A 136,138-nucleotide genomic window follows, 5' to 3' on the forward strand; every position below is an offset into this window, starting at 1 on the left:
ATAGAAAACTTCTGCACTGCACAACCACCACAGCCACACGTTCCTGCTTATCCACTCTTACTGAATTCTAGGCCCTCCTCAAAGAAGGAAATAGAAAGACTTCAATTAAAAGGAGAGTTTTTAGCCTGAAATGGTCTGAAATTCCCTGTTGAACTGGAAGGAGATGAGAGGTGAGGAACTTCCTTACCTACTGTTGCTACCACTCTGCTTTAAGGCTCCCTGTGCATGGGCAGTAACAAGACAGAGTCAGTCTTTAAACCAAGCAGAAATTCCAGAGATGCTTGAGGTCATGTGAAAACACTACTGGCAGCACTGTTAAATATCATAACCTCAGATTATTTTTGGTCAGTTTTTACTCCATCTTTACTGTCACCGTATGATCCTGCCTGTGTGATAATTACATGTCATCCTATAGGAGAATGACATTTTATTAAGTCATCCCCCTCAGTAACTAGTGGCAACATTGAAACGGTTCTTCATTTAGCATTAATGATGAATGAATCAACACAGGTGGGAGCAAAAGATAGCAGAGCAGCTTCTTCATATTCAATATTGTCCACAACGATGCCTCAAGGGAGCTTCTCAGCAAACACTGTCCGTGATGCAAAGGGTTAATCATCTCTCGTAAGTCGCTAAGCAACAGGATTCTGCTTTTATAGCATGTTTTGTCAGCAAGAGCTGTGGCAGTGATACAACCTTCCTGCATCTTCCCCAGAGTTTTATAAACTTGTCTGCAGCAACACCCCACCCCTACCCCAACCCACCCCAGGCTGCTCACCACCTTAGAAAAGCTTCTAATTTTCCAATTGCTCTGATAGACTTCGCTTTCTCTTCCAAAATAAACCTTGATTCATTGCATTGTAATCTGATTCAAATGATTAAAAAGGGGGGACTAATTAAAGCGTAGCTCAAAAAAAGAATGAAAGCCCAGCATTCAGCAGCATTCAATATCCTACTAGGAATTTACTTCAATAACGTGTCCTAAATACAACCAATAAAAGCAAATTTAAGAGTGTGGAAATTCAGAAGCCACTTTCAGGTTTCAGGGCTGGTCCCTACGGAGGTACAGACAGCTGCAAGCAGCTGCATGGGAAAGACAAGCCAAACTACACTTAGAGTGCATCAGTCACCATGGGTTTCCCTGAGGGCTGGTAACACATCAGTTCTCTCCAATCATCTGACCATACGTTCTTTATGAGCATCCAGACTGGGGATGAAGGATCCACCCTATAATGAGCTAATCCCCAAAAAACCCACTCCTGAGTTCCTTGGGAAGTGAAGTTTCAGGGACCTGCAAAGACACTGAAACTCACACAGGAAAAAAATCAAGACTGTTTCAGACAGAGCACATGGAAATTAGACACACACATCAGTCCCTGCTCAGCTTCAGTCATTTAGTGGCAGATAATCTCTGTGAATCAAAATAAATAAATAAAAGACTACTAATCAGATTTTCTGGAGCCAGGTTTTGCTTTGTTTTCCCCTAATTTCTTAGCTGTCTCACATAACAACCTTACTTAGGGTATTAAATATTCGGGTCTGTGTGTTTCATACAGGGGAGGATGTATGAACTGACTGAGCTCCTGGCTGCAGCGACAGCCACAGCTGTGCAGGAGCACAAGCACAGGCACCAGAAGCACAGGACCATGCAGCCACCAGCTCTGTTCCAGATCCTTCTCCCTGCTAAGGCATCCGGAACAGGGCAAGAGAGTCCAGCTGCTTTCTGCCATTGCACTAAGCACTGCCATGCAAGACTAGACCATAAGTAGCCCAAGATTCAGCCCAGGAATGGTGGGTCACTGCTGACTACGCTGGGAGCACTGGCTGAATCTCCAAATCCACTAGAAAAAGGATGACAATATACAATATTTTGAGGTTGGCTATCCTAAAGTTATAGAAAAATAAATGATGCATTTAGGTTCACTTTACTCTTGTCATACCTTATGTTGGTACTTCTTCCCTGGGATTTACGAATGGCTTTAAATGAAGGAGCCATTTTGATCAGAATACAGGGGCTTACCAAGTCCAATTTTCATCTCAAAACAAAAACCTCTATTTCATAAAATGAGATGACTTTAATACTGATAAAGGTTAAAAGAGCCTTCTTTTTTTTAAGCTGTGGCCTGCAGGCCAAAGAAAACCTGCACACTGTTAATCTAGCTGCTACATCTCTACCTACTTCAACATAGCTACGACTATGGAGGAGGCAACATCCCCCCCGTGTCTTTAAGTGCCTCCTTCTGTATCTGAAGCTCAATAGAACATGAGCTACCCAGGAATCCATTCAGAAGTTTTCACATAGTTCCTAGCAATAAATGCGGACCGTGACTCAGTGACTGGCTGCAGGAAATGAGTCACAAAGCAGCATCTCTCCTTACTGAGCTGGAGTGTCCTACCCTGCGCCAGTTCCTCCAAACGCCAATGTGATTGGATTATGCTCCTGCTGTATTCTCTGAAAGGAGTTAATGAAATAAAGCTGGAGGGAAGGGCTCTGGACTCCAGCCCTGCAGAGACAGGGCTTCCCACAGCGTACCAGGGGTACTGTTCCTCTCCATTACACAGAAAGGCAAGTACCTGCCATCAATCACAGTCCCAGCTGATGCAACCCACTTTCTTACAGAAAATAGAACAGGAATGGGCCTCTGAAGGTCAAACGGTCTTCCTCCCTCCTGCATAAGATTATTGGAAATAACTGATTAATACAATCTGAATTATTTCTATGGGATGCGGAAAAGCATGAAAATATCCTGACAAACAAAGCAAATCTGAAACAACACTCTCCTGTGTAAGGCATGTAGGTCACTCCCCACTTCTCCACGATCCTGTTGTAATACAGAGAGACATGAATTTGGGGCGCTATCATTTCCTATTACAGCCACTAAACACAGTATAAGCCAAGGCCATAAATTCTTTAAAAAATATCAAGCAAAACTGACAGCAGCATGCGGTTACTCAGGAACAGCAAATTAATCTTTGAGTCCAATTAATCCACCTGCATTCTTTCTAGTCTCATTACCCATGCACCACAGCCATCCTCTTCTCATAGTATACAGATTAGATCTGTTTGAGCTCACATTGCCTCAAAAACCTGTCTCCACTGGGGGACACGGCTCAGAATATATCAAGCTCTTCTCATGCAGTTGCTTCCAGCCATCTTCCACTGAAATCCTCTCCCAGGAGAGACTGGGATAACCTGTCACCCCCTAGGTTAGCTTAGTTTAAAGATGCCTATTGGAGACAAAGAAAAGTAGCTATTTAAAGTGCTGACTGAAAATATACATATGGTCATGTTTTTCAGCAGCTCTGAATTCTCCCAACCTTGTAATTTTCTAGTATTCTCATAAATCTACATATAGCTGCATTTGATATTTATGTATAGTCAGACTGCACTTAGCCAGGGAAATGCCACTACATGGAAGGTAGCCATCTGTTCTAAAAAACAATCAGGTTGACCTTGTTTTCCAGGAGGCTTGGAGCTAAAAGACAGACACGTCCTTGCCTCTCTTCGGAGACACAGCATTGCTCTCAAAATGCAGAACAGCTTCATGGGAACAAGCAGAGCTCCTGTAATAAAGCATAGAGAAGCAGTGCTTGCGGCATGCAAGGATCAGGATGACAAAGCAGGGGGTGCTCAGAAAAGCTAATTTTAGTCTTGTTAAATGGTCAAGGCATGCTCCACAGTGACTATAGACTGCTGGCACAGGGCTGGGAGCAGGATCACAGCCACACTGTCACTGCCAGCCAAGAGCCCCTACTGCCCTGGCCAGCATCAGCCCTACCCTACTGTGCACATCAGCCCATGCTCAGCCCATGCAACAGGGAGACCCACCTTCATGGGCACAGAGCCATGGCTGAGTCTGGGGATGTCTCTGACCTGCTTTTGGGAAACAAAGATTAGGCACATTGGAGTCATCTGATGTCTTAGTTGACGCATGACATATAGCTCTTTGTAAATCATGTGGGTTGGTGCCACACTGAGGATGGATGCTGGATAAGAAACTCAGTCCTGGCCTCAGAAGAAATCCTAAAGCACTGGAGAAGCATCTCTTCAAAGTTTTTGACTTCTTTAACTTATGAAACTGTTCTTACGGAAGAAATAAAGAATAGCAATGTCACAACGCAACCTGTGAGTAATCCGTCAATTGTTAATGACAAATATATCACAATAAACTATGGTGCTACAAGAACCCCTGGAGGTTTGCTGTGTGAGTAAAGCATTGACTGCAGCCTTGGAGAGGCAGGAGGTTTGAGGAGTCAGGACAAGCTCTCCTAAGCAAAAAGTGGCCACAAGTGAGTTGGCCATGAGCTGACCAACAGGCATTGTGTTTTTTCCTGCAGCACCAACTCTGACACATTTTTCCTCTCCTAAAGTTTTCAAGCTCATTTGTAAACCTGCCTGCCCTTTGCACAGAGAATGCCTCCAGCCTAGAAATGCCAGAGCAAAGCCTTCATCCACACAGAGAGGCCTCCGAGGAGCTCAGCATCACACAGACTCAGGCTTCAGCATCTCAGAAGATTTCTTGTTGCTAACTGCTGCTCGGTTTTGTAATATATCTCACACGGGCAATTTCTCCAGGAGGCTTTTAATAACCTCTTCAGGCTTTATTGCTTTCTTGCCTCTACATTTTACAGAGATACTTTTATTTTTTAATATGATATTTAACTACACAGTGCATCTGATTTCTCAGGGAACAACGACTCTTCAGTTGGTCCCTTTAATAAGCAAACCAAAAAAGCATCCTTTGTAGAGTCAACTACCACCCCACGTTTGACACAAGGCCTCAGAAGCCGCGTTCTCTTTAGATTTTAACTGATTCTCTCCTTTTGATTCTATTCCCATGCTTCAAAAGTTCCTGTTTGATTTCTTATATTTTCAGTGTTCCTCAGCATTTCAATACCAACTTTGCTCTGAAAGATGACTTTCATTATTACGGTATGCTATACACAAGCAAGATTCGATTTGCTGATACATTTTCCCCTGCTAGCATAAATAACCACCTTAAGCTGTGATATTCAAGCGAGGCTCTGTCCCACGTCCCAGACTCACTGGCTTGTGGTGCTTTGAATCTTATAACATCTCTGGTTATTCATAAAGCTACATATAACATCATTAATCTACTAGAAATACAGCCTTCAGTATTTAAATTTTTCCAGAGCTTAAAATGAATAGGAGCTTGAAAATAGCTTCTGCCTGCACATCAGTGGGATATCATCAATCCATGAAAACAATGCCCAAAGGCAGAAAGGTTTCTAAGAAACATAGTTTCATAGTATACTTTTTTTCCTCCATTCTTCCAATGTCAGCCAGAATAGTAACTTTCTACTCACATCCTTGTAGGTGATTGAAGTAAATATCCACAAGCAACCTCACTGCCCAAACTGCCCCAGCAGTCCCACTGTGTAGGTGAAGTTAATCTAATGTTCTGTGTCCCTGGTTTTACCGTGCACTTTGGTAATAGGATTACTATGGGAGTAAAAGTGCTCATCTAACTCTGTCCCTGGGTAAAAGACAACAACTATTGCCTAGGGCACCTGAACAATAGAGATGAGCTTTACCATCAATAATTTACCACGCAGGAATATATCCAGTCTGGACCCTAGTGGAGATAAGCCCTACTCTTCTGAAGCTGAACCTGATAAACTCTCTGATCATGGTGTGTCAGCAACTGAAGTTTAAGCTCACCATAGCAATGACGAGTACAACACATCTTTCCAAGATACTGAATCAGCATTAACTTGACATGATGGACCACCGTCTCCCAAGCAACCCCCTGAACAAAGACACTGATGAGCAGAAGCACTGGTGAACAAACCTGGGCAGCTCTGCTTGCTTTAAGAATGCATATGGTGGATAGCATCAGGGTATGAGATATGGCAGGTCTTCAGTCTTCCAGCAAAATACACACCTTGCCCTATCAAAGGTACTTGCTTCCTCTAGAACACACAGGTATGGTGAAACAGGTTGCAGGTAGAGATAGATACGGAGTAGCTGGTGATGAGAGCTGAATTACATGAGCTTTGCATGAAATGGTTAAATCATAGACATGCCCAACTGGCACTGAGGACTCCAAAAACCATCTACAAGGATATCAACACATCAGTGAGATCACTGTCCTCCCCACTTGCTCCCCAGTACCTGGATTCTAACAGATCCAGGTAAATCAACTGAGCCTCCATAATGAAAACAGAAATTTAATTATTCACAAGCATTCCCCTTGAGCTTTCTCTGAGCTTTTTGTGAATGATTAACAGAGCAGCTGCTCCAGACAGCTCCCTCAGTCCCTGCTTGCTGGCCTGTTAAAAGCAGTGACTCATCAGCACATGACGTCAAACCCTCCACTCCTCTGAAATGGCAGGAAGGAGGTTTCATTAAAAAGATAAAAAAAGGTATCAACATAACAGCCTGAGCTTCCTCCCAAGCACACGCTGTTTGGCCAGGGGTCATTCTCTGCTGCTTTGCTTTGTCTGAAGCACAGTGCTCACAGGCTGCTCCCTCTGATGGTCAACTTTTGCTTTTGGTTCAACACAGCCTTCTCATCAGACATAGCTCCTTGCGCAAGCTGGTGCGTTTGACCCTGACTCAAAACAAAACCAACAGCATTTGGCCTTCTGCTAGAACCTGACAGTGCTTCCAGGCACATAACCCAGCAGGGCTGGGCATGGCCCCAGCTGCTCAAAGGACACCCAGATGAGCAGCTCTTGAAGCTGCGCAGGTAGTGCTCTCCACTGCCACCCAATAAGGGCACTGTGTTAGCTCTGTGCTCTCTGCTCTCACCAAGTCCCTTCCCCACAGGTACTCACTCTTGTTAGGGCTCTGACACACACAGCCCCAGCCCTGCTCCCACATGCACTTTTCCCTGCTTGCTGGCTCAGGCCCCAGTGCTAGCCATGAAAGCCCGAGGATGAACACAGCAACTCACCAGGCACACACAGAGCAAATAGGCTGAACGATCAGGGAGCACAGAAGAGGGATGGAACACCTCCCCTCTAAGAATAGGCTGAGAGCTGGGGCTGTGCAGCCTGGAGAATAGAAAGCTCGGGGAAGACCTGAGAGTGGCCTGTCAGTGCCTAAAGAGGGGCCATAAGAAGGATGGGGACATACTCTATAGTGGGGGTCTGTTGTGATAGTACAAGTGGGAACAAGGAGATTTAGATTGCATATACAGAAGAAGTTTGGTTTATCACTGACAATACACACCAGGAAAAAAATCCCCTTCCACCCCGAATACAGCTGCCACCTTGCAAACCCATCTTTGTTGCATTTTGCAGAACATTCCTTTCTTGCCACTTTGTCAGCTTGTTCTTTCAGTACAGTTCCCCAGCTCACCCCAAACACATCCCAAGTCCACCAAGAAATAAAGAACATATTATTTCACCTGAAACTTCTTTGAAGATGTTCCCCTCTGATGTGCCATTATCGGCTCTGCTCGGCTAAGGCTGCTTTCTCACCATCAGCTTCCAGAGCACCCTGAAGCACGATCTCCGCAAGGCAGTGGGGCTGACACAGCTGCTGGCAATTTATTCATGCAACATTCTGGTCCAGAGAGCAGCTGAGAACCATGGCAAGCTGTAACAGATTTGTCACTGTGTGCCTAGGGACTCCAAACCTTGCATTGTTCTGCACAATTAGGTCTCATAATCAGACACACAAAATTCACCTTTGCAGGAGGAATAACGTCAGCACTTGGAAGACTTTTGTATTTCTGCTCTCTGTAACAGAATCTGCTGCGTAATGATACACACTGGTTTTGGAGCAAGGAGCTCTGGAAGAGAATTCTCAGCAGAACTCGAAAAGGAGGTGACAGAAAGGTAAACTTAAAGGTACCCCTCTAGCTTTTTCCATAGGAATACGTACACAGAATGCGTACCCTCGCTCACATACCTGAGCTATTCTTTACAATGAATGAATACAACCAAAGCCAAACTCCCTCAGCTCGTCTAAACTGCTGGCTGGGAATGCACGGCATGTTGCAGCATCCTGCATCTGCATCCACAGAACTTGGACAAATACTGTAGCACGCTAGGAAAGAAGTATGTAAATAAGTAGGTAGTTATTTCTAGAAGGTCTAGAGATGAGCTTTGAACTGTCTTATAGCATTATTTTTATTAAAACTCCCGGTTACTAGAGCCACTAAGTAAATAAAAGGACAAGGTTAAATGAATCAGCCAGCAGAAGCTGAAATAACTGTAAGTCTTGGTAATCTATAACGCTGGTCTTCATGAGGGTTTGCTGAAGAGTAATTTCAAGAATAGCTTCTTCCTTTCCCTTAACCTGGGTCTCATTAGTCATGTTCCAAGGCAACAGGTTTCCATGACAGCAAACATTAAGTCTCCTGCAGCACAGCCCTTTGTTCCTCCTCTAAACTCCAAGCTTTCGCTGCTACACCTCAACCTAGACCCGCTAACTTCATGAAAAAGCATCCTGAATAATCCTACTAGACATCTGAGTCAATGGCTGTATTTCATTTCCACCACGACCTTGCAAAGGAACATGCCCTTTATTGAATTCCGTAGCAATGGCGTCACATTCTCCAGAAGGATGCTCTCACCTGCTCTGAGCTCACCAGTTCTTGGCAGCTATTTAAGACAAAAAAATATCGTTATGTAAAATAATGATGCAGAGTCCACGCTTATAACATGAATGAAAATCCCACCAGTGACAGTCTGCACGATTGAGACCTCTGCTTACAGACATTTTACGCATTGTGAAAGCAACATTTCCCTCTCACACAGAAGATGTGCTAACAAAAGCGTATCAAACGCATTGTTAGTGGAGTAGAACAACATTAACAAGCGCAGGTAGGAGTTTTCTCTCTTCAGGATATGCATCAAGTCCTGTTATTTCGATGGGACTGTTGATTTAATGTCTCTAGGTATCTTTGAAAGCCTCACTCACACTGTTAAACTCCTCTAATCTTTCCTTATAAACCAATCCCTCCTGACCCCTAAAGTACCATTACTGCATGCCCTATTACTTCAGTGAAGCACAGTGCTAAGCAGAGGATAAAAACAGCAAAGACTCGTGTAATCTATTGGATGGAATGTAAACAAAAAGGGCTCCTTTCACAAATAGAGCATTATTCCGCCAACATAAATATAGACACAGAATCGTATCTAAACTTCAAAATAAGTTTCCCACAGGTTTCTGGAAACAAAGTTTTTCTTTTAGTAGGAGGAGGAAAAGAAAAGGTTTTGAAGATTCAATGGCTTTTTGTTAAACAAAGGCTGATAAGAGGTTACCAAAATGCCAGTTGCCCTTGAGTTATTTTTGAGAGCTGACGCCTTTCAATAAGCCACAGCAATTAGGAATGCACAATGAAAAAAGTAAGAGAAATGCTCAGAACTCATGAATCCTGTGAGATCCTGACTCCTGCTCCTATCTCACCATGATTTGTCATACTTTGTAATATTCCTTCTGCCATTATTGCATTTATTTTTATCTCAGTCTAACGCGCGTCTCTCTCTTCAATTGTCAGGATATGTTCAAAGATGTCACAACTCACAAGTTGCAATTAGTTGTGTGACAGAGAACTGATCCTGTCACAATTGGTAAGTAAGAATCCTCCAGGCAGAAATTTAACATGAAAATGAAGAAGCTATTTGTGAAATGCAGCAGGCAAAAGCAAGGACGGGAATCTAGGCTAACATGACCATGATTAAAGGTTATTTTAGTAAATGCTGTTTTGCCAAGTAGGACATGCTTGAAGCTTGTCAGCAACTGCAAAAGATGTTAGTGACACTGGGAAAACTGTTAAGGAATCTATTTTCTACACACACATATATAAATATATTAAATAATAATTTCACTAATAAGCTCAGAAAGCTATTGAGCATGTCCCAGGACAGTCAGACAGATTGAAAAGGGAAACAATAGGAGCAAACAGATGAAATGGGTGGCAACACTTCAAAGAGATTTGTGAACATAAAGAATGGCCTGCTTTAAGAAACATCAAACCACTCAGATATCAGGTTCTGGTGAACTGCACTCCAGAGTGCAATAGTCATTGCACAGTCCTGTTGATGGCAATTAACTTCCATGAGGACAGAGGCACAGATGTATTGACACAGTCATGGACAGGCAATCTGACATTAACTGAGTTTCATCTGGGCCTTTTCTCCCTGAAGAAGCAATATACTAAGTGAGAGTTGGGTCGATCTGAATGCCGTTATAACACTGCTTAGGTGAGCGACTCCCTTTCTCACTCGAGGCTGTAAGAAACATGATAATAAGCTTTGTGTTCATGTATTTCTTTCTCATAAAGTATGTGAATTAAAAGAGAAAAATTCTACTGCTCTTATTAAAATGACTGAACAGACACATTTAAGATATTCTTATAAATCTTACTGGATCTTCTATTTTGATATACTTGACAACTCAATAAATTTAACAGTTATGAGTAAGAATCACAGCATGGCCCAAAAAAGAGTAAAGGGAAATGAAACTACCAGCGATTGAACAGAAAACATTTATAAAAGTAAAGAGCTAGACTTGGAAAGAGCACATTCTGGAGTGGTTTCTTAATCAATTAAACACTCTAAACTTCAGTTCAAATCAGAAGAAAATAACACACAACTCCTCCACAATTTCACTAATTTACTATTAAAAAATATACATCTTCAGAGCTATTAAAAGCCCTTCAGCAATTTCACTACTATTTCAAAGCTGGAAGCGTGTCTTTGACATCAACACAGAGCAAACAGATGGATAAAGTAATTATAAAAAGCGCAGCATGATGCTATGAACCAACTTATCACAGTTTTACTAAGACACAGGAAGAAAAGTGAGCTGACAACTTGCAGAGCTACTGTGTTGTGTCAGAGTGCTCCCACCCACCCATAAAAGAGGAAAAAAATCTCCAAAATGGGACAAAAGGTGCAATGAAAAACACTGAATAACCATGCAGAACATTTAAAGATTAGAAAAATCCCTGAAGGAAAATACTGGCTTTACATTCTGGACACCGAAGAAAATAAATGTTGAGGAGTAATGCAAATCAATGCTTGGATCATTCAGGTGTATTTGTCTGATAACTTACCTGAGTTTTTGTAAGGCAATCTCACGACTTGACAGAAATAAAACGTCCAACTACAAGTAATGGGATAAGATAAAAAGAATTCCTCTCAGTTTTGAAGTCTGTTAAAGACAAAATAAATCTCTACAAGCATGCCAGGACAAACGGCTTATAGAGTTCAAACTGCACTGACAGCAAGATAGGAAAGTTTACCCACCTGGTTCCCCGCATACACATTTACAACATTTTATAACTCCAATGTGTTGTAACACATAATAGAGCATACAGTCCAACCAATTCTTCTCTATTTTACTCATTTTCCATTTGTGGAGCTTGTGAAGTTATAAGAGGTAAATTAAATTGTTCAGCCTTCAGAAGAAAAGCTCACGTTCAACTACTAGAAAGCCAGTTCATCCTCTCAGGTGAGGTGTAGGAGTTGGGGAATGGAAAACTCTCTGGACAATGATGGTCACTGGTGGAAACCTAATCAAAAGATACATGAGATCCTTGACCCCCAGATCCCCAAAACTACTTTTCTCCTCTCCAGGAAATCTCCTGCTGTCAAAGCTGTATGTTTCCAATGGCTGTAGCCTTTCTCCAAGTCCAAGGGATCCAGGAAAACAGAAACAGGCCACCTATCTGCAGTGGTAAAAGGGATTTGAGAAACCTGGAAATAGTCTGTCTCCAGTTGTAACAGTCTTCTGGACCAAACAGCAGTGCAGACTGTGCTCTAACAGCAGCTGGAGAACTGCCACTGGCAGAGTGGAGCAGAAGACAGAAGGAAGATAGCACAACTAGAAGAAGGTGGGTGGACCAAAGAGAAATAATCTTTCCAAAACAAACTTACTAAATCAGAGCCCACAACAATATGTCTTTTAGAAAAAAAAACCTTATTATTACAGCAGAATAATCATTATATTCAAAATAATTGACATTTGTACAAAAGTAGAGTCATACAGTCAGCAGTGGACCAAAACTAGTTGAAATACCTCTTCCATGTACTGGTAGATTAACATTTCATGATGACAAAACCCGTAGCTAAAAGATGTGATACAAAACAAGTGTTCAGTCCAGCAAGGAAAAGAGAAACTAGAGCAAGGGTAAAAACAGTTCTGAGAAACTTGCACACAGAGTAATGCAAATACAGAATTGTTAAACCCTGTGCTACATTAGCTGACCTTCATCTTGACAATTATACAAACAAACCCTTTTAGTTATTGGTTTGGGTTTTTCTCTGGCACATTGGGAAGCAATTTCAGCAAATGCATTTTGCAGGTGTGTACAGCAGTTCTTTTTCCAGGTAGTTTTCACATTAAAAAGCAGGTTTGTTCATGTACTCTTCCACTGTCTGGAGAAAAAAGGAAGAAACAATCAACACATTATAGAGCAGCAGAGTAATATAAAATCATTGAACCAAGCCCTCTTCTTACTTGAGGACAGTTGTAATTAGACCACTTTAATGTAGATATCATGCTACTTTTAAAACATTAACAGCCTTTTAGAATCTGATGTCCAAACAATGACATACCACAGCTGTGGCTAAACTCATCATGTCTAGCTGGTTACTGTTTCTAGCTTGTCTGGTTTTGTATGCTAGTGCCAGCCCAATTAAAAAAAGCTGGGAAACTCCCCAGCTAGATCTACCAGTGTGCTGTTCCCTTCGGTACACAGAAAAATGAAGCCAACACATCATATCCAATTGCTCCTGCAATTGCTAACTCAACAGTACATGTTACAGAAGAAAATTGCAGCAGGGTTTTGAATGAATGTTACTTTTCTATGCCTCGTAAAAAAGCCATGCAGGTGTTTAAGAATAAAAATGGAGTTTTCCAGCATATACTCTTTCCAATTTTAAACACTGATTGTAGGCTATTTGTTTCCAATGCATTAGTGAAACAGAACAGATTTTTCTGTACTTATGTATACATACCCAGGCATGAAATATAATCTTAGGTGACTTACATAGATGATGGTGTGCCTAAGTTATTTAATCATATATTTCCACAAAATGACAGCATTTAAATTGCAAGAATCCTGAAAAGCTTAAAGCTTACTGAACTGCTGCATTACTTGCACTGTTACACTATTAAAATTGAACTTCAGACCTATTGGGCCAGTTATGCACCAGTAGTACTTAGCTGTATTTTAAACTCCTGTCCAACAAAGACGGTACAGGAAGACAAAGAGTTTGCCTTTAATCTCCTTCAGCCTTACCTCCTGCAACATGTCAGAGTCTTCTATGGCTTTCACCGCAGACCTCTTTGAAGTGTCTTGTACTTCTCCACCAATTATAAACTCATCAAGAATAAAATAAGCTTTTTCAAAATTAAAGATAATATCCAGCTCACACACCTGCCAGAAGAAAAAAATATTCCACATCTGAATTATTTTAACAGCATCCTAAGCATCATTGGACCAAACATTTTTGAAATGGCCAAAAGTATTCAGCATATGAACTCTTGTAGCAGGCAGCGAGGTGAAGGGTACTGCATTTCATTGCAGCTTCTGCATATAGCAAGGACATTCTACTTACTGTGTTTTATATAATGCACCACCTGCACGCTGTGTTTCAGAGAACAAAGCTGATGTCCCAGCCCATGAGCCTTACAAAAGGCCTTTTACAGAACATGTAATATGGGTTACATACGCTCACACACATTCAGAGGAAGACAAACCCCCTGCCCCAGTGACCTTACAGTCACCAACTGGTGTTTTTCATTGTTTTGACACAGTTTGAATGTGAGTCACGGCACAGTGATTTAGATAAGAGACAAATTAAGGTAGTAGGGACAATTTCAAAAACATTCACTGCTTTTATAACTGAAGACATGAGGAAGGAGAATTAAAATCCCATCACCAGTTTTGTTATTTCTTAAAGACGCTATTCCTCAAGCTTTCCCATTAAATTCTATTCCCAAAAAAGAATATAAGGTATCAATATTAGTTTTGTTTTGGGAGAAAGGATGTCAAATTGATTCTGTGTTATTTGCAGCACTATTTTATGAAATACTTGAATTATTAATTTCCCCCTGGACTGGTGGAGAGTATGGGGTAATCAGTGTAGGCTGAGACACAAAACAACGCAGTTATTGATGTCTGTTTACATGTCAGACAGAAATGCAATTCATGCTGCAGAGTGAAACTTACATTTCCAAAGTATCTGTCCAGAAGTTCGACATATCGATGAACGACCTCTAGTGTCAGGAGCTCGTTATCCTGGTCTTCTATTGCACAACAGAAATACAAACTAGCATATCTGGGAAAGCAAAGGCAAAAACATGAGAGTGAGCAGCTACACGCTCAATGCTCTGCTCTTAGAAGTTACACAAGTGATAGTTAATGACTGCCTTGCTGCTAAAATAATCATTCTCTTTCATTCTCACAGTGTCCTGGAGAGCCTTGAAGAAGATTTGACAATTTAAACAAATCATTAATTTAGCTAGAAAAGCAAATTCCAACTCTTGTCAAAGCAGAATACCTACAACACTGGTCTGAAAATGAACAGCAAGTCACTAGTACTTTAGAGGTCTCCCTCACCTGCTGCAATAGCACTACAGTAAGAGGGGTTCATTAAGCTATAGAATGAGTTGCTGCTGTTTATTAACAACATAAAAATGCGTGAAAAAATGAAGATGGAAGGTATTACATCTCCCTAAGCCTGCTGGATATCAAAGGACAGACTGTGTTTCATTTGGAGCCAGAAAACAAGAAACGAGTTAGCATAATCGATCTTGTTAGTTGCACCAAAACTTTCTATTTAAATCAACCTGAGATGAGATTAACAATCTACTTCAACTCTCCGGTGCTGTGGCTGGAGCAGCTCTGATCAGACGTCTGCATTCAACTCTTCAGTGCAAGAAAAGCCATCTTTGCTTAATGGGAGACGTCACTTAGTACAGTGTGCTGCATCTTAAAACTACTTCTGTTTACTACTTACCTCTTTGCAACAACTAAAAGTCATTATTGCTTAGCTCTGTGTAAGTGGGAGCCAATGATTTGTTTGGAAAAGGAAATGACAACTAACACTTCCCATAAATATTTCAAAGATAACATTAGACAAAGCGCTGAAAGTGCCTCAGAACTCTGCTTGCACCCCTTGTACCCCTCCTCAGAGTCTGATGAAGCCTAACAAACACAAGTCAGCAGACCACCCCAAAAAATGCCAAGGGGGAGCGAAGTCAAAAGCCTCCTCATAGAACTGCAAACACTAATAATCATTACATTAGTCCATTTGTCTTATTTGACAAATAGTGCAAATATTTTTTTTCCCCCCCACAATTTACCCTACTTATTTAACCAAGGCCACTGTGCCGTTAGACTCACAATGGCAGGTTCCCAACATCTTACTCTTTAAAACAAAAACCAACAAGCCCCAGGTGCTAAAACGAGCCTTTGTTTTCCCACTTGTAGCACATTATTTATACGAATAGTAATTACATGTTCCCGTAAAATTACTCACACCTTTTGTAAACAAGCTTGAGGTCTTTCCAGTCAACAAAACTACTGGTTTTTTGATTGCGAGACAAAACAATCTGAACAATTTCTCGAACGATCTTTTTCTTCTCTTTCTCAGGTAGTGTCGTATACCATTTCTGAAGCCTTAATTTCCCCTGTCGACTGAACAGCAGTATAAAGTGTATCTAGAGCAAACAAAGCGACATGGTTAACGCTGGGGCATGGCCTCAGCCCCAGGCAGTGCAGGAGGCATCTCTGTGCCTGCCAGGACCCCGCAGGCTCAGCACAGGTCTCTGACTGTCCTCTGATGGGGAGGACTGAGGGAAGCTGAGCATGGAAGCTGGGCCCCTGCCCCTCTGTCTCCTGTGCCATCCCTGGCAAATCTCCCCTCCATGCACAACCTCTCCCACCGCGCTTCTTTACCATGTATGACTGGTCACTTAGCTTTATATTTTGCTACATCACCACTTTGTGATAGTGAGAAGGTCCCAGCTCTTCCTCCAGCAAGATTACACATTAGCAAAGGGGATGAAGATGAACAATACAGCAGGACTAGGGAGACCACTGATACAGAGTGTGGCATGAGAGGGGAACATATTGCCTGGCAGTGATAGCCAACAACAGGTTCTGGTAGTGCGCTAAGTGCACTTACTGATCACCGCATTCCTACAAGGGGCTACTAGGAGCAGAAGAAGGTATTCAGCTACTTTGGGAATAGAGTTCAACTTCGTCTTACCAAAGAAATCCCTGGATTCTGAAGCACGGCTGAGCCTGATGACACAAGACAGACCTCAGCAACCTACAGCATTACACTACAAAAAGCACTGCATGCATAGTTCTGAAATTTCAGATTTCAAAGCCAGTCGGTATTTTACACGACTTGATCCATGATTTTGGCACACTCTGCATCAGCAGCGTTACTGAGATACACAAGTGCTAGATTTTAAATGCTGGAAAGCCTTCTGGGAGAAACATATCAATCCAATTAAATCCAAATACTTCTATAAGCTGATTAAAGAACTGACCACGATAGGTCTTTTAAGCAGCACAGCAAGTCATTTACCCACATCACAGAAATGGCTTGAAGAGCACAGGAAATCCATCTTAGGATGACATTCCTCTCAACAGGATGTCCCCTGATAAACAACAGAACCCAGCGGGGCACGAGATGGTAGAAAGAAGAACATGAACTGCTCTGCCTGCGCCAGCCATAGGCACAACTCCTCTCCATTGCACTGCAGCCAGGCCAGTTGGAAAGCTCGCCCAGCTGCAGCCAGACCTGCATGGCTGGCACTGGGAGGAGGAAGAAGCACAGGAGCATCCTCTTCCTTACCCGAAATGCTTCTAAACTCCCAGCAGAAGGGAGCCTGGGGCTGGCATGGATTCTGCCCATGGCAGGATCTCCTATTGGAAATACGGCTCTTATTATCATTAGACTAATGTGCTTGATAGAATTACATGGATTTTCTAGCTGCCTCGTGTTGAACACTGCGATAATTTCCAGATGTGTTTGCTACATAAAACAATTAGGCTACTGGCAATACACATGGCTTGATGACAGTGAAGATCAAAGCACCATGCTCTTCCTTTTCTCCAATCGTATTGCCAGCTGCTTTTTGACATGGTAATATTCCAGCTATCAGGGTTACCCCTTTTGCAGCAGATGAAGGGACAGTACTTATTGTCTATACGCTTTGCCTAGAGACAAGCTGAATGAATGAAAGACTCTTTTGCTTGCTGCACAGCACATTCACTCCAGAGCCTTTGTAAAGGGGAGTGCATTTTGAAAAGCAAAATATAGGTTTTGAAGATAAGAGCAGCAAATCCGCAGGTGTCCATTTAAAAGCAATCAGGCACAGGTAGCAGCTATTTGATAAACAAATCTCAAAATATGTTGAAACAGATGGGGGAGGGTGATCATATTTGACTGAAAAGGCAAGGCTTCAGACAATGAACTTCTAGAAAAAGCTGACAGCGTGTTCAGCATAACAAGGTCATGCTGTTTCAGACAAGTTTCGAACACCCTCAGGAAGAAATACCTACTTAGAGTGCTTTAAAAGGGGAAGATAATTAAAGGGTATTCAGGTTTAGTTTCAACTGCCGGACTTAATGGGCCTTACATCAGAGATTCTGTAATTAATGAACATGTCTTTCCAGAGAGCAGCCCTATGCCTTTAAAAGGGTAACTATCAATAGGCCATGGAATTCAGTATTATTGCCATTTTCTCCTGACTAACATACTTCAGTATGTTGTGCTTTACCCACAGAAAAGTGAGCTGCTCTACATTTCAAATTACTTTGAAAACTGCACTGTTTCAGATGCAGCTGATGTTTCACCAACTCTTTCATGAGTAAAGTTAGGGCTACTGTTCTTTGCAAAGCAGAAATATCTACGGACTCTCACCAATGCATCAAGATTCATAAACAAGCTTCGAAACTCTCATGTCTTGGGTCTTCCATACCATGTCCTATTTCATATGCAAAATGTAATTGCGAACCCTGAAGACCAATTTTACTCTTATGGAAGTATTTACAGCTGGAAAACAGCTAATAGCCTCTGTTGTACTCTATCTCTAGTTTCACAGCCTGCAGAAAGATAGCACACCCAAACTGCAGATACTTAGAAGGAAAAATAGTCTTCCCATCCCCCCCCCATACCCCCCCAAGCCTCTTTTCACTCCTCTGCCTTTTACTAACTTCTAAACTCTATTCAATCTGGAGAACTCTCAAGGTAAGCAATCTTACATTCTCAAGAGGTTGAATGGCTTAATTCCTCTAAGTGTAAACATCGAATTGCCCAGCCACACTGACATGATACAACACATTTTTCAATCTCACAGCCCTGCTGATTACAGCTCACTGGAAAGATTCTGATGCATCAGTACACCTGGAAATGGTAAAGTACTGTGTAAACACTAATCTAACAGCTCATCTGTTTCTTGCTCTTTGACTGTGAAAACATGCCTCCTTTTCCACTGTGCCACTAACAAGATGGATGTTGATTAAGGAGCTTTGGGTTGGTTTTCAGCAGCCAAGTTAGTAACAGAGGTGGATTATCCTGCAACATTTTAGTTCTAGATCTGGAGGATAGCAAAGACAAAAGACCTGTTTCAAACCAAGTACCCCCAAAGCAGAGTGCTTAGTTTCCTTTTGGACAATACCATACTGGCTATGACCAACAACCACCAGACCCACAGGCAGTGCCAGAGAGCATTTTGAGGTCCATTCTGGAGTGGGTCAGGATGACATGTGCAGTTCCTCCCAGAGCAACAGCTGTCTTCAGATGCAGAGTCCAGATGAGACAGACGTCAGTCTGGGAGTTGAATGTAATTTCATTAGCTTGTTTTACCAAATCAGACCCAACCACTTACTGCATGGTGCCAAATGAGCTCCCTAAATGTCTGTAAGTAGCCAAAAGGATGCAAGCTGTATTTGCAGACCATTGTTTTCTGACCGGAGAAAACAGACACTTCTTTTTTATAACTGAGGATTCGAACCAGATTTCTAAACCTGAACTGTTCCCTTCCCTGAGCCAGCTGTAGCCATGTTATACAACAGGTCAAAAAGTTACAGGCCTTCTGTTTTATTTTCATCTACAAGACTAGTCAGGATAACACACAACACTTAGTTCCGAGGCTACTGAAAAAAATCAGCAAAGTGAGCTCAAGGGGTCTGTGCTGCAGGGATCTCACTCAACCAGCTGCAAGAAGAACCCATGCTAACAGTGCTCTCCTCCTCCCATGAGGCAGCTTACAGACAGCATTTGCCAGCTGGTTTAAAACCTGTCCTGTTGCACCTGACTGCTCCAGGTCCCATGGTGGGAGGACCACAAGTAGCCAGGGAGGGAAGGCAGGAGCTGGAAGGCTGCAAAGCAAGGCAGGCCCATCTCTGCTGGGTGTTTGGCTTTGGCAAGGAGTTGCTCCGTGAGGCAGCTCCACTACTCAAACAGCACAGCATTTAGATCCTGCTTCAGCTGTCACCTTTCCACATTCAGCTAAGAGCTCTCCCTAATCAAAGTCACCTTTATCAAACAGAAAAGCTCCTGAACAAGCAACTAGTAATGGTGAATTAGGAATTACCATCCTAAAACAGATGGCTTGGCAGAACTCAAACTCTTCAGTTCCATTTAAAACCTGTACATTTAAGGCTGCTGTTGCCAGGGGAGGCGATATATGACACTAATGAAGAGAAGCTCACAGACCACACAAAAAGAAAGGGTAATGGAATGAAAAAAAGCCACACCTTTGGCTGCTGATATGACAACCACCACTAACGGCAGCCTGGGGAAAGCCAGACTGACCGGCTGTACCTGGTTGAAAGAAAGCAACTTTCTGTCATAAAGCTCCCTTTTAACTTCTTCCCTTGAAGTCTGCTTTATCTTCTTTGTTCCTCTTTATTGCTTTTGTCTAGATGGGTTCATACTCTGCACATCTTTTATGATCTTTCATTCCTACCTCTGATATGAAAATTTCCTTCTCAACACAGATAGGCGTCCCGGACTTTTACTTATTAGTGCAGGTTTTTTACAAAGCACCTTGAAATTCAAAAACAAAGCTATCATTATAATGTCTATTTTAATAAAGGATGAATGTCCATGAAAAACGTATAGCTACTGTGAGCACACAACAATGCAACACAACCCTAACCCTAAGGCCAAAGCCATGTAGTGGAATGCAAGGAAAGGATGTAATCCTTGTTACTGTTACTACAGCTTATATTCACAGTATCACAGAAGCCAACACTTGCACATTAAATACTGCACAATCTTAGCTTTAACATTTAAAACACAAAGTCTCTCTGATGTAAGCAAGTAGGAAAAGGAAAACAAGTAAGAAAGCAGCGATGTAAGAATACCCAAGCAGTGCATTGTTGCCCTGCAGGAACAGAACTCCTTCCAGCTTAATCTTCATTAGGAGTATTTCTGCACAATTTCCTCTAAACAATACATCCAAAGTCCGTGCAATAAAACCTGTGCCGGATCATTACAGGCACACGTGACCATATTTACACACTGATTTTATTCTTCTCAAGATGTAGTCAACACTATTTTATTACTGAAGAGTTTCAACCAACCAGCATGCCAGCACCAAGAGGATAGGCACTCCATGTAGTACTGATCCAGCCAACTGAGCCCTCATCCCAGTTAAATAAACCTAGAACTGAAACAGAGTAGCTGAACTCAAGCTCTGAGCCAAAACCACTCCTGACCCAAACCAAGGATGGGAAAACAGTGTTCAAAGCAGTATCTCACCCCAAAGCATTGGAGTGCTTGCGCTTGCCCTGAAAGCAACAGAACCTGCTAACCCTGAAGGGGTGATGGTGATTAGAGCAGTTATAAACTGCAGTCACATTGCTGGTCAAGAAAGCCTGGGTGAGGGTGAGATGCTCTGAGCAGATGGGGCAGGAGGCCTCACCTGCTGCTGGGAGCACTGCCCCAGTGACCCGACTCAGCAGAAAGCAGGGCAGTGCCAAGGCTGTGGTTTGCGGGGGTGATCAAATTCCTTTCATTGCAAGATGATTCATCTCAGCCCCTATGTGTTTTACAGGCACAGAAAATAAAAAAATAAATAATCCCAGTCTGGTTCTCAAACACCTGGTAAAGAAACACAGCTAAAATCTAACCCACTGGACTCTGGCAAAAGGTGCGGCCTCTGTTACTCCCATTTCCACTCCGTCTTATCAGTTATTTGCAGAGCTCTGCTGTGCACACCATAGTGCTCTTCCCTTACCTCTGACCTCTCAGGAGCAAAGGAGGAAGGCTGTGTCCTGGAGCAGGGCACACAACAGGTAGAGGCATTTTCAGTAGAGACATGCTCCATCTTCTACTTTAGTCTTCCACAGAGACTTCCAGCTTCTCAGCCTGGGAGCCCTCAGGTCTGAGCATTTCATTGTAGGTCATGCAGCCACTCCCATGGCATTTCTAAAGCTCTGAGCAGACAACCCAGACACTCTCTTTTCCATTACCTATTTCCTTGTGCCTCATGTCTATTGCGTGCCTCAGGGGACCAAGCAGAAGGTGATGACCATGCAGGAATCCCTGCACTGGCGGACAGAAACCACAGGCCTCTGAGCAAATCTATCTGCAAGCAGCAAGGCAACCACATTTACTGGATGCTGCAGAAGGCTTTTAATGACCTCTCTCTTCTCCTTAGGCCTGGATAGAAAATAGCACAGACACCTTTCACAAACCCAGTAAGCCAGGGAAGAAAAAAGACTGCTGCACAGAGCACCCTCTGTTACATCTGTCACATTGAGAAGCATAAATCCAGGACACATTAGACCAGAAATACATGTCCGGCCAGAAAGACTCATCATTCTTGCCTTCAAACACACCGATGTAAATTTTAGTTCCCAGTTGTAGCCCACTGACTCCACATACTATATTCCTACTTGCAAATGAAACACCATTTGTGCACGACTGGATCATACGCTGCTTTAAACTGCAATGTCTGCAAATATAAAAAGAACCAAGGCTGGCCGCTCAAGAGAGCTCCACACAAAGCAAAGGCAGATGACAGCCTGCTGGAATAGGACAGCAGGGAAACAAATGGGAAGGAAGCTTAATTAGTAGATGTGCATGGGTGATATAGAAAGAATTATTTTTACAGCAGCAGTATCATTTTAATTTAGGCATCGCTGCAAAGAATACAACTGGCTTGCATAAATGCCTGATGTACGTGCCAAATGCTGAAGCATAAATCCTCCAAGCACTGCAACAAGAGCTGCTCTATCTGCCCTCCTCAGCCCATTGGTTTCCTCTGTACCTCCATCATTCTGCACTTTTGCATAAATCTGACGCCTTCAGCACATCCACAGCATGGTTTGTAAAGCACAACATTCTTGAGTGATTAGAGGAAAGATACAGAAAAGCTGCAAAGGCTCAAACATTTTCACATGGTCCATTTGCTAAGCATACTACCCAGAGACTCTAGAGAGTGAATCACGATTACTGCAAAGACAGTGAGTCCAGAAAAGTGATACTCTGTAATGAGTGAGTATATGAGAGAGAAGATCCAAAACTAAAGAGGATCACAGCAACAGCCAGCGACAACCTGCATGAAACAAATACTCCCTTTTCTTTACATTTAATATCTAGAAACCTCACAAATTGTATCCTTACTTGTCTGTTAGGAGGCATTCCTTACAGCATTCATTATTTCATACATTTCTGTCCTTTCTCCTACAGAATCAACTTCCAAGTCTCCATCCATTAGGATCTTCTCCAGTGAAAGCTACTCCATTACCATTGCCCATTCCCATACGTATTGTTCACTGCATGACAAACAAACATCACACTTTACCCCCCACACACACTACGTGTAACACTGCCTCCAACAACCAGATTTGTTTATTTGTGGTTTTCTCTTCTTCTCCCATCTATTTTTATCTGCTGCCCTTCACATCCTTCCAAGTTAAACTCCTAGAGGTGAGGTTCATTGCCTCTGCTAGGTGATACACAGTTGTGTCACTGAGGGGGGGTGGAACAGGCAAGTTTTAGAGCACGTTCTTCTTCAAATCACTGACAGTAAGTTCTGCACAACACTAAAAATATCTTTTACAGACCTGTGTTTATTTTAGCAGTCAAGGGCACTGAGACTATTGGGAAAGTCAATATTCGGAAAAGACGAGAGTTCATTGACAAACACCAGGCAGGTGTCAGCACCTGCACTCACCTCAACCAACACTTCCAGCCAGGTTTCTAGATCTGTGACGAGTATCATATGCCTTGCTACATGGAAACACCACCTGCCAACTCCTTCCCAAGCACGCCAAGTATGTCTTTAGGGCCTCCTGTTTGCCAGGAGCTTCTATTGATCTTTCTCCAGGGCTTCAGGTCATGCCAACAGGTACTGACGCTTTGCACTGTACTGATGAGCAGAAGAAGCAGGAGGGAAGCAGAACCTTTTACTCTGCAGGCACCAGTTCTGCACTCAGAGCTGTGCAAACAGAGAACTTGATAATACTGATAATGGTGAGGTGGCTGTGGGATGGTGGTATTGCAACACTTACGGGCATGAAAGATTGCAGCAACACGTGTCCCTGGGGAAAGAAATCATTTTCTCTGTCCAATCCCGGCTTTCACTTTCTGATCTGTTGAGACAGCAACCCTTCCGGCCAAGTTTCACTGCTGCACCCATATGTCAGAGAGCAGAAAGCAGTCTGTATTCTAAAAATCCTTTGTTCTGCACGTCACAAGGCAGCAGCTGGGCAGTAATGCAGCCATTCTCAGCAGGACACAACGCTTGTCTGATGAGCTCCCCTGAAACCAGCCTGGAAATCTGCAGCACAGCAAACAACGGCAACAACCCCCCCTGCTGAGACACAGTACCATTTGCAGGAGTACCTTCCATTCCAGTCTCCAAGCATTTAACACTGGCGGCAAGCACAACCCCCTCACGCTAAACAGGAAAAACTGAGCTAAGGAGAGCTTTTATCTAAAAGTTCTTCAGTTGTGAGCCTGAATAAGGTTTATTCTTAGTCTGTAACTCAATAATCCTTAATTCCTGATGAGCAACTCAACACAACAACCCTTCCTGGAGGACAGGCAGAGGAATTTTAAGCACGAGTACCCTGACAAAAGCGCCCTTTCATCGGCACCGGGTCTACAACAGGAGGGCAGGGTAAGGCTGACAGCACTGCCTGCTGTAACCATGCCAGCAAGCGTTCGGGCTGCGAGCTCAGCAAAGGAATAAGAATACACACTCACTTTACGAAATTACAGTCATCAAACAGCAGACAGACCTGCTAATAAGTAGCACCATTGTGAGCACCACTCCCTCGGGACTATGGTGAGTGCTTTGAGAACTGGCGTTTGTTTAGTGCATGCACCAGGGAGAAGAGGCCTGAGATCAGCTTCCCCGAAATCACCTCCCATATTTACTGACCTTAAAGGGCACAGTATGAACTCCGGTTATTTACATAAGCGTTACACCAGGGAAATGGATACAGAGAGCTGTGTCGAGAGGTAACCAGAAAGGTAGCATATATGTGTGTGTATATATTGGGATGTGCGGTATGGAGATTGCACTGCCATCTGTAAACTCATTACTGCACTGATTTTACATGCAGATTTGAACGGCAGGCACATCCTTCCCAACACACAAAATTAGACTAACACACGAGGAGGTGTATTCTGACTAAACCACTGCAAAGAAAACAACACAGCTGCGTTTGTGAGGATAGAGACACACGTCAAAATTCAGCCTGCGATGAAAGCACTGTGACTCGGTGCAGGTGCACTGCCGTCATTGAGAGCACAGATGTGCACAGCAGGCAAACTGTGCACTGCAGGAGCTCCGGGCATCTCACAGAACCTGCCCCAGGCCTGATCATCACTGCGAGATGGTTTCTCAATTACGGGGCATCGCTGACTAGCTCCAAAGCCCACAGTCTTCCTTGGGTTGTCCAGCCATTATTCTAGGGACACTGGCCATCGTGTTTAACAAAAGATAATAACCACACAACCTCTCCTGACCCCAACAAACAACCACCAGACCCTCTGCCAACAGCATGAACCACCCAACAGGCTGCACTATCAGGATGCCCATAACCCAAAGGCTGCCCACCCCGAGCAGAGACCAACACCTCACCCCCAGCTGCACATCCGTACTACATACATAGCAGCCAGATCCACATGTTCCCTGTTAAACAGACATGTTTTGCTGTGAATTACCCCCTACCTGAGTGGCTGTAGCTCAGCTCAGAGCCCACCAAACCAGGGGTCATCGAACTGCACACACGCTGGCACCGTGATTACTTCTGAGCCTGACCAAACAACTCCAGCCCCGCCTGGCAGCGCCACGGCTCAGCGAGCTCCTATAGGGGATGCAGCCGAGCGGCCCGCAGCACAGTCCGGGCTGCAGGGAAGAAGCCCGTCCCCACGTGCCGCCCCGGGAAGCTGCTGCTCGGGCTCCAGCAGAACCCACGTGAAACCAAACCCGACGCACCGAGCTGCCTCGATCCTCGGCTCCTCGGGTTACAGGAAGACTGAACCAAGTCCCTGCGGAGCAGCCCTATTTTCCTGCTCGGCTACGAAAGGCCCGTCAGCGTGACCCAGGCTGAAGGGAGGAAATAAAAGGAGAAACACAACGTTGTCTCCCAGGACAGGTGCAGCCCTTGCTCAGGCTCTCCTGGAAGCTGCATAGAAGAGCTGGGACAACCCTCCACCGACCTGTTCACAAACGCACGTTACCTCCGCTTCAAAGCACCTCGGGCCATTCATTCCTGCACGGATACTCGCAACTCCAACTTTCTTTGCTCCACTCCAGTACCGAGCCGTACGCGGCTCTCCGCTCCCTGCCCGCTGCCCTGCACGGCACAGCCGGACACACAGCCGACCTCCCCGTGCGTCCCCAGCCGCCGTGCACTTACCATGGTGCCGCGGCTGCGGGCTGGAGCCGGCCCGGCCCGGCTGAATGCCGGCTGCCTTCAGCCCTGCCTGCCCGCCCCGCAGCCAGGTGAGGCCCCGGCCGCATCGTGCCTTCCCACAATGCCCCGAAAGGAAACTCCCCGGCGCCTCCTCCCGCACCTGCCGCCGCCCCGGGCGCTACACCCGGCGGGGAGCCCCGGGATGGGACGGTTCCGCCCGGCCGGGTCGGGACCGACCTTCAGCGCTCCAGCGTTCCCAGCTCCTGTTTAAATACCTTACACGGCTGGGCTTTGCGAACTTGAGCTCTCTCTCCTGAGAGAGCAGGACGCGAACAGCTCTACCAGCCGAGCAGCAAATCCCTGTAACCTCTGGCAGGAATTTGCTGATAAGTAGCAGGTGCCAAAAGGATACGCAACTTCCACAGGCTCAGCGTTTCAGTCAGAAGCTCTAAATCCGGGCCTGAGGCTGCTGAAGCTCTTACTCAGAGACTGATCCATGGGCAAGATACCACAAAAACGTAACATGGGAAGAGTGTTGAACTCCCACGTTTGTAGTCAGGAGAGAAGGTTTCCCCATGCACAGTGTGTATCTAGCCACACACACAGCTCTGGATTCAGGATCCAGTTCGCAGTGCTACAGGCAGAGCCCTGCTCTCTCCTGCACACAGTGCTGGACTTGTCGAGTCATCAGCAAAATAGGGAAATCTGAAGGATTCCTACAGCTGACACCGGGGAATCCCTTTCAGAGCCTCTGGCTTCAGCAAAGGGGGAACATCCCTTGGACAAAAGCAATTGCATCTGCACAGTGGAAACGGCAATGGGGTGAAGATCATTCATGGTTAGAAATACTTGTTTGCAAGAGCAGTGGGAGAACAGAGGCTGTCCTACGAGTCAGAAACATTCCCAGTTTTCTCCATACAAAAACTGCCATGCTGACAGGCAGCCATACAGCCTTCCCCAGGAGGTCAGTGTTTAGTTTCCCCACAACCACAGAATCGTGCTTCTATCCCATTGAGCCACCAGCCCTCCCTGCTTTGGCCTGTGCAGAACAACAGAGAGCTCTGCAGTCAGAAGCCAGATGTTCTTCACTGCTGCTGATCCAGAATGTCTATAGGCACCACTGCGGAACTCCAAGATCTCCAAAAAACCAGCTGCTATGGCAGGTACATTCGCTTGCAGCTGGCTTTACCTAACATGCAAGAACGCAGACACCACAGTGCAGCTGTACCGGGGCCGCAAGTATCAACACTTTCATCTCCAAAATGAATTAGAAATCAAGGGCTGAACATTTCTTCCCTGCTCATTTCCCACCCCCCAAACCCCAAAAGTTTAAACAACTAACTCTCTTAGCAGCCCATCTCTCACCTAGTTATGTTGTTTACTCCAGTGACGGACAGTAATTCTTTTTTCGCTTAGTCTTTTGCCAATAATCTTACTTTCCTATGCAAAGACCTATCCTAAAATGGCCTATGAACTCAAGACAACTTAATGACTAATTGGAAGAGAGTTGGGATTCTTCCCCTCCCTCTTGCCTCCCCACCAGCGTGCTCGTGTAATGTTTTGCTAAGAAAGATACCTCAAACTTCCAAAGTAGCGACTACTGACATTATCAGCGCTGCACAGCAGCGGGAGCAGGGGAACCAGCCGAGGCACAGGGCTGGAATGGCCACAGGCCAGAAAAATGCCACACCGCAGACTCCTCGGGGTTCTTCCTTTGGGCCCGGTTAATTCATTTGAACACAAAAGCGTGCAAAGAAATGCAAATGTATTCCACTAACTCAAATAGGCAGCAAAAGACTCTGAGGCTTTTCTCTTTCAGCTCCCGTCTCTGCCTGGAGAAAAATGCCCATATTCCTTTCTTAAGGCCCTTTGACGAGGCTTTTAAGGATGGCAAACAGTGCTGGTATTTGATTGCCGCTGGGTGCTGCATTCTCCCAGCCCGCATTCCACTCTTCCAGCAGCCCATCACGTTCACAAACAGAAACTCTTCCGATCAGGTTACAGTGGCTTCAGAGAGTCCCGTGCACGCAGAGAACTGCTGATGAAGCATTTTGTACCTCCTAGATGTAAGTTTTGGTGAGTTTCAATGTTATTTGTTTGAAAATAGGTAACTGCTAAAAAAGTCGGATGCTCTGAACTGATGAACTCCCAGACCTGCTGCACGCTTTGTATTACTTAGGGAACGAAATGCAGCATTCTACTTTCCTTCTAAAATCCCGCAGAAGCCCTGAAACAAAACACTCTTTTATGGCAGGGAGAAGCCTCTTTGCTGACATAGGGCGCTACAACCAGTGAATCACGACACAACCCATTTACATGGATTCCAGCACCGCGCTCCACTGCCCCATTTCTTCAGCACCTAAACTGAGCTCCTGGCAGGCAAACAGAGCCACAAAGTATTTGAGGTAAAGCAGCACTTTGGGAACCAAGAGGTTGGGGCTGATGAACACTCCTTGGTGACTTTCCAGGAGTCCCGCTGTGAAGGTTTTTTTCCACTTGCTACTAGATCCATAGAGGAAAGAAACAATTTAAAAGCCCAATCTAAATTCAGCGGCAGGAGGCAGCTTTTAATTGCACTTTGGATCAATAAAGAAGCAATTTAACACTTCCTTGTGTTTCTAAGTAGGAGTTTGTACTTTTCCAGAAAATTCTCCCCTGCTTTTCATATGTGCCCTTTTCCTCACTTGCATTTCCCACAACTTGATGGCAGAAAAAGCATTAATATCCTTAAGAACATATACAGTTGTTTATCCGTGCCATAGATTGTGGCACTTTACTAGTAGAAATAACGTGTTCAGTATGTAGTTCCACCATTTAAGTAGTTTAAGGTAATAGGAAAAGTGTTAAAAATAGCAGTCTCAACTTGTTACAGCCTGCAGTGAAGTGACAGGGGTACACAAGAACTTAAGGAGCACCAAGTAGTATTTTAGCCTATTTCCCAAGTGTATAGAACTGAGAACAGGCCGTACACAGGCATTAATAAAGCTCTACCCAGAATTCTACTGCTGTAAAGAAAAAGTGTTACTATAGCCCTCTTGCATTCAGTTGAGTTATCAGCTATTGGATACAGTTCCCTTCCTTACATTCCCTTAACTGAAAGGCTAGAGCGCCTTAGCTTGCTCTAACCATGCTGCCATTTGATTTTTTACCCTTTCCAACTCCCTCCAGTTTCTTTCATGTTTTTCCTCTTTCCACTCCAATTGTAAAATGTGGGTACAGCCATGCCATGCTCTGCATCAGCAGCGCTCAGCTGATATGTTCACACAGCAAAACAAGAGAACCACTGTTCTGGAGCAGCAGTGGGATTAAAACATCACTCACTGCCTATAAGCATAGTTATATCCCCAGCATTTCTTCTCCACAAAAGGGCCACAATGAACACAGTTTAACAGCCACGTTTCCTTATTTTACATTAGGCCTGAGAGATCAAGTTTTAAACTGAGCATCCCACAAACACCCATCAGATGTGCAGTATTTCTTCCACCCTTACAGAAAACACCCCAACATTCATTTCTCTACCCTTGCTGAAAACATCCTGACATTCTCCAAACCCATTAAGTTCTATGGGTCATCCTATGGATCTCAGTTCTTCTCTACTGATCACCAACACTGAAAAGCACAGTGTTGGGACAGACACCACACTGTCGGACGTATGAGAGGTAATGTTTTTTATGATACTTTTTCCAACCTGCAAGGGCTGTGGCAAACAGAAGAGCAATGATGAATGGCTGCATTGCTGTGAGTGCTGAATAAGATGGAACCTTACAACTGAGGATGAGGTAACAGGTCAATTCCTAAAGATACTCACCTTCCACATCTGCTGCCTTAATTCAACCACTGAAAGACCAGCTCATTCTTATACATCAGAAAGCTCAGGCAAGCAGCTTGGTCATGCTTCAAGAGCTCACGTCACTCATCTCAAGGAGCCAAAATCCAACAGAGACGTGCTGCTGCAGAAGAAACCTGGAGAAGGAGCCACAAACTAAGAGAGAAAGAAGGAGAAACGTAATGAGAACAGAGAAAAGACAAAAGACAGTGACTAGAATAGAAAAATAGGTATAGGGTAGCAGCAACTATGTCAAGGAACCTTGGCAAACAGTGCCCACTCCTGATCAGAAGATGCACTTCAGTTCATGAATATTTTCAAGCCCTTTGACAGATAGATACACATAGATCTTAAGACTAGACAAAAGCATAAGGAAAACAGGCTTCAGAAAGGAAAGGTCAGTATAGATGTGTGAGGATCATGGAGCCATTTTAACTTGAAAAGCAGCCATGAGAGCAAAGTTAAGAGGAGTTTTAACCCTATTCTTTATCTTTCCTCGTGAACAGGCAAAAGGAAAGAGTACACCTCCATAACGTTTGCCTTAAAGCATTTCAGAGTAAGAAGGGAAAGGCAGCATTAAAAACACAGACAAAGCATTCTAGAATTAACCTGTATTTCTAAATAAATTCAACTGGTTTTGGACTGGGTAAGTGCTGAGAGATCCTAAGCCTCTGGAGGTCTTACACAAAATATGATTCTTAGCATACCAGGACCTCTAAACAAAATTAACAAGACTAAGTAAGTCAGTTATTTGAGTAGATAAAAGGTAACCCATAGTATTTGTGTGACACATTGCTACAATCATACAAGGAGCAAGTTAAGCCTCAAAAAGCAAGAATCAACCCACTAAAAGAAGTTTAGTTGATGATCAATAATAGTATCTAAATAAACTGAGCTGGCAGAAGTTCATCATTTTTATACGAGTTTGACGGTGGGATTTCACTGTTAGCCAAGCCATTCAGAACTTGGGACTTAAGTCTATCCAAACAAAAAAGCCTTATAGAGGTTTCATTCTAGCACACAAACGTAAAACTGGTCGATGTTAAAAGAAAAAAAAAATCAGTGTTTCCCAAACCCAGCTTATTATGCAATCTGCCCATTGTGTAAAGTCAACACCACACCAAAAAATCATTGCTAGGTTTGCCACGCAGCATATCCAAAGCTTATATTGTTGCAAATCACATAAAGACTATGGAAAGTATTTAGCCACGCATTCCCACTTACAAAACCAATACATGTATTTTGTAATTTTCACTACAAAGACCTCATTTGCAGTTCTCAAATATTTTATACTTGACCAATCCAGAGTTCAGATGTATTATTCATAACCTATTATGCAATGGTCCACAGAGATCTACAAACAAGCTTTCCTGACTAGAGATCAGTAACGGATTGCTTGTTTCTGGTGTTTTTGTTGCAGCTAGAGAACAGGGTAAGCAGTAAGGTGACCAAAATAAGACATCTTGTTTAAAAGAAAATTACAGTATTATTCTGCATAAGCTGTTCAACTACTTTTCAGAGGTGGAAAGAGCTTGTCAAACGCTTTCAGATTCCTTCATGGTGAACCATTCCTCACTGGTTCACCATGGGCCTAGTATTGTGGCTCATTCAGGTCCAGTGCAGCCCATCTGATAAGCCATCCCTCCAACCTTGAATTTGAATGTGGGCTGTCTGAAGGAGACTGTAGAATAGGTGTTGTCCGTTCATACAATGTAAGAAAAGATGGATCATCCAAATAGACTAAGTGAATATCAAGAAATATTTTATTGTACACGTAATCAAAGTTTTAAAAAACAGACAAGAAGGAGCAAGGGACAGATTTATGTAGCATTGCTTAACTATGCAGAGTACAGAAATACAACTAGTAAAGACTGAGCACATACTAATATCCTTTGCTCTCCTTCCCTGCTCCCAGTGAAAGAGGTTATACAAGCAATATTAGTAAAGCTTCAAATCAAGCTTTCTCAGTAACTGTGCACTTGAGCTGACATAGTTGGAAGTATGTTCAGTTTCATGAGAGTATGTGTACTCAAAAGAGTTGTTTATAAACCACAACACCATCTCTTTAGTGGTTTGTAAGCATTACTTGTTTAACACCAAGAATATATTTAAATGACTAATGACTTAGCAGCCATGACTGTCTTGCTATATCTGAACACTATATATTTAAGTATATCAATTATAGAAAATAGATTCCTTAGGTTTAAGAATATGTAGTAGAGAATATATTATTTACTGTCAAAACCTTAATGTAAGATAAGTGGTTGTCAAGAAGTGGAAGTATTCTCAAAAAAGGGGAAGGAGCTGCATGCTGATCTGGGACATGTTGACTAATCAGAACTAAAAAAGCTGAAGCTCAGGAGTACTGTCTGCAAAGGAGTTATTACGCTTCAGTGTAATTGGTGTAGGAGTTTCAGAATGCTTGGTTTAAAAAGAAAACAAAAAACCCAATTCATCCCACATCTACACTAAGCTTCCAGCTTAACACACAATCCTTGCTCCTCCTTACCACAGCACGGTAGTATCTTAAACAGCTCTATCCATGTAAGCAGTGTCCTGCCTTACACCCCGCAAGAAAGAAGTCTCCCATTCTCTTCCAAAATCGAATAGGAAGAAGTCTGAAAGTGAATGCAGAGCATTATCAGGGCTTACTTACTCCCTTCAAACACTCAGCTTTCTTCCTGGTTTACAAGGGTGAAGGCCTTCACAGCAGAAAGCTGTAACGTTTTCTAGTACAAGCTGATTTGCTCTCAGTAAGAAGAAATAAACCTTTACCAACAAATGTAAGCTGTACAGCATGTATCAAGGGATGAATCAGATCAGTTTGAAGGGTGCTAAATCCTAAACTGAAAGCAAGACAATTTTTGGGGTTGACACAAAAGATAGATGTGTTCATTTTTCACTGGCTTAACACACTTGGCAAATTAAATGACTCCTAGCAAAACTTCTGGAGAAGGGCCAGGGAAAGGTAGACAAAGCCAGATCCAAGATAACAGTAACAACCATATTCTGGATTTTAATGTCCTTTTGAAGACTATCAGCTTTTTGGCTTAAAACAGAAGAGAATCATGGTTTAGTACTTATACCATGATCTCCACATACTTTAGCCTATAGCATGGTCCGATGCAGATTATCAGCATCAAGTTAGACAACCAGGGCTTGAATTCACTAACACTCATAGCACCACTTGATCTTTGCTGCACTAAAGTCAGTCTAACCCTCTAGTCCTCTGCCAGAAAATGCCTGCTACCTTTGACAGTTGTACAGTACTACCTACTCTGGGCCAGCTGACCTACCCACATTTTGTCTTCACAAATATGCATCTCTTTTCAGAGAAATCTAAATAGCTCTAAGCTTAGAACTCTGACATGTGACCCGAGCTTTTGTAGTTCTCTTTTCAGTACTCACAAGTAGGAAATTCATACAACTGATAGACCAATTTATTGCTCTTCTCAGTTATTTCCTGTATATGCCAAATACCGTTTTTAAAGCCTCCCAGTTCCTCTTCATACTTCTCAGCTTTAAAACAGGGAAGGACTGGTACAGATCTTACAATTAACAGACTTGGGTGCAGGGCAAAAAACAGCAGCTGTTCTGTATCTCAGTAACTACTGCTTTGGGAAGGCTTGGTATTTATCAGTTTTAGGCAACACCAAGGCAGTATTTAAATGTATGCTGTGTTTTAGCAGAGACAGGCTACCTACTATTAAAGAAACATCAGCCTTTCCACAGGAAAAAGTCTCTAAGGCTTAGCTGGCCAATTTCTCTTAGCCATAACATTTAACAAGGCAGATTTACTTAGCTTCCCATTCTAACAGCATTACAGAATTGTCAAAGCATACAGCTCATACCAATGGCCTGTCTTTAAAACAGAGTAGCTGGGCTGCACATTTTAGGAGGACCTACAGAAGTTTGTTAGCTATGCTAAAACTCCATTTAAGAACCTAGAAGTGTCTGAAGAATTACCAACTACTTAAACAGCTGTCCCACAGAAGCGATTTCACTGGTGACTGAATTTGAAGACAAACACTACAGGAAAGTCAATAAAGGAAATCTTGTATGCTCAAAGGTTCTCTTACTATCTCACCTGAAAGAAGCTACCTGCCACTTTGAAGTATTTCCTCCTTCCATAGGAATAACCAACATACCTTTTGGAGGCAGTATAAACAGAGACTGCTCAAAAGTATTTATACAGAATTGCTTTTTGGAAGAGAGAATAAGTTACTTTACTACTTGAACAAATTGAATGTACTATACTCATTTTACTCTGATAAGTTTAAGCTACAAAGTATCTGTACAAGATATATCAGCAGAGATAGCACATTGTTAACACTACATATAAATCAAGTAACAACAGGTCCTTTCATCAAGGTGTCATATTGCAGGTAAGCCATTTTACAGTAGTCCAAGAGGTTGTGAAACTGCACTTCCGCACCAAGGAGATTCCTGGTGAGCCCAACAGAAAAGCTGTGCTCTATAGAGGTGACTGTCCATCCTGGAACAGCAGCAGGAGAAGAATCAAGCAACCAGTGTTTGCGGTAATATTCTTAAGAAGGATTCCACTCATTGGGTGCATATTGCTGTACATAAGGTGCATAAACCACCTGTCAGGTATTAGATCAACGTGAAGAGAAGCCAGTTGCAAGGCTGCAACCAACTACTGGCGTCATGTCCCAGATCTAGAAGAAAACAATGTGGAGAATTATATAGCAACAAAAAGACCTAAGAGATATTTCTCTAACAGGCACAGAAGCAGACAAAGACTTCTCTGGACATGAGGTAGTAAATCCTGTTTAAACTAGATTTGAGGAGGACAAGGAGGTATACCAGCCTTACAAAGCAACTGCCAAACTTCAGGCTCAGAAAAATCTACCTTCTAGCAGTTCTCTGGAGGTCTGGTCTAAAAAAATCTGTGCTATGCAGTTTGATACAAACATACTTATAAAACAACAGAGACAGCCTGGAATTCGGTTCAGGCTAGCATGGAAGATGCATAACTTAAATGTAACAAGATTCTACATCAGTCTGATTCCCAAGTCACTGTTTCATAAAAAGGACTTTTAGTGGCAATGCTCCAAGAGGTAAGGAAGCTCAGAGCCTGCACTTTTTATCATGTCTACATCTTTAAGATCACTGGCAGATTCTGCTATTGCTGATACCTGCTTTGTTTGTCCAGAAGACACCAACAGTAATCATTTCTGACAGCTAGACTCTATGCAGTAGGCTTGCAAGTAATTTCCTTATTCAGTTGCATAAAGGACAGTCTGCAACAGATCTGATTCTTGCTACACAGAACAGTTGTTGGAAAGAAAAATGTAAATACAAACATCAGTTTTCTACTAAATTTCTCTAGTGAATGGAGGGAAGAGGGAATCGAATACCTTCACAATCCGATCACTCCCACAAGTGACCATTAGTCCTCTGGAGATGTCCATGGACATGTGTGAAATGTTGTGCTTTCCTTCATGAAAGGTTGCCAGGGAAGTACGGCTGCAACAGAACAGTTCAAACAAAACTCAGCCATGAGATGAAGTCTAATGACACCATTACAGCAGTGGAAAATGAACTTCCAAGAAAAATCTTTAAGTCCGGAGAACTGCAGTGCCATCACCAAAGAGGAAAGAATTAAATCAGTGAGTCGTGTTAAAGCACTGCATGTATAGTTATACAGGTGTGACAATTCCTGACCTTCCCTGCCTGACTGTTAAAAATGCTAGAGCAGAAGTGGGAAATAAGCTAAGTAATCGGTACGCTTCCTCACTGCATTTTTACCTGCTGACTACTGTGAGTAAGGTAGGGCACAGCAGCTCCTTTCCAAAAATCTTTTTGGTATCAAGATAAAAAGAGTGCTCCTTCATAACTCTGCCTAATGAGACAGTAAATGATGTCTAACCCAATTTGCTAGCACAGGAAAATTACATTGGGCTGTGAAAAATACTGTTGAAGAAACAATTTTAAGTATACATAAACCGATGCATACACAGTCTGGCACCTGTGATGCATTATCAACCACCATTCAGCAATTTTATGTGCAATCAGTAGCCCTCATCTACAAAGAAATAGAGATGAATTTGTTTCAACCCTAGATCTGAGATCACGAAAAAGAATAAACTGGATATGAGAGCTTTAATATCACATCTGGTCTAAATCCACTTGCAAAGATAGTTGAGGAATCTGCCATTTTACTGCTTTGAGTGCCCAAAGCAAAGGCAGACTATTAGCAGAGAGTCAGCTTAGAATATCTGCATTACACTACATGAAGAGGGATAGCAAACCAAAGAGTTTCAGCACTTCGGCAGCATCACTTAAAGTATTACTCCTTAATACTCACTCTTCATCCTTGATTGACTCAAAACAGGAATCACAGACACGGACCTGGAACTCAAATCCCATGATCGGGTAACTTGACCGTTTGGTACTGCACTTGCCACATACTGCTTGTCCACATTTTCTGCAGTGATGCTTCACGGAAGAAAATAAGAGACAAACCAAAAAATCATTGCATTGGACCACTTGATCATTTTATCAAATGTTTGTTGATTAACAACATGCAAGGGAATTATGGGGAATTGTGTGCTACTTTACACAACACTTAATATTTGTCCATAGCTCCAGTGCATTGAAGAATTCAGAAAAATCCAACTGAGGACTCCCAGCACAGCCTTCTTTGCCCAGTGCTGTAAGTTTGATGCAATACTTCTCATAGAATTAGAAAGTTTCTTAGCATTATCCAGAAGCTGTGATTTCTCAATAAACACTCACTTCAAAGCAGCAGAAATACCAGCAGTACAGAAGATCTAATTGTGTTAGTGATTTTCTGTTTGCATTTTGCTTAAGTGTTGAAGTACAGCTAAACACTCAAATGAGTGATCTCACCTGTCTCAACCCTAATGTCTTTGTGTCCCACATTTGCTTTATATTCCAGAAGAAAGGCTGTTCACATTTCTGACAGGAATCACTTTCTAGCCACTGAGGAGCCTACAAAACAAAAGACATGAAAGCAATTAGAATTCTCTCAGCCAAGGAAGTTTATTTTAAGAACGCACAGTGAAGTTTTACTTGGAAAAGTGCCATCTCATCTCTGGATATTAACACAGTAGATTACCTAGGGTACAGTACACAGGAAGCTAGTACAAAATACAAACAGAATCTCAAGTCCTACAGTTTATTACCAAGAGCTACACACCTCCTACACTTTTTAAGCCTGAAGCTGTATGTGATAAAAAAATAAATTGAAAGATTCCAAGACTGCAGCTTTGGCTGCCTCGATGATTTCCAGTGCCTTGTATCATCTAAGCTGTAACAGCTACAAGGCAGTCACACTCCTCTCTCTACAGGGAATTCCAGAAGTAAATTCTCAAAGCAATGATCTTTTTTGCTTCCTCAGGATCACAGTTTAAAATAATTAAGAAATCATATGCATTTTCCATCCTGTCCACATTTTCATGAAGCATTTCTCCTATCAGCACATAATTTTCTTGACATAAATGATCTATGCCAAATGAAAATAGGGCTTTCTACACATTCCAGCACACTCGGATACTTTAAGGGATAGAATGAGAGACAAGAATTTTTCTAGCACATAGACTTGAACTGGAGCATGTATACCACATACAACTTTCAGCAGCTAATAGGAAACTCTCCCTGAAACCTGACAGCAGGAAAGCTGGAACAACCATGTAGATCTATCCTTAGTTCACTTACATTCATTATTGATAATAATAAAAACAATAACATTGACAGTTACACCATCTCACCATAAACATTTATTAATACCAAATGTCCAGTTTGTAGACCTTCAACCTTGATTATATCCCCATTCTTTCACCATACTAGGGGAAAATATTGTAAAGGGTGGAAAGAGGGTACAAGGAAAACAGACTGGGTAACAGATTAAGAAAAGCCATGTCAGCCTCCAAAGAGGAAAAACTAAAGTATATCTTTTACCAAGAGCATGATCTTACCTCTTCTCGGCTGATATCCATGTTCCAAACCGCAATTCCTCCATCAGCTGAGCAAGACACCAGCTGCCGTGTCAGTTGAATGTAACAGATAGCCTGCACCTTGTCACTGCAAACAGAGCACACGTTATTTATCAACAGGCATTTAAATCAAGCTTAGTTTCCAAGAAAAGCCTGATTTATCACTGTAAACTCACCTAGAAAGACAAAGTTGATTTCCATACACTTTTTGCTAAGCCTACATAGAGCTATAATGAGTGAATTGATGCTACCATGTAAGCACTACTCTACCATCAGGATGTTCACTAGAACAGTGTTCCTGTAGGCTTGACCAGAATACCAGTTACAGCTCCATATTAACATTTGCTGGCAGAAAGCACTGACAGTGAGCAGAGTGCAGTTTGCCTTAGAGCGCAGGTGCAAACTGTGTTAGCAAGGAGAACCACTTACCAAAACAGAGACAACTGGAAAAATCAAGAGAAATGATTGTTTCAGGATAAAGTTAGAAAGCAGATGGAGCTTCTACTTTTGCTAATAAACCACTCTAAGTCTGTAGTTGCAAAGAAAAGCATGCAGTCACCAGTAAGACAGACAGCTGAATCCTGAACGGTGTAATGGCAAAGTGAAAGTCAATCCAAATAAACTAAACAAGTATCTCAAGAAGTATTAAAATATTTTGCAATTTTAAAAAAGAAAAGCCATTCTGCTTTTCAGAACTTACTTTCCCATTCAATATGAAGTGTGATGCTAAGTGAGATGTTAGATGAGAAATTAATAGTGTTATTAGTCTTCACCAGGATACATGATGCATTAGTCAGACCTCCAGTCACTGATGCTAGTTACACTTTTGTAACCAGTAGTCTATTATTAGTTCCTTAGTCATAGAACTAAATCCTCAAGATTTAACAACAGTTCTAGGACTAAGGCCTAGAGTCTTGATCAAAGGTGGATGGAGGCATCTACAAATTACTCAAGAGGAGAATATGCACCAAACAAATTCATCTTTAAACATAAAGAAGGTCCCTATAACCACTGCGTTTCTAAGTAGAACGTATTTTCAGTGGTGAACTGCCAGTCAGATTGAATTAAGGCCCTAGATTTAAGAGAAGCAACTAGTGTTGTCTCTCTAAAAATACTGATTAAACACAGACAACTACATAATCCACAGAACAGTGGAGATGTAACATGCTTTTATGAAATCTAGAAACCCACTCCAATAATTTAGTTTATCACCTCACAGATCCTCACAAGTAATTCAGTTAAGGAATTACAGTACAGAAGCATGCAACTTTTATGTAAAGTTCAAGCAATGTGAGTGAAGACTACTTTTATGTCATGTTCTCATTATTCATGGTTTAGAAACACCAAGCATGACCAAAAAATGTTATTAGTAAGCACTTTCCTAGTACTAATTATCCTCCTTTCCTTCAGATGTCATCAGTTATGGAAAAAGTTCTCTTTGCTATTCACAAAGACTTAAACATTTTGCCATGCTATTTAGTCTTCCTAGGACTCTGTTTGTTACAGAACATTCAGAAAAGACAAGACACCATTACATACTGATGGCCCTGGAGCAGCAATGTTCTCCCTTTCCTTCCACCAATATCCCACATGATAATGCTGTGATCAGAGGCACCCGAGAAGAGCAGTCGTTGAACAGGATCCCACCACAGGGAAGTAATACTCCCTATGAAAGAACATTCTGAAGTTAAGTCTAAGGGAATAAGTGCTGTTAAAATGAAACCTGACATATTCCCCTACTACAACAGCAAATACTAAAAGCCATAAGGCAAAGGACAGCATGCAACTACAAGAAGTAATCTTGCTAGAGAGGCAAAGACTGGTGACAGAACAAAACCATTCTGAAGGAGAACGTTAAAAGCAAAGCATATTTCAGAAAGTTTGAAAGTTACCAGTTTTCTGCCATGTACAGTGTGTCTGCACAGTTTTAAGAGCTGGCAGGTTGTTATGTGATCTCTGAAAGGTGAAAAGTGTTAAAGCTTTCCAAGCAGAAACTAGTATCCAGAATACAGTAAGATGTTCAGTCAGCGGTTACAGACTCAGTGCACAGTATTCACAGGCAAACCAAGCCCATCACATAACTATTTTTAGACATCCTTCCCTTTAACTAAAGCACCCTTCCATTGCTCAGTTGTTATCAAGTTTTGTTAGTCTGAAAGCAAGATGAAAAGTAATTACAGCCCAAAACATTTCCTTTCAGCTCACTGTAGCAAGAGATCTGTCTTGTTTCTCTTAGGACTATTATCGTTTTCAGACTGACCCATTTGGGAGTAGTTATCTCAGAGAACAGCAACCACCTGTTCTGTACAAGGCAATTTAAATGTTATTTTCAGCATTACACAGTGTGGCCTACTAAGTTCAGAGAATTCTGGAAGTTGACTTTTGAAGGATAAGCTCTAAAGCCATTTAAACTGCAAAGTAAACAGTGCTTGCTTACAAAGTCACAGTTAAAGCTAGCACTGGAAAGGAAACAAGTCAAAGTAAGATCTCTGAAGTCTCACATGCGCAGATTATTCAGAGAACTAGCTGCCATTCAGGTGTAGAGTTACCAGGACTAGGGGATATTACAGAGACACCCAGGAAATAGGCTACACAACCTGTTTTGCTTTAAGAAGGGGAAAAAAAATGGAAGAGTTCAAATTACACCAACGTAAGAAAAACCTGTTTCTGTCTCTCTAGTTTAACCAGCTTTTATACTAGATCAGTTCTTAGTTTTCAGGACCACAGTACTCTTAAGTAATTTATGTATAAGCCAAAGTTGTCTGCCATGCAGTCATGCAGACAGGCTTGGAAGCTCAATGCAACTCAACAGATAGAATATGCATTACAACATCCAGACATGCTGCTTCCAGACTAACAATCCCATCTATCAAGGAGATGCATTTGAATACAGACTGCTGTAAAACATACAGAGGAGGTAAAGCAGAGCCAGGAGGATTATCTTGCACTTAACTGAAGCAATCTGAAACTGCTTGAAAGCAGAAGATGCATTTATCATTTGAAAAATTCCAATTTGCCTTTCCTACTCAAAACCAACTTTGTCATTTCACAGTCACCTGCAAAGCAGGAGTCTACCCAGCTTTAGCAAAGTCTACTCTATACTTAAAGCTATTAGAAAAGAGTCTTTTCCAATGGGCCAGATACTCACGACAATGTAAATTCACCCCTTTTCAAATGCAAATCAGTCAGCCGATACTGAAAGTTGTCAGTATCACAGTAGTTACTGTGTCATTTCCCTCAGCACATCAGTAAATTATATGTTCCTTCCATAAGCCTGCGCTCTTGCCTTAATCATTACTGCAGATGATGGCTTCATATCATGTTACAGACCACTTGGTTCTTCATGCTCTTCATCTGATAAAGGCTACAGGAGACATTTCTCTTTGATTTTAGAAGGCTCTCAAGATCTTTAGCATAGTTTCTGCTGAACATAGGAAATCACAAACTAAAATCTCTTAACTGAATGACCAGAACAGGAGGGACCTCACTGGAAAGAATTAAACAGCTTTTTAGTATCTAAAGATTTGGGCTTGCTCGAGCTACTTTTAAGTATTTTATTAACAATAGAACTGCAGGGGGAAAAAAAAGAAAGAAAAAAAAAGAAAAAGCAACACATTCTAGTTCTTTCTCTGCAGCGTTAAGGAGACTAAAGTTTTTAAAGGTGGCCATCTAGTGGATAAGTTGCACTTAACTGAATGCATGTTTATTTTCTCATCTACAATGAAAGAACTTCTAAGTGCACACAGGATTAAGATTTCATCCTACAGCAAGGATGCATCTGTTCTTTAAGAAGTAGTTAACTTATGCAGCTTTGAAAATGTTCTGATTGCTATGCTGTACTATTTGTTTATGAAATATGTATCTTTAAGAGCTGCACATCCAACCAAATGTCTCATCCTGGTTTACAATAAAGCATTATAACCTGGGTCAACTGGTATCAAGAGAAAAGAGTTACTTTACCTTCATGCCCTTTGAGTGTTGTGATAATTGAGCATGTGTTCTGCTCAAGCTTCAGGAGAGTGATCTGTCCAGAATAATCGCCAACAAACGCGTATCGAGTTTCATGATCATATCTGAACACCAATCAAGGAGAAACTTCGTTTGTTCTTAGAAGTATTTTAAGAGATTGAAACACAGCTTACATATCAGCTACAAAGTCAAAACAAACTGGAAAAGAACGTCTTAGTATGCCAGATAAACATTTATATAACTACTTCTAGGAGGGCTGGAAGCTGTATTAGCTTAATACTTTCCATTTCTCTCTTCTCACCCTTCCATACATAAGCAAGTAAGACAGTATGGAAAACAACAGATACAAGCCATTGGAGAAGCCATTAGGTAACCCATCCCATCATTTAAACCATTTCTAGCACATATTTACAAAACATACTTGTGATCTTCCACAAGAGATGCCTTAGACTACTTGTTGTATTATTACAGAGCTCCCAGCAGAACTACTCAATTGGTCACTGGGTGCTACTCAGATTTAGATCTACTAATTGCCCCTATAAATTCTCACACCCCCAGAACAGAAAAACTAAATTCAAGGATGTTGACCAACCACTGCTAGTTTACCTTACACGTAGAAGCATATTCCCATTGTTCTAACTAATTAGAACAAGAGATCATCAAATTTACGTTCTCTGCTCTCCACTTTCAAGCTTCCTGATGCAGGTCCTTGAACACACAACTGAAGACTGAATAGTATTTCAGAAGGGGTTCTGCCATGAAATGCTGTCACAAAAGCCACAATACGTCCTAATAGAATCTATTAACAACGTCATACATTTTGCACCACAACAATTTTCAGGTATTCCATTCTTCTTACTACGCAACTAATGTCTCCTAAAACTGAAGGAGAGGGGAAGCTGGATGGAAACAGACCATTTTCCACGTCTAGAAGATGTGTGCTATTCAGGAAATAAGAACTAAGAAAAATCCCACACATCTGACACCACAAAACCCAAGAGTGGTATATTAACTCACGTGTCCTTTTGGAGCCACACACACAAAAAAGCCCCACAAGCGGCTGCTAGCAATGTAGCCTATTCTCCACAACAGAAAATACTAATTTTAAGAAGTCAGAGTGCCAAGAAGTCCACCACAAGCAAAATAGCAGAGATTTTGCAGCCTAATAGCACTCTGAAATCTCTTAAGCCTGCAGAAATCTTGAGACAAACAAGTCACTTTCAACAAATCCATTAAGTTCCCAAATGTGTGATCCTTTCCTCGTCTAGGAATTTCATGCTAGCACAATCCCTGCTAATCCGGTAAAGAAGAGGCACTCTGCTGTGTTCTTCAGAAGCTTACATATAGGATCATTAATAAATGAATACCAAGGATTCTCCTGATAGAGAAATCAAGCAACTAGCACACACATCAGAAAGCCAGTTCTTCCAAACTGAAGTCAAATGCCTGATCAATTTGAATGTGTTTTCAAATGCCACAGTCTTCAGTGAAAATTTACTTTGATCTTGATAGAAAAGGACATATGCTTTTCTCTCCATAATAAACTGTTCCAGTATTTACAGTAGTGTTAACCGGAAAACCCATGGCATTCAGTGAAGCTCTGAAGCATCAGACTGTTATGTGAGCTAGCTAGGAACAAACTGAGCTAAACAGAATACTTTTTCAGTTTCTGGGCACCAATCGTTTACAAAGGATACTGTAGACATGAAGCCCATGAGGTGAAGTAATGTCTCCCCAGCATGCTCCCACTCCTGGTACACATCCAGCTGACGCACTTGTCATGACCAGTGCTAATAACCCACTCTGATGTCAGGCAGAAGGTAATAGCAGACACTCGATTCTGATGAGCTGTGGGAAGAAAAAGATTCTGATTAGTTTTTCCTAGAAATTGACATGTTCTTTGCAGACAGACAGAGGTCAAAGATGATATCTCAGCAATCTTATACCACCACATAATAATTGCCTATAGGCTAATTCATAAGGCTAGAATTGTCCTGTTCGGTATATGCCTTATATATAGCTTAAGCGAGTCAAACATGCCAGTCAGCTAACTTAAGCCTTTCTCCTACAGAGGGAAGAGTTGAGTTCAGCCCAGATACCTGAGATGCTCTGATTAAGTAGCAGGTAAACCCGCAGCTCTAATTAGGAAGCAAGGACTCATAGGGAATAATGTAGTACATCTAAAAAGCTTAAAAGTTTTAAGTGCCTCTTAACTTATCCCAGGGGATCTATACTCAGACTCATTATTTTAAGCACCTGAAAGTCTAATCCATAGCATTCAAACTGGTACCGATGACAACAATCGAATCCCACTAGTTTTGCTTAGAATGCTACCACTAAGCAAGAAGTTGCATGAGCTTTAGAAAGAACTCTCTCTTGACCTCTAAGATGTAACTATTCTATTACATGAATTGACAAGTCATCTACTTCAGGATAAAGGCAGTCTTGTTGCTTTAAGAACAAGGCCTTGTTCTTGTAAGCAAGAACATTGCTTCTATTGGTGTCAGGGAGTCATAAGACATGCTGTACTTTGTTCCACTACATCAGCTGTAGCTCTTAAAGAGTTTCCATCAGGCCTTCTACATTATTGTTCCAATTTTAACCAGCAATCATGTTTTAGATTTCTTTCTATAATCTTCATAAACCCTAAAATAATCCCTATTTCCCACATGCCAGAAAAGGTCTTTTTCACCCCTACTGCTCTCCCAAAAGGCAGAGACTCTCACCTTTATCTAGAAATAATCTAGCCCAGAAAATACAGAATAGAACTTGTAAATATCAATGCACACCTTTAAAAAGCTCTTACCCTACACATTGATGCAGTACAGCTACTACACTTCAAGAGTAACATCTGAACTTGTTAGATCCAGTTCATTACATGTGCAAGCTAATGATGCATTGAGCTCTGGTAATGACTGCAATTCAGACTCAGCTGACTGAAGATTACTCAATAACCGTGTTTATCTTATGGTAATTACTCCCAACTAAGTGACAACTGGAAGAGTATTTGAACTTTATAAATCTCTGACGCTGCCCAGTTTCTCAAGCATTTTAGAAGCTCCTCCTTCATACATACATGAGTGTAGACACCGGTTAATAGTTTACCTGGATAGGTCTTCACAAAGTTCATCTTGTTGAAGTCCTCTGAAATATGAAACTCCTAAAATCAAAGAGGAACTGTTAGCAAAGATGTTGCAGTGACACTGGAATGAGCAGTACGCAAAAAAAGAGCAATAACCTCACAGAACAGAATTTGCATAGCAGCAGTTTCCTCAGGCTGAAGCACAGCACACTGATACGCCAGCTGCAAATTACAGCTAGTATAATAACATGCATTTTTACCATGGCATATTTTCTGAGGAAATACTACAGGAGGAGATGAGATCTCATTAACCCCCAGCAGGAACAAACAGAACTCCACCTTGCTGTATTTTTGATTTAAAGATCTGAGACTTCATAATGAAGAGAAATTTAAATGAGAGTATCTTCTATTTGATCCATTGGAATACACAGAATGTTTAGTTTTAGCTTAGTGATAGTTAACTATTTGTATTTCTGACATTCATTTAATACTCCATCTCCTTATAGAACGCTTCTTATTTTGACCTTATCTTCAAAGAGAAACCACTGAAACATCTGAAAGTCATGGGACTTCCCCTCCTTTGCCAAGAAAGATGAGAAGAATAAAATCTTGCTTTCTATTCTGCTGTATGTACCCACTCTCCAGGAGCAGAAGTGAAATTACAGCTGGCATACAGCAAAACAGAAAGACTACTTCTCTAGATGAAGAGAAAGACGGACATTTCTCTATGCATGCAAGAGATAATGCACTGAACCTAACCCTGCCTCTCAGACTTCCAGGACTAACATTGAAATTTCAACATCATGAAAAGGCCTGCATCAAGCCAATTCAGAGAGACACATACAACTAGACACTGGGAGATCAATACTTCTGAACAGATGCAAGCTAGCTGCAACACAGTCCCTGTTAGTGTACAACAACGGCGCTTCAACCAACTTAATACATTCCTTGAAATAATTCCCTACAAAGCATAATAATCCAGTCTCATTGCTACACTAATGCCTCAGTGATTTCTTGATGCTAGCTAGCTCACATCTAGACAGGAAAATCCTTCTTTGCTGTCCTCCAATATGATACTCAGGTAAACTGTCAAGGAGTTCAGACATTTAGTAATAACTGCATTGCAAAAAGAAGGGAAAGAAAACAAATTATCAGCTGCCAGCAACACTTGATGTTCCCAGACAATCTAAGCAATTCTTACCCACATAGCCAAAAAAGTCAAGCAACTTACCATGATGGCTCCATTATCCTGGCCTACAAATATTCGCCTGCTGTCATGATGATAAGCCATGGCCGAACACGGAGCTGTCAAAAAAAGAGCAAGCCCACTGAAGTTGCTTAACTTGAAAATTACAAGAAGAATACAGTGTTCTAAACCAATACCATCTCCTCTAACATCCTCAGAAAACACTGCCTGAAGTGTATTTAGAGTTTTAAAGCTACAGGACAGGCTGGAACACTGCACTGATCAGGGACAAATCAATTACTACAGACATGGTTTATTCTGTAAAAACCTCTTTAGAGCTCAATTTGAACAGTCTATTTTGAGAACTGACAAATGGAACAACTGCTGTAGTTCAGACCAACTATCAGGACAACAAGATTACAGCTGGCATTTAGAATCCAGATCCTAGGCTACTCAGTCTACAGCTGAAAAGACAAGGAACATCAGGGAGACCAACTCTTTGGTTTTCACTTAACATCTGAATACAAATTACTTCAGAAATTATCATTCCAAATACTAATCTTTGATTTTACTGATGATTTACTTCATCGTTGCATTCTTTTTATACGTATGACAGGTAACTAGGCAGGAATTCTACATTAAAGAGCCTATAGTGAAACGTTCATGCTAGGTGATGCCTCGTACTGACACTCCAGATCTGAAGCAGCTACTCGATATTACTTTCTTAATTATCTAGATGTTTAAAAGTGATAAGAAATACATACCTTGGGGAGCAGAGAACATTCTTTCAGTTAACAGTCTGAAAAGTTTACCTATTCAGCTGATGAGCTATTTACCAGCATTTGAGACATCTTCAGCAGCAGACCCACACAGCAGTTTACCTGGTGAAGGATCTGGTTCATAACAGAACACAGCTAGTCTCAAATTAAAGCCTGAGGGAGAGTTGTTGCAAAGTTCCCAAACTGAAGCTCACCAAGTGAATCCAGTGCATGAAGAAAGAAGTATGCTACACTCGGCCATCACTTACCATCTGCAACATTTTACTTACATGACATGGTGTGATAGATGCTGGGCCAGTATTGTCCACTGTCTCTCTTCAGCCATACTCGTATTGTTCTGTGTTGCGGGAAGGACAAAAAGAAGACGGTTGTAAATGCATCACCAGTTTATTACTTAAATATCAGATACAAGAGAATCAGCCATGAAGTAGAAAGTTATCATCAATTAAACACAGCGCTACAGTAGACACAACTGAAGGGAACTTGCATCAAGAAATGAAGAGTGCACATGTAGATAGTGTTAAAAGTTATTATAGGTCTACTTGAGACTTCCTCTCCAAACTGCTGTGGGTCTTCTTTGTTACTATTTAAATTCAACTTCCTCATTCCTAAATGGAAGACTAAGTGATCTGTAAACACAGGCACCTGGAAACCATCTCAAGAGACTTCAAATCAGGGGTAGATTTACTAAACCACACTGGATCATTAGTAAGAGTTTAGCAACAAGAGTGTAGAAGACAACAAGTATCTTGCATCAGGACTAGAACTTTTCTGAACAGGTTGAATATGCAAAGGTAGCACTCTAATTTTGTAATTCCAATAAGAGCTTTCCTTTAAAAAACTACTCATAAAATAAAGCAGACAATACCTACATTCTTAATGTACAGGTACCCCCCTCTTCTAAAAAATGAAACCTTTGCAGCTGAGCACACACTGCCTCAGAACAATTAAGATTTTTAGCTTTTGAAAATACACTTTACCACCAGCTTCAGTGGCAAATGCGTATTACTCCAGTTCATTTAACACTCTGCATTAAGATTGTCTCTCAAAAACCATCACTTCCTCCTTACTCTAATTCATACTCTCATGGTATGGATTTACCTCCTGGTCAACAAGCTAACAATTCAGCCACCACTTCCCAGCAACATGCACCCACATCATCCTTACGATGCCAATGCCAACTGCAGCAGAGGCTTTCTCAAGCAGTTGAACAGCTCTACCATATTCAAACTAAACTGCTTGAAACATCTCAGACGGTAGCTTACACCCAAACTAATTCAACCCTACCACTTCTAGCCAAAACCAAGTAATTATTTTTGCTGTAAACAGACTAAGAGTTACTATAGCAATTGACACAACACGCTGTTGTTTTTTCCACAGTAAGCTTTGTTTCCTCCCAGTATTGTGATCAGCGGCACTGGACTGGGAATTAACACGAAGGAAGCAAGGATATGCTTTTTCTAAACAAATTTCTGAGAAGCATAATTTCCACAGTCATCATTAACAATACAGATGCTTCCTAAAGTTGACAGTCTAAGCAAACATTTGCCAAAGCCAGCAAAATTAACTTCTGAAAGCTTCTTACTTCAGTTCAAGTAAGATTTTAGACTCCACTAAATTCATGCATGCCAAGATAAGCAGTTAGACAGCTTGCTATCTAATTACATAAAGCTCTCAGCAAAATCTGAAGAGATTGCCTCACAGCAGCTCACTAACAGCACTCAGGATTCGACTTCTCAGTTCTCTCTCCTGCAGCCCCATAGCTGGGGCCGGTCTCCTTTTCCTGGAGAGAATTTGTTTGTGAAATACTAGTTCTAGCTCAAAGAATTAAGCAAGTTCTCCAATACTTCCACAGCCTCCTTCTACCACGAAACTGTTTTAACATGAGAACCACGGTGCTTCATAGTAATGCAAAACACAAAACCATCTTGAAGCAACACCGAATGTGAACAAGTAAGCACCAGATAGTGATGGAGAAAAAGTCTGAGGGTTGGACAGGGAGAAGAAAATCCTTCAGCATTCCTACAGCATTTGCGGCTCATGCAACGTGTGCAGCCCTCTAAAGCCAAGTGCACGTGTCAGGGAAAAAGAAGTGATGAAAGATCAGCAGGCAAATCCCAACTTGTTCAAGTACAAACAGCTCTAGAGGTTTCCATGCCACTACATCAGTCCCATCTTTCAAACACCTTCACACCTCTAACAACTGCCTTCCTACCTGAGATCAATCACTAACAGTTGGTTTTCTGGCAGAAACAGAAGAACTGCATTTTTCTGGCAATCAAAATAAAGTAAAGGTAGGTAGACTGCTATTGGCTGTTCCCAAAACAGCACAAGAAATTTGGTAGAACCACAGTGCAATGCCAGTTCAAGGACACACCAGGCAGCTGATGCTTTCTGTCGATTTCTGCTCATTAAAGCATTAGTTTTGACAAACATTCAAATCCCACAACTAGAAAAACTAACACTGCAATTTAAGCAGCAAATCCAATCCAACGGCAGCTGCTGACTGTCACAGAGCACTCAGGGATGCTAGAATTTCTACAGAGCCTGCTGGATTGCTATCAATACAGAACCTTCGCCTTGCCGCAGTGAGAGGCCCCTACCCTACCTTATTGTCCCTCAGCATCCCCTGCTACAGCTGGGAAACATGTATCCTGCCATTTGATTGCTGAGAACAAGGACACGCACGAAGGTCAAACGCAGAGATCTGACCATCACAGGGACATGCAGCCCACGCTCCTTCTCAAACCTGAGAAGCTACAACCAAACCAGCTGTGAGCAGCAACCTCAGCTACAGCAGGCTGAGCAATGTGCTGCAAGCAGCTCCAGATGTAGCCTGGGAGCTGGGGGCAGGCAAGATGCCTTCAGCATTGAGGTCATCATCCTTACCAGGACCCTTCTGAGAAAGCTTCACAGATGGTGAGTCCCCCAGCTGAAAATGCAGATAATCCTGCAGGTATTTCTGCCTCTTTTTGGGCTTCAGAGCTCACTAGATTTTTATTGGTATTCACGGACCTGCTGCGGTATTTTTGTATCCTCGAATAAAAATAGAACCATTATTTCTTAACATAGAAAATATCACTTGAAATAGAAAGAACTCCCACATTTCTATTGATGATAATCCACAACGTCCACAAAGGGTGTTTTCCTCACTAGCTAACTTGTAAACACATTCCTGCGACTGGTTATTCTGAAATGCTTGCCAGCTTTAGCCTATTAAGGTTTAATCGAAAGTACTTGGGCCCTACTGTTTTGGTATACAGCTCAATGGGGGTTGTATGTTCCAACTCTTTGCTTCCTGAACTCTGTATTGGCTCTCTGCTAGAAGCAGCCTCTGTTCTGCAGCATTAACACCTACACCCCGTTTTTATGGAACAAACGGGAGAGTAAAAAGTTGGATAACATGTTAAACTGTAGGTGGAAGATAGGTGAGTGAGTAGGCTTTGATGTACTGTGGGAGGTACCTCTGATTAAGGCAATAAAGAGCAGCAGCGTCTGAAAGCTTAAAGATCCCAGTGAGCTCCCTCAGCAAGGCAGGCTACAAGAACGTAACTTCCAAAGTGCAAAGCTTCTCTCAGCAATTAACACACACCAAAGGCAGACAGCAGCCTCTCTTCACCCAGCTCTGTAACCAGTATCAAAACATGCCCAGATAAAGATGCAGCTGCATTCTCAGCCCTTACAGTGTAATCTAAGCATGAAGGCTGCTAACCTTCAGCATTATACTTCGAAGGTTAAGCAGCAGCACTGTATGCTATGGGCCTCTGCCAGCCTGTACCACACAATTGCTTTTCAGGGTTAATGCTCCTCGTGGAGCCCATCAAAGCAAACTGAATGAAAGCATGTTAAGACTCAACCCATACTGCCCCTCAAAAGCCAATTACACCATGCACATACAGGTTGAATAAAGAAGAAATTGCTCGGTCTCATCCCAAACCTACTGTCTAAGACAGATTACAGTCAGTTTGGGGTTGTTTTTTCCTGTGGGAAGGACAGTGACCAAACCCAGAACCACTCAATGCATGCAAACATCTCTGCTTGCTGTGAATGAGGTGCAATGACTGCCTCTTGTTGAGCCACAGCAATGTGTACTGTTGCTTCAGAGGGTCAGAATTTAAACCCTGATGAATTTACATAGAGATTACTGACTGCAGAAAGCTGTTTACCTCTTTACGCAGCTGAAAATTGCATTTGGAGCCCTATGAAGCCCTGCTAAGTTGCAGAATCAATCTCCGAGAAGGCAGTTAGAGAAGCACTTATGCCTTTAATCCTCAGATCCTGCTAATGCTGTGCCGAGTGCTTCCAGCACCCATGAAGCTTGGGAAAGAAGACCAAGAAAACAGTGGTATAACCCTAACACTGGTATTCCCTCAGGACCAGGAGTTACCACTGCAGAGCACATCTTTGAAGGCCTATCACAACACTCACCCAACGTGAGAAATAATATTTTTTGGGAATATGACTCCAAATCCATCAGAAAACTACTCTCAAATCGCCTTTAGATGATGGAAGGACACCTTTGGCTTGGGTCATCCCAAACTTACGGGCTTTGAGCATGCAGCCACGAGCTCTTACTCCACTCCCAATGATTGACAGCTCATTTAAGAATGAAATGCGCTAATCATCATGGGGTAAATTAGAATACAAAGGCAGCGGGGAAGAAATCCAATTATCCCTTAAAGATCTGTTTTGTTTTTATTTTCCAACACATGATAAATAGAAATCAAAAGCAGAAGCTACTTGTTATGTCTGTCTTTTGCCAAATCAAACTACTTCTAAGTGCCTGCTTTCCACAAACCTCAGCTGGCACCTGTGAGCAAGTAATCCCAAGCATGCCAACTGCACAATACGATCTAATGACCTATTCGGAGATAGACCAGCACTCAGATTCCTCAGAAACGCAGATAACCAGTTTCAATAAGCACTAGGGCTGCCGAAGGAGCAGCCCCGGCCTCCCGCTGCCCCGTGCCGCTCCCTACCTGTCCTCACTGGCCGTAATAACACCGTCCTCCTTAGGGATGAGGAGCGCGGCGCTCACCACATCCTGGTGCCCCTCCACCTTACTGAGCAGCACGGGCCGGCTGCTCTGAGGCCGCGAGTGGATCTCGGCCGCCATGTTGGCTCGGCGCCCCTCAGCTGACGGCGCTCGGGCCGCCCCGCCCGGCCGAGCTGTGCCGTGTAGCGGCGCACACCGCCATGACGTCGTGTCCGGTGCGAGGCGGCCGTACAACATCGAGTAGAGGAGCCTCACCCGCCTCGTTTACTGTTAGTGCTACAGCGTGGCTGACAGAGGGCGCTGACACAACGCTCGGCAGCGAGAGCCAGGCCTCTGCTTCAATATCCGCTTCCATGTCAGACGTGGTTTTGTCAGGCTGCCCCTCTGCTGCCATCATCTCTCACATGGCAACAAAACGCAATGGAAGGTTCAACCTCTGCTGCCACACCACCAACATCCGCCTCTGACGTAATAAAATAGGAGGCATTACTTTCGGAGCAACCCTCGTACATGCACATTACATGCACCCCCAGGCAAGGTCTTAGAATGGCAATTATCCCTAACATGGCCTTAAAAGTGAAAATAGCGTTCATGGAGCTTCAGTACAATCTGAAGACAAAACCCAAAGGACAGCGCAGCACTAAGATTGTTAAAGGACAGCGCAGCACTAAGATTGTTAAAGGACAGCGCAGCACTAAGATTGTTAGCTCACAATAGCATGGCTGCATCCACTCAATGGGCATGTAAAAAAAAGCATCATCGGTCAAGAGCCCACAAAAAAACCTGTTGTCTATTAAGCGACAGGTGCCCACCTGTGTCAAGCAGTAGGCCCAGCAGACAGCATGGAAATCCACATTCTGTCACATAATCACAGAATGACTCGGGTTGGAAGGGTCCTCAAGGATCATGTAGTTCCAACCCCCCTGCCTGGCAGGGCCACCAAACATACGCCTTTACTAGATCAGGTTGCCCAGGGCCCCGTCCAACCTGGTCTTGAACACCTCCAAGGACGGGGCATCCACAACCTCCCTGGGCAGCCTGTTCCAGGGCCTAACCACTCTCCTAGTAAAGAACTTCCCCCTAACATCCAACATAAATCTTCCCTCTTTCAACTTAAAACCATTTCCCCTAGAATTTCTGTTATCATCATCATCTTTAGTAGCAGCCTCCCAGAGATGTGGGAAGACAGAATCACCCTTACTGCTTTTAGTAGGGCTTGTCTCCTCCTGAGTGTCACATCCCATACCAGAGACTATCACCCAGCACCACTAAATTACCATTGCCAGACAGGTTTTAACTAGTATGGGTTGGACTTCTTGGTAGCATTATTAATAAATAATATAGTTTGGAGTGATGGAGCTCAAATCAAAGCCAAAGGGTTTCCTTTTCCTTGAAGCACAAGGGTGAGTATTTGGAACATCGCTTACAAAGAGGCATTTGAATTTCTTTTCTTTTTCATCTTTATTAACCTGCTGTGCTGCTGGGAGGCAAGGCAGCCGTGTCAGAAGAAGGCTTCCAGCAGGGTGTTCATTGTGATGCCAGAGGAGGAACAGCAGTAATCCTTTCATACTACCCCTTCTCCACTCTGTTCAGGACACAAAATGTAAATGAAAAGGGGAAGCTGCAAAAGAAAAGCAGCCTTTTTAGAGCTCTGTGAAGTAATGAACGCAAAACTGAAATGGTTTAGCAGATTCCTAGCCAACTATTTTTTTTTCCTTCCTAATTACTTTATAAATAACCACTTTCTTCATGACAGATCTGGCTTAGGAAACACATGTTGGGCTTTCTATCTCAGTGGAGTTTACAACAGATGAATTATCTCCACTTTTAATGGCAGTGAAGTGGAGGCATATCTAGGGAAGGTAGCCAGATACTGCAAGCCAGCAGCAGATTCAGAATGGGACTGTAAAGCTCTTTGCATGAAGTTATTCCTTTCATACTACATTTGTTCCTGAATTACCTGCACAGCGTTAAGTTACGAGCTTTATACATTCAGTCTCTCACCATTTCTGTTCCTCCTTGACTACTCTTCTTGCCTAAAGTCCAGCACGGAGTCAGAGTCAATGCTAAGAACATCCCTCTGCCTGTGCTTCGTGGATGGCTCCTGTTCTCAGGCAGCGTGCAGGGCCGCTGGGGCTCAGGGACGCACATGACCAGGCTTTCAGGAAGATAAAGTTCAGCTGTGAAGCAGTTGGGAATAACACAGGAAGAGACAGAAGTAGGCAGAAGCAGCACGAGCATTCATATTAGGTTCTACATTCCTGGAGGCATAGAAACAAAAATTAGATGCTAATGTCTGAAGGCAGATTCCCAAAAACCTTTCAGAAACAGATAACTGTTACAGCAAGAGTTAACAAAACTACATCCAGCACACATGCACAACACTAAAGTAGTTCCAGCAGGGCTGGAAATTTGATATGAAACAACTCAAGGAACTGGAAAGCTTGGATAGTGTTTTTGTAGCATTAAAAAGAAGTAAGCTTTTAGGGGCTAACCTAACACCTTCCTTCCCAGCCTTTTCTTCCAGTTCCCCTCAACCTGACCTCCTCCATCCAGACTGTAGGCAAAGATCAGAGCATTAGTTCACATTTGCTTGTTAAACTTTCCCAGCACTTAAAAAAATAATAATAATACTTGAGTGTCAGTAACAGCAGAGCTAAAAAGCCTTTTTCTGAGCTGTGAAACATTTCACCCACACATTGCAGAGCATTAAAGCTCCCAAGTAACTGGTGCATGGGACATTCCCCACCTGTTTGTTCAGGCAGTCCAGGCCCCATCAAGCTGAGTAAGCCCACTCACTCATAGATATGTCCTTCAGCAACCAGTTTTGGCCTGATTAGGAGAAAATCAAAAATACCCAGTTACTCTTTGTTCAGTGTTGTAAGCAATCATCTCATTTCACAAGCTATTTCTGGACTAACAGAAGGGGACCTGAAGTTCTTTACAGAGAACCTGTGTTGAGGCAGTTCATTGCATTTTTCTAGTCTATTTTCCAAGCCTGTTTGCTGCACAGAACACACATGGCCTCTGTGTGCAAGCACTGTGGGAGTTCAGTTTGAGTGCTAACCTCTTAATATTTGAATTCTTACCAGAAGTATCAAATAGAAGCAACTGGAAAATTAATTCTCTCAGTTTCCAAAACAACAGCGGTGCTATCCTGAAATACAATCCTACTCTGCTAGAAAAGTGATGCTTCTCACTCAGGGAAGACATACATCAAGCTTTGTGAACCTCAGTTCCTAGCAGTATAGTTTGAGACATCATCTGTCAATTTCTGCAAGAGAAATCACATCTTTGTCTAGCTCAAACCGGTGTGGAGTTACACTCCTTATGCAGCATACAAGTCTTTTGTTATTATTCTTGTTCATCAGCTCGATAGGACGTAAAGAATTGAAAGCAAGCACAGTTAAGCTGAGAGCTTTCCTAACTCAGCACTAGAATTTGCAATTAGATCAGTCACACGTCTAGAGCCTTCTCTTGCTGCCCACATTGCTTGCTTTCTCTTAAGACAGGAAGAGAACTAGATCCTGTAAGATTCTCCATTTGCCTTTTTTGAGGGGAATGCAGGAGACAGTTTTGTGCAGGCATTGCCATGCTAAAAGGGCATGGAAGCAGCATTTAACTCTTGGCTTATGGGAACTCGCTGAGTCAGCCAATACGTCCCATAAAACAAACAAACAAAAAAAAAAAACCAAAAAAAACCACAAAAAAACCACACAAGTCAGAACTATTTAGGTGATTATTGCAAACAGGAAAAAAAAAAAGAACAAAACCAAAGAAAATGCCAGCTGTTAGAGCCAGACATTCTCCTTCCAGAGCTTTTTCCTCTCTCCCTTGCTCTTAAGTTGGTACCTGTGTTCCACGTGCAGCAGTACATGATGAAATCTCATCCTGGTTTTCATGTTCGGTTATCACTGCTGACCCATAACACAGCTGAGTACGTTCTGGTAAAAATTTCTTCACCTGACCTTGTATTCTCACCCGTCAAGTAGGGATCAACTCTTTCATCCTCCAGTCTGTGCAGATGTACATCAACTTAAACCAGCACTGAGCTGGTGAAACACAATAGGAATTTCTCCCTCAAGAGCACTGTAAGACAGTTACCTCTTAATGGGAAAGTACCCTTTGGAGAAACAGCAACTATCAGAGATTAGCTTTTCCATCCAAAACCCCAAGTTGCCACAGCAGCAGTACAGCATGCTTTCCTACAAAGAACCATCTGTGACAAGCCAAAATCATTCACTGCTTCTTTTATGAGTTTTATACCCATGTGAGTACTGAAGACATGTGAGTGCACACATAACCTACATTGTAAGAAGTAAGAGAGAAGACTTGAAGGGAGCACTAAGGTGTCCTCATGTGACAGTTTCAGCACTAACCTGGGTGTGTTACATACAGGGAGTTTGCTCTTCAGGCACTGAACCTCTTTATAATCCATCCACAGCAGGATGACAGTGGTAGAAAGAATAAAGCATATGCCACAAAAAGAATAAAAGCCCACTACGACAACCTGACTTTCATTTAAGAAGGAAGTTTCAAACAACAGCTTCAGTGGGGTCTGGACCCAAATGCCTTTTCATCACATCCACAATTCACAGCATTGACTGTTCATAATGCAGTTTTATTTTTTTTTTTCCTTTGTACAAAAACAAATATAAAATTTAAATCCAATAGAAAGTGTATACTAGCAATCTAGCAATGACAAGTTTACATTACATTAAGACAGGACAGCGCGATGTGTATCTAACATCACATTAGTTTTAAAACTCTCAGTGATACATGCACTATATAAAATAAAAACTGCTAGAACTTTTAATCTATTTCTACCAAGAACACCCACGTATCAAGATACTCGAGAATCACAAGTAATCTTGATGGGGTTAGCTACAAATTAGACCTTTTCCACACACAAAAAGAAACCAACATTAATAGAAATGTTTAACATTCTTTGTTAAAGTCCTCTCACAAAAAGCCATACATAAAATTCTTAGTAGATACAGAAAAAGCTCAAAAAAGTTTGTTAGCACGGGTAACCATTCAGTAGTTCAGAGAATCTTTTAGACATTTCAAAGACATACTGCAGTTTTCAATCTGTATTTTTCCCCAGAAAGCCAGAACTACGTTGACTCCCATTTCAAAACCTAGTCAGTGGTTAACACTAGTTCTTGAGTGAAGTCAGAGTAGCGTACAAAATATTTAACAGGACAGGGGGGTGGCAAATGAGTCTGTTTACTTCTTGAAGAAAGTCTTCCACATTCAAGGTTTGTTTATTTGTCCCATAAACAAGATTGTACCTGAGGGAATGAAATGAAAACAAGAGTTACACAAATACAGTGAAATTTTTCCATGAAAGCATGCAATCCACAGAGCACAGTTGAGCCACCTCATCACCGTCTTCTCTAGCTTCCCCCAAGTCTGTTAGCTCTAAGTAGGCAGCAGAGAAGTGTATGTTTGGATGGGTATCTGGCTCACATTTCTGGAGAGACAGTTCTTCTGATGGTCTGTATTGCCTTGGGATGGGGCTGCTGCCAGGAGTTAAATTCTTCCCTGCATGATGGCAGCAGCATCTTGTTCCCCCATAACCAGCATACCTATCATCTGCATGTCTAACTCAGTCAGCTCTGCTTTAATATTCAACCCACGCTGTAGAAGTCTGTGACCACTGTGTTTGCACACTCAAATTAGCTCATGGTAGGCCAAGGCAACATTCCAGACTCCTGAAGTCCCTCTTGCTATACTTGGCCCTATCACTATTTTACAGTTTATCAGAAAGTTGAGCCCTATTCACTAAATTCATTATCAGTAAACAGTTATTTCCTTTCCCCATAGGGGAGCTATGACTATTACAAATTGTGTTCTTTCTTACCTATAAACTTGCAACGGCAGTTTACAGCCAATACTTATTCCCTGTACTGAGTTGTATTCCAAATAGGATAATCTAATATTAAAGGTATTAAAAAAAGAATACTGGGAGAACACTGTAAAATAATTCTCTCTCACCCTCCCCTGACACACACACATAACCTGGACTTCCCCTAGCCAGGAATTTTGTCTGCTGCAGCTATTAAGCAAAACGAAGTACATACAAACAACTGTTTACCTGTAGGATTATGCCGGATGAAGAATACAAATGGTCTGTCTACTATGAACCAAGGAGGGGATGATCTGGCTATTAAAATCGCAGCTTGCAAAAAAAGACAAGGTTTGAAGTTAAGCAAAGTACCACAACACAGCAGGTACTCTATTAAAGTGTATAGTAGAAGTTTGTACAGATAGACGAGTGGCTAAAATCCACTCAAACATTTAAAACAAGCACAAGACACATTTTATTCCCATAGGAACCATAAAAAAAAGCAAAAACACAACACAAGGCCCACAGGAAGCTGGAAGGATATCTCATGTCATCATACATAGAAGACAGCAGCTTACTCTTTTTGCCACCTGGATAGCAACACATTTTATACTGGTGGTCAAAGCATAAGCTATTAGAAAATACTTTTCCAGGCAAAAGTAAACCAGTTTATACTTCCTAGAACACACTGATGCTCTGATCAATATTAGCAAGTGATGTCCTGAAGAAGTTGCATAAAGCCATCAAGTAACTTAACCTGAAGTGATATTGAAATACGCTATCTTTGCTTAGTGATACAGTCTGCTGATCCAGTTTTCCTGACTCCATCACTTTATCAGCATAGTTACTTACTTGTTGCTGCAGAAGCTTTGGTTCCATCTTCACTAACCTCAATTTTTGTCTTCTGCAAAACATGAGATACATGTAGACCTTCTGTTCCTGGAAAAACAAAAACACAACAACAAACAACAAAGAAGAGTTAAAATAACTAAAAAGAGATCCTGTAGCTAGCATGGCAAATATCAGATGCTGCTATAATCCTGCTGTGAAGAATGCTGGATACAATCACTAAGCCTATAATCACAAGCAAAATAAAAGCTCCTTACTCTTCACTTTTCCCCATTTTCCAGGCTTTGTTTTTATTGTCTGTCAGAAGTACACATTTGCACATTTAGTTTTAAAAAGGATAAGAGTTTGGGGTTTTGTTCTGCTGATGGTGGGTATTTCCAGCCCCCCCCCCCCCCCCAGTCATTTCTTTATCTGAATTGAAGTCACCCTCCAATTTATCTCAATGTTGAGTGCTGGGGTGGGGGAAAGCACTTAACAAGCCACTTCACTTTCACTGAAACAGTAATTTGTTCTTCGAATCAGGTAAGCAAGCAATGTAAGCTTCTTGTAACATCCCTGGAGCTTATGAAAAATGATGAACAAGTTGATAGAAATGGAGAACAGAGGTAATACGGCTTTTTATTAAGCTCACAATTCTTACATCTACATCCTATTTTCAGATAGGATATATTTAGTTCTGGCTTGGCCCAGTCCCCTAAGCTAGATATTTAGTTTATTTGTTCCCTGCTGCTTGAGAAAATTCATATTATTAAATACATACTTTATGGAAAATTAAATATTGCCATTATATCTTCAGTAATGATCTAAAGCATTGGTTTAAGTTCTGCCGTGAATTTTAAATACTTAAGACCTTCAGACTGTAACAAAATCTTAACTTGTGAAGCTGACCAACAAGATTTATTGCTGTAATGCAAGGCAAGAGGAAAAAAAAAAAAGACACTACAGTATTCAATAGAAGCAAGAAGCCACGCTTGGCTGGGTGCAAGCCAGAGCTTTGCTCCAGTGTCATGGTAACATTTATCCAAGATGTAACAGACAACTACACTGGTAAAACAGCACTTCATTCAGTGCCAGAAACTACAAATAAAGACCACTGAAAGTTCAGTAAAACAACTTACTTGTTATTTTTGCAAAGTTTGATTTTGACTCATCAAACATATCTGTAATACCAAGTGCCTTCAGAGGGTCCTTTAAGTCTGTTTCTGCTACTGCTGTAAATCTAGTTAGAAGAAACAAAAAGAACGTATTAGTATTATGGGAGACAATTGCCTTAAGCACCATTTTCCTCTCGTGTCAGAGGATGTATATGCACACTGACTCCAAAATGCTCCCTTGAAGGAAAAACAGACAACACTAGTACTTACTTGGGCAAAATAACCTGCACTCTTTTGGCTACCATGGTTGTCATCCAGCTTCCTATTGTCTTTGTGCTGATGTGTGGAATGATAGCAGAGAGAGGTGTTGTGTTTTCCGTAGGCAAAGCAATCAACATGCTTATCATTTCTCCATGGTATGGCAATTCAATTATGTTATACCACAGCTCATTTGGAGTACTTGTAGTACCTAAAATGAACAGAGATAACGAGCCATCATTCCCATAGCCTTAAATCTGTTTTATTTTCAGATACCTGCTGCGATTGAAGTCCACCAGGAAACCCTTACCCACACCTCAAAAACTGAGCATTATGGACAGTAACTCAAACATTACAGACCGCCAGCCTTCCAGCTAAGCAGTCTATCAAGAAGTGGTACAGGTAGAGATGCTACCTTGACAGAAAGTATAACATGGATAATATGAAGCATATAATACTTGTATTTGATCTGCATATTGTTTCCCAGTCAAGTCCTATCATTCTCAGCTATGCAAAAAAATTACCAGGTTCGTAAATCAGCTGGGATCTAATTCAGATCTCAGTTGTAGCAGAGCTGATTGAGCACTGAGAAACAAAGAACAAGAAAAGGAGGTCATCTTTCCAAACTGAAGAGGTCTTGCAGACAAACCTTTTCCTTCAAGTGATTAAACCACCTCCTGTCTGAAGTAATCAGTCAAATTTACTTGCTTAATAAGAATCTCATTAGGAAGCAGTTTTAAGTTCTTCAAAGTAGTGGAGAGCAGCCACTATGATGTAATGGAGAAGGCCAACTGGATGAGTGAGAACACAACACCCCTAAGTTACAGCAAGTGTTGGGAAGACTGACTTTGAGCAGCCCTCTGCAAGTTCCCTTTGGTTACTGTGGGACTTTTGGTGTGTGGCTTCTTACTGGAGGCTGTAGGGAAAACTTGTCAGCCTAACCACAGACAGGGTTTCTGGGATAATTTTAGGATAGAAGAACTTATCCTTCCCTTTTCTTCATGCAAGTCTGCACTCATCAGACCAAACTGAAATTGAGATCTTCATCAGAAATTTTAATCTTTTTGCAAGAACCACGCTTTGGCAAAGTCTGTATTGCTAGAAAGCTAGTAGCATTACGTTTATTAGGCTGTAATTGTACTAAGCTTCATGGTTTATCTCCTTTTAGTCTGAGAACCACTGCTGTAGCATTACTTAAGGATCAAAATATTGTTGCAGAAGTCTCCACAAGAAAGTGACCAATGGTAACCTTTCCAGCCATCAAATACTACTTCCCTAGTCAGCTGTATACTACCATCATTGCCACTGAAACACATGAAACAGGAGATTTCATCTTCACAATGATGGAATTTAAAGATGCACAAGTTGCTTAAGAAGTTTGAGAAGTCTTAACCCAGATCTTCTCTTGCTCCTTTCTAGATTAACAGCATTTCTAACCTAAGTTTATACCTACATAATTAAGTCTTTCATTCATCTGTGGATGCTGGTTAAAGAGCCATTTCAGATAGCCTTGTTAAAATCTGTCTTTAGTTACGAACTCCATTCAAACCCCACAGATAAATAAGTGGTAAGCCTACGCTGGTATATACACACCTTCCCCAAATCACATTTAAGCAGCTACCTTAAAACATAGAATTACATGTACTCCAATGCGTAGGTGGTTTTCAAAGTTACAGCCTTTTACCTTAACACAAACCTGTCAGAATTGCCTGAACACTGTTAAGGATAAAATTAGACATTCCAAAGCTCATCAGTGGGTCTTTCCCATTCATTCTTTTGCATTTAATAGCCAGCTATATTCTCAAGCCTGTTCCTCAGAGTACACATGCACATTAAGTTCCAGACATCAAAAGCAACGGAAAAAATTCTTTCATCAGAGCCTTAATTTTTTTTACCAGTACCCATACACCTACATGCTGAGGTACACTGTTAGTCATATCAAGACTCATACATCAGCTCCAAGCTTCTCATACAGAACTCAGGCCAAACCTACTGAACTATTGTCCTGTGACTCAATTTGAATTTGAAGAACACGTGCTCCTCTGGCTCCCCCAGCACTGTTGATTGTGCACGTTCCATTTCTTTATTACACTGTGACACACACTAATTCTACTCCAATCTTTTATTTACAGCTCATTAGCAGATAAGCCTCAAGTCTCTGTTGGCAGCCCTCCTTCATTCTCATCTCTTAAAATTCTTCCTACTGCAAGGCTTAGGAAATATGCAAGGTTCTCAGTTTCAGTACTTCATGTTTTTCACTTCATTGAAAAGCAGGATAAGGGAAGTACTTTGTTAGAGTGCTTGACCTAGAGCAACCTTTCATAGCAACCTTACCCATACCTTACCAGTACAAAATGCTTTCATAACCACACAGTCTCCACTATCAGCTGCAATAAGTGTGTCAATGCACTCTTTCATTTGAAGGAAAAGAGCAAAATTTTTACCACTCCTTCTGAGGTATTCACTGAAAGTCACTGGGCTTACCGCAACGGAAGATTGATAACTGGGACAACATGGGAACTTGGTAGGTCTTCCCATCAGCTCCATAAAATGGCCGTTTCTTTGTGTTCTCAGGTCGAAATCGTGATTTCCATAAGCCCTTGAAATACACTGCATTCACTAGAACCAGCCTGGTTAGACTGTCAATATCATCTGGAGCTACAACTTGATCAATCATACCTAGAAAGCAAAAAAAGATAAGTATTTGTTTCCATAAAGACAGTGAAGCACGTTTTAGTTCAAATCATTTGAATGTCTGTGAACATGCCAGCTACTCATTGTATAAGATTTGAGACCCATGCAGTCAATAGTTTTTGCTTTGTTTTAAAAAGTAACCCTTTGGGATACCTAGAAAACAAGCAGCATATCTAGCTAACCTATGAACTGATGTTACAGCTTACTGGGCCTTACCTTTTTCAGCTTGTGATCAGATCTAAGATTCAATGTAAGGAGGTCACAGTGATAACAGTTTCAACTGAAGCACTCCCCCCTTTTCACACACAGCTTGTAACATAGCTATGCAAAGCTGGTGACATGGTAAAGAAAGAATTTGACATCCTTGTTTCACAAATGGCACATCCAACATCATTAGCAACATACTCCTCACATCTAGTTTTAACTCCATGAGATACTAAGCATGTAATCAATTAGACTATGGCCATGTTGCAAAGCACCATCTCTGTCTATGGTACATCTAAACTAGACAAATGGACGTCAGCACACTTGAACCATGAGGAGTTCTGTCAAGGCAGTGTGAATTAAAAATCTACTAAACATTACTCCTAATAACAGTGACGCATCACAAAAATTTAGGGTATTACAGCAAAAGCTGAACTGCCCTAGAGTTTTTGTTGACTACTTCCAAGTCTGATGTACTGAGCCACTTTCAAGCTTTTTTACTCCCTCTTCCCCTCATATCTGACAACACCCAGCTTCAAGAGAACGCTGCCTGGGTTTCCTGCAGATTAAATACAGATGATTAACAGTAGAAGCTTTTCAATCTCACAGAGGGACAGGCACACACGCAAATCACACAAGTACACCTGCTAAGGCACTGACAAACAGACTCTAAAACACATCGTACTTGCCAGCTTATTGATAGTTTCCAACTGCAAGGCAGTTTCCTCCCTCTCTATTTCACTCCAATATTCCCAGTCGGATCTGAGAGGTCTCAGATGCCACTCATGCACAGAAAATACTGGCTAATACTCACCCCTTGTTTCATTTTTCACCCACTGGTTGATGGAATCACAGGCTGTATTTGGGTCTTCAAAGTCCACACTCTTGACACTGCACTGAAACACCTCTTTGTTCCTTGTAACAAAAGGCACTTCCATTTTAAAGCCACTCTTTGCAAATACTGCATTAGCAATTGTAACAATGTCTTTATTCTTTTTTGAGACTATGAGCCTGTTTATCTTCTTTAACGCTTTACCAACTCCTAGTTGGAAAGAACAGCAAGTTTAATTTAGAACAAGATGACAAACAAACAATTACTTTATATGCAACTATTAATGACATGAAAGGTCAGACATTAAAGTGCTGAAGTAGGCAAAAAACCAAACCAATTCTGAGAGGGCTTCCAAAATAGACATTTCTGATCTCTTGCCTGAGAAGCGCTACTATTTCCCAGGAAATTTACTTTCATTGTGATGCCTATTCCCTGTCTAACAGTCCACAGAGGATGCTCCAGACAATGCTAAGCATAAATATTGGGGTTCAATTCTTAGTATAGAATTACATCTACAGAAGATGCTGCTTCAAAACATGCCACACTATGCAAAAACCACAACCTGTCAGCCATACAGCAAAGACAAAGTCCAGGGCTCATAGCTGACAATTGCAGGTGGTCTTGAATCTCAGAGCACAAAGCTTAAGCTGCTTCACCATCCATAGATAGGTAGAAACCATCAAGATTTCTATATCAGGTTCAAGTTCAGACTTCAGCTAGGACACAGTCCTTCAGAAAACTATATTTGCTACAAGCATAAGTCAGTATCTCAACATGAGCTGGTCTTTAAAGAAGAAAAAAAGAAAAGCAGTATAAGCTCCCAGAAATACAGTTGGGATCTTTAAGATATGAAAGCAGCTCATATTGAGTGCTTGATAGCTCCTTCACTGCATACAAGAGAATGTAAATGGCAGCACAGAAGAACTGCTATGTTCATCATACTCCATGTTATTATAGCTTACGAATAAGCATTTGTCTACACGGGGAAGATACTGCCAGACAAGAATCTTAATGTTCAACCATTACACTGGACAGGATACTTGAGTGGCTGTTTTCACTGCAGTTGTTAACGAGTTCCCTCTGTTTCCCAATACAATTTAGGCAGGAACAATTCCAGGCTATTTCCCTATGTAGACAAACTTAAGAGATGAGCTATGAAGGGAATAAATTAGTTGAGTTATTCTCTTAGCTATATATAAGAAAAAGCCTCAGATGGCTTTGCTGTTTATAACATCGTGAATGCTTTAGCATTACCATTTGTATGAAGTCCTACATGTTCACTCTCCAATATGATGAGCAAACCCTTTTGGAGAACATACCATAACAGAGGTTCTCAAACTGTATTCTGTGGACCACTGGTGGTCCACGGAGCACTTGCTGGTGGTCCGGGGAGAGCTGGCTGGTCTCATGACGCTGGCTCTCCTCCTTGCTTCCAGCTGCTAAATTGCATTAAAAGACAGCTAAAGATAGATTAAATACTTTCCAACTGTTACCCTTCCAAAGAAGTTGCTGTAGCTGCCAAAGAACTGTAAGGCAATCTTGAACAAAAGCAGAGGAAGCCTGTGCTAACAGACAGGTAGGTTGCTATACCAAGTCTCTATAGCAAGATACAGGCTACCTTCTGGGAAGTTTGAGAACCTCTGTGTCTCACAGAGAGTATTAGAAAGTATGTAAACCAAATTAAATCAGTTGATCTAGTGTATCAAAAAGTTTGAGTACTTATGATTTGAGCATTAAGATGCTTGAGTTGATTGTCTCATGAAGAGATTTCAAATCTACAACAGTAATAGCTTAAGCTGACAAACCATTTTGCTGCACTTTAAACCAAAACAGCAAAGCAAATGAAGACATGTTACACAATGATACTGCTTAAGATTTAAAAATGCACTTACCTCTTGGAGGGTTTTCTGCTCCTGGAAGGAAAACAGAATGCTGGCACTAAGATGTTAACTCATAAAAATACTCAGCATGCAAAGTAAAGCAGCAAGAACTTCAGCCTACACTCTTCTAGAGGGGCAGGCATTGGCAGAAGAATACAAACACAGGTGCATGCAGTGTCAGGAACAGACAAGCAGAAATGTCTGTTTCAAGAAGGTTTCAGACAGCTGTGGTTTCAAGGATCCCAATAGCAGAAACAAGTGAACAAATCTGAAGAGCATCAGAGTGAAAGTATCAATTGTACGATTAGACTTTGCACTATTTTTAATAGAAAAAGAAAATATCCCATTGCTGTTTCATCTGAAGATCCACACATTCAGGGCTGTTCAGTACAGCCTCTATGAGCAGTTTTTGGGGGAGCAGTTTACAAAGATGAGTAATTCTAGCCAGGGCCTTGAAATCATCAGAAAAGCTGCTTATAAGCCAGTTAAAAATATATGTAAATGTATACATTCAGACTGTCAACTAACTATAAACATGTCCATTTTCTCTGTAGTGAACAGAGTTATGGTTTATGATGCAGACTAGCAGATTTTGAAAACCATCTCAAAACAGCATAGTGATTCTGACCAAGCATCAGAAAACCCACAACCCTCAAAAAATCCACCCAACCCAAAGAACCTTAGGAATCACTTACCATTTACACTGTATCTCATCATAGTTGTCAGCTGCTTCTTTGTCTTACCATCAGCACCCAGCTGCAAAACCCCTAACACTGATGCAATCCCATGAGGAGAAACTACTACATTGTCCTGAGGCTTAGCTTTCACTATCTGATTGAAGACTTGGATTCCAACATCAGAGCTAAGCTCCTCCAGAGGATAAAAATTGAACTGGGAACACACAGATGTTAAAGTCCCAAGCAGAAAGAGAAGTGAGAAGTGACAGTTCATGATTTCTGGTTGGAAATAACCTGCAAGAAAACAAGACAAGAGAAATTAAAAGTCAGCCTTCAAAAATATGCTTCGGGGTTTTTTTCCAGCTTATTTATTTGGCAAGTTTTAACTGGCAAACTGTGCACATGCTTTCTGCACCCTTCACAAACCTAACAGCAGGACTCATGCCTGCAGTTTAGGTGTAGGGATCTTGAGAAGCAGAGACAAGCACAAAATAGCTAGATGTTATATAGTCGCTAACAGGACAAAAGCCACCAGGTTGGGAAACACCCACTACCTCTCCTTCAAATTCTATTAGCTTTCTGTTTCATACAAATGGAAGCTCAGTATCCTGCTCAAAGTGGCCTACAGGATGATTTATTGCTATGTGCATTGCTATGGTTCTCACCCAGTGCACTGGTACAGTCCACAGATGATTTTCTGCAGTGAACAGAAGCATATATACATATGCAAACAGACCTGCTGTGGGAATTTGCACCTGCCTAGAATAATAAAAGTTAGCTGCATAATCGGCATTTTTCATGATGGGTAACAGAGGATGAAGCATATTAGATCATAAAACACAGGGTTAAGTTGGGATTTTAGCTTGTATTTATTCATGTATGAATATTTAGCAGCTAATTAATGCAGAAGGAAGATCTATTCAAAGTGGGGCCCAATCTTCACCTGGGGACCTCAATACCTAACACAAAACAGCACTGTTACTCCCACAACGCCATAGAAACTGAGGCACAGGCAGCAGCAATTTGTTCAGGACCTCTCAGCATCTGATTAGAGGACCAAGCCCAAATCCTAAATACATTAGGTAATGTTTACCTACTAGGCTTGATTTCCTCTTCATGGATATGTATTCAATCCAATTGAGTTAGGGCAAAAATACTTAAAACAAGAGTCATGCTGTAATCTTTTCCACGAAATCAGGCTCTCGAGCTAATCTTTGAGGTACCCATTTTCAGGCCAGCAAGTGAGCCAGCAGTGGCTAAGCATTCTGAGATGCTAGTCTTCCAGATGCACTGATGAGCCAAGGGGCAACCTAGCTCACTGAGGGCTAAAAAAGCTGCAGAAAGTACATACAACTGATTCAAATGTTATTTGCAAACCACTTGCAAAAGCTAAAAATAAGCCTCTCCTCCCCTTGAGCCTTCTGATAATCACCACACACACACTTGCTCTTCTGGCTTAAGCCACCCTGGAGCAGCTCGTTACCCAGCTGAGAGCACTGCAGTTTCCACAGCGTGCCTCCCACTCTCGAGCAGGGAGCTCTGCCATGGCAGCCTACCTACGCTGCGAGCTCACGCCATGCCAGAGCGCCTGGTTACCAGAAAACCAGCTGGTGTTTCTATAGATTCACTTAATCATCTTTTAATAGCATGTACTTTCACTGCGCTAAAAGGGTTGAAAGCAGCAAATACAGCATTTCCACTTTCTTCTGCACCGCTTCAGGGGATGCAATGCATTTACTCAAGCTTGCTGTCACAGCACGGAATAACTCAAATGCTGACTGAACAGGAGCAGAGCTGGGCCATGTCTCTGCCACAGCCCAACAGCGATGCTATCACTGCCACCAGAGGAGCCAGTCTGACCGATTCAAGTCAATTAAGAAAAAGTAAGGAGGACAGGTTAACAGCCTGCCCTCTAATTACATCCTTCCCATCAACTTCTAATCCTCCTCTTATCCCCCAAGCGCTTTGGGAGTCACAGAGGAGCAGTTCCTTCCAAAGGAGCCTCATACCAGCTAATGACTGACCATACACAACTTACTCTGAAAACTAACCTGGACTTGAGCAGCTGCAGCAGATAAGATGCACAGGAAGAAAACCCATCTGCAGCCTGTCCCCAGAGCAGCCTGCCCAGTTGCTTCCTAAGACTGTTCTGGTCTCATTCCCAGCTGGAGCAGGAAGACACTACGGGCAGCACCAGCAGTGTGACATGGAAAAGGAATTTGTACTTTTCCCCTACATTAGGGAGTACTCTTCATAATTATTTAATACTAATACTTACAACCTACCTGACACCACTGTTTGGTTCTCTCTCTCCCTCCAGGCAACAGGTACACTAAGACAGCAGTGCTGCCTTGCATGAAACATTATCTCAGAGCAGGCAGGTTTGGGTTTTAAGGATTTCAATGCCATGCTGACCATCTTTCTCCTACCAGGAACCCAAATGATGATCAGATTTACCTCCATCCAGCATCTTGGGAAAAAAAGATAAACCTACTAGAGATTCTTAAAGTGTACCCCCCCTTGGCACCTTACATTGCAGAGTGTGCTACAGGGGCAAAGAACAATTATACAGCTCTGAAACTAAGCTATGTTTCATTGCCATTTATGTACTGCATCTGCATAAGCCCAGTTAAAGTCAGACATGTCTTCCTTCTGCCTTTAAACTAACACAATACATTGTGGGGTTTTTTTCTTTAATTTCACTGGTGAAAGCCCTGGCCAGATTCAGGAACAACCAACACCAGCAGCCATTATTCTTCCTTATTGTACATGCAAAGCCCTGTCAGAATAACACCACTTCTTCCAAGGCAAAAGTAAAATCCAGCAGCTGTGGCCAAGTGCAAAAGCCACGGCCTCCTGCACCTGGCTTCCCCAGCCACTACCAGGCTCACCCAATCTCTCCTTCCTGCTATGCTGTTAGGGAAGGTCGGTCTCTGAGAGCACAATCTCTAGCAGACACCTAATAAATAAGTGAAACCAAGTTCTGCAGTATTCCAAGCACAGGAAAAATGAAAAGCACTTCTCAGTATTACTTATAGAGCAGCTGATTCTTGGCTCCGTTATGCTCATTGCATGGTCTAACCAGCTCATGAAGGAGCTAATTTCATCTTAGAGCAGAAGCAGCATTCATACGTTATTAATGCTTCTCACAAGGATTTTAGTATATTCAACTTTTATGCAGTTCAGTAACAAGAAATACATTTATATATCCAGAAAGAAAGAACCAGCTAAACCATGGTGCAAGAAGAAAAAAAGCTAGAGAGGATGTGGGATGTGTAGGATGAAAACAGTTGACCTGCTGTACAGAATACCTACAAGCTTTCAACAAGCTTTCATCACCGAATCTATAAAAAACTCAGCAGTAGCTAAATCAGAATCTAAGTCTTGCCCATGACAAGATGGTTTCATTGTTCATTGTATGGGTTCTCTCAGTGGCATGGGATCTCTCCCTACAGTATTATGCTATTCAAAAAAAGCACAGCTAAATGTTTTTTGGGACTTTGGTTTTAGAAACCATTCTTAGTCCTATGAGACTGTGAGAAAGCTGTTTCAAGCACTAGTGAGATTGCATTGCAATCCATACAGGCAACACCAGAGTGCCAGACTTTCAGAGCCATAGGTCCATTGTGGCTTTTCTGCTATAGCAGAAGGCATGTGATGCTGGGAAGAGAGCACATGAAAGCTGGAGGTGTATTTCATCCTAGAGGTACTCTGTGGCACATGGCACAATACAAGGACTTGAGTTGGACTCAGTGATCCTTATGGGCCCCTTCCAACTTGAGATATGATTCTGGGAATGCCAACAATTCTGGTGCTTTGCCTCACCTCCCTTACAAAGGAGCACCACCCTGAGTCTTGCATGCCACACTAAATGCAGAGTTACTGCCCGTGTTGGATCACCAAGCCTATTTTAAGACACTGCATATTTTCAGACGAGCAGTTCAGTCAGGTAGACAGTTATCAGGAAGGAGGAAGAGGAACACCACTGTGTCTGTCATATCTGCACTGGTAGTTTTGCATTACTCTGTGACAGATGAGATGTCTTCAGGCTACCAGTCTCTGAATGAACACAACCTCTAGCCCGTAATGCACTCAGCTCTCACTAGGTTCAGCCATTTAGAACATCCACATAATGCACAGTTGAAGATTCTGGCTGAAGCATTTACGTCAGCGAAGAGGACATGACGCTTCCAGCCTGCGCTTACAGAATGTTCCATGCAGAAGTACATTAATAGACTGTTTCATGTGAGTACAGAAAAGCATTTGGTGGAGCTGAGAGAAGTTATGCAGTCAGCCCTGAGCACAGAGATCCTCCTAAAGGAATTAGGTAATGAAGGACTTCATCTTCAGAGAACCAGACTGGGCTGTTGTTGATGTGCACACAGATTGTACTAGGTACCTACAGCACTAAGTACAACAGTATGTTAGAATCCTACATGACATCTCAAAGCGTTTATTTTGAGCCATCACTTCAGAAGCAATAAGATAACCCATAAGGCTCCTTTTCTGAGTTGCAAGCTGGATTCTGCAGTTTCTTGAAGACTTACCAGGCATGGAGAAGTTCAGACACCAGACTTCATTTCTATGAACAGCTGAAATTAAAACAGCAAGTACAGCTCAAGATAAACTAGTGCCCCAAAAAAGCAGTCTTTCAACACTACAGATCTCACTGTATTGAGCCCCAAATATCTCAATCTCCACCTGGGCCAAACACCCGGGGGCTTCTCAGAATCTGGGGAGTTGGTGTCTCCTTGTCAGTGCCATCTGTGATACTAATTTAGAGAGTCTCATTCCAGCTGCCATGTGAGCAGAAAGTAGCTTCACTTGCTGCATTTAACTAACTTGCTCCAACAGAACTAAGTACTCAACCAAATTTATTAACAGTCTTTAAAGAGCTAGCTAAGCATACAGGAATTGTTTCTCTAAAGCAATAAGACCACTCTGATAGCAGTGGGAAGGTCACATGCTGGGTCTTGTTTTTCAGGAGATTCACACTTGGCAGCACATTAGGAAACTCAAGCTTTCCCTCTCCCCCTCACAGGTGTTTGCAACTCCTCTTCTGCCTAAGCCTTTTATCTCAAAGCCTTTAACGTTGTGAGTCCTCTCCTAATACACTGCTTGGCCACTCCTTCTAAATATGCTTTTGGATTCAGAGCAGCAGGACCTACATTCTGAATGCAGGCAGGTTCAGCAGTAGCATCATTCATAGCACACAACAGACAAGCCAAACCAGAAACATCAAGTCTTCCTGCAGGTTTTCTGATACCACCTGAGGGTGGGCTGTCTCCTGTTTAAACTCTTTGCAGTGCTACCTGCTTTAAGGGGGGGAATAAAAAAAAGAACAAAAAGCAGCACAGCCCCCACATATATGTAAAAATAGAACCCACAATGTATCAGTATGTTAAATCACAAAGAAATAGCACAAAACAGATATTTATTACTCAGCACTAAGAAGAATTAACACATGCAGAACTTTACAAAGGAAGGACGACTCCTAGTTTTTGTTAAACACTTTTAAACAGTTCAGTACTCACATTGCTCCAAAGAAGAGTAAGTTACTGTCAACACCGAAACAAACATGCCTTGTACACCGAGATAAGCTGGAAGGCTTTGTTGTTGTTTAAAAACACATTTTGCATATGAAGATATTGGTTTGACTTCAGGCACACTACAGTCCTCTTTGCATTTGCACTAAGTTGACAGTGCTGGTTCTGAGGCTTTCCTGAACTTAATCCTTTCTCTGCAGTTTCTCATTCTCCCAGTTCATTTGTCCATTTGTGTTTCAAAATGGATCGTCTCCATCTGGAAAGCCTCCCTCCTAGCTTCATCCAACCATCCTCCTCTGCCAAGGGGGAATTTCCCAGTGGAGCTCCAACTTGTAAAACTGGCTGGCCCCAGATATGAACCATCTCTTTGTCCAAGCAGAGTTCCCACATGAACAAAAAGATTTAATGACTCTTCATGAAAAGTCCTGACCAATGCTTCCTGGGAGTTTCGGTTTAGCAGGAAGGACAGACAGACAAGCTTTACTTCAACATTTCCAAAGCCTCCAGGAGTTCACAAGCTGCACAGATGCTTGCAAGAAAAAAGTCTTCTACAACTTTTACATCACAGTGCTTCACAAAGACCACATTTCACATGGTGCAGTAAGGTTCAATAGAGATGCTTTTGACCTCACCATTCAGCTGTAACCATACCACAGCCACACTGCTCAATCCCAAAAGCACAGGTAGGCATCTCTGTAGAATTTGCTTTTACTTCTATTTATGTACTGTTGGGAAAAACCTACTTGAGCCCAGCTTCATGAAGCAAACATCATTCCCTAATAGCACAGGGCAGGGGGGCTTAGTGAGATGATTCTGGAATTTGCAACACTAGCACAACTTTCAAAGTCTACCTGCATTCTCTCATTACAACACATTTCCAGCCTTAACTATGCTAAAAAGACAGCCAAGATCACCTAGTCCACCTACCACCAATACTACCTGCTAAAATGTGTCCCCCAGTGCCACATCTACACACATCTGAGCACCTTCCAGAATGCTGACACCACCACTTCCATGGGCAGCCAGTACTAGGAATCTACCTGCTACCTCCAGGTAGAAAGAACAAACTCCACAGCCTTCTCTAAGGTCCACGGTCAAGTCTTACAGTGTCAGGATTAAACAGAGTTGTTTCCAATTTACTGGTGTCATCCCTTTATTAAAGAAGTGGTTTTGTTGATCTCAAGTTCTCTACGCAACACTGCTATTTTACCATAATGAAGAAACAGCATGGGATAGGCAGCCCATCGTGACTAACGCTGCAGAACCAGTTCTCAAAAAACCACACAGCACAGTGCTGTTTCACAACATGGCAGCTAGGCTGCAACCCACCGCTTTGGATTTATCCCAGTAGAGAGATTGATCGTTCAGTGATTGAAGTATTTGCCTACAACTTAACAGCAGGTTCATAACCCAGGTTTTCCCTTGAGTTTTTGTAGAAGAAAGGCCCCATGGAACCACAGCTCCCACATTTACTGTACATTAATAACACTTGCTATGCAAGCACGGGCTCATAAAGAGCCCAAGGCAAACCTACAGGTCTGTAAGTTCCCATTAATAAAGTACAGCCTATTGACTCTTTGATAATGGACTACGCACATACAGATTTGTGGTGCAACTCCACAAGACTTAGGAATAACAATGGCTGGTTTCTTACCAAGTTGGTTTTCTCACCACCACCACCAAGTTAACCCTTACTGCTACTATAACATGAGACCTTTTCCTCCTTGAAGAGCACTGAAAAGAAACAAAGTACCCTTATTCATTTCCAGTTCCCACAGGGATTCCTCTGACATCAGGATTCACTCCCCTCTCTACAGAATACTCATTTTTTACCTACTGAAGAACATCTTAACAAGCCTAGTTCTTCTCATTTCACATTGTACAGTTAGGTCTCCGGTTTTACAGCACAACTGGAAATGGCATCTTCTGTGTAGCAATAATACCTCCAAACTCATGGGGAAATAAGATGGCACAACATGAGCCATGTGACATCTAGCTGAAGCACATGCACACAGGAGTAGATATGTCCAAATAGTGAAATGATAGGATTTCAGCCTTTCAAGGGGTCTTTAAAAGAGGAAAAAGCCCAGCAAGTACTTGAAATAATGCAGATAATGTTAAGTCTCTGCCTTTTTTTGTCCTCCTACAAGAGGTATAACCATGGTCATAATAGTGTTATAGTTGTACAAAATTACATGTTTTCATTTTATTTCACCATAAAAGTACACTGGAACAACTCCAGCATCCTCTGTTTTTCCTAAGAACTCCTGTAAGTTCATGTACAGCCATATATCCAAAACCCCAAACATGGAGGCCTTTGTATCAAGGGAATGCAACCATGATAATTCCAACAAAATACTTTGAGAGAAAACACTGTCCTATTTACTGTGCTTGCTGTAAAACTAAAGAGTGACAGCAGACAAGTCTTTTATTTACTAATCATCTTCTATGGTGTTTATGATGAAGAACTTGCAACAGCAGATGGATTTAGACACCTTATTTCTTACCTAGTACACCAGATTGGAAGATAATCCTTCAAAGGTAATTTAACCAGTGATGAAATTGCTTAAAACTAAAAAGCTGATTGATTACTTAAACCTAGGACAACTTCAGACTTGGATTGACAGAAATATCACATTAATAGCTTCCAGTGGCCAGTTCTCAGCTATTCCAGAACCAGCTTAAAGTTACCATAGCCTTAAGGCTGCACAAAAGTGACAGGAATACCCACATTTTTCTTTGCAGCACACAGATGTACTTACACTCATCTTTTCCCCCTCCCTAGCTTTAGGTGCAGCAGCAGCCAACTAGAAGGCATCAGAAGTCAGTGGTGCTGTAAGGCTGTATGAATTGCATCTTGTGAGGACACAGAGTGAGGCACCCAGCCCCAACCATGCTCCTCAGGCATCTGCAGGACGACTGACACTAAGCAGTTAATGAGAACCAAAAGCTATCCAGAAGAATATACTTGCAAATACATGTGTTTTTTTTCATTAATCTGACCTCACTTCTGATTAATCCCACTGGCTTCGCTACAGTTTCTGGAAAGGCAAGACCCAAACTTCCGTAGGAGAAAAAAAAAATAAAAAAAATCAGATATGAACTATGCACGAGAGCCCTGCCAGAACAGACCACGACCTGCTATGTTAAACGCCCCGATTCAGTTCAGATGAGCAGCTCGTGGGCTGTGAACTGCGCTCACAGAGAAGCCTCCACGCAGCCCATCGCTATTTCTGAAATGCAGATGACAAACCTCAGCAGAGGAAGTAGGCAATTAGCTGCGACAAGCAGCCTCTTAAACCGAGCTGCCTGAGCAGCTGGAGGCCTCAGGCTTGCTTCCTTGCTGAGAAAGCTACATAAGATACACAAGCTGCTCCTCCAATATGAAGGTATACAGCAAAACCGAGGCATATGACTAAAGATAAAGAAACTGCTACATATATTTACACATGTTAACAAACAACAGAAGAAAAATGACTCTGTTCTCCTCTTAGTTTTATGCCTTTAACATGCTGGAGCCAAGGAAAAGGCTCCCTGGTGATCCAAGATGAGGAAAAACCTCCAAACTTAGGCTGCAGTTTCTAAAGCCAAGGAAGTGAGAGCAGGGGGCTGCCTGGAGCTCATGGTTTATATCAATTGCTCACTATGGTCAGCAAGACAGACTTTCACCTTCAGGATATCAATTCAAATGAGGAATATCCTTTCATACTTGAACCAAGCTGAGACATATTTATGAGATACCAGCATAAGCTACCTTCCATTTCCACTCTGGAAATATAAACCCAAGCATCTCTCTGGCTATACAAGGTGAACAGCAGAATACTGCTGCCAAATATTTCCAAGACTGGTGTGCTTTTACAGATACTGCTCAGGAAGAGGTGCTAAAGGATCATGCATTTCAATTGGCATTGAAGTGCCTTAAGGCTAAAACAAACAACTCCAGAAACTGTCTCAGATCAGCATTTTCACATCCTCTTCCAGCGGGGGCTCCTACTTCAGCAGTGACCCCAGGAGCTGGAACAAGCATTCAGATAGTTGAGCTTTTAGTACCAACATGGTTCACAGAAGAGACAGGAAGAAGCAGAGCACAGGACAGCTTCTTTCCAGAGCACATCAGCCTGAACAGTTGTACAGCTACAGCCATGAGATGGAATCACCTGTATTTTTAATCTTTGTTTCCTTCCACCTCATCATTTTAACCATCACAGAGTGCACCCACCTGAATACACATCTGATTACAGCTTGGCCTCAATTCTATATCTACAAACTCTTCGCTTTAAGGTAACTTCCTATATTTTCAAGACTCTCTAACTTACAGTGTTAACCTTTAAACTCTTTGGTATAAGAGAGACTACTCCATGCTGCCTGCCTTCCAAAGCAGGAAAGGAGGAGGCAATTCTTAATATCACCCTGCCTATTCACAAGTTGTTTATGGATAATACAGGTACACTGATTTACACTGTACTTAAAACATTAGTCCTTTGCTATAAAATATGACTTTAAGTACGCTACAGGTGATTAGAAGGATGCCCAGAGGCATGCAAAGATGATTGTATTCAGCAGCACTTTACAGATTAGCAATGATTCATCTATCTTTTCCCTGCCTTCTCATGTATAAAGCTCCTTGGCTCTGAAGAGTGGCAGAAAGCAGCTAACAGACCAACTAACTGTAAATGTCTGGTTCATTAGAGCAATTTCCCCGATTAATATTATGAAAAACATCCTTCTCACGCACACTCATGATTAAGCAATTCAAGCTGCTCAGACAACCCTATTTGTGTTTATTTATTTTGGAAACTAAAAAACAACCCACCAAAAAAAGCTCCCACAGAGCCTCACCTTCAACCACAAACACTGCAGTTGCCTGGCAAGGATCAGAAGCTGTGCCCAGCAGACAGAGCACACCTCCCCCCCTCCCTCCAACAGAAACTAAGCTCAAGCTCCCCCCGAACTGCTCCCTTACTGTACAAGTATGCAATTTACATACATCTCCATTTTGAATCCTAGCAGTGAGGTGAGGGAGGTTTTTTGATCCATCTATATTATCATGCACACACTAATCTAGTTGGGAAAAATTTAACGCCCTGGCTTTGCTCTTGGCCATCTCCATGGCTGGCAGTATGCTTGTTAAGGAGCTTTAGGACTAGAACCCACTTCTGGTGGCACAGCACAGAGACCTGTGCTGAAGGTCTGTATGCCTCCAAGATGTGCTTGTTTCCCTGTTGTCAATGACAACACCAAACAGGAGCTTCAGTGCTTCTGTGTGCACCTTTAGACAAAACCCACTGCAGATTCCTGCTTATTTTGGGACTGACATGAGTTACATTCTCTCTCGTACAAGAGATACACAGAGCTATTATGGGCAGCTCTCTGCAGCAATGCGCCCATCACCACCTCCTGCAGCAGTTTGTGTAACACCCAGACACAGGTAGCAGCAGAAAGAGTAACTTCCAGACACAGCTCCTCAGCATCTTACGAGCACAGGCAAAACTTGCTGACAGCTCATCCAGCACACAACGTGCCCGCAATCCTAAAGGCGCCACAGACTGGCAGTCATTGCACAAAGTTCACATCTGTGCCAAACAGCTGCTGCTCTCACAGGTTTAGTCACACACCACAAAGCAACCAAACCCCACACCAGCACATCTTACACCTATTTGAACTCATCTGCCTCCCCTCACCCTGCCCTCCTATTGCACCAGCTGTCACCTCACACACTTTCAGGACTCAAAATATCACTTTGGGGTGCACAGCTGCTTCTCTCACCGTGGCTTCTCCCATTCCCAAGGTGCGCAGCAGCGCTGCTGCCCACACCTACGTGTGCTTTACCAACAGGCACGGCGAGGGCTGGTTCCTACTGAATTCCTGAGAGGAGCAGGGAGTAAGACGTCAGTAAGCACTCGCACATGAGAAAGGCAGGGGAGAGGAGGAAGTCATTTTTCAGCGCAGTTTAAGAGTCAGCCTCCCAGGTTTCTCTTTCAGGAAGTTGCTCAAGAATGCAATTAAAACCACAAGAACTAAACCATGTTTCAGAACGATATGCAGGCATGGGAAAAGAAGGGAGGGGGGGAGGGCTGGGAGTGATTGAAGCATCTAATCCACAGGCAGGTATTCGCGGGTTTTAAAAGAAAAATCCAGCATTTGGGTTTAACCTGTTAGCACACCAGCGCTCTCTCCAAAGGTTCTGCTTCTACGTGAAGATCCTACCGCATCTCACAGCACGGAGACAAGACACTAAGCACCATTTTAAACGGAGAGAAAGGTTTCCCGAGCCGTGCTTTCTGCCCCGAGACCACCCAGCACATCCCCTCCAAGCGCAGGGCAGGGCGAGGAGCTCCAGCCCAGCACACAGCCGGTACCACCGGCATCACCTCAACCCCGTGCCACTAACAGGGCTTTGCCCACCCTTTCGCCCCCCAAACCGCAGCGGCTACGCATCCTTCTCCCACGCTTCTCTGTGTATCAGGAAACCTTCAGCTGGCAGCACAGCTCCGAGCCGCTTTCCCAGCAGCAGGACGGCAGCTCCGGGAGGGCAGAGCCCCGTTCTGCTCCGCGAGGAACCGGAGCGGCACCGCGCAGCCCGAGCTCGGCTCAACGGCGCTGCTGAGCGCGGAGCTCAGCCGGACTCCGCTCCCTGCCCGCACGAGCAGCGGGACAGGCGAGGAAACTCCTCGCTCGCACCGAACGAACGGCCCCGGATGGCGCCCACGGCAGAGCGGCATCCACGCAGCTGCAGCGGAAAACTTATGCACTCCGGTCCCGGAGAAGCGGCTCCGAGCCCCGGCTGTCAGCAGCGCGTGGAGAAACTCCTCTCCCCCCCACCCAACCCCGCACAGCCGCCCCCTCCCCACGCCGCCCCTCCTTCCGCCGGGGCAGCGCTAACGGCCCCGCAGCTCTCAGCTCCGCTCCGGCCTCGCCCCCGCACTCACCTCCCTCGGAGCTCTCAGCCCGCTCCGCTCGCGGCCGCCCGTACACAGCGCCGCTCAGTCGGATCGCGGCGGCGCCCGATGTTTATAGGGCCCGCGGGCCGCCCCGCCCCGCCCGCCCCTCCGCCTCGGGGCGCGTGGGGAAGTGCCGTCCGGCCCTGCGACGGGATGCGAGGGGAGCGCCGTGGACTCCAACGGCCGTGGATGTGGGGCAGTGTAGGGCTCCCGTGGCTCCATATCCCTATGCCCCGCTGCATAGGGATAGCAGGGGATGGGAGGCTCCCAAAGCCAAGGGCCCCGTAGTGGTACCCATCGTCTCGCAGTGCCCCTGCTTGGCATTTCAGCCAACGTGATGAGACAGAAGTCTTGTCTTGAGAAAGCACGTGTGAATCTTAACGCTGCCCGATAGCCCCAGGCACCTCAGCTGACAGCGTAAGCTGGAATTTCTACTGTTAATACCCAAACTGTGCTGCCGTCAATCCCAAAGAAACAGGAGCCCCATTGGTCTGATGGAGTACAACGCTTTCTTGTTAAGTCATCCTTTCTGAGCTCATTCTCCAAGAAAATTTCTCATGCACAGCACAGTCCAGCTTGGAAGAAACAGGACAAGTATGTCATAAACCACATTTTTTCCCTCAGGATTTTGGACTCTGCAGTGCAAAGGGATAAAAAACAAACATCTCCTGGCATGAGCTGCAGCAGCAGCAGTTGGTGGTGTTTGAGTTTCCCAGCACCTGGTGTCCACCGAGATGGCTGCAGAGAGCCCCCGCACAGTGCAGAATGCTGGCAGGCAGGACAGGGAAGGTGGGCAGGATGGAGAGGTGGCCAGGAGCTTGGCTGCAGGGAGGGGAACTTGGGACAAGGCCCTGGCAATAGCAGGCAGGCTGTCCAGGAATGCTTTCTTCACAGGCAGTGCCATCAGAGATGGATGTTTCTTAGGCTTTTAACACAGCAGTCAGTTGCCATTTACTAATTAGTTCCTTTTTGCTACTTTTGGTTTAGAATGTCCTCTTTTTCTTTTTCAAAAATGCTTAATTTCTGCAGGACGTTCCCTCCTGAGCTAAGCAGAGCTGAATTTTGAGAAGAAAACAGACAACAGAAAAGCCCACGTGCATTACGATTATACTTTTAGCAGGACTGACCTCTGAGTACCTGTTTTCTCTCATGGACGAACAGAGAAAGCTGTGTATTCTGTCAGATCTCTTGCTCGACTGCTTGACATCATGATGACCGTATGGGGAAATGCTACTGAGTGGTTTGAGGACCCATTTGGTACAATGTGGCTTATAGAATGGAGGGAGAAGAGCCAACCCATGACTAGCCAGCTGCTCCATCCTGGCTCCAATAGGTAAGACCGAAGACCTAAGCCAACATCCAACCCACACATACTTTCAGCCCGGGTCCAAACACAGAACTTCCAGCTGCAAACTTCACTATCTGTCTTCAGCAGAAACAGGAAGTTGGGAAGGGAAATTGCATTTCGCACAAATCAGCATGAACTAAGTTCAGTTTTGCTTGCACTCGCTATGGACAACATAGTTCCAACCTGGTGAAGCTGGAGCTGAATAGTTATAGCTAGAAGGCAATGCTGTCCTCCTGTCTGGTTGCCATTGTAGTCCACGTTTGGATACTGGAGTAGCCCTGGGCAACCACCTCTCACACGAGCGTGAAATCATTTTTAATGGTTTAAGTGATCAAACTGTGCCCAGGAAACAGAGGTATCATGCATAGGTGGCTGGTTGTGGAAATGCGAGCATCAGACAGAAGCTGCATCCAAATGGGTTATGCATGAAGCTGCATGAGGTGGGTGTGCAGGCCACGTAACAGCCACCAGAAGGGAAGCAGTACTGACCTCTCCATCCTGGGGGCTCTGAGAACCACTGGGGCTCTTTCTCCACTGCTTGCCAGACCCTCGTGTGACCCACCTCATCTCAGTGGGAAAAAAAACACATAACACTGAGCTTTTTTTCTGGATCCGTTCTCTGAAGGAACCTTCTGAGGGGCCTGATGGTGCTGGAGGCATCGCAGCGACAAAATGTCCAAGCCTATGGCAGCCAGCAGCAAGGTTGGCTTAAACTGCTGTAGAATCTATGCTGCAGGAGGCAATGCAAGATCTGACTCAGGCTCCTTTATGTGTGTGCACGTGGGCTACAATTCGTTGCTACTGAAATTCATTTCATACATAAGTACCTCCGCGCAGAGATTAAAGATGTGCACATGAAAGCAAAACTCACTGGCGAGTCGCGTGTGCTGTGAGGCTACACTTGAAAGCACATAGGCTCGTCTGATGTTATCTCACCTTAGGAAGGGCAGATTTCAAACCACGCACGGAGTCTCTGCTGAGGATACAGGAAATCTCATCCATTTTTTCCACTTGAAGCAAAACATCTCTCCCCACAGAGGGAAATGTTCCTGTCGCCCTGTATGATTTAGACTTAAAGAGGAAGCTGACAGACAGAGAGTCGTGGTGAAACAGAAAAACTGATTCCAACACAAACAAGCCTAAGCTTCACAAAATAGGCTGTAGTTTTAACAGGCAGCTTAGGAGGAGACTAAGGCAGAGGCCCTTAATGAAAACTACCTTCTTTTGAGGCCCAACGCTTTAGAGCACTTCTTTTCAAGCAGTTCAGATTGGAAATCCTACATTGAAAGTAAAAGAAACTTTCCATGCACGTTCTATAAAGCCAAGACTAAAAAATTATGGAGAAAGTGATAAGCCCATAGAATTTATTGTTTCTTGTATGGTTTTGACAGGCTGCCAACAGAAGGGTGCTGCTGTATGGAGAGTGGAAGAAATGACATTTTCTTTGCTTTAGATTGTTATAAAATTTTCAGTGCTTTACAAGCCCCCAGATGGTTTTTATAACCCCTGCAGGGGTTGCAACATATTGACTGAGAAACACTGATTTATATGGCAAACTCCACTCTTACTGTGGGTAAAAATTACTGCTTTGTATATGTGTACATACACGGTGGCTGAATATAAATTAAAGTCCGACACATAATGAGATCTGAGGCAAAATCCACCACCTGGTGGTACATTAACTTGGATGAAATTTCCTTAATTTTACACAGGTGTAAATAAATGGCCCTAAATCTCTTAGGTGAGCACTGGATTGAGGACTAAAAAGTCTGTACTCTGTTTCACCCTGCAAACGCAGCAGATTGCTGGCTGCTTTTACTGGTGGCAGCAACGGGGAAACATTTCCAATCAGCAGTTCTCCTGTTCATTTATAGGCTTTCACTGTGTTCATCTGAAGTGACTTAACTGGAAAGGATCAGTGACTTGGGTTGTATTGAGCCTGCAATGAAAACACTCCAGCAAGTGACCCCAAAACCTTTGAGAGGAGCAACCCTGGAATGTTTTGCATCTGTTCTGGAAACATCTGGAATAAACAGCAAATCCAGCTTTTATTTCATTTTGGGCAGACCACTGGGTTCATCTGTTATTTCATGTAGTCAGCAGAGCACAAAGCAACTCCTAAGGAATGGTGGCTTCCTGAAGTGTGTTGAAACCCAGTAGTGGACAATGAAGATCTCATGCCCTGGGGTGGTTATCCCTGCATCTCTGCTATTGCCCATCAAGCTGGTACCCAGGGCTGGAGCTTGGGGTGCTGGGCTGCCCTCCTCTGAGCCCCTCCTGAGACCACCAGGGAGGAAACACCGCTGTACCTGGTGCTGCATGCCAACAACCGACCGCTTGCTTGTGCAGAGTGGTAGGTGGTCGCTCAGCACAGAAGTTCAATGTTAGCTCCCACAAAGGCAGGGGCTGTGCCTGTGTTCCCAGTGGAGCTCTTTAGCAACCATGGTTGAGGCTTTTCTGGAACAAAGCAGAGCTCTTAGACTCTCATGTTGATGCTTTCCTACTTTGCAGTAAAGAATTAAAAATGCATTTGATATGATAGAAGGAAAGGAAGAGCACGACACCAGAGCTTCACATTTAAGTAATTCCTTTGGGAGGGTGGAGACTGCAGTTCCACTCCTGCTTGCTAAGGCAGACTGCTTTTGTACTTTGCATTAATCAGACAGTGAATAAAATGCATGAACAATCATTTGGCTGGGCAGAAAATTTAACTAAGGGCCTTGTCCTCAGCAACTTGCCTACTCCTTTGCATTACAGAGCCTCTGTTGCTGCTCAGAGCTGGACCTGAGCCTGCATCCCTTGGCTCTGTGCTGGTGAGAGCAGAACTGCTCCGCTCAACTTTCTTGCTGTTTGAAACAGGCAGCTTATAAAACCTTCGGCTCACAAACTTTCTCTGACAAGGCATGCACACAGCTCCTGGCTCCTTCAGCCCCTGCTCTGCTGAAGCCTTTTGACACCATGATGCTAAGAAAGGGCAGCAAGCAGCTTCCAGATTACCTTGGATTTGCATGGATTTGGGACTAAGCCCCATCAGCAAAGCTCCTGCTTAAGCTTTTGCACGCTGTGTTTCAGTTGTAGGACCCCAGTGACCAGAGCTGGAAAACTTTTATTGTTGGTTCAGCTATTTCTGCTCACTTGGACTGCTGTAAAAAGAGCAGGCAGCAGAACAGCCCCAGACCTGAGCAGGCAATGAAGCAAGCTTGGCAAAGGGAAAAAGGCCAGGGCAAGCCAGGCAGCTTAGGGGAGGTGAGGCAGTGGAAGGAGCCTGAAGCACAAACAAAGCAAATGGCAGCCTTGAGGCTGTCTGCAGCCCAGGCAGCCCCACTATCCAGGCTGAGAGAGGCTGAGCACGACAGCAGGGTCAGCAGAGGGGGACGGTGTGAATGAACGCTGCGTTTTTGTTTTGTTTTGTTTTGGCTGAAATCTGCCTGTTACTCAAAGCGGGGAATGTTACAGTTTGCTATTGTAAATATCCTATTCTGAAACATGGGCTCTCTGGGCACATGGCCAAAGGACACAAGATCTCATCTGAAACTCTTCAGCCCTATGAAAACCCAGTACTGTGATGTCAAGCCCAAATTACCTCCTCTTGGTGTGGGCAGGATGCAGCGCTTAAACTCCTCTGACATGCATTTCCTAGAGATGAATTGCAGCTCACCCTGTGGCCCATCATTTACTATCTACATAAAAGCAGCAGCAGATGATTAGAGCAGGGAACTGCCCTGCTTTTGCTATATATAGCGCTCTGCCTGCTCAGCCTGTAAGATTTTGCTGTTCGGTTGTAAATATTAGCCTAAGAGAGGGAATCAAATGAAAATTGAACTCAGAAAAACTGGCGATAAAGAAGCAGAAAACAACAATAACAAAAAAGCACAACACAAAGCACAAAAACCCAACACAGAGATCCAGAGCACACTGCAATAAGCTTTCTGCTTGAGTTTGAAAGCAGAAGGCAGCGCTCACAGGGTGCATCCTGCTACCCATCCTACTGCTTGCAGCAGCAGAGCACTGTGGGGCTGCAGCCTTTGTGGCCTGCTGGCAGAAACCAAATCTTCTGTGTCTCCTGGCATGCTCCTCCTGCTCAGCACCTGCCCATGCGAGCTGCCACAAGGGTTTCCAGGGCTTCCAGCACTACATCTAAAGGAATCCTTACATTTATATTTCAAAGAGTGCTGGGAGGCCACATATGCTTCTTTTATATGTATATATTTTAATCTGTTCCAATTTGCTCCTCTAGCGAATCATTGCATCATCATGAGCCATAATTGGGGTATATTAGCTTGAACTCTATACAGGACATGCTGTAATGAAAAACACAGCACACATTTGCCTTGAATATTGGGTACCTGGGTGCTTTGCAGCAATAAATACATTTTCTAACAAAGGCCATAGGAGGCAAAGTCAACTTATTCCCATTTTACAGAAGAGCAGTGGAGGTGAAGTGGTCAGTCAGTAGTTATTCAGGAATTGGAGGGAATCTACCCCAGATCTCAAGTATTTCAACATGATTACTCACCCAGGAGGCCAGTTTCTTCTCAAACCAGATGGAAAAGCAACACTTAAAGGAAAAAAAAAAAAAAAACAACAAAGAATGGGGCGTTTTGTTTTGTTTTATTGCCAGTGAGGAGTAAAAGAACAAAGCCATTAACAAAGCCCTTTCCCATGTGATTCAAATTAGGGCAGCCATAATGGTTGAAGACAATTATGCTTGCTTTCTTTTCAGTGATATTTTACAGTTTGGGAAAGTTTTTGTTGTTGTTTTGCCATTCAACATAAATAAGTCAAGTTTGGTGCTACCACCAGCAAACTCATTGCCCTGCAGAAATTCAGAATGCTCCTAGGAGAGAAAATGAGGTGACTAAAGCTCAGCCACATCAGTGCAGATTTTTCTATGCTGGGAAACAATCTCTCTATGGTTTGGATGGAGGAAGTGCTCCCGAACAAATGAAAAATGAATTGCAAAACTCATTAAGTTCTCTTGTTTTGTTGGCTTTTTTTTCATGGGTAAGGAATGAGTGAAAGCAAACCAACAAATCCTTCTGGCTATGAACCAGAAAGGAGGCATAAAGTATTAGTTGGGCTTTTCACCATAACCTACTGAGAGAGATATGGTCTCAATGAATTTTTGGTCAAGCTCTTCAGGAAACACACAACACACAGCTTACTCAAGATAACTTAATGATAACCGCTCGAGGCTGGGTTTGGGTTTTGATTACTTGCTGTAGGTTTCTTTCTTACCATCTCATCCCCCTGGATTCCCAGCCTTGGCTCTACATTCTGCCGCAGCCGTTTCTTTCAGATTTTGGTTTCTTTAGTTCATTCAAAGGTAAAAGAGATAAAGAGCTCATAGGGAATGTTACAAACAAACAAACAAACAAAAAGAACTCACACACAAGAATTTCTCATCTGAAGTTTCGCTGTTTTAGGGCTTCCTTTGTCTGAAAATTAAGAAAACAAAAGACTATGAATTTTTAAAACATGCTTTTGTAAAATGGGTGTTTGTCAAAATATACTTTCTTGCCATTTTTTTCTGAGACTACCCAAATGTTTTCCTTCTCCTGTGTCTTAATACTGTGTGTTGTCATCTCTGAGAGTGGTCATCTTGGAGTCTTATTGTCTTGCCGTGCATTGGGTTGAACAGAATTTTTCTTAGTTCTGCTCCATACACTGAATTCTGGGATGTATTTGCCTAATTTGTGTGCAGGAGTAAACCAACGCATCTAGAAGGGACTTTTATTGTGATAGATAAAGGGAAGTTGTAGAAACGGGGTGGTTTGGGCTATTTCCTGTATTTTACTGATAGGGAAACAATAAAAAGCTAATATTCTCTTGAGGTTTACAGATTAAGACTCCAGACATTTGTCTTTTTATTTTGTCTTTTTTTCCCCTCTTTCAAATTTATTTCAGGGCTAACAAGTACACTAAGGATAAGGTCTAAGCACATATTCAGCCCAAGAATGTTAAATCAATTAAAAAGACTACTCTCATTCAGAAATCTGCAGAGACAAACAAAGTTCAGGGTTTGAATTTCCACCCACTCGGATGAAACAAACTACCACCAATGTATCCTGACAGAGCTGCTACTCACTCGACAGCAAATACATCCAAAATAGCAAGTTGGGAGTTTAGAAAAGAAATGCTATGGCTGTGATCCTCGTAAGATTCAGAGTGCTGTCCAGAATACTTGGCATGTACAGCTTGGACTTGCTCATCACTTAGACAAGGACAAGGTGTAGATGTAGCATCTAGGGACATGGTTTAGTGGGCGGTTTTGGTGGTAGGTGGACAGTTGGACTAAATGATCTTAGATGTCTTTTCCAACCTTAATGATTCAATAATTCTATGATACTGTTAAGCATTCTTTGGATTGATCCCTTATCCCGTTTCCCCAGTCACCACCTCCGTTTAGGGTTCTTGATGTAGCACCTTCAGTTTTTGCAGACCCTTTTGCACTCTAGCACCAGCTTCTTGCAGGACTGGGATGTTGTTCTGCTTTGTAGGGCTTAGTTTAGCTTCTCTTGCCTATACTTTAGCCCAGACACCCCCTCGTGTCACTTTGTGCTGCAACAACAGCAATTATGGGTTTAATCGGTTTGATGCTTTAAGAATTAGGCAGTAATTAAGACATATTGCTCTAATTTGAGAGATGATGAAGAAAGTCCTTTCCCATGCCCCCTTCTTACAGCTGGAACTGAGGCTGGCTGTTTGTGAAGCTGTACAAGGCAGAAGTAAATGAAGAGTTCGCAGCTCAAAGTCATCCCTTCTGAAAGAATGTTTTTTAATAATGCAAGGCTACATCATAAATTAATGCCATAATGCTCTGAGGTACAACAGCAGTTTGCTCTGGAGAACTGTCTGACAGCATGTAGCTAAAAAAAAGGGGGAAGAAAGATGAAGACAAATCTAATTCTCTGGGATTTAGTTGCTACTGTGCATTAGGACTGAAGTATCAGCTACCCACTATAGGTCTATGGGAACTGTTCCATGTATTTTTGATTCATGGTGAATACGTATAAAAACATATACAAAATTATACAGGCTGCTGTTGTTGTTAAAAGCAAAGCCCACATACAGACATCAATCACTCTGTGGGTTAAGTAGAGGGTGGAAGTAACAGTCAAGAATCTCTTCGAGATAAGCATTGTAGATACTTCTGTAGTGGAAGAGCTGACTGAAGCTTAGGCATACTATGTCTGGTCAGGTGGGTTCTCACAACAAGAACGAGGCAGGGAGGGGACAGACAGGATGCCCACAGTGACCTGACCTCTGCAGGGCCACCCCACAGGATGTGGGCAATGCTGAGAGCCACAGCCTGCACTGCTGCCCTGTGGTCAGCCTCCACCACAACTTCCCCTCTCTTGACAGCAAAAGGTCATGCCCTGGCTTCATCAGATAGGCTGTGAGCCCTTGTAGCTTTGCTATTTGTCTGTCTCCAAGCTGTGTTCACTGTCTGCATTTTCTGCCCACACATAAGCTGGTGGGCGCATGGGCTGGCCTAGCAAAACCTCAGCTCTGCAGCAGAGTCTCCTTGGGGTCTTCCTCCGGTCAGCACCTTTCTGGCCTAGACACACCCCAGCAGATCAGTAAGGAAAGTGACCCTGTAACTGAGACATGACACACGGAACCAGAGGTTGTCTCATGTCACCTCATTGCAAAGGAAAACAAACAACATGGCTTTGGCTTTTCTCATGCAGACAGCTCTGCCTCCCAGTGTCATGATAGCCCCTACAAGAGAGGATGTACACTACTTCTCAAGCTCAGTCTTTGCCCAGTGCTGCAGAAACTTCCCCCAGCCACTTAAAGGTTTTAAGTGGGATGAGAGGATCCATATTTCATTTTCAGCTTTTGTTTTGCTCTTCTGGCATTCCTTTAACCATTTTTGCCAGTAAGGATTCTGCTGTCTGTTCCCCAGAAGTGCCATGTGTGCCTGGTGGATAAGCTTTTGCATTAGAAATCCACTGTGCTGGCAGCAGTGCTCCCCAGCTCTGGTGTACTCTACCTGATGGGCTGGATGGTGCTTTGGTGCCTTGTGTTGCATCCCTGTGCCTGCCTTTGGAGCAGCAGCACTCAGGAAATCCGCCTGTGCTCCAGGAGAACAGACCTCCACAGATACATGTCTGTTTTCAGCTTGCCTCTGTCAGCTACCCAAAGATGATAAATACACAGATTAGGATTCCTAACTACCAGTTCCTGGACAGTTGACACCAAGAGCTGAACCTCTTTAGTGAAATGTGAATGTATTTCCCTCTAGCCACAATGCCTTGAAGCAGCCAACCCATACGACTCATGTGCTGCACTGTGCAGTTCAGAAGTCATGGAGGACCATGTAAAATGTCCACCTAGCTTAAAAATGACTGCAGCTCAGTGTCTCCATTGAGGATTCTTGTAATTACACACTGTGACAGAAGGGGCAAAAGGCGTGTGAAGCAATGCAAGGCGTGTGCATTAGTGCTGGCTTTATGTTATCAGGATTCGTGTCCTACAGTATCAGAAGGAGCTATTTTGGCGGTCTGCCTGTTATCAGGAGGGTAATCCTGATAGCACTGAGCTGCATGAAGCGACTTCAGTGTTTCCCAACAACTTCCCACTTGGTTCTTATGCTAGTCCAAAGGTGGTGGTGACCTCACCCACACTGAGCAATCATTTGTGCTGAATAAAAGGCATATATCAAAACATTGGTTTTAGTAACTTGTAAGTAAAGGTCAGGAATTAAGCTCAAAGTAGCTCCACGTGCAAGCTTCTCTTAACCATCCATTTCTTCTAAGAGTATTTCCAAATCCCTAAGCTTCCAGGGAAGCCGTTTCTCACTGTGTCCACTGGCCAGCACAGTCCTCAGAGGCATCCTGGGCTCTGCTTTCTGAGGCTGCTTATTTCTCTCCCAGGCAGAGCTCCTGGTAGCTTGCACAGCTTATTGCAATAAATCTTCACCTACATGATTTTTATAAGTGTTTTTCACATCAAGTGTTGAGCAATTGAATATTACATCATTTGTACTGCATGTTCACTGTCATCAAGAACAGAAAACTTTCTACTGGATATTACTTCCTTTCCGATTCAAAACAAAGATACATATGCTAAGCCTTAGATTCTCCAACACTGCCATTCTGGCCCCAGCTTATAGCACTTGTCAGTGTCAGGCAGCCAGCAAGTGACAGATTTCCCCCACCTTTCAGAAGTGGCTCCTTCACACCAGCAGAGTGATGCAGAAGGACTGAATTCCAGCTCAGCTAGAGCCCAGCTTGCACAGGAATAGTTGTTCAAGGATCAAGGGCAGAGAATCTGAGCTCAGTGTCCACGCTCTGCTTTCACAATGAACGGAACATGTGAGTACAAATTACTATGGGTCTTTTTTTGTAATTGCTAGGAGTGACTCATCCTGAAAAGGCTACAATTAAACAGTTCAAGGTGAATTACATCTCCAGTAACAACCATCAGGCGTTCAGGACTAGATTTTCGAGTTATTTGTTTGCATATGTGCCTGCACAAATCAAGCACGCCATGTCTCTTGGCACTAACACAGCAACTGAGCACAGAGAGTGAGCATCTGTGCATACCCATGGCCAGCTAGACCACAGACTGGGCTTGGCCTGGCCACCCAGTTTGGCACACCAATCCCTCACAGCAGCTGGCTCCCACTTTCATTAGGCTGTTTTCAAAACAGTGCTGATAATAGAACAGCAGAGGCTAAAAGCCGCTTCCAAGTAATATAGACAAGACTGAGCTCACACATCATGCAAGCAGTGCCAGCAGCTTCTTTGATTTTGCATTTATCTTTCCTAAACACACTGCATTCAGTAATTCACACATCACGTTTTGGGTTAACATACATCAAGTTTGATCTCACCTCAGATTAAAGCCTTTTCTCTTGTCTGAAATGCTCTTGCCAAGTACCCGTTCACATATTAATATCAACATCTACTCTTGGGTCAAGTTACCTCGTGGTGTGACTGGCTGCCCCTACAACCAGCACTGGTGAAGTGGGGAAGCAAACATGGCAGGTGCTTGTGCTCCAGCCCCAGCCCCACGCTGCAGGGCAGCACTCAGCACTCCTCCCCCAACTTCTCTCCAGCCTTTATTTCTGGGATGGAGATGGAGACATGGAGAACTGCCACTGATGGCAAATGGGATGATCAAGATGAAATGCCATTTTCCTCTTTGCACTTTATAAAAATCACAGTAAGAAATTTTTTTCAAACAAAATAAAGCAAATCCCATTGTCCCTAGGCTCTTTGCCCATTTGGTACCCATTTAATCTAGACACTCTTAGAACTGGCATTTTTAACACATTTTGCTGTATTTTGCTATTCTTAAGCAGTCATTTCAATACTGGGCACTGTAAGATACATCTTGACAGCAACATCTCTATTCACACTTCTTCAATATGCCCTTGATAAATCATCTAGTATATTTTCAACTCCTTTTCTGGATTGGCATTCAGACCTTCACTTGATATTTCTGGAGTGTTAACAGCTGTCTCCCTATTCCTGGTGAATACTTAACGAAGGTTCTTGAAAATAATCTCAAACACCTACTGCTCTGCTCCTAGGGCTGATCCTGTTTTCCACAGATGCGCCCATGTAGACCATAAGAGCACTACCACTGCAGTTACCCCTTGTGACACTGGTATCTCAGTTTGCTAAATGCTGCATGAGATTAGAGATATGCTTAGGAAAGACAAAGCAGAGGGATGGGAAACAAGCTGTAAAATAAAGAGTGGACTCACTAATAAGGGGCTGAGGCACATTTGGCTTTCAACCGAGTATGCAGTGCATACTCCATATGAACACCAAAGTACAAGGATGTGGCACGTTACAGTTCTTAAATCTGTTAAAGAAAAAAAAAAATCTAGATTATTAACAATGTCTGGTTTCACAGTTCAGCAGGAATAAAAAACTTCCCCATGGCTAAATATCCCGTCAGCTATTTGGGATCTGGGCTCAGTCCCTGACCTGCCAATAACCTTTCAGTACAGCCTTTCAAAAACCCCTTTTTTTGCTTTATACCTCTCCAATTTGGTTTTCTCTACCTCTGTCTGTAAAATGGGTGAATGCCATTTCATTTCTGCAGTGCCAGACAGCAGAAGTTTGGAGCAGGGAGGTGCTCAGATAGCACCGAGCCTTAAAAGAGATGCTCCTTTCAAGTTGACTATCGCCCATCTTGCTGAGGATTTTTGATGTGTGTGTAACAGAAGGCAGCTAGCAAAATGAAGCAATTAGATCTGTGACATTTTCAGCCGCCTAATGAGTTTCACTTCTGCTTGTCACACAAGTATTTTGGAATTGGAGCTTGTGTTACCAGTTTTCAATATTTTACGCTTTTTCAGGCTGCAATTCAACAGCTGTCTCAATATTGCAGTCAGAGCCAACATATTCCATATAGATTTTCCTCAATATGTTGTCATCCCTTAAAAACCCTCGCCATGCTGTTCCGCTATTCATGGCTTGATCATGGCCGTTTTCATTATAAATCTGGCACTTGAAGCCTTTTCCTACAAATATGTGAACTGAGGTTTAATGTCAGTGAGTGCAATTCCTCTGAAAGCTCAGCTTTCTGCCCCAGCACTTTTCCCTCGCCCTTCCAGGCTACACATTGTGAGGCTGCTAGTCAGCTCTGTACACAAAATACTACAGATCTCATGCAGAATACTACACCTTCCAACCATTCGCTATTGTGCTCTATTCTGCTTTCTAGGTACAAGAAGGTATTATATTTAATACCCATGTTATTGCAAGGCTTTCTGTGGCCCAGCCCTTCTTGGGGCTGGAGATAAAAATCTGTCCTTATAATCAAAGCTCCGTGTGCAGTTGCTGTATTATTCCCTGCAAAATATCTTCCTGCATTCAGGATAAGCCTTTTTCTTTTTTTTTGCTTTACCTGAACCAGTAAATCCTTCTGCTGGAGATCTACACAGTGAAAGAACCCTTCCCTTCCATCCTTCGGCGCTGTTAGAGCTGTATTAATCTTCCACTTCTATTCTCAGTCCTGCCTACATAATGAGCCCTCATGCCAAAGCATGCAGCAATCTTGTTTAATGCAGTGAGCTATTATGACAATTGCCAGTATTGATATTAGGATTAAACCGACAGTATCTTTACCCCCTATATACAGATGAATATACTTTGCAGCTATATATTCCTGCTATTTTGCACATCCCACAACTCATGGGCAGGAATCTCTGTGGCAGTCCACCTCTGCATGGAGGTGGGACACTCCTAGCAGTGACTGTACCCCAATAGCTTTAAGTCATTCTTTGCACTATGTTTTTTCTCTACTTGGATCACCAGCTTTTTGGAAATGATGTATTTAGGAAGAAGGAAAACACAATTTGTATTTTACATGCAATATTATAATAGTACTTGAAAGCATTCCTTGAAACGAACCTTATATAGTAACAAATGTTCATTTTCATTACTAGAGTAAGAGGCGTGTTGTCTTTTTATCCACTGTGTTCTCCATGCAACCTGAAAGTACGTAGGAACATTAGACTTTTTCAATTCAGTTATGCTATCATATTCTTCTGCCTTCTGAAAATACCTTATGCAACTTGTCAAAATCTGCAAGTTCAGAACTATTTGTGAATTTCAGAGCTATGTTTAGATCAATCATTCACAGCTCAGTAAGTATCATCTTTGTTTAGTGATTCAGACAACCTTCTTCCTTAATTCACCATATGTTACCAAAATCTGTGAGCAGTCCCTTGCCTCCTCTCACAGGTATCATGTCCATAAAAGCAATAACTACTCTGCGTGCCTTACAATTCTATATCCTATAAGAAATAATCTCCTTTGGCTCTTCTCTGAGCATCTCCCTAGTTCCTGGTGCCTCCCAGATGAAAGGATAAACTCTGCCTCTCTCCTGTCCCATCCCAAAGAGCCAAACACTTCTAAACACACAACCTTGGTCAGCCCAGACCAGCCCATGCAGCATGGTGACTGTTGGCAGCAGCTCCTCACACCCACCTGCACACAGCTGAACTGTTTTGGAGGTGCCCCCACTCTTTCACATTACAGAAAGAGTTCAGAGGATCCAGACTTTAAACCAGACTGCACTTGGAGATCTGGATCCCACTGGGGCCCTGCCAGGCTCTGCACATCGTTGTCAAGAAATCTGTCTGTGTGAGGATATCACACAAGGACACCAAGATCACCTTTATCTGCTCATACACAGACACATCACTTTATGCTCAAAGTCAACAGGACGTGATCACACTTCTCTGTTCTTCCTGGCTCTTGTCACTGCCATAAAATATCATTTTCCACTCTCAGCTTCATCCTTTCCTCCTACATTGGGTCTTGTTTTGTCCCAGTTCTGCCATCGTTCTGCTTCCACACACTGTACCACTGCTGGTGCACCCTCCCATGCCCTCTGCCCATGGCAGTCACTGGGTGAACACCACCAACGGTCACTATCTTCATTTATACTTCAACAATAGCTAAACTGAGTTGCAAGGAGGTGAAGTGATTTGCTGGTGGCCACTGAGCAGTCTGGAGTACCAGGACAAGAAGCCAGGCCAATGCGACCTTGGTCTTTGCCCTGCCCAGCTGGAAGCAATGCCCATCCTTCCAGCACACCCACAAACAGGCACTGCACCTACTGCACTGCAGGGAACAAGCGCTGCTCATCAGGGCAAAAAACATTCACAGCCATTGTCAACCCTGGCAATTCTGTGGTCAGGACTGCGCCTGGGCTGGGGCAAGAGCTCAGCAAACTAATGCTGAATGCAAATGCTGTGTGCAGAGGGGGGACTTTGTCCTAGTGTTCATCACACAGACAGGGCCAGCAAGCCATCCCCCAGCTGCTCCTGCCTGTCGTACCCATGGCAGCCCTGCCAGCACAGCCCTGCCTAGCGAGCTCCTCCTGCCCTCTGGAGCTGGGCAGTGCTAAGTCCAGCCTGGCACAGAGAGCTGGCAGCCATTCACACAGCCCTCATCAACCAGGGCTCTGCCAGGCACAGCAAGGGGTTAAATACCAGCGAGGGATTTCTCTCCAAACCATTCAATGGACTAAGAAAACGGAAACGAGCCCAAATTTAAACTGAAGGGCTCCATTCTTCTGCCAAACCACTCCGCTCCCTAATCAACTGGGGCCTTGTTTCATGGCCAGCCCAAGAGGCTGCAGAACTGAGCGCAGACAAGGCTGTGAGTGAAAGCCACAAAGGATGTCTCTTCTGTGGCACCTCCTCTGCTCTGCTTCAGCAGCACCTTCATGCTGCTTCATGTGCCTCAGTGTGCAGCTACGGCCAGTCCTGCAGGGATAGACAAGGAGCTTTCCCCCTACTCCCCCAAATGAAACTCATAGCAAGGTTTGCAAAGTGCCATGGGCTGTGCAAGTGGAGCCAATCGCTGCCAGTCCTGCAACCCTGCGGCTGGCTGCATTGCTGGCTCCTGGGGAGACACCACCTTCCCGTCTTTGTGGCCTCATCTAGTCATGCTTTCAATGATTTCTGAGACACGCACTTTTATTTCGGTTATAATGGAGTCAGGGGGAAAAACACCCACGTATACCAGAAAGCTGATTATTCTGGGAAACTTTGAAGTTCCCTTCTCTAGTGGTATTCTTTGATGGTGCTATTAAATAAATAATGATTTTACATCTAAGGCTTATCTCATTGTGCAAAGTACGCCATTATCCTCAGCATAAGAACCTGCTGACTGTTAGACACCACAAACAACAGCATCGCTGGGGGTTAGCGCTCAAGGCCGACCTGCTCAGGTACAGGGCAATGCCAGCTTTTAGCATTCCTCACTTGTGCAGCACATGTGTTGCAATGGGAAGAAGGGAAGGGGCTGGGCAATAGTCGGAAGGGGAGGCAGGCAAGAAGGAACCAGCAGGTGTGGAAAAGAAACAGAGTATGTGTCCTTTTGTAAGGTTGCTCAGCTGTGGCCGTGGGCACTTTTGTGATGGTGGGAAGTAGGATGACATTTCTAGCACCGTGCTGAATTAAAAATACTAATGAAAAAGATGAGAAATTACAGCAGGAGGAACTCATTTAAAGCTTCAGCAACCGTACGTGCACAAGTGGTTGCTGCATAAAGCGGGCCACCTAAAATAGTTTTCTGTTACATATTTACTTTATGTGATAATGGCTTTGACTGCAGAGCTGGCAGGGTCAGTAATCCAGAAGCACTCAGTACCTACCCAGATCTGCCGGGGCTCCTGCTGCAGTCCCATCACTCCTACCCTCACCGTTCCTCCTCCAGGCAGCTGGTCCAGTGGGATGCTGCCCTGGGATGGAGCAGAGCACTCAGAACAGGCTGGTACAGCTGCACCTCACCGAGCTTCGGTACCACCTGAGGAGACCAGCGAGGAAGATGTGTGGGTTCACAGCAGCGCTGCAGGTGAGTGTATAAAGCAAGAAGCACAACAACACTGGACACAGAGAGGAAAGAATGGGGGCAGAAACACAGAAGCTGGAAAAAGAACTCTCATGCTGTTCTTCTCTTTATCCATGCTTTTATGCCCTAATTTTTCTGTGATTTTTTTTTGCATGACAGATAAAGGCTAGAAATCCTCTCCATCCTTCCCACAGCTGCCAGATATTCTTCACACTCCAAGAACAGCATCTTCTCCTCTCCCTGTCCTTCACTCTCAGCTCCCACCTGCTCCTCCCAAAGCCTCCCCCAGCCATGCTCCTCTCAGCAGTCACACAGAACCTTTTGTTAGACCTCTGCAACTTCATCGTATGACATGATTGGCCACAGGCTTCTGCACACAGAGGTGCCATCCTGAGCTCAGGAAGCCCCAAAGTGGCAGATTACTGGAAGCTGGGAATCTGTCCTGGGGAGGACAGGCAACCTGTCTTCTCATATGCTGGTGGGACTGACTCTCCCTACCGCCAGTGCAGTCACTGCTTTTACCTGATGCAGAGCAAGGTTATATGGCTTTTTAATTTCTTTTCCAAAACAGAAGCCTGTCTGCAGGAAGCAGAGATAAGAATCCTGGGAAGTATTGACACCTAGCATGCGAAAGCTGTGTTTAAAATCAAAGCTCAAGTACAGAGCTGTAAGAATGTTTGTTCGGGTGCCAATAGGAAGAGAGAAAGATGCCATGATTATATTCCCTTGTGGTGGCATGTGAGTACTGTACAGGCACCAGGAGCAGCCAGCAGCTGTCACCAGCAATGAAGTGCACAGGGAAAGGGCATTTCACTGGAAACCCAAACCCCTTGCTGGGTTCTGGACCACTGACATATGTAAACCTATCAGCTAACCCCATCAAACCACCTTTGGCTGGCTGATTTCTTACAGGTACCACATTAAAAGAAAGGCTCCTCTGCCTGTTATCTGGCTCACCAGAGCTTGTAGCAAGCTCCAGGTTTTGTGCAGTTCCCACCAAAGGCAGCTATGAGGAGTTAACAACAGCTTTCTGAGCTGATGAAACCAGTTCAGGCCCCAGAATTTGTCAAACCTCAGCTTCCCTGTAATCCAGTTTCCTTTTACTTAATCCAGTCTAACTGAAGGCTACCAAAAAAAGGAGCAGCACGTTTCTCTCACCATCAGACAGGTGCTCCAAGGGCAGATTGCCATATACATAATTATGGTCTGACACAAACCTAACCTACAATGCACAAAACACATTCTGCTTTGCACTGGATCAACGTGATCCATGTCAGTACGTGGCTCAATGGGACCCTGAGGCAACAGAAGGGAGAGGGCAGGAGCATCCACATGGGCTGTGGAAAGGCCACCTCTGCTGGAAGCAGCTTACCTCTGGATTAGGAACCCACACCCTTGGTTACACTGGAGTTAGCTTCCAGACCACCCCCAGTCATTGTGGTTTGCACTGTCCCTCCCAGAGGCCACCCCACAGAGTGCACCCAGCACACCCTGATCTCCAGCACTTCCTGAGGCTTCACCTCCTGATCACACTGCGAGTCCTGAAGCACTTACAGGAACCTTTAGGAAGTAACCATGAACCACAGGAGTGGTTCCAGCCCAAAGCCAGCTGAATGGCCTCGGTGCTCTGTAATCATTAGGTCTGTGGCAAGGCCACTGACATAGCACTACTGCCCCAGTTCAGTCAAACATGCACATGTGTAGCTTTATGCAGGCTGCTGAGGCTGAGCACAGCTCCACAGTCCAGCCTGAGAAAAATGTGTAATTTTTTGCTAGTTTAAGCTACCCTAAAACCACATCCATAAAACCATGACTGATCTGAAGCCACCATAAGACCATTTAAAAAGGCAAGTTACTGGAAGCTTAGGCTCCTCTTGCACTTATTGTCCTGCCTGATGCCAGATATGTTTGAGAACCATGGACGCAAGCTTTGGAAAACAGGAATAATTCTAAACATTCTTCCCCTAACAGCCTCTCCTTTTCACTCTCAGGAGAGAACAACAAAACAAAAACAGACAAGCAAAGAAAACCAACACGAACCCACTACAAGTCTGTTTCTAACAATCTCTTCTTTCAAGCATTTCCAGAAAACAAAAAGCTTGCAAGATTGTGCAGGGGAAAAAGAAAAAAAAAAAAAAAAAAAAAAGGAAGAAAAAAGGAGATATTTTTAGTTGAAGAAGCAAAAAATCTCAAATAATTTCTCAGAGTCTTCTAATGGAATCCAATAAACACATTACCAAATAACACTGTATATTTTACTAGGCTCAGTTATCTTAGTGCGTATTAAAGGCACAGCATGAAGAAAAACAGTAAAAAAAAATTAACCTTCTTCATATAAATCAGCAGAGCTAAAAAACATCTAATCGAACAAACTACTTCTGACATGAACAAATGGCAACATTTCCATGTAAAGTTGTCTTTTTTGGCTGCCTGACAAAGAAAAGCTTAAAGAACCACAATTCTTGTTTCTTAAGGGCAAGTTCTTCTATTTTTATAAGCTCAGCAATCAATAGCAAAGTATGAGCATAGGCGCTTTCAATTTATGAACTGTATACTTCGAGCAGGTTTAACAGTTTAATCGTATGCATGTTGTTCTAAGAGTGTTTATTGTTGTACTGCAGAGGAGTGCCTAATGGAAAATACTGCACTAGCGCAGATGAAGCAGCCATATATGTAGAAAAAAAGAAGAGGAATAATTAATGTGTATATATATATATATAGTGTTGATTTCTTGCAAGCAGAAGAGCACCATTACCTCAAGGGAAGGCATAACCCCAAGTAGGGAACTTGCACTGATTTCAGCCCTAGGCAGATGAGCAGCAAAAGTCATGAAGATCCTCTCCCCATCTAGCACTAGGAGCAATAGGATTCTCTGTCCCTGGCAAGCACGTGGTATGCTGTTTTTCCCTTAAATAGCATGGCTCAGGGCTGAAAAGTTTTGATGTTTGGCTTAAGTGTATTTTCTTAACCCAACTGAAGGAGTGTGTGGTCCAGCACATCCTCACTAGATCCCCGCTCCAGCCCCTGCGGTTGGGCTGACAATGGATCTGCCAGTCTTTGTGAAGCTGGGAGGCAGCCAGAAGGGGTTGCATGTGTTGATATAAGCTGACCCAGAAAGGACCTACCAACAACAACGCTTGTCTATAAAAATATCACTCCTATTCATCTTAGAGAATAAGGAGTGGACTTTTATGAGGCTAGCTGCAGGGTGAATCACTGCTGTCCATTATTCACAGCTGAAATGCGATTTGACCTGCTGCTAGTTTTAGGGAAAGAATGACTTTTCCCATCAGGCCCACTTTCAGATCTGATGAGGATTTTCACAGTGCATATTTATCATGCAGAAGGGACTCTCTTTTACTCTGATATTGATGTTAGGCGCAGATGGGCTGCTGGTTCCCATGCAGATGACAACGTTGCAGGGAACTTCAGCTGATATTAAATGGAAAGCAGCTCAGATTTGCATGTCTCTCCAGAAATGGCACAAAAATTATCTCGAGCATCAATATTGCTAATAATCTGAATGTGAAGCGAAAAACCAACACATGTAGTAACAAGGAGCACAAGTCACAAAGATGAGCCCAACAACTGTGAAAAGACTGAATGCTGAAGGAGGAAGAGCAGGACACATAGAAGAAAGTGAAAATCAAACTTGGCCCCAGTGCCAAAAATAACCTCACAACTGACTCCTGGCAATTGGATTCTAATGAGGCCACACATTGCTCTTTTTTTGTTAGCAATAGACTGATTCCTGGTAGGCATTCTCTTAAAATAGTGTTAATTGAGGCACTGAAACAGGGTGGTGACGCATTGGAACAGGTTGCCCAAGGAGGCTGTGGATGCCACATGCATTCAAGGCCAGGCTGGATGTGACTCTGGGCAGCTTGGTCTGGTGTTTGGTGACCCTGCACATAGCAGCGGGTTGGAACTGAATGATCTTTGAGGTCCTTTTCAACCCAGGACATTCTGTTATTCTGTTATCACCCAGACTAAGATGTGGCACTGAAGCCCAGGCAAATGGGTGTCTCACACATCCTCTGCACGTAGGCCTCCTGCAAGCAGGGCTCTCTTATTTAATTAAACACACATGTGTACACACAAAAACAAACAAACAAAAATATCTTGACTATATTCTAAAAATATCTAAAAGGAAGCAGAACCTGCTGCAGATATAACTCAGAGGCACATCCTGTGGCTGTTTTGGCATTTGAACAAAGGGAAGATGTGTCTGCTGTTGGTCCCTCAGTGACTGCGCTCTGTGTTCTCCCCACTGGAGCCCACGTTGCATCCTAAAATCATCAGTGAAGGATGGCATGGAGGTTTGGGCACAAACAGAATCACAGAATCACATAATGACCCGGGTTGGAAGGGACCTCAAGGATCACGTAGTTCCAACCCCTCTGCCTGGCAGGGCCACCAAACATACACCTTTACTAGATCAGGTTGCCCAGGGCCCCGTCCAACCTGGTCTTGAACACCTCCAAGGTGAGACAAGAGATACAACAAACACAGCAATCAGTTGGAGGTGCTGGGTCAGTCCTGCTCCCTGCAGGGCCCAAGGCAAGCAGGAGTGTGTCCCCCGGCCCCAGGCTCACCTGGGGCAGGCAGCACCCTGAAGAGATGGGTGTCAGACACCCACCTGCAATGGGAACCAACCTGTGCATCACTCTGCGGAGTGAAGCAGAGCAGCCTGGCAGGAGTGGGAGCTTTCATTTTTCAAACAGTCTTCGCTGTCTTACCCTTTCTAATAGCGCTGAAGTGATTGTGTGATTCCTACAACAACATGGCTGCTGCCACAGAAACAAGCTGCACTGTCTTAACCACAAAACTAAAGAGGCTGCTGCAGAGGAAGCTGTGAGGAACTGCTTTTTCAGCTGTGAGCGGTGAACCAGTTCCTCTGGACCCGCTGAGCTACAGAGGTCACACAGCAGCCCCAGTCTGCGTTCCCAAAGAAGTGTACACAATGTCCCAAATCACTTTACAGAGAGTGGCTCATACTGGAGGTCAAAAAGCAGTTTTGTTATACTAGGAACTGAAGTGGGACTTTCTAAAGAGCCCTTGCATTACAGCCTCTTCCACTGGTGCTGAAATACAATCCCAGGGGTCTACAGTTGCCAAGAAATCTCTTCTGTAGCAACAATATCCATGCATGAGCACCACTGAGATACCTCAGAGCAGACCCTGTAAGCAAAAGGACTTCTCCACTAGCCATAGCCTTGGCGTGTGTGGCCATGTAGCAGCACTGAAAGCTATTCAGGGCCTGAAGTCTTAGAGTGATCTAGGGATCAGTTTAAAGAGAGGGAAGAAAAGTTCTTTCTGCATAGCCACGGCAACAGTAATCAAAACCCCCAATAAAGCTGGTCAAACAAAACAAATCTCACCCTACTTGCAGGTTTTTAGATGAGCCACCTCCCAGCTCTGCTGATCCCATACATTCAGTAAAAGCTCCGGGCTGACACAGCTCACAAACACTCCATGGGGGTTTTAGAAGTTAAACAAATAGAGCGGGAGGTTGTAGCTATTGACCGGAGGACAGGGAGCACGGGAAGCTGGTTTGCTAGCAAGCAAAGCTCTTGTGCTGGAATCTCCAGTAATTAGCAGCAACAAAACACAAAACAAAATTTATGAGGGGAAGAAAAATCAAACCCTTCCTGTTTAAGTGTTCTCTTTTCACATGTTTTGCTTGGAAGAGACGCTTAAAATACAAACAGAGACTGTGTCTCAAGCACAGAACAGACTGGTGCTCTGCAAAAGCCATGCTCACACCCCAAATCATAGCAATGTGGATCAATGCAAGCCTTTTTCTGGCTCCCCCCAATGCAAACTCTGCTGGGACTGTCCAGGAGGCAGCCCAGTGCTGCCTGGCACCCCAGCTCTGATCCTGGTATGTACCTGCAAGGCGCTCCTGCTTGGGCATTGCTGTGGAACCGAGCTGTCAAGCAATAGATCCAGCATCTCTTTCCTGCTTCCTGACCCTGTGATGTCAGCACTGTGCAGGCTGATGGTACGTGGTCACATACCTGCAAAGAGCTGCTGTGCTCAGTGCTCCTGGTCTCCTCACAGCATTGGGAAGCCTTCCTGCGCCTGCATCCACATAACGAGGTCCCCAGGCAGAGCTGAAGCCATGACCCAGATTTCAATGGCTCTCCAAGCCATGCTTATGCATGTTCAGTATGGCTGTGTTTACTCTTTAAAACTGCTGATAAACTGCAAATTAAAGAGAACCCTGAGCCCTTTCCCTCCCCCCATAGTCTAAATATCTTCATGTCTGCTTCAGTGTCCTGGTTTTGTCTTTGTTGGCATTGTTGGATACTTCAGAAGAAAACCTCAAAGTTCAGACTTTGCAGACTGGGAGCAAGCCCTGGCATGTGCTGGGAGGAGCGGGGCCAATGGTGGTTCTGTTCAGAGGACACTCATCAGACCTGATCCCAGTGGGACACAAAGAAATTCCCAGTGCTGACCACTCTGTTGCAGCCCAGGATTCCTCCCCTCTGCACAGATCCTTGCCACCAGTGTTCGTGGGGAGCAAACAGGGCCCCACAGAGCCTGCTGAAGTCTTGTACACATTAAAAGCAAATGAATGGGTGGCTATTAAAGGGTTGTATGTATATATATATATATATGTATTTGCTAAAAATAACTCTCCCAGTCTCTCACCCTGCACATTTCAGCTCAGCTCCGGACTGCTGTTAATTCACACTTACTGGAAGAGAGCAGGAATTGTAATGTTTCTTTGCAGAAACATTTCATATTTTAGTGCCTCACGTTGTCGACTTCCTTCATGGCCCTGCCTGGAGGCCCAGCAAGGGCTGGGGGTACCAATATTGGTCTGAGAGTGCTCTCAGAGCTGTATTTAGAAGCACCTGTCTGTGTGAAGCTTCCCGCAGCCCTCTCCTCTGCTCCCCAGCCTACCTACCCAGCTCAGGGCTCCTCCAGATGGCACGGATGGGGATGTGATGCCAAGTGGAAGATCTTTATAATGCAACTTGTAGGATTTGCATCCTCAAAGGTCTATGAAAAGTGTTAATCTGCATTTTTGGAGAAAAAGGAAAAGGTCACTTCTGAAACAGCTGCCACCAAGGCACAGTGACAAGAGGCAGGGAATGGAGGGCAAGTTGCACCAGGGAGGCAGTGAAGTGTATTTCCATCCTTTGGCAAGCAGGGCTAGCACTGCAGGCTGCCCAGGCTGCACCAGCACAGCCCCAGAGGGCTCTGAGACCCGAAGGCATCCACACCTACAGGAATCCACCTGGTGACACCAATGCTGCAGAGCAGAGGCACTAGATTGTCCTTAATGGGCACATATACATGTGTTTTGTTCTCTGCTGCACTTAGCGTGGGAGATGACTTCACACAGACGTAGATTACGTCCATTTTAATCACAATCTGCCGCCTTCTTTCTAGCATTCAAATTTATAGCAACATTAATAGCTCAAAAATAATAGTGTTTACTGAGCACTGGATTTCTGCAAATTGGGAGGAAGCAACAGTTCCAAACAAATAGTCTAGAAATCAACTCAGCTCCAATGACTGCAAGCTTTTTCACCCTGATTAACACATCCTCATATATGGGCAGAAAGTTTCCAGTGTAGCTGTAAGAAAATAATTCCATGAATTATGTCATATCAATTCAAAGCAAAATTTAAATCCAAAGAGAAAGCAGAAAGTCATTCCCTCTGTTCTTACAGAAAATATCACTGCCTCAATTAGGTGCTACAGATGCTTGGAGTAAACATGTTTTCCACTGGTTTTCTTAGAACCAAACCCACTTAAATCTTCAATATTCTTCTGCATGTTCATTTTTCATCCCATCATAGTGCCACGCCTCTGGGTGTTAGTGGCTGATGGGATATTGCCAAGCAACACAAGCCAGAAAGAGCTGGGGTAAGAAGAGAAAATACGGTCTTTACATAGTAAATAAACTTTTCAGCCTTGATGTTATGGCTGCTGTCAGTATAACTCAGAGGGGAAAAGAATGATCCAGTGCTAGTTCATTTCTTGGACCATGCAAATGTTCACCCCTCCAGTTTTCAATCGGCTCTCGATCCAATGGAAATAATGCACACAACTGAGCATTTAGGCTGCCAATAAATCTAATGTTTGTGTGAAATCATGAGGATTCAGACTTAAAAACCAGATTATCTTGAGTTCTAGGGAATCTAAACAAACTGATGAAGTAGCAAATAACAGTAAGGTAGGAATTGGTACCTCTAATCTCTGTAGATAGTTCATACGGACTACACGGGTCACAGGGGTATGGAGATCTTCAGAATAACAGGGCAAGTCAGTGACCTTGGTGGAGCACTCCATGCCCAAACAGCCTGGAAGATGGAAACCTCCTCGCCTACAGAAGTGCTTCTCAGTGCTGGATGGGGTGATGCAAAGCAGGGATGCTGGTGGTCTGCAGGGCACGGCTGCAACGCGCTGCTCTCTAGGAGCACTGTCACAGGTTGCTGCCACATCTTTCTTCACCTGTTAAAGAGCGGGAAGTGAAAAGAGAAGGAAAGAAGTCAGTGAGTTTGTAGGTGTTACAGACACAGTTTGCTTTAGAGCTAAAAATTCTGGCATATGGCACACAGCATCTGGGAGAATGTTAATGGCCTGATATAAAATTGGTTCTCTTTTATTTCACTTTATTGGGACCATATTTGGTCACAGTGTGCTGTAATAAGATCTATTTCCATAGCTTGTCTCTTAAATTTTAATCTGAGAGCAACATTTACAAACATTACAACCTACCAGTTGTTTCTACAGTGCAGGGCTGCATGCAGATCAGTCACTGTATACATAAACATGTTACGTGTAAGGGGATCTGCCATACTCTCCCAAATAAATGAAGAAATTTTTTAGACAAGATGCTAGCTGATAGAGAAGGACTTTTCAGCCATTGCATTACCGGTTGTGGCTTGAGCTCTCATTGCTGTCATAGAATCACACAGTGGCTCTCAGCAGTGCCTGCTATGCTCCTGGCCAGCCCAGGCCAAGCAGCAGTATCACCTCTCAGCCCCAGCTGGGATGTTTCTCACTGGTGCTCTACAGAAACTTTCTGCAGCCTTTGGCCAACTGAACATTTGTGTATGAGAACAGAGGAAAGAGCCCAAATGTACTTTTGCAAACATGAGCAGGATCTACAAGAAACGCACAGGCTGATGAGATAAAATGAGACTTCTTTTAACAGGAAAACCGTGTTTTCTTTGGCCTACATACAGCTGAGAGCTTTCCAGGTGCTCAAACTCAGAGATCTTGCACAGTGTTAATTATCAAACAGCACAAAGGGAGGCCTGAGGAAGTGATTCCTCCTTCCTCCCATTCAGCGCATGGCATGGCCGGCCCCTGCTGCTGAACCTCAGTTGGATCTTTCATCTGCTCCAAAAGACTTTCCCCTTCCCTTCCTTCCTGACGCAGAGTTCCCCAGGCAGGAGCAGCCCTGGTGGCTCTTGCTGTAAGGATGAGGTTGGCTGCTCAGGGTCCCACATAGAGCACCAAAGCTCACACAGTCCTTCATACCAGCAGCCCAGACCACTGCCTGCTCACCTGTGGCCTCACTGCTGGAAATCCAGGCAATTCATCCCCGTCTGCATTAACTGCAAGTGCTTCCTCTTAGGGTGAATGAGTCGCTGGGAGGGATTGCCCTGGGAAATCACAGCTGAGACCATTTCCAGTAGCTGACTGGGCAGATGACTCAATGCAGGTGTTTTCTAACCAGTTTGCGTCTGCTGCCACCAGTCCCCAACAACACCTTACACTGTGCAGCACCCAGGATTTCCTGCTGGTGGGAAGGAGGGGGCACCTGCCAGGCCTTTCCCATCACTGCCAGCCCCGCAGTGGGCGTTCTGCAGCTATCACATTTCATGCTGGCTGCATTTCTTTCACATGGGATTGTGCAAGTTGGGACTACTTTAACTCAGTTAATTACGAAAGAAAAAAAGGGAGTGGAAATTAAAAAGGGGGAATTTATCAGAAATTATCCGGACAGATCTTACACTCATTTCTTTCTTAGGCTCCATTAATGAGGATGGAAACCACCTCGATTTGAGAAGCAGTCCTCACATCAGGCTCGGACTCAATGCAGAAGTTGAGCTTTGTGAAAGGAAGGAGCTAAAGTAGGGCAAAATGAAACAGGCAGAAGGGACATATGTTCCTCATCTACCACATAATTTTATAAGATGTTCTGTGCAAAGTGAGCTTTAAGAGCTGGCTGTAACCACTCTTCCCAAGGAATTTTCAAATGAAACCAGTAGGGCTTCAGCTTTGTGCTAATCCCCTGTACAAAAACTTGTTCTATTTGCCTTGCAGATGGGTATTAGAGCTCAGCGCTTCATTTCTATTCATACCTCCAAGCGGGGCGATGCCTGGAGCCTGCTGTGTGCCCACTGCATCCAGTCTGCTCTATCTGGAATGGCCCAGGTGTGCGATTCCTGCTAAGGCAAAATAATCCCACTTCATCCTGTTATACAGCTCCGCCGAGCCGTGGGGAACAGCCTCAGCAGCCGGTTTGGAACACCTCAGTGCTGCAACCCTGAGTGAGTCCTTACAACACCCACAGGCAGCAGCAGCACAGCCAAGTGGAACTAAAGGAAAGTAGTGCCGAGTCAGCTCTCACTTCTGGCATCAGACAGAGGCGCTCAGTCTTTGCCCACCACCAGCAGCGAGGCTCAGCTTGGGGCTGCAGGGGCTGTGCTGGGGCATACAGAGGTGCTGTTAAGTACAGCTTATTACTCTGCAGGGTGGAACAGCTGCACAAGGTGGTGCAGGAGCTGCTGCTGTAGTCCTTAGCCAGTTTACAGGACCTCTACACCCTTCCAGTGCATTTATTCACTCTTCATTTAAAACAGCAGTGCTGATGACAGAAGAACAATCTGCCCCGGCCATTTCTATCACAGTCCTTCCAAAATATTTTGGCTCAGCCTTTGAATGTCTCCAGGGCCACTGTGCATCTGTCCTACCAGACCTTAAGGTGGGCCACGGGTGAGACTTCAGCAACCACTCTTTTCTCCCGTTTCAAGTTCTGTTTGGCTTTATGCTAAACTGAAACACAAAAGGTCACATTACTGCAACTTTCCTTGAAGTAGGAGAGTTCAGAACATACTTGGCTCAGATTTTTCTCCTGGGGAACCATTGCCACGAACGTGCTCATATGGGCCGCTGTGAAACCAAGCCTGTAGACCCGGGCCCCTTACTGTGTGTGGGGAGCTGTGAGCAGAGCACCTATCCCACGGAGCTGCAGTCACCGGAGAGCATATGGCTACTGCAGTGCAGCCAGAGCACTGGCACCCAGCCACTGTTGTAACAGCAGACAAGCATCAACATTTCAACAACAGTTCCCAGAGGAAACATTTCATTCTGATTTCCTTGGTGGAGAACTGAATTCCCCTCCTCCCCAGGTCAAGTTTGGGTTGTTGTTGTGTTGTTTTTTTTTTCTAGAAGAAACACTACTTTCTGTACTTGGTGGGTAACCTGCCAAGCAACTCAACTCAAGCAGCTTTCTGTACAGCTTCTGCTGCCAGAGACATGAGCCCTCCCAGCCTGATACATTGCATGGTGCTGCCTTGCTATCAGTCAGGCTTCAGCTGAGAAGAAGCATGGGGAAACGTAACACAGGCACAGGGGTATTTTGCTGTAACCAAGGAAGGCTCATTACCGCATCCAGGACATGGAAGGTACAGAAGATTTTCAAAAACTGGGCTAAAGCTCATTAACAAAACCTCCTGACTTTTGCTTCTTGTTCAGATAAGCCACAAGACATCAGGTGCTTGCAGGCTGTGAAACAGAGTTCAGCTCTTTGTTCTGAAATACAGCCCTACGTGTCACAAAGGAGAAGATTTTGTTTCTCTAGATTGGCTGTGACCCAAACAGGCACCTGCCACATTTGCAAGCAGATCTGTAGGGAGGATGGAAAGCAGAGGAAAGGAAACAGCACTCATTCAGGTAGTGCAGATGGCCCTTCTAGTAAATCATCGTACTTGAAAGAAAGATCTAATCAAAAGGCTGTTTGAACAACAGCAATTCAAGAAACCTGTGAGCTGGAAACCAACCTCAGCAGAGTTTGAGAAGTAAGGAGAGAACTGGTGGAGGTTGGGGATGGATGCTGAGTCCTGGGTGTTTTGGCCACAGAATGGCACTTCCCAGGAACTGGAAAACCAGAGCCCTTGGACACCTGTAACTTGTTACACCAGGAGCAAGCAGCTGCCAATCCCACAGCTACCCAGAACGTGATGCATATGTTCAAATAAAGGTGATTTCAGACAAAATCAAAAGGAAGAGCACAATAAATACCACCTTTGGAGGAGGTCACGGCAACATGACAAAGACTGGAAGTTCAGCTCTGTACCAAGGAGCGAGATCTGCATGGCCTGGCAGAAGGCACAGCCTGCTCATACCACATGGAGACACCCTGCTGTGCTGCATGCCGGGCTGCCCCAAGAGCTGCTGCTACTCGTGCAATACAGCAGTTATTGAAAAGCCCTCTGCGACATGCACAGATACTGTCATCTGTCGTGGCAAATGAGCATTTCCTCAGAAATCAAACAAAAATTTGTATTGAGTTAGAGCTGGAAGATGATGACAGACTTCAACAGGATTAAGCAATTTCTCTCAGCATTTTTGTGGGCTTAACTAAACCCAGAGATTACAAGGAGAAAGGAAAGAACCACCCCCAGATTTTCCACTTTTAAAAACTATGAAGAAACTTCCTGAAAGAAGTACAGAAGGTAAACAGACTCGTTACATACGACGTCCCTCAGCCCTGACCTCCCAGCAGCAACTTTTGGTTACTCCCATTCACATCAGTTCCTGGTACATTTCTCTCTCCTCACCTCACAGCTCTGGTTTCTGCTTTCAGGGCTTGTAAAAGAGAAGCCCACAGAGTTAGGACAGCAAAGCACAGCTAAGGGCTGGCTTCCAAGCCCTGAGACACTGACCCAAACAGCAGACCCTTTCCAGCAGCAGCCCACCACCCACTGGGGTGCTCAGCACAGTGCCCTAGAGCTGGCCAGGACCTGCCCACAGGGCACAATGCCACCAGGCATCCTTCCAGGGGGCTGATGAGCTGCTGCTCCTGCACAGCACTGGGGGAAGCTGCAGCTCGTGAGTCAGCCCAAGTCACAGAGAAAAAATGCTCACACAGGGCTTAAGATGTCAGATGGACAGACTGCACCAGCCCCATAATGGGGAGCTCAGAGAGATGTGCCCCACCTGCTGTTGCTGTATCTCTGCGCAGCCCTGTGGGCAGGTATGATGGTGTGATCACCTCTGGCGCATATGGATACCAAGAGCATGAGCCTGAATGGTGCCGAATGCTTTTGAGAGGTTAGGAAAACGTGTGGTTGTCTAGCACAGAAAATGACACTGTAGAATGAGATATGAGTTCTGCCAAGATGGATTTAGCTTTTCTTATGAACTGCCAGTCAGTGATGTACGTAATGTCCAGAAGAATCATACAGTACCCCCTGGACACTAGAGGGATGGACAGGGATCAGCTCAGGCTCACTAAGGAGCCTCACATTTCCACACAGAAGAACAGAGCTGGGGCTTTAATGGTCTGTGTGGCCTGTAATACACCTAAGGATTTACTAATGACCATTATAATATAAATTAGTATTGTGTGTCCATATGCATAAAAATGATGTATTAAATTCAGGCCTTGAAATTCACACAAAATCCTGGCAGGATGCCCCCACTCCCAGCACTGCTCTTGCCATCCTCTAGTTCATTAGCAGACATTAGAGCAGAGATGTTAAGGCCACTGGGGGTTTCAGTTGCTCCTCTGTGGCCACACAAGCCCATGGTTCACCTCCATTGTGGGCACTGTAAGTGGTTCTCATACACCACACCTGGTTCAATACGTTGGTGCAGCCTGTCTCATTGCAAGCACACCTGTAAAAACATGTCTTGCTCTAACAGTTCTTGCAAGGACCTGAGCATCGGTGAACCACCAATGACTAGAATAGTAAATTAATACATTAATGAAATCTAGATAGATGTATCAAAAGTAAAGTAAGTAGAAATATCTCATACACAGACAAAAGAAGTCCAGAAAGATTTTCTAAACAAGCCTCAGAAGTCACATTTACCTCTTACATAGCAGAAAAAGATGAACTAAATGTAGGAGGGGACAGGGCAGGTAAGTTGCCCCAGCAGCTGTTTTCTCCCTTTCACTCTTTGGGCACCCAGCAGGCACAAAGCAGATTGCAAGGAGCATCTGAGTGTGCTCAAGGTCAGGCCATAAGTCACAGTGACACCAGGAGCTCCACGCAGCACTGAGTCACAGCCCCACTGCAAGAGGTTGGGGTGCAGGAGGTTCTAGGGAACAGCCAGCCCTGCTGCAGGCTGGGCATGGCACAGGGCACAGCCCTGGGGAGGAGCCACGTCCCAGCCCCATGTGGCACAGCTCCGGGCAGCCGTGGGTTCAGCTCTGCAGCAGTAGGTACGCGCTTCTCATTTCACAGTGAGCCCCCACATCTGCTTCATTATTTGCAATTAACAGCAAGCGAGCCATGCTCGCTCCTTCAAGGACACTGCTGTGCTGATGCTTTCCTGCACCGCATACTGAACTGATTTAGAGGGTGAAAGAAATCGAGTTTGGCAAGTCCGTACGCTGGGGCTTTGGCAACGTGACAAGACTTCTTGACGAGATGGACTCATGCAATGCCCTTTCTCCTTTCCCTTGCTGTTCTCCTCAGCCCAGGCATCTGTAAGCACTTTGCACTGGATCATTTGGAAGTGACATTTGGAATAAGTTAGATTGTAAATAGAGCGCAACCTCTGCTGATAATAGAGACACGCTGGCGGGTCACCTGGGCAGGCAGGCTGGGTCTGTCCCCAAGGAGGAGAGGCAGCTGATAAATTCTAATAAGCAACAAAACCATATGGGAAATTAATCTACCTGTCATTGACAATCATTGCTTCACCCTCTGCTAATACTGCTAAACCAAGCGACTGCAGAGAACAAATTGCACTGTTGGAATACCTCGTGCAAAGCGGCTAACCGAGGGAGCACAGAGACAAGTCTTCTGTGTATTTTGGTTGTGGTAAAGTGTTTATCATTCTGATTTTGCTCAGCTCTCATTTCTGCTGTGTATAATCCAAAAGACACAGTATACATTAATAATAAACTATTACAAAACAGAGAAAAATCCATTACTGGCTGTTTCAAGTTTCTGCTCATTCTTCAAATCTGAAAATGGGCTCTGAGTGATGGCTGGTAAAAAACACATGGAACAACAGAGATTGGTCCTCGACTGTGACTGGCACCTATCCACCATGCCCTGACCCCCATATAAGGGGAACAGGGAGACCTTCCAGCAGAGCTCTGGCTGCGTGGTAGGGATGGAGAGCTGGAAACAACCTGCACCAACCTCAACAAATGCATGACAGTGACAGGGCTCCAGTGCACAGCCCCAGACCCATTTACCACTCGCTCCCATCCCCAGATAGATTTGCTAAGTTTCATCAACCTCCATCAGGCCTCAGCCCCTTCTTACACTGTGGAGGATGCAAAAGTATTTCTGCATCACAGCACAATCCTACCTCTTCATTCTTTGCCTCAGAAGTACACACAATAACACCCAAAAACATATTCCAGCAAGAAAACAAGATATGCAAGCTACTTAATGAAAGATACTAAAGTGAGAGAGAAGCATCTCTCCTGCAGCAAGGTTTCTCTTGATTTCCCCAGCACGGCTTTGGGGTGAATTGAGGACACAGGCTCGGCAGCAGCCGGCAGTCAGCAAAGCACAGCACAGCCGCACACCCTCCAGCACAAAGCCAGGGTGCTTCCCAGAACTGCACAGAGAGCAGGCACACGGCCCCAGTGCCAGAGAGCCCCACAGCCACAAAGGACGGCAGCCCTGCAGGCTGGGGACACGGAGCTGCACAGCTGATGGTGTTTCCAGCAGTCTCACAGGGCACCACGCAGTCAGGGCACAGCCCTGTCGCCCCACACTGACAGCTTCTCAACATCATCACAGCTCACCACCATACTTACATGAGCTGTTTTGCTTTGCCTCTTTGTGGAGACCTGGTATTCAAAAAATTTATCAGAGACTGAAGAGCTTCCTTTGAGGAGCTGGGATTTGCTGGCATTCCTGGCTGGCCACACTCAGACTGTGTTTTCTGAAAAGCTTTCAGAGGGTTTCCTATTTTCTTTAGTAAGAAACAAAGACCAGTTCAGTTTTCATTGGTGAAGCACTGTTTCGCTGGGACCTTTTTCCTCCTATTATTAAGAAAAAGAGCAAGAGTTGCAAGTTTGTGAGTTTGCCTTTTCAGTGGCCCAAGCTGGAAAAACTTAAAGGGTTTCTAACCTTAAAACCATGGTGATGACTTTTCTAAATGCCTCTGGCATCGTCAACAGCAGGTTTTCATTTCCAGAAGGGAGCCTTACTCTTGCTGTCCCCAAGCAGGGCTTTGCTGGTCATGGCAGCACTAATCCTATAGATTCCATGAGGTAACAACAGAGAAGCAAGTCCACTTGGAACAGCCCAGCCCTGCAGGAGAGAACAGGCACAGCCCCCCCTCTGCACAGTGGGAAGAGCCGCACCAGGAAGGTGAGGGATGGTGGGGTTGCTTCACCGATGGCACTGTGCAAAACTCTCTGATCTAAGACCCGATTCCTGATGTTTTTAGGATCTCTGTTCGATGGCAATTGGATTTAAGCACAGTGGAGCTCCTAATGCATTTTTGCAAATAAGATTTGCTCCTTTTTCTGTTGACCTACTTCCAGTCAGGCTTGGTATTAAAGAAATCTTTCAGAAGGCACTAAATGCTGCACATACTATACACTAAATGCCGGTTTGTTTGTGCTTCCCATCCCCAACAGCAAGAATTAGAAACTGAGGCCTCAATAGGATCTTTCTTTAAAGTCTAATTACTGATAAAATCCTCTGTTTTCAGGGGCTTATAGAACTGCACAACTGCAGTCAATCACACTGAGTTTTTTCCCCAAGCCAGGTGTCTGCCTGAGGCTGAACTTTTGGAGAAAGTTTTAATGGGAATGTTGCTGTCAGGAAGAGGAAGGAAGAGACGAAAGCTCTTGTTTCTGTTAAAACCTCACAGCTGCTTATCTGGATGAGGAGCAGCACTTTGGACACAGCAATGAGGATGCTCACATCCGCCTCCACTGTTTCCAGAAGTACGTGTGTCAGTTGGAGCACATTGCACACCCCTGCAGGAAGATGGCTGTGACATTCTAGGGAGAAGCACTCACTCCCATCCCTCCCAACCTGTTGCCTTTGAGCAACCTATAGGTGCCAGTATTAAAAGTGGAAAGCATCTTAACACTGACACAATGACCCAGAAAACACGCTGCTCAGTTCTTCCATCAAACTTCATAAAACAAAAGTTGTATCGAAGTCAGTTTCTTACAAAACCCATAGCACACACAACAACGTCCTTCTCAGAGGACATAATCCACTCTCCAGCAGTTCCACTGTTTGCAACAAACCACATCCCAGCCCCAACATGAGAGCTGTAAAAAGAGTCATGAGACCCCTGACACTGCCCAGAGATCTCTGCCTGCTCCTCTCAGGGCAGTGGGCTCTTGATGTTGTAACATTGAGACAGGAAGGGAGGGATTCACAAAGTTATTCTGGCAAAGACAAAAGCGACTGTTTACCTGATAGTAACAACATCTTCGCAGATCTCAGCTTTCCACTAAAACTCTGGCTGAGAGCGATCGATTTGAGACGGTCTGGTGGGCGTATGGTGAAAACTGCATTGTGGTTGATAAGGAAGGGTTTGAGGCAGAAGTGTTGGGAATTAGAGGACCTTTGAGAGCATTTGAATGGAAAAAATGAGCAGCTTCATTCGTCAGCTTAGTCTATACAGATTCAATAAAATACACCGTGTCTGCAAGACACCTCACTTTGTTCCTGAGTTCCTGATGGAGCAGGAAGCACTTGCTGCTTGTAGCTTGTAGGAAGGCACGTCAATTGCTCCACACATAAACCAACTCTCACAATATTCTGGTTGGAAGGATGGAGGTTCCAATAAAATAAGCCTTGGTAATAGAGGAGATGAGGATGACAGTAAATGTTCTGATCCTAATTTCTTTCTCTGGCTGTTGCCAGGTATGTTAGAGGTAGCACTGGCAAGCCGCTGAAGTATGGATAAAATACGTTTGGGTTGTAGCTGAGTTTGAATCTGTGCAACAGAAAGAGAAATAAATTAGATATGATGAGTCTTATTTCAACATATTTGCAATGTGTCTTGTTTCCGTCAGCCTAAACTGAAGGGTTAAACTGACCACTGGACATCTTTAATGCCCATTTTGACTTTAGCAAAGTCTTAGTTGTATCTTTTGTCTTTCTGTCCCAAAGCAATAGCAACTAGCTATTGCACTTTTTAGTTACTCTCCTATTTCAACCCATACTTCAGGTGAGATTATCCACACCTGCTTGAGCATTGCAAGAGAAGAGTTACTTTCTTCATTTATTTAATGGCAAAATCTCAGATTGAATTTGTATTTTGTCTCTGAAAAGGAAATGGAAGCAGTGGTTCTAACATCAATTCCATGATTTTCTGTAAAAATGAAGCTCTAGATTCTCAGCTGCACAGTTACACAAATCAATAACAACAAAATACAGTTAATTTCAAGAGACAGATTCCCTTATGAAGTCTTTTAAGTGGCACTTCCTGATTCATACTGCTATCAAGCATGAGTTGTACTATGGCAGTGCTGATCCTGCCCTATGGGAATCTTTTCCATCTATTAGGAAACCTGAGGATCACATCAGAGGTGCAATGCATGGCCAAAACATGGCTTATATCCTATTGATGTGCAGATGCATATTGCAACTCAGCTGCTGTGTATGTTTTGGTTCCAGTTTTACCAGGTAAAAGAATGTCTCACAAAGAAGCTTATAAAAAGTCACTCACAGGCAAACCCCTTACTAGATGAATCAATCAGTTATGAGACGCTGTACCTAAAGCATGCTGTATTTCCACTTCTTTATGTATTTTTTTGAACACGTGTGTGAATCATCAAAAAAGATGTAAACACAACATATATTTTTTAGCAGTTGCTATTAAAACATCCTCAAAGCTTGTTACCAACATTGTATTTAGCAAAGCAGAACAAGTGCTATTTAGAATGTAGGCAGGTATTTCACAGATACATCTTCCCTCAAAAAGACTTTTTTTTTTATGTTAAAATCTCTCACAGTAACTACGGACCCCCAATAGGGAAAGCGTGGCAGATGAACCAGAGGCATCTGAACCTGAGTTGTGTGCCTACGCTGTGAATATTCTGCTAATTGTCTTCTCTGAGTAATGTGTTTATGAGCGATTGCTTTGAAACCATTGCTCCTGTGAAGTTTTAGGGACCTAATTGATTTGCTCCTCTCTGGCAAAGATGTGAAAGCTGAAAGAGTGGCAGGAACATCAAGTGAGCTACAGTGCATTAGCATGAACTTCACATCAAATGCAAGGAGAAAAGAGCAAAAAAAAACCCAAACCGATCAGAAGTTTCAGTGCTCTCAGTAAGAGGCAAGAGATGCAGAACACCGCTCACACCGGGACGCACTGTGAGCCGCAGAGATGATGGACCACTTCATCAGCTGGTGCTTCATGACAGCCAGGGGATCTAACTCATTATTCCTGCTGAATTATGCATGCACGAGGAGCAGGTCAGCAGTTACACCAGCAATCACTGCAGCTCCTGTGTGCCAGATCGCTGGGAACCTTCTGCAGGACATGGGGCACAGTGTCTGGATGGTGCCACACTGCACAGCTATGTGGCCTGTGGCCAACAGGTTGGGGAGGCTCACAGCAGCCTCTGTCTCTTCTCCACTGCGAGCTGCGGCATTTAACATTTGTTCCAAATTATCACAAGGATGCAGAATTACGGGTGCAACTGAGAAGAGGGCTGAACTCTCCTGAAATCTAAAATCTCACACCAACACACATGAAGCGAAGGCACACAGCCACCTCCTCCTCTGCACGGCCCAAATAAAGAGTGATGAAAACTTCAGAGCTGGGTGCTGAAGAACGGGCATATGTATTTAGATATATTTAGCCTGCTTCTCCTCTTCCTGTGTGCAAAAGCAGTGGAAGATGCAAATCAAAGCCCTGACTGGCAACAGGTCCACTGGGCTGACAGCAGGGTCAGGAAGGTTTCTCTACTTGTGTATGGGCAGGAGAGGACCCTCAGGGGGGGCTCAGCCCCCAGAAGCCTCTGCCTTAAACAGACCCCTTGGCTGCGCTTTGAGATAAGCACTCAAGCACTGCAAGGCCCCAGAGCAGCCTTGCAGACAGGCTCTTCCTCTCCAGCCATCCCTAGCTCCACCCGGAGGGATGCAGGGGTTTCTATTCCAAACTGGCTACTCCAGTTTCCCTGAAGATAAGCAAAGCAGATTTCAGGGCCATGCAGATGCATGAGCAGCTTCTGGCCCTGTCCCTCTGCTCCCCAGCTTGAGCTGTGGGAGGGATGGGGCTGGCCAGAGCAGCAGGAGAGCTGCCAGCAGCTGGGGGCCACACTCACCCCTCTGGGGAGGGGGACACAGGGGCTGAGCACTCATTATCAGCACTAGAAAGATAGCACAGGATGAGAGCAGAATAACAAAAACTCCACGATGTGATTTATGAGGACAAGAAAAACCACCCAACCCTTAGCATTAGTTTCCAGTGGTATCTAAGTTTAAGAGACCAGCCAACATTTCACTGAAATACTCTTTTCTGCAGGGACTCTTCTGCGCTGTGCTCACACCATGCTGTAACAATAAACAGGCATCTTTGCCTTAAGGGACTGCAGCAGTGCCAAAGCAGTTTTAAACCTCCAATAACCTTCAGTGAACTGCAGAAGCCAGGCTGGGCGGCAGAGAGGCGCGGTGCTCAGCGAGGCAGGAGTGCTTGCGAGGACAACCACCACGGCACGGGCTGTCAGGGACATTGGTGCCAGCTGGCTCAGGGAGCAACCTGACATCACCAGAAAGCCCAGAAATGGCCTCTGGAAAGCCAACCAGCTCTGTGCACTGAGCTGAACTGAACTGAAGCCTGTGTGCAAAGGGGCAGCGACTCCCATCAGCCTTCCCATCAGCAACAGGGAGCACATGGGGAGGTGGGGAGTGCAGCAGCCCCATCCCCATCCCATGCTTCTGCTCCAGCATGGCTAAGGTTTGCCAGTAACCTGCCTGGGGTAAAGGAAAAGCTAATCCAGCTCTGCCAGCTCGCTGGAAAGCACTAAAATATGTGCCAAAAAGGTGGCAAATGATTTTCTTGGAGTGGTTCTCACCCTTGTCAGACAACAGAACTTAACAGAGAGTCTAGATGCTGAGCTTTGCTCCTGGCTTCTTGCTGATGAAAAACAATGATAACAGAGCTGACATGATAAGTGATTCTGTTACTGAGATAACAGGTCCAGGACAAATGCTGGCAAGCTCCAGCTGGTTCAGGAAGCAGTGATCAGCAATGTCCAGATCCAGGTCCTGCTCCCAGGACCAAAATCTTGTAAGTGGGGTAATCTGACCAGGTCATTAATGCAGCACCCATTACAGTGCCCAGGAGCTGGTGCACCCCATCTGGGGCCAGGAGAACACCTGGGCTCCTACAAGTGAGACCTTACCACAAACCCAGCCCTCTCAGGTCTTCCCAAAGACTTTAAGGATGTGTGACCGAAGCCCTTCAGACTGTTTATTTTAAGCAGTCAAATTTTAAAGTTACTATTTATGAGCCAAGAGGGTTTAATTTTAAACCCCGCATTGCTGCTGTTGTTGTTTTAAAATAAATTAAGAACACCCTCCCCTTTGCCTGGTCCATAAAGCTGTCCCTGAAGATGCTCAATTGAAAGGATCTGGAACTCATCACAGTACCATCTGCATCTCTATGAGAGGTGATCAATCATCCCAAAACTCTGAACACCCACAGTGCCATAATCTGCTGCAGTGTTCAAATCAGCCTATATGAAACAGTGAAGGGAGGAAGGATATACTGTCTCCTCATGGCACAGTGGTCAAAGCTCAGATTCCATCCCCTTATTCACAACAAAACACCAACATTTCCTCATTTTTACAGCTGGTGCCAAAGACAGAGATACTTCTTAGGGAAGATACACAGAAGGGGAGAGTTGTGCGTGACACCAGCCCACACACTGCCCTGTATAGGATGGTATACACGTACATCCCAACACACTGGCTCAAGGAGGGGAAGCACTCTTCAGACCTGCTTCCCTTCTGCCCACATAAAATCTTTGCATGGATGTAAGAGTATAAAGTAATGCCTCATCCTACCGTGGTTGGTGCATGAGGAGCACAAGGGGCTTTTTCTCCATACAAGCAAATTTAGAAGCCTAAGTGCAGTTCTACGGAAGATGTGGAAATCAAACAGTTAGGATGGTTCCACTCCCCGCTGCTAAGATCAGCTCAAAGGCCAGACATACAAGACAGCTTTATCCAGCCCAGAGGCACATCCATCCATTGACAAACCCAGTACATGGACTCTACTTTCACTTGTACTGTCTGTAAGCATCAGTATTGTGCAATATGGGTGTTTCAGCCTGACTTAAACCACCACCTGAGAGCACACGTGGCCCCTCATGCTACCAAGGTTTGCTTTCCCTGGCTGGAACACACCTGAATGATGCCAGGATCACCATGCCACAGCTCTAGGGACTTTGGGTCCCTACCAACTGGTACAGCCCAGTGTGCCCAAGAGGCTGGTTAGGGAGGTACAGAGTGACCAAGGAATGTAACAACCTGCCTTTTAAAACCTGTTAGCACCACAGTCCACAATAGCCCATTGCTTCTGTATTTTAAATTTAGGATGCACTGGTGCAAACCATCAGTGCCAGTGGTGTTATATGAGATACTAGGAAAAAAGGTACAAGGTTTTACTCTAATTTCTGTTCATAGCAGATGAGTAGGCAGTCTATTAAGAGAGTTGAATCAAATAAAGGATTTCTTATAACATCCTGGGACGAGACACGCTGTCCTCATCAGCACGGAACAAGTTTGCTCAAAAAGTCACTCTTTGTCCAGACTGGCAACAAACTGCTTGTTTCCTAAGACAAGAACACTGGGTAGTCCACAAGATTATGATTCATCTTCTACCACGAAGATCTCCACCCCAAGGATCTCTAACAGACAGCTATTTGTACATGTGCAAGGTCTTTTCTTAGCTTACCTTAAGACACCACCCAGCTTCTTTGTGCCCATTTTCATCTGTGTGAAGAAGCACATGAGATAGTTGAGGGCTTTGTTCACCACTTCACAGCGTGAGCTCCTGGATGCAGCTCTCCAGCACCAGAAATGAGACGTAATCATGAAGGTACCGATTCTGGGAAACACAAGCTGGGTTTAAAAACCAGATACATCCTGTCCCTAAAGTTGTCTCTATCAGAGTTTAATAAAAAACGAAGTGATCTAAGGTGCTGTTTCATGTAGCTGTGTGATATTTAAGAGTTTAAGGACTCCCTAGATAGATGAACAAGATGTAGACCTTGCAGAAGCTACAGAAAAGCCTTCCACTCGCTTTTCTGAGTGTTATTATAACAAGAAGTAAAAGATGTGAGTGGGCAGAAGAAGGGGGTAGTTTGAAGCAGAAATATTTAAGGATTTTATAGACAAGAATGCGAACTAGGGGAGTTGCTGCAGGATAAATTATTCCATTAGATTTTGCACTGAAGCAGCCAAGAAGGTACCTAAGCACTGGACAATTGTCAAAGGGACACAGAGCCACACTATCACCATGGGATAAGTGAAAACCAAATAAATCTGACAGATGCCCCACATTTATGGATTAGAAGAAAAATTTCCCTGACAGGCTCAGAGCCCCAAGCCAATCCCACTGTGCTGCTGTATGCTGACTAAGAGGCAACCGAGGCATAAAATGCAACATCTATGCCAACTGTAGCTCTCCTCGGTTTCAATCCAGCTGAAGGTTTCTCAGTGGCTCCTTCAGAGCTGCTTATAGCCAGAACAGACACCCAACACCCAACCAGCAGTGCTGTTTAAGAAAGAATTGTTGGAAACAACTACCTGTATGATAACTGATGGTCACTGGGAGACAAAGACAGTCATTATCACCATGTCTGTGTCCCACTGACTTCACTCTTCTCTGACAGAAGTTAAAAGGAAAGCCCACGAGACCTGCTGCCTCTCTCAACTTACCTGCATGCCCACCAAGCTCACCTCAGTGACAGCCTTCATGATAGAAAGGGATTTCTTGAGGTCACAAAGTCACACCAGGATAGAAGAATGAAGTGAAACAGAAAATCTCTACCCTGTACAAGAGTTCCTACTTTGCCACTAGTATTTCTGCTTTCTGGATGACTGCTATTCGAACCATTCTACACATGCAGAATGAAAAGCAGTATGTTTTGAAACATCCAGACTTCTTTGCCCATTGAGATTTCCCTGCAGAAGAGGAGAATACAAGGCATCCAGCACGTAACACAAGCTGCATGAGCTCAGCTTTTCACGAGTCTTTAGAAGTGCGTCCTTCCTCATCCCCAGGCTTCACTCAATGTCTCTCACAGAGGCTGATTTTCATAGATGCCTACATTGACACATTTTCAAAGCCCAGAAGTGAACAGCACTCAAAACACAGTGAGAGTTGTTTGAGAACTGCCTTCCAATATTCACACAAACCATCTCAAGTGCTGACCTGGATCCCCTGCATCCCAAGGAGGCCCTTCATCACACCAGCAAGCTTTGGTTCTGGCCCCGAGCACAGGAAAAGCCTGAACTTGTGAAACTGAGGTTAACAGGATTTGACTAAACATCTGGTCATGGTCAGAGCTGAGGGAAGCACTCTGAGATGGGCGTTTATGATACTGGCCCTGAGCAATGGCTATTTCTTACGAAATGGAGAATTTTAAAGTTTGTTGCATACAGGATTGTTTATTGGCTTCGATTATTGTTTCCATCGGTTTCCTTTTCCAACACCCAGCTTGCAAAAGCAGTGCTCATCCCCCACAGATACCTCCCTGGGCATCTGCTGCATGCCCAGCCTGCTCCTGGCTGCTGCACTGCTCTCGAGGTTGGCTGAAGCCCAGTACCTTTCCAATCCCAGTTACATCAATAATGCTACCAGGGTCTGAAGCTGTAAAGAAAACTTGGCTCAATTATTGTAAACTGGGCTCTGCTTGGCATCAGTGGCTCCTCAGCAGCTTCTGAAACCCAGCCACCCTTGTTAAAGATGCTTTCTTTTAGGCAGCCAACTTTGAAAAGTGTTGGCCAATAATGTGTGAATTAGTCAGTTTATCTGTGAGTAATAGGAAGGGAGGAATAGTGACCCAGACGACAATCCCGTCACACAGACTGCAAAGCTCTGTATAAAATGTTAAGGGCATTACTCATCCTACAACACTGCCATTCACTGAGGAAATGTGCTTCCATTGCAAAGCTCTCGAGGATGGCATCCATCTGTCTCACGTCCGTTCAGCACCCAGTTCAAAACACACTGGGGACACTCAGATAGCTCTACCCAGCAGAGAATGGGGATATACACTGATACTTAGTCACTGCACATTCCCAAAGCACATAGGAAGAGGTGATCTGCTCTTCGGGGAGATGGAGAGGAGTGTTTAATGAAACTGCATGGCATAACATCCCCTGAAAACCAACTCTTCTTGCTCATTCAGCAGTACTACAAATGACCAGTCCACACATGCCCTGTTGTGATTTTCAGGTGAGCTGAGTCCATACCTGTATGAAGAGCCTCGTGTAGCACTGGGATCCCTCTGCTATAGGGAAAAGCAACCTAACCCCTCCTCCAGGCCTTGTTTGCATAACTCCATGGTGCAGGTCCCATTACACAGTGCAGAATGCAAGAGCCAACCATGCCCAAGGCTTGCAAACAGCCAAGTCCCAGAGTAGCCCTGTTGTGCACGCCAGACCTTCACACACTCTGCATTGAGCTTCGACAGATTCAGAGCAGAAACACTTGGACAAGCATTTTCCTGAACGAAGGTCACTCTTCCACATTGTTTCCCCACATTAAAATAATCAGGTTAATAAATCAAATGAGCTCTCAGAATATTCATGTTCAAAAAGGATTAAACACATCGGGGGTTTTTGCCAGAAATGGTGGGCCAGATGCAGGCTTTGACCCCTCTTTTGCCAAATACATGGAAAACAGCTGTGCAGTCAAGCAAAACCTTGGAGCAAACCAGACCAGGAGAATTATTGCTATGTTTGTGGGTTCCGGAGGCCCTTTGATCAGATGGAAAATAAGCAGATTAACAAGCAGTTCTCATGAAGTTAGGAATATACATCAATTTATAGGGGCTTTTGCGTCTGTAGATAAACACTTCAGAGATTGCTTCATTTAAAAAGGCACAAGACAAAGAATTAGGAGCACTTCAACAAATCAATGTGACGTTCACCACTGTCCGTAGGTTAGATTCAATGCACAAATACACTCAAAAAGAAGCCACGCTGACAAGCTAGGCTTTTATTCTAAGAAGAACTCAGCAGGGATAGCAAATTCAGCAGGGATAAAAAACAGCGAGTTTGTGACTAGATGATAACATTTCAATGTTCACCCCTTAAGCAGCAATAGCACTGTCAGGTCAGACCCCTGTTAAAGGAACAACATGACAAACCTCTTACCAGCAGCACCCACACCAACAGGAGCACACACTGGGGCCTGCCCTCCCCAGCACTACACAGACAGACAGACAGTGTTGTTTTAGGCTATCACAGGAAACTCTTCAGTTGTTCATATGATCAGAAGTCTTCTGGGAGCTGTGGCACCCGGGTCCTCCTTTCTTTCAGCACTGTGATGACACAGGCTAAGCCACTCTGAAATGGCAAGAGGAGCTCCCATGTTTTAACTGGAATGCTATCCTAACTTTTTATTTCTTGGCTCCTCTTACTCAGTCAGGAGCATTTCTTACAGCACTGACTGGGCCACCTTCCAGGCATAACATCTACCAAAGGCACCAAGGAGCTTGTCCTAGTTTTTCCCAGAATACCGCCCAGAGCAAAATGACTGCAACACAGCAAGTGCAGAAGAGAACTAGCAGTGAGGAGGTCAGATGGCAATTAAAGCCAAGCCAAAACTGCCTGATCTGGGAACCAATGAGAGAACTATTGCAAACAGCAAACAAATTTAGTCACAGCAATGCTGCTCAGATCCAGCAGCACAACGCAGCTGCAGGGTGGCATGGAAGGCTCTGGCACTCCCACTGCCCTGTGCTGCTGTAGGACCCAGTCATGCTTGGGCCCAACATCATTGACATGAGGCCACATCTTCCCATCCCCACCTCTCTGACAGAAAAGATGCAGACTAAACCAGTGAGCAATAACACAGCGTAACACAAGAATCAGGCCCAAGTACCTAAGATCACCGCAGCTGGCACGAATCACACATCTGCATTCATCCTCTTCCTCAAGTCACACATCTGCATTCATCCTCTTCCTCACTGATTCTCTCCAAACAACATCAGGGGATGTATTTTTAAGTGCTGGATGTAGGGTGCAGACCTCTGGATGCCCGTTCAGGTGCAAAGCCCTGGCATGCTCCTGAATTTATGCTAAGCCATCTCATTACCTCTGAACAAAAGCCAGTGAGTGAGTTGGCCCTGGCTCAAAGAAATCACTTCTCACGGCAATGCCCAATAAAAACAGACCGTTAGTACAAAGTTACTGCATGTATGAAGGGATGTTAAGGAAGAAGGATGTTGTTGCAGCTAATGCCTCAGATTAAGAGATGAGAGATCTGGTTTTTGTAAAAGAGATCCTCCACGTGATGTTGTACAAACTGCATCAAACCACTTTATTTCCATCTCCCTCTGAATAAAACAAGATTAATACCATTTCCCTGCTTGGTGGAGAGTTTTAGATCACTTCGTTCCTTATGCTTGCGATGACATCCACCGCTGAAATGCCTATGAAGCACAAGGAGGCAGAAAAATGACTCGACCGCTCACACCTGGCTGAATTTTTTAACTCATAAGAATTGATTTTCATCCAGCTTCCAAAACTCAATCCAACCACACTACCAGGCGAGGAACAAGCACAAGAAACGAGCCCCTAGAGGGCAATTTTCTGCAGCAGTGACAAGCCCCGTGCCCAGAGCACCTCCCCAGCCATAAGCACACGGCACAGCTCTGACAGGCCCATCCGTTTTGTGTGGCTGCACTGCATCCCAGGGGCTGCCATACGGGACTGCTGACTCAGGGGACACAGCAGCAAAGCCAGGGCTCTATTTCCCCATTTCTGGAGATACGACCACGCCGCCTCCTACACGCCTGACGAAAGGATGCATTGGAGCCGTGCTGCTCCAGAGCGGGATGTAGCGCTCGGCGCTGACACGTCGCAGCTGGGCTGCTACCCACCGCCGTGAGAACGGCTTTCCGTCATGAAACAAAGATTGCTTCAGGCTTGGCACGGGCTGGGAGGAAATTTTCAAGGAGGCCTGTTTCTCCCACACATCCTCCGCACTAGCAGGATGATGATTATGATTATTACTGCAGTTGGAGGTTACAGACAAATGGCTTTCAGAACAAAACGTGTGACAACTCTGGCTTTCTAAAAATGCCAGGATGTTGGCAGTGTTAGAAGTGGTTGCCACATACCCACACCGCCTCCTTTCCCATCACCGTCCGCAACACGGTACAGCCCTCCATAAAGTAAAAACACATGCTGGAGTGCTAATGAGAGTAGACGGGTAGGCTGAGGTTGCCAAAGTACATTGCTGTGTATCAGTCAAGCAAGACAAAAGACAAAGGTGAAGCATACAGAGCAAACACTCAGATAATCTTCCTCCTCTAACTGCACGTTAACTTAAAACCACAATAGATTTACAAGTTCCACCCAGAACAGCAACAGAGAAATACAGACATGAAACCCACTGGCCCCACGCACCATGGCTGCCACAAGTGACCCTGCTCCCACCTTCACCCACCGAGCTCCAAGATCACCGTGGTGTGTGCAAGGGGAGAAGGGGTGCCAAACCTGCACGCAGCCTTGGTACAGCAGTTCCCTGCGAGTGTTCTCCTTGTCAGCATAGTTTCCTTCACACACAACTCAAAACCAGCCTTTGATGATGGTCTGACACTTGTGACTGCTGCTGCCACAGAGTGCAGCAGAGCATGGAAAACAAAAGAAGTGGCAAGATCTCAATGTTACACTTGGAACAAGTTAAAGCTCAAATTAAACCTGGAAAAATCCCATCTTGTTCTGTTTTTGCACAGTTCTGCTCTATCCAAGCACAGCAAACCTCACAGGCATGTTGCCATGCAGAGCGGCCACGGCTCCAAATCTCCCGTCCTCCTCCTGCACACAGCCAGGACCCGCAAGTCTCTGGGAGGGGATGGAAGCTATCCACACTTTTCCAGATGCTCTGAGACACGTTCTCATGGATCAAGCAGCCAGATAAGCAGTGCAAGTGCAATCTGCAAGATGGAAAAAAGCATTTTACCTTTGCCATTCTCACCTTTGCCAGCATGGTGCAAGGTGGGATGTGCTGAGCAGAGCACGGGGGAGCAAGCCCCGGGTGCTGCTGGCTGCAGGCTGAGCCAGCACCCTGGCACAGGAAGAAACAAAATGCTGGGGAGGCACTTGGGCTGTCATCACATAAATCTTGCAAATACAACGGTGGTTGTTATCGGACTTGAACAATGAAACAGAAAGAAAAGTCTCCACTAAGACATAATATAAAAACTAAATAAGGCTCTAAGAAAGAAAACTTTTGCTCTTCCTCAGTATATTTGGCTTGGTACCACATCTTGCCTCAGGTTTTCAACACCTTGTGCTGTGTGCCATGGGAGGAGGTCACTCAGCAGCCCCAGCCAGCTGCCAGAGGGCTGAAGGTGGCCAAAACTCAATGTCTGGGAGAAACTGAAACCTCTTGAAATCTGGTTTCACTCTGATTTACAAGAAAACTAACATTTGCAAACTTTCTCGTGACACAGAAAGATTTTCCCATCTAAAAAAGTATCTGGTAAGCATCAGTACGATGCATTCCTGCAATCAGCTATTCCCTCCACAAAGCCTGGTAGTTCTGAATTAAATCAAGATGAGAAACCACAGCAAAATTGTCAACGAATTTCTACCCCCATTCCGTCCCATCCCATGAAAACCCTCAGCCTGGTTAAAACCAGAGCAGGGGCTGGGGGGAGTTGATACAGGTTGGGAGAGAGCTCGGTGCCCCCTCTTTGTGTGACACCACAGGTCTGTAGGTGACACCAGCTGATGGCCAGAGTACCTTCAGCAGAGCCCAGGCATTGGCTCTCAGCATCTAACCCACTGCAACAGTTCTGGTGGTCCCAGTAAGTTGCTGGCCATCTCCCAGCTGCCACCTCCTTTTCCCTCTGGGAAGGTACAGTACACCCAGTGTGTCGGGAAGCCCTGGGAAAGAGGGTATAGACACAGAGAAATCCCATGTTCAACCCACAACACAAGGTTTCCTAATACTCATTTACTTCCCTCACTCATCCCATTATGGGTTTTCCCCGTAGTCCAGTCTGAAGGAAGCAGCTCTTTGTGCCATTCCTAATTCATGTGGTCACCCTTTGAAGATGTGTCAATCTAACATGACCAACGAATGTGGGAGGGAGAGGAACACAACCAAAATCCGCTTGTTTGTATCCACTGCCAGGCTGAAAACAAAGCTTCCAGCTTCTGGGCTGGCCAAAACACGCTGACTTTGTGCCCACTGGTATCACATTGCTTGTATCATCCTGGGAGGCTCCTTGAGCGTAATCTCCTTTGTTTGTTTGAACTGAGAATCCCGGGGGCGGTTTAAGCCAATTCTGGTAAATGAAAAGCAAAAATACAAACCACCCTTCCACTTCAAGCATGCATCCAGAGAGTAACAAGGGAACAAGATGGCTCAGACCCCTCTAGCCATGGTCAGGAGGAACGCAGCCCATGTTCTGCATAGCGTGGCTGTGGCAGGCAGGAGGCAAGCTGGGGTGCAAGGAGAAAGCAAGGATAATAGTTATCATAGCCTGGGCACTTTAACTCTGATATATAGTCTCTCCATTTTTCTTCCAGCAGTGTGTGTGGGGACCCTATGGCTGCAGCAGGCTCCCCAGCCCTCAGAACTGCCCCTCTGGGTTGCCTCACTACCTCCGCCCACTGCACTGGGAGCAGAACAGCCACTCCTCCTACACAGCAGCCACTGGGTCTGCAAGTGTTAGCTGAGGGAAGGGGCAGGTGGAGGCAAGGAAAAAGCAGCAATGCTGGAATACAAATGCAGGGACTAGAAGTGATGCTCAGGCAGTGGCATCATGTGGTACCTCCCAGCTGGCAGCCACACAGAGGCAGGCAGGCCAGCAGCCAAGGCAGGGCATTCCCCTGCTGGTTTATCATGGGTGATAGTAGGAACTAAGGGCTGGAACAATCCTGCGTGGAGCCTGGCACAGACCTTTGCTCTGCCTGGCCCAGCAGAGGACACAAGTAGGTGGTGCAGCCTCGCTACAACCTCACAGGGCAAAGTGTTGCTGAGTAGGGCTCCTTCCTGCCCCCATCGCTTTTCGGGGCCCATCTGGGCTCTCCTCCAGGTCTGGGAGACAAGCATCTGCCTGGTACCAACCGCAACAGCTGAGCCACCCTGCTCCTGCCTGCTCAGCACAATGCTCTGATGCCAAGATGAGATTCGAGAAGATCCCAATTAGGGAAGCGGGGCTGTCACCATTTCAGCTGCACAAGCGAGATGAGACAACTCCCAGTGTCACCAAGTGCCTGCAGGAATGCATTTACAAATCTAATCACCTCCCAGCACAGCCGGGCTGCCAGCGCCTGGGGAGGGTGGCAGGGGAGAAGAAAGATTTGGGGACTCTTCGGGAATATTAATTCACGTTAATAGAAATCGGATCTGCCCTTGCCTGCAATCAGCAGAACTGAGATGCTGCACTGGAATATTAATGCCAGCGCACCGTGGGAGATGGAGCCCTCTCAAAGCCCCCTTCAAATTATGAGAATTAAACATCAAAAAGAGCAGCACAGCAAACTGCAATGCAGGTTTAGTGGTGGGAACAGCGAGTTGGAGGAGGAACTGAAGGTCACTGAAGGTGCCACTGCCTCCTGCTGGGTGCCCGGCCCCATGCAGACCAATGCCCAACCCAGCTGTGAGCCCTGCCTCTCCTCCAACACACAGCACAACTGAGCTCTCAGTCCTGGGCTGATCAGGTGCTCGCATAATGAAACCAATTTTGTGGCTGCGGAAAGAAATAGCTTTGCTACATGAGTGTTCTGTTATTCTGTTGGAATAACTGTATGTGGGAGGAAAGTAAAGATCTCAGACTTCAATTCAAAAAGGTGCTAAAGACACAAGGCATCAGGCTTAACTGACCAAAAGCAAAGCTCCTCTGTGCAATGCCTGGGGAGCCCGGTGGCACTGCAGGGAGCCTGCCACAAATGTGGCTGATGAGAGCTGCAAAGCACTGACAGCCAGCGTGAGGATAAACCTCTCTAATGCTCAGACTGGGGAATGAAAGCACACTGTACTCCTTCCATGTCCTTCCTGCACATCCCTTCTCTGCAGGAGCACATTAAGGCTGTTCAGTACCAGCTGACACACGCATGCTCCTGCACTGTCTCTGTGCCCAGGTACCTCGTGCCCCTTGGCTGCAGGGGGGTGGACAGTGGGCTGGGATGGGCCTGAAGTGTGAGCAGAGGGCAAATCTACCAGGGAGGGCCAAATGCCAGCACTCAGCACAGGGAAAGGATGCATGTCCCATCCGGAGTGCGCCATAGCACCCTGCCAGCCCCTGCTTCCCCTCACCAGGCTGCTCCTTCACCTTGCTTGGCTTCCAGCAGGAGTTCATTCTTCATCACTAGAGGACAGCACTCCCTCACACTGCACGGCCTCATCCCCCACCAGCACAGATGGAATCAGTCCCCAGCGGCCCGAGGGTGACCTGCTGCTCCTTGGCTACGGACAAAAAGGGAGAAGTTATGCTTTTCCCTTTTGGAATTAAATTACTCCCAGTTAAAACTAATGATTTACTTTTCTTTTTTCCTTTTCCTGCCCCAACAGACGGTCGCTCTGGCTGAGCACTTCTTAGAAACAAAGTCTCTAACCAGCACGTTGGTGCCTGGTCTTAAACTTTCAGAACACTCAGCAACTACCGTGTAACAAATGCAAATGAAATTGCAGCACATGGACACCCGAGGCTGCCATCAAACCGGTGAGACGCGTTCGGGGAGGTCTCTGTTTTCCCCTTCGCTTACATGACAGATCTCCTTAATCGCAGAGATAGTTTGTCATCTGGGACAACGAACGAATGAGGAACAGACCGGCTCCGTTTGTTATTATTGTCTCTTTTACTGCTGCGTACCGGGCGGATGGAGCGGGCACGGAGGCGAACAGAGCAGCCAGGGAAGGGGCCGGGTCGGGAGCGCTGCAGGGCTGCGGGTGGGCACCAGGAGGAGCTGCAGCCCCGCACCAGCAGCTTAGAGCGTTCTTAGAGTCATAGAATCATTAAGGTTGGAAAAGTCTACTAAGAGCATCCAGTCCGATTGTCAGTCCGTCCCCACCGTGTCCCTCAGTGCCACGACTCCGCGGTTCCTGAGTCTGTAGAGGCACCAACTGGCGATTTGGCACAAAACTGAGGGCAGAGCAGTGCACTCAGGGCTGCCTTCCCAAAGGAGCCAAGCTCACCAGCCGCTCGCTCAGCAGGAGGGCACAGTCTACAGCAGAACGAGCCAGGGATGGCATTGCCTGTTGCCTGCCAGTGCTGTGGTGCTGGCCCCACAGAGCCCCATGCCTTCATGCCCACACCCAGAGCAGTGCTCCCATCCCTCCACGACTCGGTCATATTAAAGTGCCTGTTTAAAGCCACTCGTCCCAGGAATCCCACTCCCACAACCAGACTGATGACCCCAGGCTTCCACACCCGTTCTCCTCGTCCACTGCTGCAGCACAGTCACTGTGCTCTGCTACACTGCCCTCCCAGCTCACCAAACCTCTCTGGAAAGCACTACCTTTATAGATCATAGGAAAACGCGGGTGTAAAGTTTGAGTTTCTTTGTTAAGCATCCAGTGAAATAAGCAGATCACAAATCACGTGCTGCCTGCACCCCACCAGCAGCAGCTCACATCATTTCAACATCCTTGCATCCTGCATGGCTTCATTTCTTTCTCCTGCCCTGTTTGCTCTTCAGCAGGTCCTTTGATCCCACAGCCTCACATCTTCTGTTGTTTCAGACCCACTCAAGGTTTCCATCGCCCCACACACAGCCCAGCTGCTGTGCTTGCAGACAAAATCACGTTGATAGCACTCAAATGAGGAGCCTGCCATGTGCTTGTTTCCAGTCATATGAAGAACTCCTCTTCCTCCTCAGGCCTGGTCCCAGGGCTGTCTCTCCGTGTTTGCACACGGGAGCCTGGAGCCCCGTGTCCCGCTGCTTTCCTCCTGTTGGCCACAGCAGATGGTGGCTGTGCACAGTGCGAGGCGGTGCAGGCCGTACTCAGCACCCATGGCTGCACAAGGTTGTGCTGCAGTGAGCAGTGACAGCCCACAGTTCTGCCCACAGCCAGCCCCGTGTCCACGTTGGTTTCTGCTGCTGGCCGGCATGGCCAGCCCTTCTGCTGCCTGCTGCTCATGGGCACATGGCGGGAGAGCATCGTGGTGCCCCGAGAAGAGCCAGAGAGGCTCCCATTGGGCTGCTGCATGGGGAGGGCATGGCCTGGCACGGGTGTCACCCTGCCCCTCAGGGCCCAGCCCTGCTGGCCTCCCTGCTCAGCGCTGCACAGAGTGGGGAGAGGGGCTGCAATAGGGCTGTGCAGCAGTCCATCCACAGCAACAGCACTGCGCCGGTTGGGAAGCACAGAGCTTGTTTCCCTCTGCTTGGAGCTGTCCTGCACCTGTTGAGAAAAGGTGGAGAGAACTTCCTTAAAGAAGAACTTCCTCACCAAGAAAGGAAAATAAAGAAAATCGAACATACATTGAAATGATTTAAATATCCAAATAATAATAAAAATATCCAAATAGCAACCAAGGAAGCCAGAGGTGTGAGGAGCTGTTACAAAGCAAAGAGCACACAGATGAACTTCCCTCCTGCTCCCACGTACAATCACAGTGAGCACCACCTCCTCAGCACCATCTTAGCCTGGTTTGATTTGTGCTCGCATGCTCTCAGGGCTGCATAGCACAACAGAAAGGGGGCGGCTTTCCCATGGCATTTATTTAGCCCTTTTGCCCAACTGCAATTACAAAACTACCATGGGTGATGTTGCATCAGCGCTGTACTTGCAAAACACCTGGTTTGGGATGGTACGGGGCTAAAACTCTGCTTTCTGGAGCATTTATAAGGTTGCATCAGAAAGAGAACAGGCTGGAAAGGGAAAAAGGTGAATTCAGTGGCTCGAAAAAGAACTAATACCTTCTACTTCGGGTGCTAACAATATGGAAGCATTCTAAGGATCCGTGCTCACATTTATCAATGACATCGTAGCACTGGAAGTTGGTTGCTGAGTTCATGAATTAAAAACGAAATACGGACAAGCAAAACCTTCATTTCCATTTTGAATCAGTCCTGCTCTTTGTTGGAATAGAAAAACCCAAAAGGCATCTGGTCTGCAAGCACCGTGCACACACATACCTGAAGCAGAATTTTATTTCCTTCGTAGTCCTGTGTTTGCCACCTGGTGCTGCTGATAGGAACGCATGGATTGGGCAGGAGAGGCACCAGCTGCCCCATTTCTTGCACCTTGAACTGCAAAAGCGACGACTCCTTGGGCTCAGCAGCCATCCCAATGGGCAGCTGCTTCAGGCAGAGCTGGACCGCAATAGCTTTAGTGGCATAGAGCATGAAGACACAGAAATTGCTTTTCCGTGTGGTTGCTTCTTTCCGTAGGATCATCTCGTACAGCCCCACTGCATCGTCGTAGTTATCAAAGCTGAAGTAGAGGGTCACACGCAGGATTTCGGGGCTGCAGCCCACCCGCCGGATGCCCCACACCGGCATCTGGTCATCCAAGCCATAAAAGTCCTGCAGAGCTGGTGTGTGGGGAGGGCTTCGTGCCCAGGTGGTAGGGACACACTGGTGGTGCCAGGGTGGGCGCTGGAGGAGATCCTGGATCTGGAGGATCCGCTCTTCTCCCAGGTCCTCATGCAGAAAAAGGAGGACAGATATCCCAGGAAAGCCGCAGTTCCTCCTGCGATACCTCTCGTAGTATTTCAGTGGAGCAGCTCGCTCGGACACAAAGAAAAGTGGAACATCTGGGCAGATCCAATCCATGAGACGATCCAGAGCTTGCTGCAGGAACGCCGAGTATCCTGAGTTGGCCAGAAGATGCACAGTCATCAGAGGCTCTGCTCTGTCACCCATCATAAAGCTCCTCTTCAACAAACAAAACCAAACCGAAAACCAGTTTCCTCCTGCAGTGTTCGGAGTGGCAGCAGCACAGGCACTGCACTCTGAGGTAGAAAAAGAACTTGATCACTCAGAAGCTTTGCAACAACCCAATGAGGTGACAGGGTTGCACACACGCACACGAGGCAGGAAAGCGTGCCACGGTGTGATGGGACCAGCTCTGGTTTGCTCACGTCATATCAGAGCTCAGATGCACGTTCTGGCCCAGCAATGTGACCCAGAGCTGGTCACCAGGTGCACACAGCACATGCGCTGAGGCGCTGTTGTGGTGCAGTGACTGTCCTTGAGCAGGGTGCTGGGGGGCTGAAGCAGGAGTGCAGTCGCTCTCCCAATTGCACACATCTCATATATCTCCGGGTGCTCGCCGTGTGTGAAAACCTCAGCGTGTGTTCCTGCAGTCAGCTGCTGAACTTCAGCTTGCTGTGATCTCCCCAAGTCACACCCTTCTGGGGCACACAGATAAGCTATTCTTTAAAAACAAGGAAGGAAAGCAGGCTAACAAAGAGGAAAAAAAAAAAACATGTGAACAGGAGAGATAACAATGAGGGCCAATATGAATCAGGCCCAGGCACTGCAGGAGGAGCCTGGGCTCGGGGCTGTGCACCTCATGGGGCAGCAGTTTGCTGCTCAGCCCACCCCAAGTTGCTGTGCAAGGGTCAGGGGTCTGCTATCCAGAACACTGGACTTGAACTATTCCTCCCCCCCCCCAACTCCTTTAATTAAATACAGCCCTAGCTTTATATGCACCTGAAGAAAATCTCCAGGGTTTAACGGTACAGGGACCTGAGCTTCACGTTTCTTTTATTTAAAGATCACACTCAGTAATAGAAATACAGTCATGAGACCAAAGTAATGTAAGGTCTTAAGAAAGATAGCTGCAGCACTTCCAACAAGTAGTAACTGTTGGGACAGAGACAAAAACATCCAACCCTTGGACAATCACAGGAAGAGCGAAGGCTGCGAGTGTTCAAAACATTACAGCGCTGTAAATGAGCTCTGAACAACACAGAGTATTACTGAAACACCGAAAAAGGAAGCGATTCATCAACTCTTTGCTACAGGGAAGGGTACAAAGAGGCAGGCTGCCCTAAATGTGAGCAGCTCCTGACTTTCCCTCTGCTTCCCCTTCCCCCAGCTTTCCAGTCTGGCTGCCAAGCGGAAAAGCACATTATTCACTGTGACCTACCCAGCATGCCAAGAAAGATTGCTGTAAGAGATTAGGAGAACAGCAGCTCAGCCCTATGTGAAAAATCAGCCTGCGCTCCCACAATGCCCCGGAACACCATCCACACACAGCAGCAACATGCAGCACAGCACAGGGTACGGCATGCTGTGCATTGCTGACCTGAGTAAGAGCACGTGAGGGACGTACTGACCACCAATATAGAACATCAGTAAGCCCAGCATAAATAAATGCCCAGTGCAAACAGCCAACAAGTACTGTATTGTGTGAGGCTCAGAATATGGTCTGTGATGTGTTTCAAGGCTTGTAGTGCAAGGGCACAGCAGAATTATAACTCCTTTCCATAATGAGCTCTTTGATTGCTCCCAGCCCTGAGGTGCTGAGCCCTTCACTCCAGCTGACACCCAAGGACTGATGACGCACCGCAGGATTTAATAAATTCATTGTAACTTCTGTAATGAAGCAACACGGCAAAGGTTCAGGCATTGCAGACCATCGGTAATTAACTTCCAGGAGGGTGCCTGAATTACCTCAGCATCACAGAAGCAGCCCTCATTAAATCCCGGCACTGTCTTGGGCTCGTTAGCCTTCAAGACATTTTTTTTTCCTGCCGATTTCAATTTCTTCCTGCACCAAGGCCAATGACAGCCATCGACAGCAGCACTCAGACAAAAAGCAGAAGTAGGGCCCTACTTGAGCACAATAAGCTTTGCAGCCTGCCTCCTGCCCCAAGCACCGTGCCTCCAAATTCATCAGTTCTGAGGAAAGTAAAACCCCAGCAGTCTGACCTACTGCACTTACGACAGGGGACTTCTCTCCCAAGTAGTCCCTTAGTTCTCCTTTTTAACCAGCTAGTAAAAAGGATCTGGCAGGGATCTATCAGCAACTGGACACAGAAAACAGAGCTCATCACACATGGTAAATCAGGATCCAAGCAGAAAACAAGACAAAAATGGAGCCACAATCAGAGCAGGTTAGCTCAGTCCCGCTGTCAGCAGGACACAGCAACTCAAGGCTCAGCCCTAGGAAACACACACAGCAGACAGGCTTTCAAGGCACACAAGAGGTCAAACAAAAAGGAGTTTCCTGAGCTTCCTCCTGGGGCAGGCAGGGGAAGAGGCAGCCTCATCAATGCATAGACATGTAGGATCACAGTAAGAAGACAAAGGATCCAGCGAGTTATGTAAGGAGCTTACATTCAGCACGGCTGAAGATGTCTCAAGAGAAGCCCTCCCAAGGGCAGCAGCAGTGAGCAGAGGCCACACCACACGGGGTGCTGATGAGCAATCCACCAAGAGACAGGATTTCTCACTCTCAGGACTAATAAAAGCTCACCTGAGCAAAGTCAGCCATATCTCCATGTTCACACTCACCCACTGTGATGCCAAGTGGCTTCTTCAGCAGTTTGGCCTGTGGTGTGCGGGTATCAGCTCCTCCCAGCAGAGGGATGGCAGGCATCGGAGGTGTGCATTTGAAAACACAGGCAAAGAACCCACAGCCACTGCTTTGCTCTGAAGAGCTGACCATGCTGAATCAAGTCCTCTATTTGTTACAGCAGAAAGCAAGGGCTACGGCCTTTTTCAACAGATACATTTCCAGCACAGCTGGGACCTCACTATTCTGTCTATTCCTTGAAGTTTCAGTAAAAATACTGCCCCTTAAAAACTTGGCTTCATTTCAAAGTCTGTAAAAATAAAGAAATTTGTTAGATGTAAATACAATGGCAAGCTGCTTAAAGCAAGAGCTGAAGCTGTATCTTTGAAAGTATGAATACAAAATGATCACAGCTGAGGTACCAATCTCAAGAAATTCATAAATAACCAGGATTAAAATCAAGGTTAAAGAAGCAAACCAGCCAACAAAGGAACAATAATGCTAACAGCCCACTTGGAGAGACAGCATAACTGCCTTGGATAAGACTGCATCTACACTGCACTTTCATAGCACAATTCTTATGGCAGCTCACAAAAGAAAAGCTTTACACACAGAAATCAGTGACTTGAAAATATACAACATGCCACCTACCAGCTGCCACGCTACCCTGCTTATGACATATGCGAATAAACAGATTTGAGTCATCCAAATTATTTAGTTCAATGCTTTTGTTGTTTTCAAGTCCAGAAAAGTAATTCATAGGGCAGCTGCCAAATTCTCATTGACCAAAAGTAAGGAGCACAGAAAGCGATTTGCACTGAAAGCTTTAAGATGCTCACAGCAAAGTCCTATTCATGAGCTTTTAAGCAAGTTACAAGTAAGTTTAAAGGTGAATTAAGAAAGAAAGACCAAAAGTGAAATCAGGTAAGAAGCAGAAGAATTCTACTATGGAATCTAAAAGAAATCTCACTAATCACCGAATCACACGATTCACTAATGTACACAAATCAAAGTAAAGGCACAGGCATCAAACTCACCTTAAGCAGAGTCATAGCGATACCTTGTTCAGATGTGTCTGATCAAAGTTTTCACCCTTCCATCTTGAGCTCCTTGTTACTGTGATCTGGTTAATCAACTGCAAAGACATTTCTAAAAGGTGACTTCAGTAGAAGTCCCTTCCTGAACATTCAGTGTCTCTAAAATTCTATTAAACTTGAAATGGAAACGATACTCTGGTATTTGTTACTGAAATAGCTATCGCCATCTGTTATTCCTTTAACAACTCTGGCATGCAAAGCTGGCCAAAAAAATAAGATTAAAAAAACCCAGCATCTCAGTCCTATCCACTCCTTAAACATAGCTAGACAGCTGCTCATCTAACATTCAGGCTTGAGACATCCAACTTCATGCTTGCCAAGAGCAAAGCAACCAGAGGCAGAAAGCGTCAGCTGATGCACAGCAAAATTACAACTGCAACACAAAGTCCTACTGTCATGGAGAGCAACATTAATAACTCTAAAGCACAGAGGAAAAGGCTGTGAACTCACTCCTTCCTGAAAAGCACGTAGGAAAGCATTAACATAAAATTGCCAAATAAATGCTATTAAGGACTAAGATATGCAGAAAAAGAAGTCTTAATACCAACGCACAGAAGAACTAGTTACAATTTTAGGAAGACTTTAAGACACAATCCAAAACTAGACTGGCTAGACAATTATTAGTTTTCTAATGTCACCAGAAAATACCCTGTACAGACATACAGGCATTGTAATAACTGCCTCCAAATTCACTTTAAGCACAGCCTGATGGCCTAGCTGGATTCTTCATGAACAACAGCAGGTTAAGCTCCTCTTCAGTTACCTTCCTTCTACTTAAGTGAAAGTCAGTCCCAAAATAGGGAAAAGTCTTATTTTTACTTAGTAAACTTCAGTAAAGACCTTATTAAAAACAAAAAACAACAAAACAGGCCGCCGAATAAATAGGGCTGAAACCATCCCAATTCCAGTCCTCCTCCTCCTTTGAAGCAACCCACCATTGAACAACAGTCAGGCTTTTCATCTTAACAGGTCATAGAGAGGGATGAAAACTGGAGGTACATTACCAAAAATACACTTCAGGTGAACTGCTACATTACACAGCTGTGATTTGCTTAAC

The 136,138-nt window shown here is 44.4% G+C and overlaps 4 protein-coding genes and 4 long non-coding RNA genes across 19 annotated transcripts; 1 reads left to right on the top strand and 7 right to left on the bottom strand.

The window, feature by feature from the left end:
- Window positions 1–11,881: 11,881 nt before the first annotated feature.
- On the bottom strand, window positions 11,882–29,667 carry AP1S3 (adaptor related protein complex 1 subunit sigma 3). 10 transcript variants are annotated; one of them, XR_001557110.1, is made up of 5 exons: window positions 26,111–26,206; window positions 15,472–15,652; window positions 14,160–14,268; window positions 13,227–13,364; window positions 11,882–12,360 (listed from the first exon to the last, which is right to left on the bottom strand). XR_001557110.1 is itself a non-coding variant. In XM_015871326.1 (5 exons), exons 1-5 carry the CDS (start codon window positions 29,650–29,652, stop codon window positions 12,325–12,327), a joined length of 471 nt encoding a protein of 156 aa, XP_015726812.1. In that variant the 5' UTR covers window positions 29,653–29,667; the 3' UTR covers window positions 11,882–12,324. The 10 variants fall into 10 exon arrangements, 6 of the variants coding, with proteins under 6 accessions (XP_015726812.1, XP_015726814.1, XP_015726810.1 ...); XR_001557112.2 differs by lacking the exon at window positions 26,111–26,206 and adding an exon at window positions 25,996–26,012; XR_001557113.2 differs by lacking the exon at window positions 26,111–26,206 and adding an exon at window positions 25,415–25,433.
- LOC116653831 lies at window positions 26,344–28,443 on the top strand. Its single transcript, XR_004308329.1, has 2 exons — window positions 26,344–27,911; window positions 28,090–28,443. It is a non-coding gene; the product is annotated as an uncharacterized LOC116653831 (long non-coding RNA).
- A 1,739-nt stretch (window positions 29,668–31,406) lies between the features above and the next one.
- WDFY1 (WD repeat and FYVE domain containing 1) lies at window positions 31,407–51,850 on the bottom strand. Its single transcript, XM_015871322.1, has 12 exons — window positions 51,639–51,850; window positions 46,929–46,996; window positions 45,926–45,999; window positions 44,718–44,772; window positions 43,310–43,460; window positions 41,604–41,716; window positions 39,183–39,309; window positions 37,626–37,731; window positions 36,538–36,639; window positions 35,993–36,123; window positions 35,043–35,151; window positions 31,407–34,340 (listed from the first exon to the last, which is right to left on the bottom strand). The coding sequence occupies exons 1-12, from the start codon at window positions 51,773–51,775 to the stop codon at window positions 34,281–34,283; spliced, it is 1,233 nt and encodes a 410-aa protein (XP_015726808.1). The 5' UTR covers window positions 51,776–51,850; the 3' UTR covers window positions 31,407–34,280.
- A 1,247-nt stretch (window positions 51,851–53,097) lies between these two features.
- Window positions 53,098–55,302, bottom strand: LOC107318011. The gene is made up of 2 exons (XR_001557106.2): window positions 54,405–55,302; window positions 53,098–53,916 (listed from the first exon to the last, which is right to left on the bottom strand). It is a non-coding gene; the product is annotated as an uncharacterized LOC107318011 (long non-coding RNA).
- Window positions 55,303–56,255: 953 nt separating this feature from the next.
- SERPINE2 (serpin family E member 2) lies at window positions 56,256–78,597 on the bottom strand. 3 transcript variants are annotated; one of them, XM_015871343.2, is made up of 11 exons: window positions 78,470–78,597; window positions 66,013–66,288; window positions 65,330–65,350; window positions 64,757–64,876; window positions 63,420–63,647; window positions 62,192–62,386; window positions 59,720–59,918; window positions 59,474–59,574; window positions 58,359–58,445; window positions 57,756–57,839; window positions 56,280–56,949 (listed from the first exon to the last, which is right to left on the bottom strand). In XM_015871343.2, exons 2-11 carry the CDS (start codon window positions 66,266–66,268, stop codon window positions 56,912–56,914), a joined length of 1,329 nt encoding a protein of 442 aa, XP_015726829.1. In that variant the 5' UTR covers window positions 66,269–66,288; window positions 78,470–78,597; the 3' UTR covers window positions 56,280–56,911. The 3 variants fall into 3 exon arrangements, with proteins under 3 accessions (XP_015726830.1, XP_015726831.1, XP_015726829.1); XM_015871344.1 differs by lacking the exon at window positions 64,757–64,876 and having other exon boundaries at window positions 56,256–56,949; XM_015871345.1 differs by lacking the exons at window positions 64,757–64,876; window positions 65,330–65,350 and having other exon boundaries at window positions 56,256–56,949.
- A 5,824-nt stretch (window positions 78,598–84,421) lies between these two features.
- LOC107318025 lies at window positions 84,422–99,016 on the bottom strand. The gene is made up of 2 exons (XR_001557123.2): window positions 94,968–99,016; window positions 84,422–85,267 (listed from the first exon to the last, which is right to left on the bottom strand). It is a non-coding gene; the product is annotated as an uncharacterized LOC107318025 (long non-coding RNA).
- Window positions 99,017–102,524: 3,508 nt separating this feature from the next.
- LOC116653863 lies at window positions 102,525–111,642 on the bottom strand. Its single transcript, XR_004308448.1, has 3 exons — window positions 111,466–111,642; window positions 111,150–111,377; window positions 102,525–103,636 (listed from the first exon to the last, which is right to left on the bottom strand). It is a non-coding gene; the product is annotated as an uncharacterized LOC116653863 (long non-coding RNA).
- Window positions 111,643–128,354: 16,712 nt separating this feature from the next.
- Window positions 128,355–132,078, bottom strand: FAM124B (family with sequence similarity 124 member B). The gene is made up of 2 exons (XM_015871354.2): window positions 130,654–132,078; window positions 128,355–129,916 (listed from the first exon to the last, which is right to left on the bottom strand). Exons 1-2 carry the CDS (start codon window positions 131,383–131,385, stop codon window positions 129,365–129,367), a joined length of 1,284 nt encoding a protein of 427 aa, XP_015726840.1. The 5' UTR covers window positions 131,386–132,078; the 3' UTR covers window positions 128,355–129,364.
- Between the last annotated feature and the right edge of the window lie 4,060 nt (window positions 132,079–136,138).

This window comes from Coturnix japonica, chromosome 9, assembly GCF_001577835.2.
Source record: "Coturnix japonica isolate 7356 chromosome 9, Coturnix japonica 2.1, whole genome shotgun sequence".
Classification (NCBI taxonomy): Eukaryota; Metazoa; Chordata; class Aves; order Galliformes; family Phasianidae; genus Coturnix; species Coturnix japonica.

What these genes read in the sequence shown, in the direction of transcription:
- SERPINE2 (XM_015871343.2), bottom strand. Translation starts at nt 66,268, where the DNA reads ATGAACTGTCACTTCTCACTTCTCTTTCTGCTTGGGACTTTAACATCT. An exon ending in GTTTGAGAACCTCTGTTATG is followed by an intron (nt 63,648 to 64,756) that starts GTATGTTCTCCA and finishes CTTTCCAACTAG; the next exon opens with GAGTTGGTAAAGCGTTAAAG. An exon ending in AAACTTTGCAAAAATAACAA is followed by an intron (nt 58,446 to 59,473) that starts GTAAGTTGTTTT and finishes TTGTTTTTCCAG; the next exon opens with GAACAGAAGGTCTACATGTA.
- FAM124B (XM_015871354.2), bottom strand. Translation starts at nt 131,385, where the DNA reads ATGATGGGTGACAGAGCAGAGCCTCTGATGACTGTGCATCTTCTGGCC. An exon ending in GAAATAAAATTCTGCTTCAG is followed by an intron (nt 129,917 to 130,653) that starts GTATGTGTGTGC and finishes TTTTCTCAACAG; the next exon opens with GTGCAGGACAGCTCCAAGCA.
- AP1S3 (XM_015871323.2), bottom strand. Translation starts at nt 23,188, where the DNA reads ATGATACTCGTCACAGATCTAGAAACCTGGCTGGAAGTGTTGGTTGAG. An exon ending in GGCTGGAAGTGTTGGTTGAG is followed by an intron (nt 15,653 to 23,140) that starts GTGAGTGCAGGT and finishes TGTTTGCTCTAG; the next exon opens with ATACACTTTATACTGCTGTT. An exon ending in TGGACAGATACTTTGGAAAT is followed by an intron (nt 13,365 to 14,159) that starts GTAAGTTTCACT and finishes TTCTTCTGGCAG; the next exon opens with GTGTGTGAGCTGGATATTAT.
- WDFY1 (XM_015871322.1), bottom strand. Translation starts at nt 51,775, where the DNA reads ATGGCGGCCGAGATCCACTCGCGGCCTCAGAGCAGCCGGCCCGTGCTG. An exon ending in TCATGGGCTTCATGTCTACA is followed by an intron (nt 41,717 to 43,309) that starts GTATCCTTTGTA and finishes ATTGGTGTTCAG; the next exon opens with ATATGATCATGAAACTCGAT. An exon ending in GAGTCAATCAAGGATGAAGA is followed by an intron (nt 35,152 to 35,992) that starts GTGAGTATTAAG and finishes GTTCTGTTGCAG; the next exon opens with CCGTACTTCCCTGGCAACCT.